This window comes from Phocoena phocoena, chromosome 13 (assembly GCF_963924675.1).
Source record: "Phocoena phocoena chromosome 13, mPhoPho1.1, whole genome shotgun sequence".
NCBI classification, from domain to species: Eukaryota; Metazoa; Chordata; class Mammalia; order Artiodactyla; family Phocoenidae; genus Phocoena; species Phocoena phocoena.
Window position 1 is genome coordinate 89,343,001 of NC_089231.1, and position 129,742 is coordinate 89,472,742.

Here is a 129,742-nt window from a genome sequence, read left to right on the forward strand (position 1 = left end):
TGCAGAATGAGACAGAGACAGTTTGTCTACCTGCATCCATTCTCCCCTTCTTTCCTCCCAGGAGTTTCCCTCTCTCTCTAGTGGCCCCTCCTCCAGGAACGCCCCCCCCTCCAACAGTTGCCCTTCAAAGTCCAAATTCTCCCTCTTCTATCCTCACAGGGGAATAATGAAGCTATTCACTCCAGGAAAACCAGTGGGGTGTGTAAGGTCGGATCTTAACAAACGGCACCGCGAAACAGAGGAAAGCTTCAAGTGAGATTTATTAGGGAGCGCTCCCGGGCGAGGTTCACTGGTCCGAGAGAAAGGGGCCAGAGAAGTCGCACCCGGGCGAAGGTTGGGCAAGATTTTATAGGGGAAGAAGGGAAAGGGGTGTGGTGAATCTGGGAGGGCGCAGGGCATTCCTTATTTGGTGGTCTTTTCGGGTATCCTGGGGGACCGTTGGTCCCGCCCCTCGAAAGGCGGGAAGGCTGGGCCGGGTGCAAAGTCCCCAGGTCAGTTCCTGGAACTGGGTGGTCCAGAGAATTTCGGTCTGATGCAACCTGTGAATCTGATTGTGTTCCCCTGCCTCGGGCCCGTTGGCCTTACAGGGTGTGTGTGTATTTTACCTCCAACTCCTCACCAAAGAAATATTTACCAGCTCAAAGCATAAAACAGACCTGTTATCTTCGCATAACGAGGACTGTGAAAATTAAAACTACTTAGAGACAGTAAGAAAGAAATCGCAGGTCTCCAACGGCTGGTACATTCCTTATGGCAAATGCTGGAAGGCCAGGTGTCAATTACATAGCCCAACCCTCCCGCAGGAAACGAGGCCTCAGGGACTCACCAGGACTCCTCCACCTGGCGGGGGTCTCAGTATCTGCAAAACACCTCAAGGATACGGCTCAGCATGGTATCTACAGCCCTGAGGAGGAACAAAAGGTCCTTGACTTTGTTTTATGGCTGAACTATTGTTAACTTGTCTTACCTGACTGTTTTCCTTTGTTTCTGCATTTTCTCACTTCTCGGATTAAATTTGCTCTTTGGAACTTGGGGAAGGCCTAGGAGGCTAAAGTTCTTCTACAAACAAGAGAGAGGGGACACAGGGCAGGGGATCTGTCCCCAGGAAGGCCCCACAGTGTCCTGCTCAGTTTCAAGTCCACGGACAGCATGATTTCTGGTGGATACACCAAGTCCTATTCTTACAATATCCAGCAGTCTGCTAATTCTCAGGATAGAAATGTGTACTGATACCTCGGCTTCCTGTTTGGAGTCACAAAACTTCCATCTGGTCACTAAGCACAGATGTCAAATACACACAGTCCTTGTCTCTGAGGTCCCAGCACCGAGTGGCCTTCTAGGACCAGCTGCCCCTTGCCTGTGGCTCAACCCTGCCTCCCTGTTCTCTTTGTTTTCTCCCCCCTCCGTCTGGATTTCCTTTGGGAGGCCTGACCACCCTCTCCCGGATGCAGCCAGGCGGGGTGGGGATAGATGCTGTCATCGTGGTGTCCCCACCCCTCGCCGAGAGGCGGGCATGTGCCCGGGCTGCCACTCGCTCACATGATTCCTCGTGAAATGTTCACTTTTAGCACGGATAGCTTCAATCCATTTTCAGATCAACCTTTCCTGGCAACGAACAGATGTGATTTGCTTCCATGCAGACGCCCACAGACTGTCTAAATCTGGTGTCACCTACATTGAGTGGTGACAGATTTGGAGAAAGAGTTACATTTAATCATAAGTAACTCTGTGCTTTCATTTCTTTAAACTTGTGGATTGAACCACTTTACGTCCTCCCTCTCACAAACACGCTTCCTGCTGAACTTTTGCCCCCTTCTGCCCACTCCCACCGCCCAACACACCCACCCGCGTCACAGAGGAAGACAGCTTGGTCTTTAGTTCTCAGTGTGTCGTGGATCCAGAGGCGGAAGCTCTGCTCCGAGGTCATCCAGGCTCACGGTCACTGTCACACAAGCACATGACGCCACCTGAGCATAGGAGGTAAATGACATCAGACATGAGGGACCCGGAACATCCTGCAGCCACCAGCACTCCGGGAGCCGGGGGGCAAGAATGTTCTAGAATAATGGCTGCAGAGCCTGAGCTGAGACTCAGTCTGCAGACCCTTTGTCAGTGCTGAGCCCTCACCTGCACTCAGCGCATCCACCCCGGGCTGGCATTTTAAGATGCTGATGCCCTCATGGGGACATCCACAGAGAGCTTCGGACATTCTTCTTTAGAGCACGGCTCCCCGGGGGGGGGCTTGGTCAGGGCCCGGGTGGGCAGCCCCCCTACGAGGCCCTGCCTCAGCCTTCGGGGCCTGTCTCCGCCCATCTGCCCATCAGCCTGGGGAGGCTGTACCGGTCACGGCAACTCATAAACATCTGTCTGGTGGGAGGTTCCACGTGAGGCCTGGCCAGCTGCTCCCCTCAGGCTCCCTGGGGAGCTGTGAGCCCGGGAAGGATGTAACCCAGAGGGACAGGTGACCCATGGCTCATCACAGGGACACGGACACAGAGCGTGCATGTGTGGGGAGAGTGAAGCCCAGGGGAAGCCGAGTACCAGACCTGGCCACACACACCCAGGGCCCCATTTCCCTTCTGTGCACTGACCTGCCAGCCAGCGCGGGGGGGAGCCGTGCACAGCCCCAGGGACACCCAGCACGTGTGCGAGACGACACAGTTCTGTGTGACCCCTGACGTGGCCCAGAGCTGTGTCACTGGGTCAGCCTCTCCAAGGCCAGTCGTGGGCAGAGCTTCCTCACAGCACAAGACAGGGTGTCTTCTGAGTATGACTTGGGGGCACATAAATTCCTCCAGTGCCCCTCTGGGGGTCTCCCCCCGTTCCCACCTCTGTGCACAGACAGCAAGACAACGGGAAACAGCAGCTATTAATTTCAGAAACCATGAGTGTGTGTGTGTGTGTAACAGGAAGAGTCAGACGTGCACTTCAGAGACAGTTTCCTGCCCCCTCCCATCTCCACCAAGGACCCCCGCCGGCTGGGGGGGGAGGGAGGCGGGGGCACGGAGAGACGATCAGGAGGGGGGCGGGGCGCGGTTTAGACTCTGTGCTCTCACTGCAGGGGCACAGGTTCCATCCCTGCTCAGGGAACTAAGAGTCCGCATGGGAGGTACAGCCAAAACAAAGGGGTGGGGGGCGGGAGGCTTCTTCCACCAAAGTCTACGTGGGGGCTGTGAACGGTGAGGGCTCTGCAGCGTTGAGCCCTGGCACCCTGACAGCGCTCCGGTAGGGAGCGGCCTCCAGCACGACTCCTCTGTGCCCCAACTCACATGTGCCCTTGCACTGAGCACACCCTGGGTGCTCGTCTCAGCCCTCGAGTCCGACGTACCCTGGGTGGACAGTCCCCATTCCAGGACCCAGAACACTCACACCTCACCCAGCGCTGCGTGGGCTCTGGGCATCGGGACAGCAGCCATGGGATGAGAAAGCCCCACACCTCCCCAGCTACATGGAGCAGCGCTTCTCAAAAAGAGGAAGCCAAGATGGAACACACTCACATGAGTAACGATGCTGGGTGGTGGGGAGGTGGACCGTACCCGGGGCACTGGGGACCCTCAGGCGCTGTGCTTGGACCCTCCCGACATCCCTCAGTGTGCGACCAGGTCATCCGAGGACACCCCAAGGCCCTGACCCCTGGCCCGGCACGCGCCCTCCCCTGTCCAAATGCCGCCTGAATCCCCAGCTCCCCCGGCCCTTCCAGGCCCACCAGCGATAGAGGCCCCTTTGGGCTTGAGTCGGTCCGGCCTGTCTGCGGACAGACACGTCGTGACCACACGAGGCGCCGACAGCCCGGCAGGTGCTGACGCGCTCGTCATCACCCTCAGCTGGCGGCGGGAACTCAGGCCCTGACCTGCCGATCCCTCCACGTGCAACTGAGCACGGCCGGGGACGCCGGGAGGGGCTCGTGCGGGACACAGCGGATGGCCACCGGGTCCGGGCAGAGATGCCCACCGAGGACCTGTCCGGAGCCGGGGAACGCGGGGTCCACACGTGCGGGAAACTCGGGTTTCCCCGCCTTCCCTGTCCCTGCGGGGTGCAGGGCGCAGAGGTGGGTCCGGTGCCAGAAGGGAATTCAATTCTAACTGTGATGGCCCGTGGTTCCCCAGGCCTCTCTCCTCTGTTAAACCCCACGGCTCCAGTTTGAGAGGCTGTTCCTGACAGGCAGACTCCTGACTTGTACGCTCACGGTTTATATTCGGTGTGTAAACCTGCCCGGCGGGTGAGGGAAACACGCAGAGAGGAAATTGCTCCGATGCTTCCACCAAAAGGCAAAGAAAAAACACCTGTGAACTTACATGGGGATCTGGAATTAGAACAGCCGGCCTCAAAACTGAACAGAAAGTGTTTTCAAATCGTCCCCGTGGCCCAGGTAACACGAGTCAGGGAGGTCTCAGTGGAAAATGCGCTGACACGGGCTAGACTGGTCCCCAGGCCCGTTCGTGCATCTGGCGTTTACAGCTGCAGCGTCTCAGAGCAGGGAGGTGGGTCCCAGGGAAGGCGGAGCGGGGAGCAGAAAACAGAAGCAGAAAGAGGCAGGAATGCGTGAGGACGAGGGCGGCCCTGAGCTCCTGTCAGCCCGCAGGCTGGGGCGGTCGCAGGCTGGGGCAGGACCGCCCCGGGGAGAGCCACATCCCTGGATGTGCCACAGAACCTTTCAGTGTGGCCTCTGCCTGCTCTCCCCTGCCCAGAATAAACTCCCCGACCGTCCGGAGAGGCGAGAGCTGTCATTTCACACACAGGTGGCTGCAGCTGCACTGCCCGTTACACGTCTTGGTGATGCTGACGTCACTGTGATGTGTCCTGAGGACATGAGGAGGTGTCACTGTGATGCAGTGGGGGATATGGGGAGGGGCCACCGTGATGGGGCCAGAGGACACCATGAGGGGACCCGCCAGGAGAGTCCTCAGGAAACTGAGGCCCAGAGAGGTTAAGTGTCCCTCCCGAGGGCACCTGGCGCATGGACAGAGCTGGGATTTGCACACAGGCCAGCTGCTCCAGGGCCCTCACCCTCCCACTCACCATGTGGGAGCTCACAGACTAAGCTGGGCACTCAGAATGGAAGTGGGGGGGACACAGAGCCCAGGGGAGTGTGGGGGATGCTGGGATTCGCAGCAGGAAGGGGGTGGGAAGAAGGCTGGACTGAGCTGCCACTTTGCAGACTATCCGTCCTGTCACCCCGGTGGCTGCACAGCTTCCCTACTTGTGTGTAAGGACATGTCACTCTTCCAGCGTTCCCTGTGAGGATGTGGAAGTAGAACTGCTCCCCCGTTGGTCACGTGGAGACACTGAGGCCCAGAGAGGCACAGTGATGTGTTTGGTGGATAGACGGGTGGGTGGCCAGGAGCAGAGGAAGAGGGAGATGGAGAGGTGGGCAGGGCCTAGATCTTCACTCTACAACATGGAGCACGGGCCACTATGTAAATTTAAATCAGTTACATTACGTAATATGCAAATTGAGTTCCTCAGTCGCACAGCCCCATTTTAATTTCTCAGCAGCACACGTGCCTGTGACTACCATTTTGGACAGCACAGCACAGGTGGAGACCCTGGAGGGTTTGAGCAGAGGGGGACATGGTCTGACATATGGGGGCAAGGGACCCCCAGGCTGCTGCGTGGGGAGCCGACTGCAGGGGTCTCGGTGGAAGCAGAAGCTGGTGGACCTCATGCAGGATCCAGACAAGAGGTGATGGTCCTGTATGAGAATTGCCACGTGGGGCAGGGAGGCGGCTGGGTGGTAAAGCTATTCTAAAGGTAGAACCATGAGGATTTTCTGAAAGATTGCACGCACAGTTCAAGGCTTTGGCTTAACCAGCTGGAAGAGTGGAGATGTCCTTCTCTTGGATGGCAAAGAACGTGGGTGAGCGGACTTCAGATGAAATCACATCGCAACCCATGAGCACCAGGCAGAGCCTTGGCTGTGGATGTCCACAGCTCAGGAGAAGCAGAGCCTATCAGAAGGAAGGGTCGCAGGAGGGGGCTGAGCAACCAGCTCTCATGGTTTCAGGGTGGACACCCCTGTCCTCGGAAGGGCACAGGAACTTCTGAGCCTCAGGTTATCCATCTGCAAAATGGGCAGAATAATTCCTGACCCTTTTTCTCTAGTTGGAATTTTTTAGGAATATAAGAAGAAATAACACAGAAAGACTTGGAGGCTTAGCCGGGATAAGGCATGAGATAACTCCAAGGTAAGATTATTATTATCTTAATTGGATGTAGTCAAATTTAGATTTTTATTTTAATGATTTAGATTTGAGGATGAAGTATTAATTTATGAATCATCTGTGACAGTAAATAGACCTCCCTGGTGAAGACTTCCCTAATTACCTGTAACCACCTGGGACTGATCAGCCAGCAGCAGGGATGGTAGGGACGTGATGGCAGGAATTATCTAATCACATGTCCCTGTAAATAATTCAGGGACTGGGGGCACTTCTGGGGCTGGAGCAGAGTTACCTTTGCCTCTCGTGGTGCATATTTTCTGTCTCTGCAGGAGCCAGGAGGAGAGGTGCAGGCACCAGGGCTCTGTCTCTGCAGGCTAAGCCATGCCCCTCGGACTGTGGCTGTGGATGTCCACAGCTCAGCAGAAGCAGAGCCTATCAGAAGGAAGGGTCGCAGGAGGGGGCTGAGCAGTCAGCTCTCATGGTTTCAGGGTGGACACCCCTGTCCTCGGAAGGGCACAGGAACTTCTGAGCCTCAGGTTATCCATCTTTCTCCACACCTGGGCCAACAGAGCTGGAAGGCATCCCCTCCGCCTCCTTCTTGCCAAGCTGGGTGGAGGCATTTGAAACATTTCACTGTCTTTGTTATCAAGCAAGTCTTGTCAAGCTAATTAGCTACGGGGGATCTTAGGTGGGTTTTTGTTTTCAAAAGTAGTCAAACAAAACAAATGTATATTATGCTTAGCCGGAGGCTACTTTCTAATTAAAGTAAACTGCAGTTGGATCGCCAAACAAAAGTACATAAATAATAAATGTGTGTGCACATATGTTCAGAGAGGAAAAGCCGGAGGTAAAACGAGACCCAGCCGAGCAATTGGCAGCCGTGAACGGAGCACAGGGTCCAGGTCCCAGAAGCAATGAGGTTGCAGGAAGGGAAGCTAGGTTCGTATCACTGCCGGAAGCGGGTAATGAAGAGGGGAAATAGGTTCGTTTGTTTGTTTAACAAATTCTTTCTGCCCGGTGTTGGGAGCTAACATTTCTTCTCTGTCCTCTTTCTTTTCCTTCCTGTAATAAGGGTCTGGCGTGCGTCGGAACGCAGACCACACGTCACAATGGCTCAGTCAGTGTACGTTTTGGGTTTAGTGTACGGGACCCTGTAGGGCCTGAGTGTGAGTGAGATGGCCACCAAGGAGCGTAGGTAGTGACAGTGGAGAAAATCTGCCCAAATGTGGATGGATCCCTGACCTCAGGCAAGTTGTCTCCTGGTACTCGAGAACAAGCCATCCAGGGTTGCTCTGACCTGCGTGCTCCTGGTCTCGACAGAGCCGGCAGAGCCGGAGTGTTAGGTTAAGTGTGGGCAGCCGCATGCGCGCCGCCGAACCGATCCGCTGAGCCTGTCGCTGCCGCCGCCCCGCCCCGTGCGCCGGGACCCGCGACCCCAGACCCGGACCTGTTTTCGATCCGCCCGCGCGCCCCAGGCCCGGCCCGCGCGGCGCGGCGGAAGGAGGCGACCTCTCAGCCGCAGCTGGCCAACGGGGCCCTCAAAGTCTCTGTCTGGAGCAAGGTGCTGCGGGGCAACGCGGCCCGGGAGGACACGGATGAAATTTTAGGTGTGATCTACTGGTCCGACAGATCATTGCTTTGGGCCTATGTGTCATCCGGGGCGAGTTACCATTGCGAGGTTTCTTGGGACGAGCAGGACTCTGCCTGACCAGCGCCGGTGTCCTGTACCCTCTACTTCAGCAACTACCTACAGATCGATGAGGAAGAGTATGGTAGGGCTTCCCTGGTGGCGCAGCGCTTGAGAGTCCGCCTGCCGATGCAGCGGACGCGGGTTCGTGCCCCGGTCCGGGAAGATCCCACATGCCGCGGAGCGGCTGGGCCCGTGAGCCGTGGCCGCTGAGCCTGTGCGTCCGGAGCCTGTGCTCCGCAACGGGAGAGGCCACAACAGTGAGAGGCCCGCGTACCGCAAAAAATACGGCAGCACGTTGGAGCTCACAAAGGAAGGGTTTATGACATCATTCGCCTTGTTCATGGTCATTTGGATCACCTTTTACACTGCCATCCACTATGACTGTTGGTGCACAGTCCCCACCTGCGCCCTGTCCGGTCCAAAGGACCCTCTTAGTTACACCACGGAAGCAGGATTATGAGGGGCACCCAGCCACGCAGAACCTGGAAGGTTTCCTGGACCAAGAATCAGTGTGTTGGGCGTCAGTGTTTTCTGCAAGGGTTGTGACCTGAAACTTTTTAAGGAACCATACACCTTTTGGGGAAGCATTTCTGAATTGTCCATCACCAGTCGATTCTTCTTGGATACGATCATGAAACACCCGTTTGCCGATTGGAGCTGTCCTTTCATTTGTGCACCTCTGGATCCGGATGAAGCATTAAATTGTCTTCCTTCTCCATCAGGTGTACAGTTTTTAAACTATCAATCACTGGCATTTCAAGTCTTCTGAAAACAGTATGGCAGTATGTGCATGGTCCCTAGCACAGTATAAGCAGCATCTAATAGGTTTCATTGTAGAATGTTTTCAGATGCTTGAATAAATCAGATCTTTAATCGAAAAAAAAAAAAAGAACAAGCCATCCAAAGCATGTGTGACACAAGTTTCCCCGGGTGGTGGCCTTTAGACACTCCTCCCCCACAACCCTTTCTGTCCTCCCATCTCTCTCTCATATTCCTGTCCCTCACCTGCCGACTTCATTCCTCTGTTTCCCCCTCACCTCACCAGGTGGACTCTTCCTTAGCAACTCCCTCCAAGACTGAAGAGCTTCCCAAACCAAGTTGGGCATTGGCCCTATCCAAGGTTCTGAAACCTGCTGGGACGCCAGGATGGAGCTGGTGTTTCTGTTCCACGGTGAACACATGTGAGGATTCAGTGGCAGTACTAAATGTTATTTTAATATTTCCTTCATGCCTTAACTCCAACAGGTAACAGCTTAAAAATACATAATTGAAAGATTTTCTGTCTGAAAAGATGCTTCTGGGCTGAAGCCTGGGGAGATGGTGGCTTTATCTTGAATATCCTCAGAAATACAGATTCTGAGACACATATGTCTCTAAATCCATTCAGATGTCTGAAGACTGTAAGACAGATGTCAGTAGAAACAATGCTAAGGGGTTATCAATCAACTCAGCAAATGTTTATCAAACCCCTTCTGATCAACCACTGTGCTGGGCATTTGGGTGCTTATAAAGAGATATAAGGAGTGGTTTTAAATCTGAAGAGTTCTAGATCTATAAGGAGTCAACATTAAATATAATAATATTAAAGATGAGGGACTTCCCTGGTGGTCCAGTGGTTAAGACTGTGCTTCCACTGCAGGGGGCATGGGTTCGATCCCCGGTAGGGAAACTAAGATCCCACATGCTGTGTGGCACCGCCAAAAAAAAGAAAAGAATATTAAAGATGAAGTAACATGTATTGTAGAACTGCCACCAACTAGCTGGTACATTTAGGAAATAAATGGTTTGGTCAGAAACCAGCTTTCTGAGAGCTCACTATCATCCCCCTATTGGAGCAGAGTTTGTGATTGAAGAGTGTTAGCAGGAGACCTTCACGTGGGGCATGGTTTCCTATCATGATCCAATATCTCTGTTAAGTTTAATCTAAGATTTACTTTTGTTCCAAGAGTGTACTGGAGCTTTGGAATAGGATCATCCATGAGCAGTATACATCTCAAGGAAATTATAAACCTTTAGCCAGACTCATCAAGAAAAAGAGAGGGGGAAAAAATAGGGGAAATGAAAGAGGAGAAGGTACAACTGACACCACAGAAATACAGAGGATCATAACAGAGTACTATGGACAACTATATGCCAGTAAAATGGACAACCTGGAAGAAATGGACAAATTCCTAGAAATGTATGATCTCCCAAGACTGAATCAGGAAAACAGAAAATACGAACAGACCAATTCTCAGGAATGAAACTGAATCAGTTTGAAAAAAAAAAAAAAACTCCCAACAAACAAAAACCTAGGACCACATGGCTTCATGGGTGAATTCTACCAAACACTTAAAGAAGAGTTCACATGCATCCTTCTCAAACTATTCCAAAAAAATATAAGAGGGAGGAATGCTTCTGAACTCCTTCTACCAGGGCAGCATCACCCTGATACCAAAATCAGACAAAGATATCACAAAAAAGGTAAATTAGAGACCAATATCACTGATGAACATAGATGCAAAAATCTTCAACAAAATATTAGCAAACCAAATTCAACAATATAGTAAAAGGCTCATACACCACGATCAAGCTGGATTTATCCTAGGGATGCAAGGGTTGTTCAATATCCACAAATCAATCGATGTGATACAGCACATTAATAGACTGAAAAGTAAACTCATATGATTATCTCAATAGATGCAGGAAGAAAACTTTTGACAAAAGTCAACATCCATTTATGACAAAACTCCTAACAAAGTGGGCGTGGGGGAACATACCTCAACATAATAAAGGTCACATATGACAAACCTACAACCAACATCATACTCAAGGGTGAAAAGCTGAAAACGTTTCCTCTAAGATCAGGAACAAGACAAGGATGCCCACCTTTGCCACTTTTATTCAGCATAGTATTGGAAGCCCTAGCCACGGAAATAAGAAAAGAAAAAGAAATAAAAGGAATCCAAATTTGAAAGAAAGAAGTGAAACTGTCACTGTTTTCAGATGATGATACTATTTAGAGAAAATCCTAAAGATGCCACCAAAAAAAAATCTATTAGAATTAATAAATGAACTCAGTGAAGTTGTAGGATACAAAATCAATATAGAGAAATCTGTTGTGTTTCTATACAGTAATAATGAGCTATCAGAAAGAGAAATTAAGAAAACAACCTCATTTACAATTGCATCAAAAAGAATAAAATACCTAGGAATAAATCTAACCAAAGAGGTAAAAGACCAATACTCAGAAAACTATAAGACATTGATGAAAAAGAATGAAGACAACACAAACAAATGGAAAAATATACCCTGATCGTGGATTGGAAGAATTAATACTGTTAAAATGACTGTACTACTGAAGGCAACCTGCAGATTCAACACAATCATTATCAAAATACCAATAGCATTTTTCACAGAACCACAACAAATAATTCAAAAATTTGAATGGAAACACAAAAGACCCTGAATAGCCGAAACAATCTTGAGAAAGAAGAACAAAGCTGGAGGTATCACGTTCCCTGATTTCAAAGTATACTACAAATGTACAGTAATCAGAACAGTATAGTACTGACACAAAAGCAGACACATAGATGAATGGAACAGAATAGAAACCCCCCCAGGCACATATGGTCAATTAATCTATGACAAAGGAGGCAAGAATATACAGTAGGGAAAAGACATCCTCTTCAATAAATGGTACTGGGAAAACTGGACAGCTGCATTCAAAAGAATGAAACTGAACTACTTTCTTATACCATATGCAAAAGAGAAAGAAAGCTCTAAATGGATCGAAGATTCAAATATATAACCTGAAACCATAAAACTCCTAGAAGTAAACACACAGTATGCCCTTTGACATTGACCTTAGCAGTAATTTTTTTTTTGGATATGTCTCCTCAGGCAAGAGAAATAAAAGCAAAATAGATGAGACTACATCAAACTAAAAAACTTTTGCAAAGTGAAGGAAACTATCAACAAGACAAAAAGACAGACAACTGAATAGGAGAAGATATTTGCAAATAATACATCAAATAAGGGGTTAATATCCAAAATATACAAAGAACTTGTACAACTCAGCATCAAAAAAACCCAATTTAAAAATGGGCAAAGGGGCTTCCCTGGTGGCACAGTGGTTGAGAGTCCACCTGCCGATGCAGGGGACGCGGGTTCGGGCCCCGGTCCGGGAAGATCCCACATGCCGTGGAGCGGCTGGGCCCGTGAGCCATGGCCGCTGAGCCTGCGCGTCCGGAGCCAGTAGCAGGAGAGGCCACAACAGTGAGAGGCCCGCGTACCGCAAAAAAAAAAAAAAAATTGGGCAAAGGACCTGAATAAACATTTTTCCAAATAAGACATATATATGGCCAACAGACCCATGAAAAGATGCTCCACATCAGGCAAATACAAATCAAAACCACAATGAGCTAATATCACCTTTAGGCTTGTCGGAATGGCTATCACCAAAAAGACAACAAATAACAAATGTTGGCAAGGACTTGGAGAAAAGGGAACCCTCATGCACTGTTGGTGGGAATGTAAATTGGTGCTGCCACTATGGAAAACATTATGGAGGTTCCTCAAAAAATTAAAAGTAGAACTGCTATATGATCCACCAATTCCACTTCTGGGTATTTTTTCCAAAGAAACAAAAACTCTAGGTCAAAAGATACATACACCCCAATGTTAATAGCAACACTATTTACAATAGCCAGTATATGGAAGCAACGAAAGTGTCCATCAACTGATGAATGGATAAAGAAGATGTGGTACATATGTGCAGTAGAATATTACTTGGCCATAAAAAAGGAATGAAATCTTGCCATCTGCAACAATATGGGTGGACCTGTAGGGTGTTATGCTAAGTAGATTAAGTCGGACAGAGAAAGAATCATATGATTTTGACTATATGTGAAATCTAAAAAACAAACTAAAAAAGAACAAATGCAACAAAACAGAAACAGACACACAGACACAGAGAACAAACTTGAGGTTGCCAGAGGGGAGGGTGACGGGGGGATGTGTGAAATAGGTGAGGGAGATTAAGAGGTATAAACTTCCAGTCAGAAAATATCAATAAATGAGTCACAGGGATGTGATGTAGAGCATAGGAATAAAGTCAATAATAATGTAATAACTTGTACGGTGACAGATTATAAATAGAATTTAAAAGGTGAACATTTTGTAGTGTATAAAAGTATCAAATCACTATGTTGTACACCTGAAACTAGTGTAATATTAGAAGTCAATTATACTTCAATAAAAATAAATGAGAAATAAAAAGAAATCTCAAGAAAATAAGGAAATTGTGTTAGTCAACGCTCAGTTTTACTTTCAAATAGCCACGTCTCTCTCTCTCTCTCTCCATCTTCTGTTTCTGTCTGTGTGCAAACTTTGATCTCCTTGACCTCACACTTTCCCCACAGACCCCACACACTGACTACTACAGAGACTCAATATATAATAGACGAGATCCTTCCCTCCCTGATTATTTGGTCCAGTGGGTGTCAACAGTCCAGCCTTAGACCAGTTACGATGGCTAGGAAAGGGAGTCAATTGAGAAGGTGGAAATTACATGTTTAGTAGAATATAAGTATATTCTACTTATAATTGTCTAAGTAGAAACCCCAAAACGAACAGCACAAATTAAAGGGACAAATTCCAATCAAAAGAAAAACTTTTAATAAAAAACCAAAATTGTCCTAATTATCAGCAATAACTGCTTAGAAGATTCAGTAGAAAAGCAATTTTCCATTTACAACGGCAGCAGGACTTTAACATACGCGAGTGAGCCTGATCGACGTGTGAGATCCGTACAAAGATGACAGTACGACATCCTTGCAAGGCATTGCGACGCCCTGCCAGGGAGCAGAGGTTTGCTACCTTCCTAAACAGGAAGCCTCCGGAGTGCGCGGCTGACTTTCTTCCATTTTACTCTACACGTTCAGTGAGACAACAATCAAAAGCTCAGCATAGATTTTTAGAGATATTGACAAACGGAATCTAAAATTCATCTTGAAGAGAAAGGACAAGACCAGAAAAGATAAGAACGGAAGAAGGAAAGGAGGAAGGGGGGTGGTGATTCTCTCCCCGTGTTGGGCACAAAACACATGGGTATAAAACAGGGGGAGGGCAGCTGACGTGAGCAAATAGATCAATCGAATGTAATGAAAAGTCCAGAAACAGAGACTTTAGCGTATGTGAAATTAATACACAGGAAAGGACGCATTTCGCATCCACAGGGATTGATGGCACTAAACGGTGTTGAGACACTTCTCTACTGTTGTGGAAGAAAAACAGAATTAATCTTTAACCTCACATCATTTCCCGAAGTCATTTCAGGTGGATTTCAGACATCAGTGTAAAACAGAACTGTAAAAACATTGGACAAAAATATAAGAAAATGGAATCTGGAGAGACAGAAGACCTCAAACAAGACACAGGAAACGCAAAAGGCTAAACTAAAGAACACATAGCTTGACTACCTCAAAATTTAAAATTCCTGTACCACTCACAATACAGTTAAGAATTACCCACAGGGCTTCCCAGGTGGCGCAGTGGTTGAGAGTCCGCCTGCCGATGCAGGGGACACGGGTTCGTGCCCCGGTCCAGGAAGATCCCACATGCCGCGGAGCAGCTGGGCCCGTGAGCCATGGCCGCTGAGCCTGCGCGTCCGGAGCCTGTGCTCCGCAACGGGAGAGACCACAACAGTGAGAGGCCCGCGTACCGCAAAAAAAAAAAAAAAAAAAAAGAATTACCCACAGACTTGGAGAAAACATTCACACCATACATAACAAGGGATTCACACATAGAATATGTCATCACCTCCATACAGTAATATGAAAAAGATAAACAACGGTGGAAATTCAGGCAAAGGATATAAACACACGATTCATGGGGGAGAAATTACAAATGCCAGTAAGCGTGGAAATGCTCGATTCGGTAGGAATGAGGGGAAAACTCGTTAAAACAAGACATCGTCTCTCACCTGTTTGATTGGCAAACGCGAGCACGACGGACAATAGCGGGTATCAGCAGAGACGTGCGGAAACAGGATTCCTACGTGCTGTTGGTGAGAATGTACTTTGAAGGGCCTTCTGCGGAGAGGGATCTGGGCGCATCTATTGGCACAAGACCGCACAGGTCCTGGCTTCTCCGCTTCCCAGATGGACCTGGAGAAATGCCCACTCGTGTGCAAAGGAGGTGAGAAAGAGAACATCCACCGCGATGTTCTCTGAAGGCATGAGAGCTCGGAGGGGAAAATGAAACGTTCTGCAATGGAGACTTGGTTCAATGCAGAGGAATCTGGTGCTTCAGTTCTTGGACTTTGGAAGCCTGGGGGAGGGGGTTCCAGGCTGACCCCTCTGCCGTAAAACGGTGCATAGAAGAGTGTGGTTGGGAGGAGGGGTGTGCGGCTGCCTCCTCCCCACTGTGATGCAGTGAGGCTGGGTCAAGGGGTCTGTAAGTCCTACAAGGTGGTCACCGCAGGGCGGACGGTGAACCTCAGGGAAGCAGCGCCCATCCTTCCCCGGCTCGGTCAGAGCAGCCCAGTGGGCAGCACCCTGACTTGTCAGGGTTTGCGCCACGCTGATTCCTGTGGAGTTAGGTTTGTGGGACTCTCTCATCTTTCACGGGCATTAGCTGACGCTGGACCTCAGGTATGAGCGAGGCACATGGGCTGGAGGCCTTGGAGACGCGGCTCAGGGTCCCTGATGAGCGTGTGTCCTGCCCACCGGGCACTGCAGCCCCGCGCACCGTGACCCCTTCCCTCCCACATCTTCTGCACACTGAAGACAAGCCTCCCCACCCAGGAGGCCGCAGGGGTCCTCTCCCCTTGTCTGGAGTCTCAGGGTCTCCTCACGCCGGTCCAGGGCCGCACACGCCTTCCCCTCTGAAGTTTGAGGCAGCGAGAGACTGGTGAGTATTTTTAGGTTTCCCTCTGTGCACACAGGAGAAATTTTAATGAGCCGTATTGGCGATGCACTGAGTATGTCTGATGTCCACAGGAGAAATTAGCCCTCTGCTAAGCCAGCTCTGTGCTTTCATTACATGCATCGGATCAATGCTGGGAAAACAAACACAGGCGCCAGGTATCCCGGGGACGCGTTCTGGGGGAGAATCCACCGCAGGAAATGCTGCACTAATTAGCGGAGGAGACCGCGGGGGTCTGTCCTCACGGGTCCATCAGGAGGCACTGCGGGGAGGACCCCAGGGGATGAGGGGTTACAGGGCTGAGTGGGGACCTCTAGGGTCCTGAGCAGGTGCCCCCCACGGGGAAAGACACAGAGGTGTTTGAGCCCCTAAAGCTTTGCTACTCAGACTGGGGTCCCTGGACCTGCAGCAGCAGCATCATTGGATCTCGTTATAAATGCAGATTCCGGGGCTCTTCCCTCCGCATCGGCCCCTCTGGTGCATCAGAACCCCGAGCATCCTCAGGGCACACGGCTGCCCAGGGCACACACTGCATTTCCCGGCCGCCTTTGCAGAATCAGGGATCATCTGACCAGTGGATTTGAGTTCTGCCCAATGCACCGTGAACAGAGGTGATGGGAGCAGCTTGCGGGTCGTGCCCTGCGGGGATGCAGGGGGTGATGGGAGCGGCTTGCGGGTCGTGCCCTGCGGGGATGCAGGAGGTGATGGGAGCGGCTTGCGGGGCGTGCCCTGCGGGGATGCAGGGGGTGATGGGAGCGGCTTGCGGGGCGTGCCCTGCGGGGATGCAGGGGAGCCCTCCCCTCCCATTTTTCCCATCCACTGGCTGAATGAGGCCCAGTCTGCTTGGGTCAGCTTCTTATCTGGGCCCAGGAGGCCCCAGGGGAAAAGGGGGTCTTGTGAGCTTTGGAGAAATGTAATCTCTTCATCACGTGCCGATCACTGAGCTTCCTGTGGCTGGGCTTCCGCAGCTGCGCAATAGGGATGATGACGGTGATGGCGGTGATGGTGGTGAAGATGGTGCCTTATTTCCAGGGAGAGGAGGAAAGGTGATGCGGCAGTGGCAGGGCTTGGAGCAGGCCCTGTGCCTACTGTTACTAATATCATTATTACTAATACCTCATGTTCTTGGGGAAGTGGACTTTCCCCCTCCTGTCCTGGGCCCCTGGTTAGAAGGCAGGAAGCGAGCTCCCCTTTAGAAAACCTCCTTTCCCAGCTTGTCCTCAGCAGGAGTCCTCTACAGAAGGCATGAATGTCCCGCAGGCAAGCAGGGGACACAGGCCGTCCCCCAACCCTGTACCAAGGGCCCCACTGGGCCTGGTATCCTGGAAGGTGCATTAACATCGCAGACCCTGCTTCCTGCAGTGGCACCGAGATAGCGGCTCCCATTGTGCTTGGCTGAGGGGAATCAGGAATGGACACCAGCGGGCAGGCGCTGGGTCACTTTGTTGACGAGGCTGATGTGCCCACCTCCTGGGGAGTTTCCAGGGGAGGCGTCGGCGCTGCCCCTGCAAAGCGGTGGGGCTGGCGTCCCCGGGCTGGTGTCCGCACTCCAAAGCACGTTAGCCTGGATTGGGAGGGCAGCAACGTCACAGACCTGCTGCATTCAAGGCCTGGTGATTAGTGGGACGGGACATCTTGCCTCGTGGTTTTTTTTGGGGTTTTGGGGGTTTTTTTGCGGTACGCGGGCCTCTCACTGTTGTGGCCTTTCCCGTTGCGTAGCACAGGCTCCGGACGCGCAGGCTCAGCGGCCATGGCTCACGGGCCCAGCCGCTCCGCAGCATGTGGGATCTTCCTGGACCGGGGCACGAACCCGCGTCCCCTGCATCGGCAGGCGGACTCTCAACCACTGCGCCACCAGGGAAGCCCCAGGACTATTTTTTTTTTTTTTTTTAACATCTTTATTGGGGTATAATTGCTTTACAATAGTGTGTTAGTTTCTGATTTATAACAAAGTGAATCAGCTATACATATACATGTGCTCCCATGTGTCTTCCCTCTTGCGTCTCCCTCCCTCCCACTCTCCCCCTTCCACCCCTCCAGGCTGTCCCAAAGCCCCGAGCTAATATCCCTGTGCCTTGCGGCTGCTTCCCCCTAGCTATCTACCTTACTACGTTTGTTAGTGTGTATATGTCCATGACTCTTTCTCGCCCTGTCAAAACTCACCCTTCCCCCTCCCCATATCCTCAAGTCCGTTCCCAGGACTATTTTTAATGGCTGCTTCGAGAGCTGTGAGAATACTACACAATGGTTTATTTAGTGGATCCCTGTTTTTAAACCTTTTGATTGTCTCCAATTTTTCCACCATTATAAATAGCATTGCTATGAGCATAAATCTTCACACACATCCCTGAATACTTCCTTGGGATGAATTTCTAGAAGGAGCTGCTGGATAAACACATTTTAACCTTGAAGCTGCTTCAAGCCCATTTCCCAAGGCCTGCGTCAGGGCTGCCCCGCCTGGTGGTGCAGGTTGCACACTGCTCAGAGGTCCCAGAAGGGGCAGGAAGGGTCTGAGGAGGAGCCTGTGGTCCACTCCTCAGGTATCCAGGTGCCCCCTGGAGCAGGTAACTTTTTCCAGTCTGCACAGAGGCACAGAAATTGCTAGCAGAGCCCTGGCTGAATTGTCAAAGAGTCTGAGGTCAGAGGAGTCCCCTGACTAAAACCACCCACAAGGGGCCCCAGGCGGTGGGGTCGGGGCCAGTGACTGTCCAGTCTCATCCAGGTGACCCTGAGCATTGCCCAGGGTGAGGTGCAAAGCCCTCTCCCTTTTGCCCACAGCCCCTGGGCCTGTCCGTCAACAGCAGGCACGGATTCCCCCACTGGTCACCAGCTGAGTGATGCCCGTCTGCGTCCTGAGGGTTTGCCTACCCCACAAATCACCCCACGTGGACCAGCCATGCCCCGTGGTCCTGGGAGCCTGTGGATCCCAGAACAGAGGATGGGGCCTGGGCAGCAGCCGGGATGCTGGTGGGGACCGTGAGGAAGTTCCTGCCCCCGACGAGGGGGATCCGATGGACTGAGCTGGGCTCTCCCTCTGAGCCCAGTGCCTGGGGCCCCGGTCACGCCCAGCACAGGGAGGGGTGCTGGCGTCTGGACAGAGAGCTGTGCAAGGGGAGACGTGGCCTGAGGGAGCCGTCCCAGCCGAGGGAGCTCACAGCCCCGTGGGGGCCCTGCGGACAGACGCCGTCCCTGTGAAGACCCCAGTCCCCAGGCTCGGGAGCCAGCTCTGTCCCCAGGGGCCAGCCTGGGGCTGCGCAAAGAGGGTCTCTCCTCCTGGGCCACCCAGCGCCTCTGCTGTGGGGGTGGGTGTCCCAGCTGAAATCTCTCAAGGTTTTCACGATTACACTTTATGGGGAAATCCCGGCAGAGCGCCCGCCTCCGTCCACACTAGTGGCAGCGGTCACCTCGGAGCGATAGCGCGGATCTCAGTGGGTGAAAACACACTTAGAGGAACCCCTACGGCAACCTTCCAGGCAGAGCTTTGCCCGTCTGAACGGAAACGGCCCCTCGAGGGGACCTGCGATGGGAGAGTCAGGACCATCTTCACCGCAGAGACAGCAGCGGGGGTCTGGGAGCTCCAGCCGCTTTGATTGCGGACTTAATGCACTGACCTTGTGCAACTTCAAGCCCCCGTTTGGGTGCAGAAGTGGCTCTTTTGAGATGATGGGCTTTTAATGATCACCCTTGACCCTGTCAGCTCAGTGACTGAAGCTACAGGAGAGACAGAGACAGGGAGGCAGAGAGATGGAGAGAGAGACAGAGAGAGACAAAGACAGATAGAGAGAGACAGAGAGATGGAGACAGAGACAGGGAGACAAAGAGAGACAGAGACAGACAGAGACAGAGAGACAGAGACAGATAGAGACAGGGAGACAGAGAGATGGAGAGAGAGACAGAGAGAGACAAAGACAGAGATAGAGACAGAGAGATAGAGAGACAGAGACAGGGAGACAAAGAGAGACAGAGACAGACAGACAGCGACAGATAGACAGCGACAGATAGAGAGACAGACAGAGAGGAAATGGCATTAGGAGTGTCTTCTGGGAGGTGCAGGGTGGCCCTGCCGGGACCCTACTCCCCAGTCCTGTGAGGTGGGGTCTGGGCAGGGGGGTGATTTGGGGTTTTCCTCTTTCCTTCCTCTGCAAAGAGATGTGGAACCAGAGCCAGAGGATGGGGGAGAGAGAGGAGGAGAAGCATCACGTGTCTGCTCCAGTGACAGGAAGCACTGACCCCAACGGGCACGTCCGTGGGTCGCCGTGATGGTACTGAGGCAGGAGATGGGCTCCAGGCTAGACATTTAGAACTGGCCTCCTGTTCACACTTCCTGGGGTGAGAAGAAGATGGGCTCCAGGCTGGACATTCATTACCAGCCCCCTGTTTACATTTCCTGAAGCAAGAGACAAACGGGCTCCAGGACTACATATTTATGACCCGACTCCTGTCTATATTTCGAGATCTGCACCTCGATATAAAAACCAGTAAGATAAATAGGGTAAATAATCAGACATTGGACACTTTTGTGGCAGGAACAGAGTGGGACTAAATCCTGTTAAAAGATCAAGAGGTCATACATCTCCCATCCTTGGGGCAAGGGAGACATTGCACATGCGCAGAAAGGCTCCTTGGGGGTCAAAAAGGAGGGGGCAAAAAAAAAAAAGGAGGGGGCACCATCCCATAATAGGTGATGCTAAGGCCATCCCATAGGCCTCTGGGCTGGGATCCATCTTGGAAAGAAGCTGCCCACGTGTGTTAGGGAGGGTCCTAGGGCAGAGCAGATGTGGAGAAAGAAACCAGATAATTGGCCAGAGGTGAACAGAGACCCGGAAGACCTGCCCTATATAAGTGACTTAACTGCCTCTTTACTGGGGTCCTCCTCGTTAGGGGGGACGCCCACACCCTTGCTCTCCGGGTGTGCATATCTGCCCTGCTTCTGTCTTAACTAAACAAGCTGTTTCTCGGTGTGCTCTCCCACTTGTTGTTGTGCTGTGTCCCTAACAATAAACTTTGCACCTGTTTTTACAGTTTTGCCTTGGTGAGAAATGCGTTTTTCACTGGGGGGCAAGAGCCAGGGGGTGTGCTGGCTGGGATTCCTGATTTTCATCCAGGCTCCCCAGGTTCAACCCCCGGGCAGGGAATAAAGATCTCGCTTCACGCCACCACTCACTGCTGCTCCTCCGAGATCAGTGTTAGACCCACTGAGGGAGAGGCCAGAGCAGCTGGGGAGGCCTGGGACACAGTCAGGACACCACCTCCCCACCGTGTGGCTTTGAGTTCACGGGCCCTAACAATTGTTAGTGTTGAAATATGGGAACGCGTCTCTAACCGTGGTGAACAGGCACTGCCCCAAGCCCCGCAAGCGCCCGGCCCTCTGCCAGCCTCCTCAGGACCTGGTGACTAAGGGGTTAACGCCTGGCAAGGCTGAGTCGGGGAGGGGCAGGGGAGGGACACACTGAGTCCACAGGGACAGCCACTCCCCAGCCCCAGGACAGCATGTACAAGCCAGAATCCCGGAATCTCGGCCCAGAGTTGCAGACATTCCAGTTCTTCAAGAGAAGTTTCCAAATACATAAATATTGCTTCAGATTTTTAAGAAAACCCTCTGTGGACCAAACGTGACCCATTCCAGACAGAATGCAGACCGCAGGCGGCAGGGAGACCTTTCTAGTCCAAAACCCACCTATGTCCACATATCCCAAATTCTGCAAATCTTCAGGTCCCCTAAATCCACCAATTTTCATTTATTTACACGGGGAATTCAGACCTGGAAGCTGAGTGGAGCTGGGGTATTTGGGGGCATTGCCCAGGGAGAGCTCAGCTGGGTTTTGTCCCTGTGAACCTGCCCTCCCCCGGCCCACTCGCTCAGACGACCCTGACTCGGCCTCCCGGGGCCATGGGCAGGGCTGTGAGAGCCCAGACAGGTTTATCTGGCACTTCGACAGTGAATGCGATCCCTGAGATTTAACTCTCTGGGAACAAAACCATTCCCACCCCACCCCCGCACAGGAAACAGCCTTTGCCACCATCATCATTTCTAGCTGTTCACTCACCAGCCATCGTCTGTATGCTAATCAGCCCGCCCAGCCCAGTAGACTCCCGAGCACCAGTCCCAGCACTGAAGTCGCGCCTCTGGGCCTCCTAAATCCAACCTGCCGGGGTCAGCCCACACCCCGCTGCTCTTTCCCACCTTCAGGTCGGCCAGGCTGGATGCCCTGCCGCACGCCTGGCTGCCAGCCTCGTAGGCAGGAGGTAGGTGGTTCCCACTGACCCCAGGCTCTGGGAAGCAGGAGGCAGAGGCCAGCTCTCTGTGGACTGGGCCCAGGTTGTGGAGGCTGCCCGTGCCTGTGGTGGCCCGTGGCCTTCTCTGCGTGCGTGCCTCCCTACCGGGTTCTCCTAATGACAAAATGACACAGCTCTGGCAGGTGAGCAGAGGAAGGATGGTGCCCACAGTGAGTCTCAGTGGGAGCTAAATTTAGAGAGAGCCGTGCATTCAAATGTGGACACACCCCAGGGGATGCATCACCCAGCGAGCACGGCGGGAGGACATCTCACTTCCCGGAGCCCCTGGCGGAGGCGGGCTCAGTAGCTGGAGCAGTCCCAGTTCCTGAGGAAGTGGATCCCTGTGGGGCATGCCCGAGGGACTGGTTATAGGGCAGACACTTGGGCTTTTCCAGGGGTCTGAGAAGTGCTGACCTCCACAAGGTCCCCCCTCGGAGCCCCTTCGTTAAAGTATGATTTTGCTGGTTCAAATCACATGTAAAATCATGTAGGGATTTCCCTGGCGGTCCAGTGGTTAAGACGCCGTGCTTCCAATGCAGGGGGCGCGGGTTCCACCCCTGGTTGGGGAGTTAAGATCCCACATGCCGCGGGCCGAGGCCAAAAAATAAGTAAATAAATAAAAGCATGTAAAGCAGAGATTGAAAGATGTTTTATTGGGGCCTGCTTCTTCCCACTTTAAAAAGGGGGGAAAGACGTTCACATAAAAACCCAGACTTTCACCTGCATCTCGGTGGCCCTGGGCTGAGGTCCGAGCAGGGCGTGGCCAGTGTCCCTTTCCCCTGGGCTGGGGTGCGCTTCCCTGCTGGGGCGTCCTCATCGGTGTTACATGCCTGAGCCCTTTCACGTTCCCGGTGTAGAGGAAAAGACTATTTGGAGACTCGTAAAGAACCAGGCTGTTTTTTAGAGGGATGTAAGAATTTTGAGGCTTAGAAAAGGGAGATTTAATACAGGGTAAATCAGCAACTCCATAGACCACCTGCTCCTTGTGGAAGGAAATCCACCAAGAATTGGTCTCAGCGGAAAGAAAATGCTTTCCAACTTTGTTTCTGCCGCTGATTTGGAGAAGAGTCTTGGGTGAAGGACAGGGTCGTTCTCAGATGCCCCTGGATGACGGCAGTTTGACGTCACCATTTCTGTTCTTTCTGGGCTCATTTGACAGATGGCAAAGGATGTAACTTGGCAACAGCAGAAAATACTAAATGCTCTCGCACCTGTTTCACATATCACCAGTATACCCGCACACACTTAAATCATACATGCCCCTAAGTTAAATCCCCCAACATGAGGGGCTGGATGCTTTCCGCAGTGGTGCTGGGCTCAGAGTAGGCACTAAATAGACCTTTACTAACTCATCTCTACACCAACCTTGGTCTCTCCCCAGCCCAGTCCTAGTTTCCAATCTCTACACTCACCTGTGCTTCCACAGCTCAGAGATGACAGTGCAGGCCACACTGATCAACAACAGTGTCACCTGGGTGTGGTCCCCACAGTGAAAATGTCCAACGACAAAAGCAACCTGGTCTGGATCTGTACACCCCAGTGGGAAAGCTTGGTGGCATCTTCTCAAGCTGAGTGCTGTAACACATCAATTCCACCCCCAGGTATATACCTGTCGATTTCAGCGCAAAAGTGTGTAACCCTGGGCCCTAAAAGGCACACACAAGCATGGTCATAGCAGCACTGACCCAAACTGAAACTGCTCAAATGCCATAAACAGTAGAATGGATAGATTACTGGTGGCTTTTCACAATGGGAAATTATTCAGCACTAAGAATGAAAAATCTAGAAATCACACACACATGGATGACTTGCAAACATGACGAGTGAGACACTGAATATAGAAGAGCACATGCAACGCCATCCATTCACCTAAAACGTAAAAATAGGCAAAACTGATCCACCATGATAAAGGTCAGGGAACAGCTACCTTTAAGAAGGAAACAAATCAGTGTATCATGATATATGGAAAAGATCGTGATTTTTTTTAATAAATTTATTTATTTATTTTTGGCTATGTTGGATCTTCGTTGCTGTGCATGGGGTTTCTCTAGTTGTAGTGAGTGAGGGCTACTCTTTATTGCGGTGCACAGGCTTCTCATTGCGGTGGCTTCTCTTGTTGCGGAGCATGGGCTCTAGGCACACGGGCTTCAGTAGTTGTGGCACGCGGGCTCAGTAGTTGTGGCTCACGGGCTCTAGAGCGCAGGCTCAGTAGTTGTGGTGCACTGGCTTAGTTGCTCCGTGGCATGTGGGATCCTCCCGGACCAGGGCTCGAACCCATGTCCCCTGCATTGGCAGGAGTATTCTTAACCACTGCGCCACCAGGGAAATCCCAAGACCATGATTTTTATGGGCAAAAGATTTTAATAGACACGTCACCAGAGAATATATCTGAATGGCTAATAAGCACATGAAAAGACACTCATCATTAGGGAAAAGCAAACTAAAGCCACAGTGAGGTACGCACCCCCCTAGAATGGCTAAGATCAAAGGGATGGACCATGCCAAGTACTGGTGGGAATGGAAAATGGTGCAGACATCTGGCAAACAGTGTGGCAGTTCCCCAAAAGTTAAATACAGAGTTACCATATGTATGAATTTCCTACTGCTGCTGTAACAAACGGCCACAAATTTAGTGGCTTGAAGCAACACATTTATTTTCTTTCACTCTGGAGGTCAGGAGTCTCAAAGGGGCTAAAACCAAGGTGTCGGCAGGGCTGGTTCCACCTGGAGGCTCCAGGGGAGAGTCTGTTTCTCACCTCTTTCAGCTTCTAGAGGCGCCTGCGTCCCTCCAATGTGCTACTGTATTCAAGGCCGGCTCCCCAAACTCCCACCTCCGTCTTACAAGGATCCTTGTGACCACGTTGAGCCCACGCAGATGATCCGGGATAATCTCCCAACTCCAGACCCTTAACTTAATCCCATCTGCAAAGTCCCTCTGGCCATACGAGGCCATGTCGACAGTGAACGTGTGGGTACTGACACCCAGACACGTCTATACGGAAAGATGAAGCTCCTTGGTGGGCAGGAGTACAGGCCTGGGGGACAGGCAGCCAGGGATCTGTGACCTCGGACAAGTTAACAAACATCTCCAGGTAAGACTGAGATCACAGAGCACCTTCATGAAGGGGCCATTAAAGAAGAAAATTCAACTGAGCAAACCTGAAAGATCTTAGCTTGGGCTTCCCTGGTGGCGCAGTGGTTAAGAGTCCGCCTGCCGATGCAGGGGACACGGGTTCGTGCCCTGGTCCGGGAAGATCCCACATGCCGCGGAGCAGCTGGGCCCGTGAGCTATGGCCGCTGGGCCTGCGTGCCCAGAGCCTGTGCTCTGCAACGGGAGAGGCCACACAGTGAGAGGCCTGTGTACCGCAAAAAAAAAAGATCTTACTGGCTTTATGCAGTGGTTCATGAATCAGGCAGCATCCAATCTAACAGATAGAAAGAAGCACCAAGAACCTGTACAAAATGAAAGACTTTTATAGACAGAAGGGAAGAGGAACAAGGAAGTCATACTAGACCAAAACTGGGCTGGTTATTGCAAGGTTACTTTCCTGCAGGAGGTGACAGGCATCTAAGAGGCAGGTGACCTAACTGGTGCTGATCTAGTGATTCCTGGTTCACAGGTTTAAGGTCCCATTTCTGGAGAGCCAAAACCGTTATTAAATTAGGTCTTAGTTTGGTGATGTGGGGCTTAGCATAATCAACTCCATTTGGGGACTGTCGTCTTGTTCTTAGCCAGGCCTCGTGAGGACCAATTGGATAATACACGTGCTCAGGAGGGCACCTATCTGCCCTCATGTCCACTATGGTCCTTCTGCCCAGTGTCACGAGGGGCTTGGCCTGCAGGCGGAGCCTCCAGGCTCCCTTGCCCACTGGCGTCACCTCCGTCCAGCAAATGCTGAGTTTGGGTATTGGAGGGTGGGAGGGGAGAAGCCTGTGTAATTCTCTGCTTCTCTGTTTTGAAAGGCATCTCCTGTTCTATCTGTATCTTTTTCCTGATTCCAGGGCTCTGCACAGCACCTCCTTCACAACCCCAGGTCTGACGGGGCCACCTTCCCCCTGCTCAGCCAGCATCCATGATGGTTGGGGTGCCAGCTCTTGTTTGTCTCAGGGTTGCCCCACCTACTCCTGATTCAGCTCTTCCTACACCTTTGTTACCAGTCCAGGGTACTAACTTCCCTCTGTAGAACCACCTTTGTTTTCCTAAGAGAACTCTAATTGAAAAATGCTCGATAATATAAGCTATTATTTTTAAATTAAGCATGCTCAGATTCATAGAAATTGTATGCCCCTTTACAGTATTTATGTGTTTACATGTCTTCCCCCTGCCTTTTATGAGTAGGGATAATGTAAAATGTAACAGACATTGCTTATTTGCCCACCCAATACCCATTCTTCCCTTCTTTGTTAGCAAAGAATCTTTATTCAAGGAGACAATGCATCTCACCTAGGGGCCACGATGTTATCGGCCACTGAATGAAATTTCCAAACGATAGACAAGGCATTGTCATTAATTTTTGTCCAACTGGGGATACAAATACGTTTCCTATCATCCAGGAGTTCACAGTCCTGTGAGGTGCACTCAAGTGCCTGACACATGGTAAGTGCTCAGGTGAGATGGGTTGACTGATATGCTCTTTCATAAATCTGAACGCAAGCTGAGACCCATGACCTGACATAGGACTTATAATCCTGATTTACTGCATTATTCACAGAAACTCTTGCAAATGTATAAAAACTAAATCACATTTGGTTGAAAAGGACAAAATTGCACGAAGATGGACCTAGAAATCTAGACCATATAGACCCATTTTCTATGACTATTTACTTCCAAAAATGTATCACCCCTTCACAGCCTGTGCCTGCCAGTGTGGGGTGATCTTAGGAGAGGCATTTCCTCTATGGCCTCCCCCAACTAGGCTGTGACTAGTTACCATTCACGTGGCCAGTTAGCATTCATGGCAGGGACCTGGCTAGGTTCTTAGCCTCATTGGACGGACGAAGTAACTGGAGATCAAAGAGCTCCAGTTTGAGTGGACTGAGCTAACGTCCACAGCAATGGACAGGGCTGGCCATCCTACCCATCACGACTGCCCAAAACCCACCCACACTTTAAGATTCTGGTTGTGTTAAAAAGCAGGCATTCCTGTGTGGGAAGAATGTTAATGGAAGTTATCGGCCATTTCAAATTACAGAATAGGAAGGAATCTTCCAGATAATATAAGCAAACTTTTTTTTTTTTTTTTTTTTTTTTGCGGTACGCGGGCCTCTCACTGTTGTGGCCTCTCCCGCTGGGGAGCACAGGCTCCGGACACGCAGCTCAGCGGCCATGGCTGACAGGCCCAGCCGCTCTGTGGCATGTGGGATCTTCCCAGACCGGGGCACGAACCCGTGTCCCCTGCATCGGCAGGCGGACTCTCAACCACTGCGCCACCAGGGAAGCCCTAAGCAAACTTCTTTACTGTGGTCCACAATAAGAACTACATCCTATGACCACATGTGTGTGTGGCTGAAATAAAAATATCAAAAAATAATAACAGCTTACTCCCGAGATGCCCTTTATTCTTATTTAACAAAAATGCACTTGTCAGGACTCCCCTCGTGGCGCAGTGGTTAAGAATCAGCCTGCCAACACAGGGGACACTGGTTCGAGCCCTGGTCCAGGAAGATCCCACATGCCGCAGAGCAACTAATCCCGTGTGCCACAACTACTGAGCCTGCATGCCTAGAGCCCGTGCTCCACAACAAGAGAAGCCACCGCAATGAGAAGCCCACGCACAGCAATGAAGAGTAGCCCCTGGTTGCCATAACTAGAGAAAGCCTGTGCACAGCAACAAAGACCCAACGCAGCCAAATATAATAAATAAAATTATTTTTTAAAAATGCACTCCACAGAGTTGTCAGCACTCTTGTAACTATCACTCAGCTCAACAAATAGAATGTTTGCAGCATCCCATCAGCCTTTCCTGATCATAACACTCTGCTTCCCCCACGTCCCTCATGTAATCATCTCTTTTAACATTGCTTTACTTTGCTTTAACCTTTTTTTTCTTTTTAAAAGCAACTTCAATTTTATTTATTTATTTTAAAATTTTATTTTTTGGCTGTGTTGGGTCTTCATTGCTGCACGTGGGTTTTCTCTAGTTGCAGCAAGCGAGGGCTACCCTTCGTTGCAGTGCGCGGGCTTCTCATTGTGGTGGCTTCTCTTGTTGCGGAGCACGGGCTCTAGGCATGCAGGCTTCAGTAGTTGTGGCTCGCAGGCTCTAGAGCGCAGGCTCAGTGGTTGTGATGCACGGACTTAGCTGCTCCGCGGCACGTGGGATCTTCCCGGACCGGGGCTCGAACCCGTGTCCCCTGCACTGGCAGGTGAATTCTTAACCACTGTGCCACCAGGGAAGTCCCCTTTGCTTTAATCTTTTACCACCTAAACACTATAGCTTAGTTTTGCCTGTTTGAATTTTAGGATTGAAATCACAAAAGTACTATTTGTACTCATCCGTCTTGCTTCCTTTGCTCAAAATTGTTTCTGATTCATCCAGGCTCTTGCTTGTAACTGCAGCTCATTCGGTTTCATTGTATATTCCACTGTGTATATTACTATACTACAATTTATTTAAGCATTCTGTTGTTGATGGACACTTGGGCTGTTTCCAGTTTGGGGTCATTCAATAATGATGCTATAATAGTGGGAAGCAGCCGCATAGCACAGGGAGATTAGCTCGGTGCTTTGTGACCACCTGGAGGGGTGGGATAGGGAGGGATGGAGGGAGACGCAAGAGGGAGGGGATACGGGGATATATGTATACGTGTAGCGGATTCACTTTGTTATACAGCAGAAACTAACACACCATTGTAAAGCAATTCTACTCCAATAAAGATGTTAAAAAAAGAAAAAGTTGCTATAAACACTTGAGTCCAAGTCTCCTGCAGGTCTTGGGGTATCAGGTAAGACAAGTGGAACTGCTGGGTACTGGTAAGTATGTTGACCTTCACTAGATAGCGACGGTTTTAAAAAGGGGTTGTACCAATAAACTAAATAAATAGAATAAGAAACAAAAAAAAAACAAGCAAAGTCACCCCGCATCCAAGTGACAGGTCTCCGCAAACGGGGTCGCCACCAGCGCCCCCAACCACTTTTCTCCCACATGGGTCCCAGGACCCCCAAGTCCGTCACCGCGAGGGGCTTCCCGGTTTACTAAGCTCTTTGACACCCGCTAAGGAAACCTTCCGTGGTACGCGACACGAGGTTCGTGACCCCCAGGACCGAAAACAAACCAGGGCACCAGAAGGCCATGCGACCCATCCCAGGGCACAGCCTGTCACCCACCCCCCGGGCCTCAGAGTCCCGGCCCCAGGGCACCCGACCCCACGGCCCCCCACCTCCGGGGCACCCGACCCCACGGCCCCCCACCTCCGAAGCACCCGCCCCCACGGCCCCCCGGCCCAGACGGCGGCCAACAGGAAACCTCGCCCAGAAAAGGAACATCCGCCCCCACCGAGCCGCGCACTCGGCTCACGAAGCACCCGTCCTCCTTCCGCCCAAAGCCGGGAAGGGTCAGGGTGTGGGCAGCGCGCGATCCAAAGCTGCGCTTTCGCCACTGCCCTGGAAGGCCGCCGGAGAAAAATAAAAACGAAACACACGCTCCCCTCTGATAACTGCAGCCCCTAACGTGGCGGCGCCTCCGAATGCGAAACGCTAAAGCCAAGTCTTTTCTAGCGGCTCAAACTGCCCCGGGAGTAGCGAATCTGCAGAACCTGCTCGCCGGAAGTAGGGCCGCCCCTCGCCGGAAGTTGCGCTTCCTCCATTTTGTTGCCCGCTATGGCGGCGGTGTAGAGGTTGGGGCCGGGATGCGGCGCGTTTGACTGAGGGGGTAGGCCAGGCGGAGACATCGGGGACATCGTCGCGGCGCAGAAGAGAACCAGCCTGGACGCCGGGGACGCTGTCATGTACGGCGCGACCGGAGGCCGCGCCAAAACCGAGAGGAAAAGCGGCGCGAAGGAGGAGGCCGGGCCGGGCGGTGCCGGCGGTGGGGGGAACCGAGTGGAGCTGCTGGTCTTCGGCTATGCCTGCAAGCTGTTCCGAGACGACGAGCGGGCCTTGGCCCAGGAGCAGGGACAGCACCTCATCCCCTGGATGGGGGACCACAAGATCCTCATCGACAGGTCGGTTCCTCCCCCCACCCGCCGGTCCTCCCCTTCCCTCGCCCGCTTGATTTCGTCTGATGTTGACTTGATGGCCAGGACTGGAAAGGGGTTTTCCGGAGCCATCAGGGATCCGGGGGGACACCCACTCCCCTGTCCCCACATCCCCCTGGTTTTCGGGGGGAGGGGGACGGTGAAACCGGCCCTAAGGCCCTGGCTGGAGCTGCGTGTCGCGTCTGTCGCCGGAGGGATCGTCTCTGCCCCCGCAGCCCCCTCGCGATCTCTCACTCTTATCGCTGGGTTGCAGTTGCCACTCCGGGCGGTGGAAGCTGCCCGGGCCCTGGGCCTCTCCTGACCGGCGCTCTGGAGCCCTCCGCGCTCCCGTAGCTCGGTGTGGGTGGGAGGGCAGCCCGAAACGCCGCAAGCTTGATGCCGCAATTAGATACCTCTTGGGTCCCCTGAGTTGGCTTTGAACCTGTCGTACCCGCAGCGCTCTCTGTGGAGCGCGCGTATTTTGACGGCTTGACATTTGACTCCCCCCGACTCCTCCCCTATCCTGTGTTAATCCCACGAGTTTGACAGATTCAGGCCGAGGGTGAAGTTGCCAAGCAATTGGAGGCCAGTTGACTTCGTGCAGACACTGGCCTTGCTCTTAGACGTAGCGTTCTTAGGGCTGGTTTCACTGTCTCTTAAAACTGAAGGGTGGGGCCGGGATACAGATGTGTTCTTTTCAAATCAAAGGTGCTTTAGGTAATCACCCTGGAGGGTGTTTAGCCACTTTGGGCAGAGGGCTCCCGGGATTGGATTTCTAAAGATGTTTGATTTGAAAAGGATGACCTTACGTGATGTAGGTTGTTTGCTCTCTTCCCCTCCCATGTTTTCAGTCCCTCTTTCCTTCTCCTTGGGATTTTTGTTTGTCGGTTTGGTTTTTGCCAATCTGGCAACTCTGCTTCTGGGGCCCGGACTGAAAAGTAACCGTGACCAACCATTAGACTGTGGAATAGTCTCCGAGTGAAGGAAGCCCATCGTTTGAGACAATTAAAACTGGATTCTGCAGAGCCCTGGAACGTGACTGTAGGGATGACCTCTGAGCTGGCCAGAATGGACACGTTAATGACCAGACGGCTTTTTCCATCCCCGACGTTTCCATTTGGAGTTAGATCTAGACAAGAAGGACTCATGGACGGAGGGTGGCCAGCTCAGGTCTGGACCTGAGGGCCCCCATGCTCTGCTCAAGCATGCTGTGCCTTTAAACCGTGGTTCCTATTGAATCATGCTGCCTGAGCTGTCAGGCAGCTTCCTTCTCCAAAGTGTTACTTGCGGTATTTATTATTAAAGTTTGATAAGCGAGAAAATCTGAGCTTTTTATACAGTTTTCCGTATCATTCTGTATACGATGGGAGTTAGGTCTTCCAAAACCAGTGGGGAGCAAACACCACACATGTACATGTGTAATATTTTAAAATAATGATCTACATTTGTAAGTTAAGGAGGTTTACAGCATAGTAAACATAATTTTGAAATTTAATAAAATGCAATAACTTGGCTACCCTGAAATTTTTGGCCTTTTCTTCTTGTAAATGTCTTTTTTTACCTGTAGTATTTTCTGGTCCTCATTACAAAAGTCAGCATTAAAAACTTAAGCAGACTTTTGTTTGTCTTTCTACATTTGTTTTTGCAACCCTAAATCTGAGCGTTTAAGTGAAATTTACTAATTCACTCATTACCTGAGAGGTGCACATTGACAGCATCTTCACTGAGTCTTCTGTGTTGAAAGCATGGCAGGAAGTGCTCTTCTTCTTAATTTGGCTAAAGTATCTATCGGTCCATGCAAGTACACGTGGATGCGTCTTCACGTATGTTATATCTTGGGGGCATAAAGTCTGGAAGAAAATAATGATCCTGCATCTCCTAATAGTTTTGCTCTGTTTCGAGTGAACCTCCTTAAACTGCACGTATATGTCACTGTTCCTATGTATGTGTGTCTCTCTATCACATAACCCAGCACTTATTTCCTCAGCCAAGTGGCTAGGGGGCGAGCCTAGCCAAGATTTTACCTCCAATGGACGCAAGTTTCTTTGGTGAAGATCTCTCCTGAGAGTTCGGGACTAGCAGAAGGAAGCGAGGAAATTTCGACCGTTTGGTTCTTACGGATAGGTATTTATGTATCCGGTTTGTGTGAATGTAAGCTATGATATTTGACTTTTCAGAAAAAAAAATTTTTTTAATTTTTTTTGCAAATGACATTGAATGGTTAACCAAACCATACATGGTAAGAACTGCCACTGAAGTGGATACCATTTTAAGCTATTAAAGGATTGTTTACCTTTGATTATAAGTTTTATCATATTGCAGAAAGGAGTTTAGACTTTGTTAAGATAACTTGAGCTTAAAAGTAGGTGAGCTATGACTAGCCAAATTAAATATAAATCTGAGAAGAGTTTATATGTTTGTTTTCCTATTTTTATTTCTTTATCTTAATCGGTAAGTATATGTATAAAACATCCCACACAAACCAACCCAGACGTTAATTTCTTTCCGTTGACCAGCATGTTCATATTACAGATATGATGGGCGCGGTCACCTGCATGACCTTTCTGAGTGCGATGCTGAGTATTCCACATGGAACAGAGATTACCAGCTCTCTGAAGAGGAGGCACGAATAGAGGCCCTGTGTGATGAAGAGAGGTATTTAGCCTTGCATACGGACTTGCTTGAGGAAGAGGCAAGGCAAGGTACTGCTCAAGAAAAACTTATTTAAGCAACAAACTCTTTAAAATTTTTTAAGTATTTAAAAATTTACTCCCATTCATTTTTTTATACTCACTCTTTCTGATATTATCTTGACAGTACCCAGTGGATTGGAAAAACAGGAGTCTTTGCGTTCTGAGAGGACCTCAGGATAGTTTATATATAGAGCCACAAAGAATTTTCCCAGCTTTTGAGGGCAGACTGGGATTTGAAAAAACAAAAACCAAACTCTTTAACTGTTCTTCTTTAACAGTATCGTATAAATTAAAATTGATGTTCTTGTCTTTGCCTTAACAATCTTTAATACAGTTCTTAATCCCCAAATTTCTCAGCAGGAAGAAATTTTCCACAAAAGACACGTATTCTGCTGTCTGTGGTAAACATGTACTGGCAAAAGTACATATTGATAGATATGAAGTGTGAATTTTTAGAAACATTTTTGCCTCAAAAAGAGGTTGGAAAAAGTGTGCTGTATGCTTTACTGATAGCTACAACTTTAGAAATATATAAAATTTTTCTCAGTAAATTTCTATTTTTGTTAACATAATTCTTATTTTTATTCAAGAGGAAGAATACAAGCGGTTGAGTGAAGCGCTGGCGGAGGACGGGAGCTATAATGCGGTGGGATTCACTTACGGCAGTGATTACTATGACCCGTCCGAACCAACAGAGGAAGAGGAGCCTTCTAAACAGAGAGGTGGGGGGCTGCCCGGGGTGATGACGTTGGGCAGGTACTACGTGCAGCGGTAGCGTCTCCCAAACACGACACGGGCACTAAGTAATTACAGCATCACTGGGACAGAAAGAGAACATTATTGGTATTAGGGTAAAACACAGCTAAAAACCAGAAGATGGATTGTTAATGGAGATGGAGAGTGAATTCAGACTTTAGTTACTGTCTAGGATCTGGGTGCCTTTCCTTTATTTCTTTTGGATTCAGGGAATAGGAAGTTACTCACCCTGGATTCTTTGTTTCTAGATAGACAGTATATGTGTTGAAATCTGCAGTGACTTGCTCTTGGGCCGTTGACAGGACAGGCGTTAACCACCCTCCTGCTAGCCTGCTCCTTCACATCCCCCCACGACTGAAACAGTGGCCGATGCCCAGTGGAGGGACGCCTGTGGAGTCAGTTATTACCAGACAGAAAACAGCACAGTATGTCCTGCTGAGGCTCAGTAGGCCCTAGGGTATAGGCTTACCATATGGTATTTCAAAATAATGTTTACATAGAATTAAAGATTTTAAATGTATGCCTTTCTGGATTAACTCGGAATATTTATTTTTAAAAAAAATAGTGCTATTAAAAAATCCAGGTCCATATGCAGTTCAGGAACAGGTGTCCGCAGTCACTTTGGTAAGACCTGCGAGCACCTTTGTTATAGCCCTGCATGCTGATCAGTCGTGAATTGTCAGTGATGATAGTCATTAAGGGTGGATCACTCTAGTCATGGTGTTCTGTTTAAAGAGAAGGAGAACTTCAGAAACCTAGTCAAACGTTCAGAATAATGAACAGGAATCACATCATAGAGGGATTTAACTTTCGAGCTAACCGAACCTGTGATGTGGGACTTGATTGTTTTCTCCTTAAGTCACAAACCTCCTGACAAGTATGAAGTAATTATAGCAGTTTAATATTAACGTGCTGTCTGCCCTGCATGGTGCAGCTGCACTGGGGTTCTCCCGACCCCTCGCCGGGGGCGTGATCCTGGGAGAGCAGTGCAGACACTTGCCTTGTTGCCCTTCCTTTCCTTCTGCTCATTACTTGACGGACATAAGAATGACTGTTGCACAGCTCTGTTCTGCGAACTTCTAAAGAGTTTTTCCAGGTGTAGTTTTAACCATACTGAGTTAAAGCGTGGTTACGGTATTAAACACCTTTTTCCGTTGACCTTTGGATCTGACCATACCTCAGAAGTTAGGGTGCGGTAGACATGTTCTTGCAGGTTTAAGAAGTATACGCTCGTTCCTTTATCCAAAATAATTCATCCACTTCGGGCTTCTGAATAGTTCCTGTTTTATTGTTGTGTCTGAACCATATACGTTATGTCTGCTTTAAATATCTAGTGTTTGATCAGAAGGAAGGAATGCATACTGTCACCATTTCACAAGTGAAGAATTGAGATTTATAGAGCCCAGATGTCCTTTGCAAGGTCCATCGACTACATTTGGAAAAATGTATAATAATCATTCCTTAACATTTCAGATTAGGGATCAGCAAACTATGACCGAGGCCCAGCTGGCACGTTTCTGTGAGGTTTTATTGGAACAGCTGTGCTCATTTGTTCACGTTTTATCTGTGTGGCTTTTGCACTCCAATGGCAGAGCTGAGTAGAGGAGACAGAGACCACGTGGCCCGAAGAGCCAGAAATATTTACTGTCTGGCATTTTACAGAAAGCGGTGGCCAGCCCCTGTTCTAGGTGATGGGCACTTGTCTTGGTGTAATTATCGGGCTGGCTGGTGCTGAACTTTGCTATGATTATTGCATTTTAAGAACTTCCATGTGACTTGGTTTCTCTTCCAAGTTTTAGTATGTTTTCTCTTTAACGTAACGTTCTCTGTATTGAAAATGTTGTTTCTTTCTGTAATCACATCCTCAGAACTTTGCTTGGTATGCTGATTAACTTTTTAGTGGAAGTTGGGCCCATGTAAACCTTACAGCTTGACCCTTTATGTTTAATTTACACTAATATAAATAAAATGCCACATCTATGAATAACATGTACACGTGCACACAAACATATACGCACACAAAGTACCTATACATTCACACACTTTGTAGATGGAATTCAAACATTGGGTGTTCGGTGCCCAGCACCACTAACAGCCGAACTTTACTGCTGCGTCATCTTAAAATTTGAAAATTTAATTTTTGTTTGTTTTCCTGAGTCACCAACATGTCTAAATATTCCTTGATTTCCAGAATTACTATGTGGTTGACCCTTGAACACCACAGGTGTGAACTGTGCAGGTCTACTCATTCTCAGATTTTTTTTTTTCCAATCAAACGGTACTGCACTGTTGGTTGAATCCACAGATGTGGAACCGCAGGTACAGAGGGCCAACTGTGGGACTTAAGTATCCACGGATTTTGGTTTCCCCTGCAGATACTGAGGGATGACCGCATTGTCCGGGCATCTTTAGCACCTTAAAACCTTGTGACATTAAACGGAAGCATTTGATGGAACCTTCATTTCTGTGCACCTTAACTCCTGTCTTCCCTTTTCGCAGCTTTACTGTCTTCATCCCACTTCCATCCTTTAAATTTTCCGTTTTTCATCATTATTACATATCCATTTTCTTAAAAACGAAAACGTTATTTAAATTTATCTGAATCTGAGTTAGTATTGCAATGGTTGGGTTTTATTTTGTGCTGCTAAAGCCATTTTTCTGTAAAGAAAGGTATGTATAAGAATAGAGCAAAGCTGTGTAACCCACCTGTTCCAGACAGCTCTTTTGATTCCAGTGGCTTTATTTTTGAGAACAACTTAGCACTAAGGAAAGGCTATTTCCTTAGCTTCCATCACTTTGTCATTTTAGGGAGGTACGGTAAAAGTTGTACTTTTATAGAGACACCTTTGGCTTCATTCCCAAAGGAAATTGAGGATTTGGAGCTGTTACTTGGCATGTCGCAAACCAGTGTTTTCTAATGTCTACCAGTTCAGTGTGTCATTTGGTTACTGAAGCTAAATGGGGGTATTGTTGACTACAGGGAGCTTTCAGGCCACGGTAAGTCTTTAGTCCTTGGGTGAGAGTAAGGCTACATGAACTTGTGGAACAGTATTAAATACTCTTATTTAATAGGAACTTATAATCAATCTGTATCTCATCAGACTACAGTCCCCAGGTCTTTGTGTACTGTGAAGCCTGTTTAAAATGCCCTCTTGGCTTCACAGAGAATTGGGTTTGATAGGAGACTTTTGAAATTGTTCATCTCTTCAAGAGACTCTATTATGTATGATGGAAACGTTTGTTTTGATGAAGATTTAATATTTATTTCATGTCATCTTTTTTGAAAGAAAAACTTAAGTAGATGTTGAGATCCTTAAAACTGTTAGCTTTTACAGGGTTTCTACTATTTTTTGTACATTTCACTATATTCTTTTAAAATTGATCATCTGAGTGATTGAATTGTATATAGGTACCTTAGAATTCAGAAAGCTATAATGTGTAGTGCCTTGTCTAATATACAGTAGACAAATGTTTATTAAATGAACCATTAAAGAAGAAATGGAGGGACTTCCCTGGTGGTCCAGTGGTAAAGAATTGCCTTACAATGCAGGGCGCGGGTTCAACCCCTGGTCGGGGAACTAAGATCCCACATGCCACAGGGCAACTAAGCCCCCATGCCACAACTGCTGAGCCTGTGTGCCACAATGAGAGAGCCCACATGCTGCAAACTACAGAGCCCACACGCTCTGGACCCCGTGCGCCACAGCTACAGAGCCCACACACCCTGGAATCCGCACACCACAACTAGAGAAGAGAAAACCCGCACACTGCAACTAGAGAGAAGCCCGCTCGCCGCAAAGAAAGATCCCGCATGCCTCAACAAAGATCCTGCGTGCCTCAACTAAGACCCCATGCAGCCCCAATAAATAAATAAGCAAACAAACAGATAAATAAATAATAAATACGTCTTTAAAAAAAAAGAAGAAGAAGAATTGGAAATACGTCTGATTATTTGTGAAAAGAGAGGTGGTTTGCTTGGGGGGAGAAGTTTTGGCAGTTACGTGCTGGGGTTTTACGGTTCAGCGGTGAAAGCGGTTGTCTTGGAATTGAGCACCTGTGCCTGACGCCCTGGGGGACCCACAGCGATAGTTTGAAGGGCGGTCCTAGCAGGTCAGAGGGGCTGGGAAGGAGGAGAGCCTAGCGTGTGTCGAGTGCCTGCCGAGTGCGGAGCCTTGTCGGGGAAATGCTCACGTGCCTTGTCTTGCGGCACCCTCCCCACGGCCGGGGAGTCCACGCTGCCGCTGTGTCTGTACCCCCAGCGCCTCGGGGGTTTGGTAAAGTGATTCTGCCCACACGTGGTGGAGCGAGCAGAGGACGGAAGTGCTCCTGGGAGGGATGGTGTGCGACAGCACCAGGAAGGGCCCGTCATGCCCGCGCCCCCCGGCCCCGTAGTGGCTTACAGCTGGTGGGTGCGCCTCCTCTGCAGGTCATGGTTCTGAAGTTCTATGTCTTCTTTTTATACAGAAAAACACGAGGCTGAAAATTTGGAGGAAAACGAGGAGCCTTTCATTGCCCCTTTAGGATTGAACGTGCCGTCTGATGTGGAGCTGGTAGGTGTCTTTCTCGTTCACAATACTGTTACCCTTTGTTACTACTTACCGGGAAGTACTGGTGAGAGCACCCCGCCATGATCACAGTCGCTTTCTAGTTTGGGTGTGTAATGCTTTAAAATTATTTGTGAGTTAATGGAGAAAAAAATCGCACACCACCTCTTTCCCCCCCTAAAGAAAAAGGGAGAAATTATAGCAGAATCACCAGACCAGAGCATCAGGGGCCTGAGGAGCTGGCTCACTCTCGGAGACCATATGGTTGAATCCCCAGATTTTACCAACATGGAAAAACCCAGTCAGAATTACTGGTGAGACTGTTAGCCACGTTTAGATGCAAAAACCCTCCTTCTCAAGGCACGTGGCTTTCAGTACAGTTGCTGTGTCCTGTCTTTTGCTGGTGTGGTTTTGTGGGCACTCAAGATGGGGACCTTTACTGTAACATTCTCTTGGCACCCTTCCACCCGGTTCTCCTCTCCGTTATGACTAGGGCCCTGTGGCATCTCCAGGCGGCCCCTGCCCTCGGGAGGGACACCTGGGTCGCATCCTCTTGACCTAAGCGCTCTGCAGCTGGGTCTCTAGTTCCCACTGATCTCACTTCGCTGTTTCAGCTACGTTCAGTCAAGGTTACATTGTGACAGGCCCCACTGAGGATTTTCTAAGTATTACTTAATGCTAGTAACCCCATAAGGTAGCTTCCTGTTCCCCTTTCACAGATGCAGAAAAGTGAAGAAGTTGGGTCGTGCGTGCCAGGCAGGACCTCTAACCCATGGTCTTAGCTGTTGTGCCATCATGAGTCGCTGTGCTTTGTGGGATTCTTACATGTTCATTAGGGACGTTTAAATATTTGTGCTGCGTGTACATGCTTGGAAAAGGGATATTCGTGCTCAGAGTAAAGGTTTTTCTCTGGCATCTTCCTAACTGGATTGCAAGCACCACGGACGTGGGTATTCCAGCTCCTTCATTGTGTCCTGCTACAGCATCATTGAATAAACAGTGGATGCTGAAAATTCCCCATAGAAGGAGCCTTTTGTGTTCCCCACACTAGCACGTGATACTTCCCTTATTTAGCGCAGCATGAATCTGGTTCTTGCCCTTCGGTTTTATGTGACGATGGGAGATAACAGAATTTAATTCCTGCCTCCGCCCATTCCTTCCTCCACGTACTCATTTATAAATCTTCTCCTTCTCTTTCTCTTTTCTTGCAAATATGGGTAAAAATTTCTTTGGATTTTGCCAAGTAGAATCACTATTTGTGTTTGATTCCCATTTCTACTGTTGATAGAACGGTACAGTTTGCTCCAGTTAAAACTGAAAATGTTTTCTGAAGATTTGATATCCTGAGACTTGTATTGATATATTTTTATGTATTGTATTTCTGTTTTTTCTGGAATATGCTATTCTACGTGAGAGACGCATTAAAAACAGTTGCTCTCTTACCCACACGTAATGCTAAAAGCTTTTATTTAAGGTTGACTCTCTAGATTCTTAGGAAGTTTTGGTATGAAGATCATTTTTAAGCTTTTATGCGAACATAAACATAGAGGTGTAGTAGATTTTGTTGCCTTAATTCCTACTGAAGTATTTCATGGCTGTATGTTCCCAGAGTCGGCACCACTAGGCTGCGTGGTGGCCTGCCGGGACCCAAAGCGTCTGCTCCCCGTGGAGAGCACAGCAAGCCTGGCGTATAGGGGTCTGCTCTCTCCCGATGTTCGTATAAAATGGTCACCCGGGTAGGAAGTCTCGCGATTGTGGAGAAACCGTGTGTGAGTGCTCACCAGGTCGCCTGTGGACAGCTGGCCTTTCCTGTACGGTGGCGTCAGTATGTCATTCTTCAGAATTGCTGTGAATCGGGGCAGTGGTTTGCTGTATACGTCACACACTGTCGTGTCCACGTGAGTGGGGAGACTGCCTAGGAGACAGGTGTCTGCGTCGTACGTTCCCTCTTGGTGACCAGGCATGAGACTCCCGGCTCGCGTCTAGGTGACGCTTGCTGCCTCGGTGGGCAGGGGCTGCTCTGGCAGCGGCGGAGGCGGGGGTGGTAAAGAGGGTGGGTGCTTGAGGGGTTCTCAGGTTTTAAACTAGGCTTTTGCAGTAGAACCCCATGGCTGCAGGGTCTCTGGGCGTCGTGCGAAGGGTCAGGAGCAGTGAGAGGTCACGGCGTCCTGGAAGCCGCATGCCGGCGCCTGCTCGAGGCTGGCCGCCTGGTCCCACTGGGCCTCTAGACGCCAGCTCCTCAGGTGACCTCACAGCTTTATTTTAGCTTTTCGTAGTGACTCTGTTTGTCCATTTGTATGTTTCTTGGGAAGTAAGGAACTGTTTTCTCCCGGAATATGTAGCCCCGCATCACTTGTCCCGACATTGTGTTTTCAGTTACCTGTCCCTTTCCCAGGGACCTGAAGGCCTGTCTCTGTCACCTCCCGAGTTCTACACGTGCCCAGGTCCGTCTCTGGCTGTGTTATGTTGTCTTGCACTGCGGGGAAGGTGGAGGGCGCGTCTCAGCCGAGTCTCTCACCCACCCGAGACGCCACAGATCCGGGTTCTGAGCCCAAGCGAGGTTTCCACAAGCACTGCCCAGAGGCGCGCGAGGTCTCGTGAGCCCCCCGCCTGTTGTGTGACACCTCACGTTCCCCTCGGATCTGCCAAGGGGGTCGGAAGTGCTGCTTGTTCAGCACGCCCGTTTGAGTGTATTTACAAGGGAAATGTGCTTGTTTAACATATTTTATGGACAGAAGGAAAAGAGGGGAGGATACAATGTACAATTCCCGTCCTGGTCCTGCGCGCTGGTACCAGTAGGTTAATAACAACATCAGATAGTGAGCATTCATTGAGCATGTGCTGTGTGCCAGGCGCTGTGTTAGCTCGGATCTTCTGTCCTCACGACACCAGTGCCTCTGACGGGGACACGGGGCAGAGCCGTCGAGAGCAGCCGCCCCAGGTCATCCTGTAAGGGTCAGGCCTGCACTTCCAGCCCAGAGCCCCTGCGGTTACGCTTTACCGAGCGTTGTTCTGATTAGAGCGCCAGTCTCACCGTACCTTCAGGTGCCGTGTTGCCGTGGGATGGGGGTGGGGAGACAAAAGAGGCACGATTTACCCCTGTGTTCCTGTGGAGTCCTGCCCTTCCTTGGGGGTTTGTGAGGACTTTTCACGTATGATGAGTGCTAAGCCCTGGTCTGGTAAGTGTCATGCACTCTTGTTCTCCTGGCATTTTGTCTTTTACCTGTTTGTTCCTCTCTCCATGCAGAATTTAAAGGTATTTGTGAAGTCATATATGTCACCATATATGTCACTGTATTCCTTTCTGGCTTCAGGATTTTGAATCTTGTCTTAGAAGACCTTTCCACCCCTGACAATTTTTAAGTATTTTCCTATACTTCCTGCTGTTACTTCCATAGTTTTGTTTTGACAGTTGAGTCCGTGCCTCAGTCTGATATTATTTGGGGCTCTGATCACAGAGGAGGAGAGAGGGCCAGCCCAGCTGCTCGTGGGGCTCTTCGCTTATTCACCCCACCTGCCGCCCAGCCTGGCCCCCCAGCCCCACCCTGCTGCAGGGATCAGAGCTCCAGCATTTTCCAAAGCTCTTTGGAAAGCTCTTTGGAAAATGGGTGCAGGTTTTCTGACCTCACATACTGTTGTCCCATTTCCCAATGCCTATTCGAGTTTCTAGAGCCACGTTAATTTTGAAGATGCTGGGAGGTGTTAGTCCCCCTTCCTGGGCTCAGTTGCTTTCTTAAAAGGCTTCCATAAATTAGAAAAGCATTTTCGCCTGGACCAGTCAGTCTTTGTAACACATACGTATTTATGTGTTGGCTACATCCTTAAAATCCCATCTTGTGGTAGGAATAATCGTATTCTCAAATAGAAGAGGGTTTTTCTGAAACCTGCACAGTAAGGAGAGCAGAAGGGACTCTCTCCAGACCAGACGTTTATCTATATCCACTTGCTTCAGGAGCACATCTTGAAGGGTGCTCATAAGCTGCTTTGTTTCTCTGTAATCGTCGTCACCTTGTAAAATGACCCACACACTCTCTGTGACTGCTGTAGCCATAATGTGACATCATAAGAGGGCCTGCTTTTAAGAAGTTTTAGAGCAGCATTTTGGTTTGGTCAATGGAGAACATCTCTACTTGGGCGGCGGGAGGGCTTGTATTTTCCTGTAATGATCATTATTCTGAAGCGATCGTTAACAATTGTCATATATACGGAATACACTAATGCAAAAATTAATCTTCCTGTTGAGCCAGAGCCACTGAAAATGTGCATCAGGATCTGCACCTCGGTGCAGCAGTGGGCCTTTAACATGGGCTCCAGTGTATCTGGGGGCCGGTAAATAACTTTACTCATAGACATTTCTCCAGTGTAAGTGTGAGGGACATCATTAGTTCAGGAACCACATTTGAGAATTAAGGCGTTCGTATTTTGTGAAGGATTCAGCCCTGAAATTCCAGTAAGCATCTTAAGTTTTGAACCGCCCATTATCAATGGGAAGAATTTCCCACTTTATTTGCATGTAATTTTCTAGTGTTGATCTCTTCGTTAATATTAAAAGTATTTCAGATGTGTGGCTTCCAGCTTCCGGTCCAAGGGGCTCCTTGTGTGGGTAGGAATTGCTCAGCTCATGAGGTGGCGGAGGTAACTTAGCAGCACGTGCAGGAGAGAGGTGGGGTCTGGTTCCAGGTAGTGAACGCACTTCAAGGCAACCAGATGACTCGCCCAGTAAATGTGGGTGAAACCGTCTCTGCTCTGGCCAGACCACAGGTAGCTGGGCCTCAGTTTGGAGCGCTGTACTTTTTTTTTTTTTTTTTGGCTGCGTTGGGTCTTCGTTCCTGCATGTGGGCTTTCCCTAATTGTGGCGAGCCAGGGCTACTCTTAATTGTGATACACACGCTTCTCATTGCAGTGGCTTCTCTTGTTGTGGAGCACGGGCTCTAGGTCTGCGGACTTCAGTAGTTGTGGCACGCTTGCTCAGTAGTTGTGGCTTGCGGGCTGTAGAGCGCAGGCTCAGTAGTTGTGGCGCACGGGCTCAGTTGCTCCACGGCATGTGGGATCTTCCCCGGACCAGGGATCAAACCTGTGTCCCCTGCACTGGCAGGTGGTTTCTTAACCACTGCGCTACCAAGGAAGTCCCTGGAGCTCTGTACTTTTAAGTGGGAGCGTTGATGAACGGGCGCCACGGGGCAGTCTTACAGGGAGTAAGAAGGAGGAACGGGGTGAGGAGAGGTCAGGTGCAGAAGGAAAGGCTGGGCGTGAGCCTGCGGCTTTCCTTGGATGTACAAAAGTAGTGTTTTCGAAGCTCTAACACTTAGTCCCTGCTGAGAAAAAGGGAAGAGAAATGATTCTTAGATCCTTGAGAAACTTATTGAAACAAGCACCCCTCTCCCTAGAAAATTGCATGTGTATGTGCAAAATTTGCATACAACTCCCCAGAGGATTGATTCACAACCCCCTGAACCCTATCACGGAACCCTGGTTAAGGGCCCCCAATATAGGAAGCACATTGATTGGTGCGGAAAAGCTTGCCTCCTGTGGGTTCAGTACAAAGCTAGAATGGCCTGCCTCAGCAGGTGAGTTTTCTTCCCACAAAATACTGCAAAATTCAGAAACTGACTGAGTGTCGTGTAACGGGGCCAGTGCCACAGTCTGTTCAAACTGGACTCTTCCCATTGAAATGTCTCTAGTCAGTAGTAAAACCAGGGTTATTCCTGTGTTTTAAGTCACACGCTCAGTGGAAAAGAGGACGGACTGATAACGTGAATGCATGTGTTCTCTTGTAGCCACCAACAGCCAAAATGCATGCCATCATTGAGCGCACGGCCAACTTCGTGTGCAAACAGGGTGCACAGTTTGAAATAATGCTGAAGGCCAAACAGGCCCGAAACTCTCAATTCGACTTTCTACGCTTTGATCACTACCTCAATCCCTACTACAAATTCATCCAGAAAGCTATGAAAGAAGGACGGTATACGGTACTGGCAGAAAACAAAAGTGAAGAGAAAAAGAGTATGTGAAACTGTTTCTGTCCTGTGTTGGGCTGGGGGAGGGGTTGAGATCTGCACGGTAGGACTTCCTGAACGTTTGTGAAATCCTGCCACTAAGGCATGAGGATTAAACCTGCTGTGCAATAAGTCTGAACATATTATTAGATTCTGGTTTTTTTTTGTTTTTTTGTTTTTTTGTTTTTTTTTGCAGTACACGGGCCTCTCACTGTTGTGGCCTCTCCTGTTGCGGAGCGCAGGCTCAGTGGCCACGGCTCACGGGCCCAGCCGCTCCGTGGCAGGTGGGATCTTCCCGGACTGGGGCACGAACCCATGTCCCCTGCATCGGCAGGCGGACTCTCAACCACTGCGCCACCAGGGAAGCCCTAGATTCTTAATTAACGTTTTCATAGATGGGTGACATAGAATTAAATGTTGATGCCATCAGAGCATAACCATCTAGGTTGGAAACGTTTCCCCTCATTCTGGTTGTTGAACATGTCACAGACAAAACAGCGAGCCTCGTGCTCTGTGGATCGTTCTAGCGTGCACCCCGTGTTAGGGCCTGAGGCTAAATTACGCAAGTCCACAGAATGAAGTGGCTAATCTTACTCTTTTCTTTACTCTGCCTTAAGCTGTTGTTTTTATAAGTGTCTAAATTTGGAATTCTTACTACAAAGACTAATTAAGTATTTTGAATAACATTCTGAGACAGCAGTACATGTGTCCGCCATTGAATTTTTCTTCCAGCTGAAACACGATTTTCAAAATCAGTTGTATGCATCTTGCCCCAGACCTCATCTCCTCCACGGTTGTTCGTTTGCTGTAGTTCAGTACAAAATCTGTTGCTGTCATTTTACCTTCAAAATCAGTACGATTTTTGCCTTTTTTCCAAAACATTTAAATATTCAGTGGCTCCAGACTAGTAAATGCCAGAGGGAAGGTGCCAGCAGGGCCGAGGTCAGGCTCCTTTCTCGCTGCCTTTGTTTCTTATGATCCCACTTGATAAAGTCACAAGCACACGTCATTCTGCTGAACGACTTGGGTGGCGGCAAGCTAGGGAACATTTTGCGAAGGTGGTTTTTGGACAGATAACCAAGAAATGGCTGCGTATGGTTCTGCCTTTGTGTGCGTCTGAGGTCTTACGGAATTTATTTGTACCTTGACGTCTTGACGTGTGTTTTGCTTTCAGAGTCGGGGGTCAGCTCTGACAACGAAGATGACGATGACGAAGAGGGCGGGAGTTACCTGCACCCGTCCCTGTTCGCTTCCAAGAAGTGCAGCCGCCTGGAGGAGCTCATGAAGGTTCTCATCTCGTTACTGAGCTGTAGCTTTAGGCCATGGCAAAACTGCTCATTTAACTTGGGAAAATTGTTAACCAGGCATTTCTTTGTATACTAGCTTTTTAAAACTTTGTTAGCATTGACGCATATCTCGCCTTTTTTTGGCTTGGTGGCAAAGGATTTGCCCCCTTTATTTCTTATATATCCCATTTTACAAAATCACAAGCAATTTATTTTCATTTTGTTATAGTTTTACTATTGGGGATATTTAGAATAAGTAAAGTGTTGGTTAAGACTTGGAAAATTACTTTCTCATGCAGGTTTTATTAAAACAGGATTAGATTTCATAGGTGTCCAGGGTACGTGCCGCTTGGAATAGCCTGTTACCGTCACGGATAACATAATGTACTAGTGAGAAACATAAATTAAAGAAAAATTTTCTTTTCATTCTTATTATAAGGAGTTAATCCACACCATTCATTGTGCCATTTGTGATGTGAAAAAACAGGGGTCCGTCAGACCTAAGCATGTCATTTCAGCAGTCACGCAGTGTGGCCGATTGATTGGGCTTTAAAAGCTGTTGGTGATTAAAAATCAGAAATTGCTTTAAGGATGGACAGAGTTTGAGGTTTTGCGTGAATTTGGAGGCTCACACTTTTCTCAGCAACAATCTGGTCTCGGTCATCCCTCCTTTTCCTTCATGTCATTAGGAGGATTGAGGTGATTTGTTTATTCAATTCCTCTGGAACTCACACCCAGCTAGAGCTCTCGTCGGCCACGGTCAGGGCCTCCCTCTGTGCGCCTGCCCACGTGTGTGGGTGTGGTGTGCATGCGTGTGCTGCGTGCATGCGTGTGCTGAGGTTTTTCTGAAGCGTAGACACCGTCCTAGAGCCTTCTTGCCACAGAAGGGTTCTGCGTGACGCAGAATGCAGGATGTGGTGTGACCCTGCACCCTCTCTCTCTGCAGCCTTTGAAGGTGGTGGACCCAGATCACCCCCTTGCGGCACTGGTCCGTAAAGCCCAGGCCGACAGTCCTGCCCCCACTGCACCCACAGCAGATGGCACGGCCGTGCAGCCCTCCCAGGTGGAGTACACCACTGACTGTGAGTACCTCACTGTGCGCCTCCGGGCAGGGTGTCAGGTGCGGGGGCAGGTATGCAGGTCCGGTAGAGGTGCCGTGAGGAGCGTTCGTGTTAAGCATCCTTAGCATGTGGCCTCATCCTTTTGCCTGTCACTTCACGTTGGCAAGATGGCTGCCCTATCACCAGCATCAGCCCTGCATTCCAGGAAGGATGAAGAGGAAGGGCAAGAGCAGAAAGCACTTTCTCGTGGTCTTGCCGTCCTGCAGCACAGGCTGGGAAGTGGGCTTTCAGTTGGCTACATCGCTGCCCTAAACAAAAGCAGAGTTCTGTTAAGAAGAACGGGGCAAGTGGGCGTCGGGGGACATGCGTTGTGCCGCTGTTTGCCGGGGTTGCTTTCCTAAAGGACACAGGGGTCTCATGTGCACCTCGGGATTGGTTACAGTTCCTACTTGTTTTTGCTGGTTGCTACTCTTTTCTCTTTTTAATTACTTAAAGGTTATTAATAGAAGGTAAATCTTGAAGTTCTATTCAAGAAATCATTTGAAAGTATTTAACCTTGGTCTCATTATCAGGTCTTTTTAAAATTATTTTATTCAGAGGTTAAATACTGAATGAGAAGAACCTTTAGCAAAGCCACGGGAATTCATCTGTTCAGCCTACTTCACAGGGACACCTGGTACAATGAATTTATAAAGCTTGTCACTCTCAGTTAGAGATTGGAGGGTCAGCCTGAGGTTAATTCCCTTTTAAAACGTAAGCTGCTTGTCACTTTAGGAAGAAGCTTTTGTTAAAAATGATAACTGTGTCCTTTTGCAATTCCCGTCTGGCACTGGCATGCAATGTGTAACTTTGATGTGCTAAATTAACATTTTTAGACTTCAAAAATCAATTACTTGAGTGAACTTAATGTATGTGTCTTTAAAAAAATCTCTCAGAGAACTCAGATAATTTCTTTAATGCATAAATCAAGTTAAATACAGTTTCTTTAAATGTTCAAATCAAAGAGCGGATCTGGTGCGGTCTCATCTTACCTGCCTGTTGGTTCCGGGCTGGGGGTGCAGTGGGCGTCAGAGTGGGCGGTAATCCCTGCAACACTTTGTTTTTTTTGTTTTTTTTGCTGTACGCGGGCCTCTCACTGTTGTGGCCCCTCTCCCGTTGCGGAGCACAGTCTCCAGACGCGCAGGCTCAGCGGCCATGGCTCACGGGCCCAGCCGCTCCGCAGCACGTGGGATCTTCCCGGACCGGGACATGAACCCGTGTCCCCTGCATCGGCAGGCGGTCTCTCAAACCACTGCGCCACCAGGGAAGCGCTTTGTAAATCACTCCTCATGCCTCCCGGCGGGGCTCTCAGTACTGACAGCCCGCCCACCCGGGGGAAGCCCGTGAATCGGGAGTTGGACGTGACCGGGAGCTTCTGCCCCCATCTTTACCTCAGTCCAGGGTATAAGCTCACTGAGTGGTACGTCTCTGGCTTCCTTTTTCCTTGCTTTCTCTTTTCAGACCTGTCTTTGAATTTGCACAAGTTGAATGCAGTGTCCCTTCGCCTCCTCTAGATTTCTAGAGCTATTAAACTTCTTGCATCGGAAAGGAATAAAAATTCAGGGTTGAGTGGCCGTTATCCGGTTATTCGCGCTGCTAATCACTAGTGTGCGTGCAGTTAACTACGAGGTCGGTAATGGCTCTGTGTTTCTACACAGCCTGTAGGACTGGGCAGGGGAGCCGAGGGAGGCCACTCCGTGACTCGGGGTTTTACTGCGAGGTCCTACGCTCTGATTGTTGACCACGGCCTGGGCCGAGTCACGGCTGGCCGGAGGATGAGAGGGGTGGGCAGGACCCAGGGAGCCTGGAGCCCCATGACTTCAGTCCCTCCTGCCACTCATCAGGGGCCCCAGAGGCCAGGGTGACCCTTGACAGCCTCTCGCCCGGGGGAAATCCCACCCTTGCTTTATGCAAACCCTGCAGGCCAGTCCATGGGCGGGGTGTCCTGGTCCCCTCCCTGACCCCTGACCCCAGCCGGAGGTGCTCCAGCAGTGGGGCACCCGTTAGTGACCACCTCTTCCCCTCAGTGAAATAGTTGTTTTGACAGTCATCTTCTTCACCCATGCAAGAGTGACAGACACGAGTAGGAGAGGCGGTATAGGGGTTATGCCTGGTGATGGACACACACGCTGCGTTGAGGGCCAGCCTCACGTGTGCCCAGGCCAGTGGAGGGGAAGGAGGGAGTCGGTGCTGACAGAGTGTGTTCTGCTGAGACGTGGGTTTCAGCCATGCCAGAGGGCTGGGACCAGGTTCTGGGTTTTCCAGAGAAGCAAGGAACCTAGCGTGTTTAGGTGAAACATCTCAACTTACAAATGTCAGCAGTGAATTCATATTTTGTAAAAATACAAGGCGTATTTTGTAAAAACATAAGGCAAGTCAGATGCTACACATAGGTGCCCGTGTCCAGCCTCTGCTGTGGGTGCAGGAGGGTCCCTGGGCAGCGGGACAGAGGGAGGTGGCAGAGCTTCTCTGTGGAGACCGTGCTCAGCAGTAGTCAGCTCTGCCCAGAAGCTAGGGAGGGGCTGTCAAGGGGCCTTCAGATTTCACACAGATTTAAACGCATCGTGCTGGGAAGTGAGAGCATTTTCGTTAAAATGGGGAGGACAAAAGCCAGACTCCACCCGGGTGGGAAGTGAATGGGTGGTGTAGAAGTGGAGACCTGAGCACTGCCGCTTTGTGAAGAGGGGAGGGGCAGTGCCTAGTGGAGAAAATGTTCCCTGAGAGCCCTGCCTCCAGGATCGGCCCCTTGGGTTGCCATGACAACAGCCCATCTAGCATCCGGGAGTCATAGGATGGGAGAGGCGGCCTTAGAATTTGGATCTAGATCAGAAAAATGCCTAGAAGAAATGAACACAGACACCTGTACTTGGGTTCTCAAAGATGTTTTTATTTGTAATTGGAGTCTATGGTTATCTTAAAAAGTAGCAAGCAACAATATGAAAAATTTGAAAAAGAGGCAAATAAAGGCAACATGGCTCATCAGATAATAAAATGAGATGTTACAATAGAAGTCCTTGGGAGGCCTAAGTAATTGGTGGTTTACACAAAATGTGTGATTAAAACAGGTCTGAAAATGCTACATACGTACGTGCCTGACACGTGCTGCTGTTGACCCACTTCTGACGTGGGCCACGGCCTTGCCTCTGACGGACGTCCTCAGCACAGCCAGCCTGAGTTCTGTGAGGTGAGGTGCACGCCAGGCGCCCAAGAGCAGAACCGCAAGCTTGCAGTGTCTTACTTCAAGGCTTTCACAGTTCTTTCTCCCTCCTTGGGTTCCACAACAGTTTTTTGTTTTTGTTTTTTAAGCAATTGGTGTTTTTATCTGATCTTTTCAAAGGATTCAGTTTCATTTTCACAGAATCAGTAATTCTCTTTTCTCACTCAGATTTCATCTGTTTGCATAAATTTTAATTTAATACGTAATTACGGTACGTTTAACCAGAAAAAGTTTAAGTGAAAAACGCTGCTGGTAAAAAGCAGAAAGGTTCAGCGTTCTAAAGAGGAGTGCCCTGGCCCGGTGTGTTAGTGCCTCCGGGGCCTCCCCGGCCCCAAACCCAGGAGGCCCTTCAGAGGGGAGGGGTGAGTGAGCCCCCCAGAGACAGGTGCAAACAAGGAAGGACTGGCTTATGAAAAGCATGGTATCGGGGAAAAGCTATTCGGAAAACAGATCCCATTAGAGCCTCACCTTTTATCCAACAGCAAAACTACTTCCAGGTGTAAGTGCCAGATGTGAGAGTTCTCAGGAAAGTAACGACTTTTTTTTTTTTTAATTTATTTCATTTACTTAGTCTTGGCCGCGTTGGGTCTTCATTGCTGCACGCGGGCTTTCTGTAGTTGCAGCGAGCAGGGGCTGCTCTTCGTTGCGGTGCACAGGCTTCTCATTGCGGTGGCTTCTCCTGTTGTGGAGCGAGGGCTCTAGGCTCGCGGGCTTCAGTAGTTGTGGCTCGCAGGCTCTAGAGCACAGGCTCAGTAGTTGTGGCGCACGGGCTTCGTTGCTCCGCGGTATGTGGGATCTTCCCGGACCAGGGCTCGAACCCGTGTCCCCTGCATTGGCAGGCGGATCCTTAACCAGTGCGCCACCAGGGAAGCCCGAAAATAACAGAACAAGAATCATCTATTTTAAGCCAACAGACATTATATTCAAGTAATGGAAAAAAACAAAACCGTTGAGAAGGCAGAAAAAAACTAACAGAAACAGCTTTTACAGTCAAATAGGAAACAACTTACAGCCCAGTAGAAAAATGAACTGCAGGGCTTCCCTGGTGGCGCAGTGGTTGAGAGTCCGCCTGCCGATGCAGGGGACACGGGTTCGTGCCCCGGTCCGGGAAGATCCCACGTGCCGCGGAGCGGCTGGGCCCGTGAGCCATGGCCGCTGAGCCTGCGCGTCCGGAGCCTGTGCTCCGCAACGGGAGGGGCCACAGCGGTGACAGGCCTGCGTACCGCAAAAAAAAAAAAAAAAAAAAAATGAGCTGCAGCATGAGTAACTCACAAAGGTGAGATGAGCGTAAAGTTTTAAAGGTTCCCTGCTGCTCGCTCAGACGGCGTGTATCTGCTGACCTCAGAACCTAACCTCCGTGGAAACAAAACCCACCATTTCATCTAAATCAGGCGACAGCAAACACATGAAGAGTCTGAGACTTTGTTATGGTGGAAAATACCCATTCGCAGGCACACAAGAACACTTTGAAATTATGTCTTCAGATAAAATCGAGGTTTCTGGGCTGTGGGAAATGTTGTTTCATGGATACCTGTTTGAATTTCTTAGTAATCATAGAGATTAAATAAAAGAGAGACACACCATTTTTCAGCTGTCACGTAAGCAAAGAAGGAAAAGAGGTCGACATCATGTTGCTGCTGGGAGTGTTAGACTTGTGGAGGGCAAGCTGGCAGTGTAGACCAGAACCTAAAATGCGCGCCTCTGACCCAGGACTGAGCTTATGTGTGTAAAGACTGAGCTTACAAGAATGTTCACTGTAAGAACGATTTTTATTAGCAGCAAAAGACTGAGATGCCCTGTGTGTCCCTCAGGGAGGACGAATGGAGTAGGGTTAGGGCACAGCGGCAGCTGGAGGCTCTGCCTGGGGCTCCTGGTGGGCGAGGGTGGGGCCGAAGGGGGCGTTTGGTGTGAGACTAGAGGGGCAGGTAAGAGACTGGTACCAGCGGTGCGCTTAGAAGAGGGTTCAGGGTGAGGGGGTGACTCCTTCCCTGGCCATTTGTACCACTTTGAACCTTCTCAGAAAAATTGCAGGGGTGTGTGATGCTCACTTGAAACACTCGTATCCTGAGTTAATTCTTTGCCGTTTTGAGATTTTAATGGCAAGACTGCTTTGTCAGCTCTCGCTGTACCCTGTTGAGGCTGAAGCAGTCCTTGTGACAGCTTGTGTCCCGAACAGAGGCGAGGGAGCCCACCGGCTGGGGCCCGTCCAGGCAGCTGAAGTCACTGAGCTTTTCCGTCTTTTTACATTACTTGGTGTTTAATAATCACCTTAGAAGGGACTCAGTCGTCCCTTGTTATTTACTTTCTGCTGATCAGAGGTTTTCCTAGATTTGGCAGTCTAGGAAGATTTTTTTTTTTTTTTGCGATACGCGGGCCTCTCACCGCTGTGGCCTCTCCCGTTGCGGAGCACAGGCTCCGGACGCGCAGGCTCAGCGGCCATGGCTCACGGGCCCAGCCGCTCCGCGGCCACGGCATGTGGGATCTTCCCGGACCGGGGCACGAACCCGTGTCCCCTGCATCGGCAGGCAGACTCCCAACCACTGTGCCACCAGGGAAGCCCCTATTTTTATTTTAAAAGAATTTTTTTCTAGAAGCTCCTAAAATATAGATATGCGAAACTTAATCTCTTTCATTTATTAGCCTGACAGTGAACTGTCTTTCATGCTGTTTTCTGTTATTATTTAGTTGTCTTCTGCTATTTATCTATAAATCCTTGCAAAAAAGCATAATAAAAATAAATTATGCGGGAAGCAGTAATGCTGAAATACCACCCACTATTACAGCGTGCGGTTTTTTAAATAAAATGCCAGCTTGGTTTTTTTGATGTTTCGGTCTATAAATAGCTTAAGTGAAATTAAACCACATCACGTGGCTGCAGTAGATATTTTCATGCTTCTTCCCAGTTTTTAAAATGTGGTTTTGCTATTGTTTTTAGCATTTTTTTCTGCAAAGTCGTGACCTTGAAATGCTTTACTTACCTTGCAAACTCTTTTTTAGAAATAGCTGTACTATAATCCAAGAGAAGTAAAAGGGAAAAAGTAAAAATATTACCCAAGATGCCACCATCCAGAACTAGCCATTTTTAACATTAAGTGAGCATCATTGACACAGTGAAAAAGACTGAGGTATTGTGGGAAAAGGGGGAAAAAAAGAAAGCTCATATCTTTAGAATACAAAGATAATTTTTATGCAAAGGTAGATTGAAAAGTTAATGTGTAGATAGAAATATTTGTGTTAAAGTAGAAATAAGCTTTATAATTTTAGTTGGATTTAGCTGAAGAGCTGTAATGGAAACGAAGTAATTCCTGAGCTTCAGTTAAAAGTCTCTACCGTACCTCAAGGATTCCGTTCTAAAAGGAGAACGTCAGAGAGCTTGGAATTGTAGGGGTTTTTTCAGGCTGTATGTTTTTTATCTTAGATGTTATTAATCAACTAAGAAAGTAGAGAAAATTCAGCACTATTGAAATGCCTTCCCTTCACCCCTCCCCTAACTGCTGGGGTCTGTTTTAAGAAGTACTGTGTTTAGATTGTGAGAGTTTGAAGTAGTATTTACATTCTGTTCTTTTCCCTGGTTGGTTAGTCTGAGTTCTACGGATTAGTTTTTTTTTTTTGTCAGAGCATCTCTCTTTGCGTTCTTTATCTGATTCGTTTCTTGGTTGTTTGAATTTCATAAACAAGTAAGTTTTTACGAGGGTTCCATTTCATGCATTCTTGAAAAGTGCCTGCCATTGACCCTGGTGTAGAAAGGAAAACTTGCCTGGGTATAAAATACTTGGGTTGTATTTTCTTTCTCTGAGCTCTTGTAAACTAGAATCTCACATGGTTCTTCCTATCAGAGAAACCTGGGTTGGCTGACTTTTGCCACCGACGAGTTGAGTGAGTTAGTTGGTTGGTTTTCATTAGTTGCTCCTGGGTGCTGTTCTCTGAGATCTTATGTTTGAAAATGTCTGCTGCCCTTTGACATAAATAGCAACTAGGCAGAGAATAGTACACTTAGTCATACTTGCCTGGAACTTGGGAGCGTTGCTGCATGTTGCTGTGGAAGGGGCGAGGCCAGCTCCATCTTCCCCTCCCTCACCCGTCAAGAGCTTGCTTTTTCTGACTGGATACCTAAAGAATTCTCTTTGCCCTTAAATTTTAATAACTTAATCAGCATAAAGCCCCCCGTTTTCCTGGAATTTATCATATACCCCTTCAGTCAAAGATGCAGTTCTCATCTCAGGGAAATTATTTTCTGTTATACCTCTGAACGTCTTTTAAAAGACACCAGCTTCCTTATTTTGGATCATCTTTTTCTTCAATATCTGTCATTTTCTTTTGTTTTTTTTTTAATCTGTTTCTCTTTGACATTCAGCATGATTACATTCACTTCCTATCCATCTTCTCCTTGGTTGGTGACTTGATTTTTTTCAGCTGTGACTGTTCTGTTCCTTATGGTCGATAATGGTGGTATTTGGGCCTCGGTTTGTTTTCTAAACTCTCCAGCAGGTTTGCAGACCTTTTGTGTAAAGGATGTGAGCATTGCCAGTGTGGCAGCCGAGCAGCCTCTGTGGTGGCTGCTGGTGCCGGTGGAGCATGAAAGCCACGCTGACCGTCGGGAGCAAGGACGTGTGGCTGAGCCCTGATAGAGCTTGGTTTATGGGCACCGAACCTTGAATTTCGTAGAATGTTTACATCATGGAACGTTGTTTTGTTGGTTTGTTTTGGGTTTGTTTCTGAACCGTTTGAAAATGTAAGAGCACCCTGAGCTCTCCCGAGCTGGGCTGAAGCAGGCGCAAGGGCCCAGTTCCTGGCCCTGTTCAGCAGGATCCCTTCCATCGCATTACTAGTCTTACTTCCTTTTCTTTGTGCTCAGTTGAATTCCTGTCTCTCCAGATTCGTCCGTGGCCCAGAGAACTCAGGTTGCCTGGGTTCTTTCTCCTTCCAGACTCAGTTCTTTGCTGTTTTCACGGCATGTTCCTCCCTGGGCTCCTTTTGCTGGGCCTTGTCCTTCTCGCCTTCCCCCACTCAGGTCAGCAGCTCCATCCAGACCTTTCATCCCAGCACTGGCCACCCCTGCTAGACACCGTTCTCACCTGCCCTTAGATGCTTTGTCGTCCCTCCCAAGTGCAGCTCCTCTGGAGACTCCATTCTCTGCTCTCACGAGATCCCCAAAATGCCCTGGAGCACATGTCCTTCCCCCAGTCGGGGGCCCAGGGGAGACTTCTGACAGCACGGAGCCCGGGCCGCAGGCTCCCACCTCCCATACCCCTGAGGCTCTGCCTCACCGTGAGCTCCTGGTCTCCCGCTTGAGCTGCCTGATGGTTCCACCCGGACTCCCCAGGACCTGTTCTTAGGTAGCTTGCCTCCAAAACTTCCATACGGTATGAAAAATTCAGGGCATTTTGCTTGAGGGTCACTGATGAAGATTTTAAGTAATAGTTGGAGACAAGGCATCTTGAGAAGCAAAAAAAAAAAGAGCAATTGCTTTTCAACACTGGCCTTAAAGTTCCTGAGTCACACATTCATGTATCTAAAACGGATCCATTTGGGTGGTTTCCAGTGAGTTTACAAGTGAGAAATTCTCCGTGTCACTACAGAAGTCTTCAGATTTTCGTCTTCCAGTTTGGTGACAGCAAAACAAGTCTCCTTTTGTTTGGGGATTCTTTCTCCTTAAACACAGGGCTGTCTGGATGTCACAGTGAAGGAAATTAAGCAGGGTGGCTACTGTGAGCCCGCGTTGAGCTTCCATCTTCTCTAGCATCTGGCTTCTGAGCCCTTAACAGCCGTCGGCCACCGTCATTCACTGTGGTGAGGGGAGCCCCAGGGTTTTTAGACACGGTATGTGCTGATCCAGATGGTGAAAGCTTTTAAGTATTTGGGGGATGGGGAGAGTCATAATATATTATTTTTTAAATAAATGTATTTATTTATTTTTGGCCGCGTTGGGTCTTCGTTGCTGCGCGCAGGCTTTCTCTAGTTGCGGCGAGCGGGGGCTACTCCTCGTTGCGGTGCGCGGGCTTCTCATTGCGGTGGCTTCTCTTGTTGTGGAGCACGGGCTCTAGGCGCTCGGCTTCAGTAGTTGTGGCTCGCGGGCTCTAGAGCGCAGCAGGCTCAGTAGTTGTGGCGCACGGGCTTAGTTGCTCCGCGACGTGTGGGATCTTCCCGGACCAGGGCTTGAACCTGTGTCCCCTGCATTGGCAGGCGGATTCTTAACCACTGTGCCACCAGGGAAGTCCCAGGGTCATAATATTTTTTTACTTAAAAACTGTGGATGTAGAATTTGAGGGAGTTTTTGTTTTGACTGTAATTTTCCCTTGCAATTGTGTATGATACACCATTGTATCATCAGTTGTATATGATAGACAGCTAGTAGATAAGTGCTCTGCCTAGAGCTAACGGTGGCCAGGAGGGGTTTTTAAGGAAGTCCTGAAAATTATCCCAGTCCAGGAGGTGAAGCCAGAAGGCTTGAGAACAGACATCAAGAGACAGTTGCGTGGATAAGAGAGTCTTAAGAAAAGGGATAGAGAGGGAGGTTTCAGCTTTGATTTCTCTCATTCTACTTCTGAAGCACCTTGAACGTTTTTAACATTCCCTGGGATTATTGGGCACTTTCCTCCCCCTTGAAAATGCAGAATTCAGTGATAATGTTGCTTACCATTGAATTGTGTTGTTGATGCTTAATATTTAAACTCCTGTAGTTTAACCTCTCCTCAGGTAAAGGTTTTCAGTGTGAGAAAGCTAACTCTTATCTGTAGGCAGAAAAAGATTCTCCAGTCAAGTAGACTGGTTTTTGGGGGGTTTTTTTAGTAAATTTATTTATTTGTTTTTAGTTTTGGCTGTGTTGGGTCTTCATTGCTATGCACGGGCTTTCTCTAGTTGTGGTGAGCAGGGGCTACTCTTTGTTGTGGTGCATGGGCTTCTTATTGTCGTGGCTTCTCTTGTTGTGGAGCATGGGCTCTAGGCCCACGGGCTTCAGTAGTTGTGGCATGTAGGCTCAGTAGTTGTGGCTCGCGGGCTCTAGAGCACAGGCTCAGTAGTTGTGGTGCACGGGCTTAGTTGCTCCACAGCACATGGGATCTTCCAGGGCCTGTGTCCCGCGTTGGCAGGCGGATTCTTAACCTCTGCGCCACCAGGGAAGTCCGACAGCTTGTTTCTTGAGCTGTTGGCCGCTGGCACCAATCTGGACAGGCCGTGCTCCCAACCTGTAACCCGGGTTGTTCCGCTGACTTCCATTCATTGCTTTCCTGTGTTGTTAGTGCTGTTCTCTCCTTGTTTGTTTGTTTACTCCTGTATTTTGCTAGAGCACGTCCTCCAGTAGTTTGCGAAGAAAGGGTACACAGGAAGACCGTTTTTTTTTTGATTCTTGAATGTCTGAAAATGCCCTAATTCTGCTCTCACTCATGGTAGGTCATTTGGATGGGCCCAGAATTGTGGTTTGAATATTGCCCTTCAGAGTTTGGAAGGTTCCAGGCCACCATCTCCTAGAAGCCTTTGCCCTGTGCCATTCCAGTTCCTGTTCTTCCACACGTGACTTGTACATTCCTTGAACAAACTGGCATCGCGGGCAAGCCATGCTGGGAAGAGCAGAATCAGTGACACCCCTGGGGGAGTCCGCAGTGCTGGCGGACGGAACCAGGGAGGCCCTCGAGCCCAGGCTTCCGGGGCCCAGAGGCCTGAGGAAGCCCGGGTGAGGCCCAATTTGGGTAGTGGGGGGGAGGGGCCATGGGACCTGAGGCAGGTGCCTCACAGAAAGGGAACGTGGCTGGGGCCTCGATGGGGAGTGACGCGGCTGGGTGGGCAGTATGGGGGCTCTGGCTGGTCTAGGAAGGGGTCCCTGGAGCCTCTAGGGCAGCGGCCGGAAGGGCTCTGGTTCCCAGGAGGCGGGTATGGGTCCGAGAGAAACCACGGAGCCCGGGCTGACTCAGCGGGAGGAGGCGCGGCCACAGGAAGCAGGAGCGGCAGTGTGTGGGGACGGCTGTGTTCTGGACGCGGTCCCTTTGAGAGGTTTATGAGATGTCCCAGTGCACGTGTTGAGCAGACACTTAACATACCAGTTCAGCTCAGAGCTAGAGATAGCAGTTCTGGAATCAGCAAGTGTAAGTAGGATTTAAAGCCGTTGAAGTTATTAGGGAAGTCCCAAGGATGCAGGTGGATGGAGACTGGTTGGCCATCCAGTGACGGAGGCCAGGGGGCCAGGTGCTGCCGGGGGTGGGCAGGGGCGCTGCGGGCGGGCGGGCGGTCTTGCTGCTGCTGCTGCCCAGGCCCGCTCAGCTCGTAGCACAGCGCTTCTTTTTCACGATCTTGTGTGGATAAAGTAGATCGGTCTTTTAAGAGTATACTTATTTTTCTCCACGGAACTCAGGAAAGCTATTTTCTTTCATTCTTAATACAGACACACGTTTATATTTCTGAACTGACAGCAGGGATTGCTGACCAGCCTGCTGATCTCCAAGAACCCTTCCAAGGCTTACATTCTCTTCTGAGAGTTAGATTTGTACGAGATTAAGATCATATACAAGAATCAGTAAATTGGCTCTGATTTTTGCAAGAAGCCCGTTGGATAGAAGGGCTTTGGAAGGTAATTAGGCAGGTCTGTCTGACCCTGGGTTCCGCAGCTCTGTACGTTTCTAAGCGCACAGAGTGTCAGGGAGGACGTGCTGAAGAATGTGCCGGTGGTTTTAAGCGGCTTGATCTTTCCACACAGCTATGCCTGCCCTTGGGAAGTGGAGGCACCCGTTGACATCTCTGTCTTAGATTTATTTGGAGTAGGCATGTTTTAGTAAACATTATCATGATGTTTATTAAAATCACATCGGCATTTAACTTTGTGTGAAACCCAATCCCCTCTTTAAAAATTCAACAGAGAGCCCTGAGAACAGCAAGAGCCCTAGTAAGGAGTGTTATGCCTTGGAAGCCCGGTGAGAAGTGGGACTGCGGGTGCCCTTTGGAACCCTGCACACCACACCATCCCGTGTCTAGGATGGGACGGTGAGCTCCAGGGAGCCAGACCTCTGTCTGTCCTTAGCTCTGTCTGGTCCAGCGATTCTCAAAACTTAGCATTCATGAGAATTTCTGAGTTGGGAGCTGTACACAAAAACACATGTTCTCTAGTTGGTAGTCATTTTAAAGGATTTCCAATTCAAGGATTTCAGGAGCTGTGAGGCCCCACTGCAGCGACGAGCGCACATCTGCAGTGTCTGCCACGGGGTGGTGCCGGCGGCTGGCTCCTGCTCTCGCGGAATACCTCAGCACGCACCTTGCTGTCAGCGGGCTTTGCTTGTCACACGCTTCTCTAGTGCCTGCTCTAACCTGGGAGCTGTGCAGCCTCCCTCTCACTGCTTTTAAGATGCTTTGCCTTCTGGGACCATAGCCCTGATCGCAGAGAACTGCCCCAGGGATGTGTGTGCAGGAGGGCAGAGCAGGGGCCTCCTGGGGTGGGAGATGGTTCTGGAGGTAAAAACTTCGGTTTAATTGAGGTACAGTTGATGTGCAATATTATGTAAGTTACGGGGGTGCGACGTAGTGAGTCACACCTTTAAAGGTTATAGTCCATTTATAGTAATTGTAAAATAGTTGCCTGTATTCCTGTGCTGTACAGTGTATCCTTGTAGCTTATTTACTTTATATGTAGTTTATGCCTCTTAATCTCCTACCCCTGTCTTGCCCCTCCCCATTTCCCTTTCCCCACTGGTAACCACCAGTTTGTTTTCTGTATCTGTGAGTCTGCTTCTTTTTTCTTACGTTTACTCATTTTCGTTTTTAGATTCCACATATGTCATGTCATACAGTATTTGTCTTTTTCTGTCTGACTTAATTCACTAAGTGTAATACCCTCCAGGTCCATCCATGTTGTTGCAAATGGCATTAATTCATTCTTTTCTATGGCTCAGCAATATTCCACCGTGTGTGTGTGTGTGTGTGTGTGTGTGTGTGTGTGTGTGTGTGTGTACACCACATCTGCTTTATCAGCTCATGTGCCGATGGACACTTAGGTTGCTTCCATATCTTGGATATTGTAAATAATGCTGCTTTGAAAGTTAGGGTGCATTGTATCTTTTCAAATTAGTGTTTTCATTTTTTTATATATATATTTATTTGATTTTAAGGGGGTTTTTTGTTTGTTTTTAATATTTATTTACTTGGTTGCGCCAGGTCTTAGTTGCGGCAGGCGGGTTCCTTAGTTGTGGCTCACTGGCTCCATAGTTGAGGCATGTGGCCTTAGTTGTGGCATGCGAACTCTTAGTTGTGGCGTGCATGTGGGATCTAGTTCCCTGATCAGGGATTGAACCCCAGGCCCCCTGCATTGGGAGCGCGGAATCTTAACCACTGCGCCACCAGGGAAGTCCCTGATTTTTAGTTTTTTGAGAAACCTCCGTACTGTTTTCCACAGTAACTGAACCAATTTACATTCCCACCAGCAGCATATGAGGGGTCCCTTTTCTCCACATCCTCGCCAGCCTTTGTTATTTGTTGGAGGTAAAAGTTAGGAGGGGCTTCACAGCAGGCAGAAGACACTGTTTGGAGGTGCCCCTGGCACCTGCAAATGAAATGAGGGGCATGATACTGTTCACCATAGATTGGGGGGCAGGCCAGGCCAGACGTGGCTCCGGGCTGAGGTTGGCCTATCACTGTCACGTCAGCCCCGGGCCTCAGTGTCTGTGGGGAAAAGGACAGAAACAACCTTCTCCCTAAAATCTTCATCTATGCCATCCTGCACATGAAATGGGAATCTGGGGGAAACAGTGCACAGTTGGCTGCACTGTTGGGCCCTCAGCTGTGGCGTTGCCCCAGCAGGCACCATGCAGCAGCAAAGTCTGCGTTCTCAGCTCGCCAAGCCTCAGGTGTTCCATTGGCATCAGGGTTATGTTTGGATACAGAGGGATTTTCAAATTCCTGTTCACCTTTGCAAGGTGTAATTAGAATTTGTTGGAAAGGACTCACAGAGTGCGTGGGTAAGAAGTGAGAGGGCATCCTGCGTGCATCGTCTTTAGGTTTCTGCTTCCAGTCTGTCCTCCTCTGCAAGATCCCCAGGGCGCGTGCCCTGGGCTGGCCTTCTAGTGTGGGAATCCCTGCATCCGGAGTAAGACTTGGCTCAAGGCTTAGGCGATGCCTTCAGGCTTGGAGGCTTTGTTTGATTTTCACACATGGAAACGGAGCCTTTTTCTCTTTGTGAGCTCAGCTATGCATTTAAATTTTCCCCTTATATTTTACAAGCGTTTTTAGGTATTTGTAATGGGTGAGTTCCTGAGTTAATCTGCCGTCTTTCTGGCAGGGTTATTTTTAGACTTTGTTTTAATTTAATTTGATGGGTGACTCAGGTACAGACTGATGGTTAATCTGCATGGTCATTCTTTCAAAGGGAGGATCCTTAGTTTTGAAAATAATTTATTCATTTCTGTTACGTAAGGAACGCATTAAATTGCAATTGCGTAATATATAGTTGACACTTAACTGTAAACTGTTCTGTTCTAATCCATACGCCTCATTGGTTGTAGCTACGACTTTGAGATGCATTTTGGCCTGTTTTCAGGCCAGAGGCTGGCCACCTGGCATAGGAAGGACATGGAGTGTCTGTCCTGTCCTTGAGATGTGACCCTTTGGGCAGTAGCGGCTCTTGCTGCCCCTCCCAAGACAGGGGGTGCTCTGTGGGCGGGGCTACGCTCTGGTCTTGCCGCTGCTGCCTCACCCCTCCTCCGTGGCGGTGTCTGTGCCCAGGGGTGAGAAGAAGGGCCCCCGTCACTCGACCGAGTGCAGGGTGAGCGGGGAAGTCGTTCCATCGTTTCAAGGAGGATGATACAGCTCACAGAAGCCGCTGTTCATATTTGAATACCTAATCGGGTTAGGAAAAGCTTATATTTGAAGCATCGAATCCATCTGTCCACCCAACAGATTCTGTGTGCTGAGCGCTGGGGTTACAGAGCAAACGTGTCTTTCCTGCCCTCTGCCCCCGCCTTCCTTCAGAGATATGGTTTGAATGTCTCTGTGCTAAAGATCACACACAGAGGATGTTGAGGCCACACATCTTTTTTTGAAAATGTGGAATATTGTGGTGAACGCGAACAGTGGTTGGTGCACAGCATCGAGCCGGCGATTCACAGCTTGGGAGTTCAGACGTGTATAATTCATAGGAAGGAAGTCGCTACCAGCCGCGGATATGCCTGCAGCACGTGCGGGTGATGCAGTCGTTCCAGCCGAGGCGGAAAGGCTGGGGTGTAGCTGTCGAGGACAGGCTGTGAGCTGCCGCACCACGGACACCTTCCCCATGGAGCTTCCAGTGCGGGGAAACTGTAGTCAGTGTAAAAGCTCTCACTATTTGCAGATGTTTTTGTTTTAAAGTAGATTAACTGAAGATCAAAATAAAATTCCTTAATGAGAAAAATCTTTCACTGTGCTCTAATGGTGAATTAAATCTCTGTGTCGTCAGGACCAGTTGCTTACCTACAACAGGATGAGAAATTTAAATTCTTAACTAGTTCATTGGATCTTCTGTGATTTCACTGGTTTTGAATATTTTCCCCCCAAATAAAAAATGAATAAATTTACAGGAATTTTGGTTGTTTTAAAAAATGGGCTCTATCTTACAGATACTTGCATGGGTGGGCAAAATATATAGGAAGTGATTGTACTTCACTGTTTATAATAATAAAGCCCCAAATGATCTCAGTGTCCGTCAGGACTTCTTAAATCAATTGCAGTACGTCTCTGTGCTGGGGTGAAGGCATGCAGGGGTTACAGAGCAGCACAGCTTTGTAGGCAAGATGACTTCCAAGACAAGTGTTTGTTTGCTTATTATTGAAGTATAGTTAATTTACAGTGTTGTGATAGTTTCTGGTATACAGCAGAGTGATTCGGTTACATATATATAAGAAATACGTACCAGATTCATTTATATGAATGTTGTATATAATATATATTCTTTTTCAGGTTCTTTTCCATTATCGTTCGTTACAAAATATTGAATATAGTTCCCTGTGCTATACAGTAGGACCTTGTTGTTTATCTGTTTTGTATATAGTAGTTTGTATCTGCTAACCCCAAACTGCTAATTCATCCCTTCCCTCCCTCTTCCCCCTTTGGTATTGTTCTCTATGACTGTGAGTCTGTTTTTATTTTGTAAATAAGTTCGTTTGTATCGTATTTTAGATTCCACATATTAGTGATATCATATGATATTTGTGTTTCTTTTTGTCTTAGTTCACTTAGTATGATAATCTCAAGTTCCATCCATGTTGCTGCAAGTGGCATTATTTCATTCTTTTTTATGGCTGAGTAATATTCCATTGTGTATATGTACCACATTTTCTTTATCCATTCCTCTGTTGATGGACATTTAGGTTGCTTCCATGTCCTGGCTATTGTAAATAATGCTGCTATGAACACTGGGGTGTATGTGTCTTTACCAGTTAGTTTTCTCAGGGTATATGCCCAGGAGTGGGATTGCTGGATCATACGGTAGTTCTATTTTTAGTTTTTAAAGGAACCTCCATACTCTTTTCCATAGTGGCTGTACCAATTTACATTCCCTCCTACACTGTTGGTGGGTTCCCTTTTCTCCACACTCTCTCCGGCGTTTGTTATTTGTAGACTTTTTAATGGTGGCCATTCTGACTGGTGTGAGGTGGTACTTTGTAGTTTTGATTTGCATTTCCCTAATAATTAGCCATGTCCAGCATCTTTTCATGTGCTTATTGGCCATCTGTATGTCTTCTTTGGAGAAATGTCTATTTGAGTCTTCTGCCTGTTTTTTGATTGGGTTGTTTGTTTTTTTTGTTACTGAGCTACATGAGCTGTTTGTATATTTCTGAAATTAAGCCCTTGTTCACATCATTTGCAGATGTTCTCTCCCATCCTGTGGGTTGCCTTTTCATTTTGTTTGTGGTTTCCTTTGTTGTGTAAAAGCTCATTAAGTTTGATTAGGTCCCGTTTGTTTATTTTTGCTTTTGTGTCGTGCCTTGGGAGACTGACCTAAGAAAACATGGCTGTGATTTATGCCCAGACAAATGTTTAAACGAGAAAAGTAAGGAGAGGAGAGAGTGGAGAGCTGGTATCAAACGGGGAAGCCAGCGAAGGGTGTTTAGTCCTCAGACGGATCACCTCACGGGCCACACAGGAAGGGAGCTAGTGCTGCTGGACAGTGGACTTTGTCCTAATCTGCCCGCTCTGCAGTTAGGGAGGACATCAGTTGTGTAGTAGGAAGGTCCACGTTGGGCTGCCTTGAATGTCCCCGTGCGTGTTCACTTTCCATCGTCCCTGGGTGTGTGTCTGGGCATTGCCTGATTCTTGCAAGCTGTGTGTCACCTGGGCAGCCTTTCTTATATCAGAAAAACAAAACGATGTGGCTGACATTGGACAGAAGTGATATTGCATTTGGAAAAGTGTCCCTTTTTTACTGCATTGTGGACACTCACCGACTAGCCTGTCTTTTGCCACTCTCACGCCCCCAAAATGTGTCTTTCCACAGCAACAGTGGCAGCCATGTACTACAGCTACTACATGCTGCCCGACGGCACCTACTGCCTGGCACCTCCCCCTCCAGGGGTTGACGTAGCCACTTACTACAGCACCCTGCCTGCCGGCGTGGCCGTGTCCGGCTCCGCTGGAGTGACAGCCACGGCCCCGCCCCCTCCAGGGACCACGCCACCGCCCCCCCCAAGCACAGCAGAGACGACTAGTGGGGTGACCTCCACCACCATCACCACAAGGTATGCTCTCACTTCTGCTGGTCACCTGGAGCACCTGTGTTCTTGGTTTGGGCGTCTTTATAGTGTGAGTCACATAGAGGGTCTCCGTTATCTGAGTACTTATTATCCAAATCCCCGAGTTACGGGGTTGATTGGGCAACAGAAACTGTCATAACATAAGCACTTGTAGCAGTGAGGTCTAACCACTGAGAAAATGAACTCCCAGATAGCATTCCACGCCACTCCCCTGAATCCAGCATCTGTTCTTTCCCGTGTGCCACCATCTCGGTGGGGCAGTACCAGGCACAGGCAGTGTGAAGTGAAGCCCAGTTTTTGCCCAAAATGCAGGATTTCATAAAAGCTGCTGCAAGTGAATGGCTCACGAGCTGTTAGGAAATGCGGATCTGCTGTTAGTCCAGCTAACCGTTGACTAACAGAGCCAGCAAGGCAGGGACTGGACCCCGGCGCCTGTCCTGGGGAGCGTGGAGGGGGCTCTGAAGAGCATCTGTGGGTGAGCGAGCACTTCATAAGAGGCACTGGCATGTCTCAGGCTGACAAGACAGACGCTCAGGAGCCTTGACGGAGCACTTGGATGGTTCCCACTTCCTGATCATGCTAAGAAATAAACATGAAACGAAGGACGATGAGTCACGCTAGCCAGCATACTTTCATATAAATATACAAAAATTCACACTTGATTTGTTCTTGGTTGTTTCTAAGAATTAGCAATTGGGGGGAAATGTGAGGAGAGAAAAGATGAACGTGTGTTCATGACCTTAAGTGTCACTTTGAGTAAAACCCCTGTTTTCATCATTGGCAATGATATTTTGGTCCCTGTTTCAAATGGATTGACTTTGATTAGTTTTCTGTAGTCCCAGTCATCTCAGATAAGGGCCTCCCTGTCTGTGTGTAACTTACCTGCCGGTGTGAACTGAGACAGTGCAAGTCCCCCAGCAGCCTTGCTGGCCTCCCCCCTGCCGCTGATCTGGAGGAGGGCCTGGCACTGTGTGTGAGACCCAGCTCTCCTCTGCAGTGCACTTGCTTCCGTGGCCGCCATCATCCCCCCGCCCCCCGACATTCAGCCCGTGATTGACAAGCTGGCAGAGTACGTGGCCAGGAACGGCCTTAAGTTTGAGACCAGCGTTCGTGCCAAGAATGACCAAAGGTGAGTGCAGGAGTTTATGTGGTAGATGAATGGTGTTTGGGGTTTAGTGTAGCTTCTTTTTTTAATCTAGCTACATAATTGTTTATATATATGTGTATACGCATATATATATTTTTTTCCTTATGTGTTTAGATAAATACATCTTGTTACATTACTTAGCGTTGGGGTGGTTGTCTTTTTTATCGTTATAGTTTTTTTGTTTAACTTGTTTTGCTTTGTTTTTTTAAAAACGTTGAACCTCCCTAAAATAAAAAGCTGGAATTCATGCTTTTCAAGAATCTGCTGTGGAAATTCAGACACACACTGCACTTTGTTTTTTTCATCAAATAATGTTCCGTGCTCGGGTCGTAACATAACAACGGGAGGCTGTGGTCGCAACATGATCTGTGTGATCGCCAGGGTCAGTCACTGCGAAGCCTTAGAGCAGCAGGTGTGGTCCGTCGGAGCCGAGGGGTGTCACAGCGAGCGAGCGTGTCTTGTTGAATGACTCGTCCCCTTCTCTTCCTAGGTTTGAGTTCCTGCAGCCGTGGCACCAGTATAATGCCTATTATGAGTTTAAGAAGCAGTTCTTCCTCCAGAAAGAAGGGGCTGAAAGCGCACAGGTATGTGTCTGGGAAGAAGTAATCCTTGGGATGTGCACTAATAGGGTTGGTTGGTTTTACACTCACTTTTAGGTGTAACGTATGTCTTGCATTTGCCGAATTTAACTTTTCCCACTCTCTTGTTTTACATCTGTTGAAATCTTTGACCCGTATTAATAGTTCATTGATGATCATTTGTCCAGAATGTTGTAAACGAAGTAATCCTGTCTCTTCAGGCATTTGGTGTTTTGGTTGGCTGTTGTTTTTAACTACTTTGGATGGAAGCTGTGTATTATACTTCTGTTGTGTTAACATGTACTTAAATGCCTAAGTGTAACCACAGGTGCTCCCAGCTGACAGGCTGGAGCCACACAGGTGCCACCCACCCAGTGGCCTCGAGCGCCACCTGCCAGCAGCTCGCCTCACGACTCCCATCCCTGCAGACGTCCCCACACTCGGTTCTCAGGCACCTGTTAGAAGCATTTCCTCCTGTCCTTGAAATCCTTTATTCTGCCTCTCCTCTCCTCTCCTCAGTTACATGGGCACCCTAATGTCTTTCTAAAACCTGTTTTGGTAGAGAGATGACGTAGGCTTTGCGTATCAGTGGATTTCTACAGGCTTTTATCTCTGACTGCTCAAACTGAAGAAAATGGACTCATCTGTAGTGCTGGGCATAATTTGGTGTTCTAAACGTGTTCTCAGTGGTCATTCTCCAAAGAAGAGCTAGTGGGCATTGGTTCCCAAAACAGCATTACAGGGAAGATACCTCCTTCCGCTCCTCTTTTCATTCTGTTGTATCAGAAAATAGTAAATCTGAGTTAGAAAATGTATTCCGTGGTCTTACTTAGGCAGTAACGTAGCCGTGCTTTTGTCCCATGAAATGTATGTGCTGCATATCTTTTCTGACAAATCCTGTGTCATTTCCAATGGAGCAGTTCAGAGTCATGTTTAACCTCTGCAGGCTGTGTCAGCACCGGAAGAGGCTCCTGCAGAGTCTGCTCCTGAAAAGCCGAGTGACGTTGGGGACGATAGTGTGTCTGAAGATGTGGCCGACGCAGGGGGCAGAGGTGGCTCCTCGGGGAAGAAGGAGGTGTCGTGCAGTAAAGCCGTCCCCGACGGGAAGCTGGTGAAAGGTACGCTGCCCTCACTACCAAGGGTTCCAGTTTTGACCTTGTACCTCACAGGTGTCACTTCAAATTAGCAAGGAAGAACGCTGGACCGCTTAAGGTCAGGTGCCTTTAGCCACAGGACAGGAGGAAATGGCTGCCCCTTTTAAGTTGCTGTTATTAATGAAACTTGCTTATTTCATAGTACTTCCCTGATTTCGGGTTTGGGGTCATTTGGATATAAGCTCATCTTAGGTATGCGTTCTACAGGCTGTTGCTAACAGCCTGTTCCACCAATTTAATGGAAATGTTTAGAATTTTTCAAATGATGTTTTGTACCCCCCTCCTTGGACTTCTGAAACTATATGCAAACTATTGTGCCAATGGAATTTGTTTTCTTTATTTGTTAAGGCAAGTCCCTTGAGGGTCTCTACCAGGCGGTATTCCACTTGCTCCGTTTCAGTTACCTTTTTTTTTTTTTTTTTTTTTTGCGGTACGCGGGCCTCTCACTGTTGTGGCCTCTCCCGTTGTGGAGCACAGGCTCCGGACGCGCAGGCTCAGCGGCCACGGCTCACGGGCCGAGCCGCTCCGCGGCACGTGGGATCTTCCCGGACCGGGGCACGAACCCGTGTCCCCTGCATCGGCAGGCAGACTCTCAACCATTGCGCCACCAGGGAAGCCCCTCAGTTACCTTTTATGTTCTTGGGAGGAGTTTTTCATCTACCAGGACAGACATACATGAAAAGAGCAAATATAAATAAATAGAAAGAAAAAAAAGCGGACACAGGCACAGTAGCAGAGAACTCTGTGGTTGGACGTGTGAAGAAGCAGTGAGTTGCACCAGGTGGGAATGAGAAGGGCTGTGCAGAGGGAAGAGGGTTCAGAGCCAGAGGAGCTCCCAGGCGGGACGGCGTGGTCTGAGCCGTGTGGCCTGTTCAGAGACGGGAAGTAGTCTGAGGGAGCCGGGTGTCAAGGGGGGCACACCTGCCCAGGTAACCATGGCCAGCACGTGGGGCTCTGCCTTCCTGGCGGCTCCCGGGGCTTCCAACAGGGACAGCACACCTTGCAGCTTAGATCAGAGGAATCACTTCATGCAGTATGGTGAGTGTGTGAAGATCGAGGCAGAGAAGCCATGTGGGGGCTCAGGGTGGAGCTGGTGGCCTGAAGTGGAGGAGGGGGCGTGGCCGGGCAGTGCAGGAGCCAGTGCCCGGGTTCAAAGGAAAGGCAGAGGAGACGCGGGACGGGCAGACGGGCCAGGATTGCAGGAAGGCCTTTTCTGTGCGTACAGATGCCTTTTCTGATACAAAGATGGCGATCAGGAGTAACCCAAATGACCCAGATGGGTAACTGGGAAACTTATGGAAGTGCCTGTGAGCCTCTCAGTCCAGGAGGTCACCTGAGCACACGTGTTTAATCTCTCACCCTTCCCAGCCGCCTTCAGCTCTCATTGGAATAACCAGAGGAATGTATTAGTAAGGAGAGTAAAAACAGTTACTGCTCCAGAAGCAGGGGGAGGTACTGTTCATGTTTAAGAAGGACAGGCCAGGCCACCTGGACTTCAGTTCATAGGAAAGAGCAGGACATTTGGGGACTCAGTGGCAGTGACCCTGGGGGAACCACTGTCAACCAAAGAAGGGGGCGGGCAGAAGGCCAGAAGCGTCCTTCTGCTTCACCAGGAGCGTCCAGGGGACAGCGGGGCTCCAACAGGGTGTGGTCGGGGCGCAGTGGGCCAGCCCCCGCGTGGAGCGCCCTCCCCGCTCCCGGGAGCAAGCGCCTTGGGATTCGGCAGACGAAATGGTGCTCGCTCGCCGCTTCCCTCGTCGTACCCTCTGAGCCTGAGGCACCCGAGAGCTGCAGGTGTCCAAAAGCACGCACCCCACCCTCAGCTCCGTCAGGGTGAGGACTAGGAGACAGAGAGTCTCGGCTCCGCAAAGAGGCAGGAGCTCAGGAGAACACGATCCGAGCCTCGGGACACGTGGGCACCTTGGAAACAGTTACTAAGTGACAGGAAAATTCTTTTAGTCTCTGATGGTATTCTCACAGAATTAAAGGTACTGTAGAATTAGTGCAACCGATAATCTGACATCTGGAAAAGATTGTTTAGAAAAAGATTGCCAAATTTTAAAATATAAAAACACTAAAAATCAGACTGGGTGAGAAAACAAGTTCAAAATTTTTCTCAAATTTCCAAGGGAAAGGATAGAGATGGAAGGAAAAGCATCCAGATGGGAAAATAGACAGGTTGTCCTTCACGGGGGAGAAAAAGCAGAGGCTGGCGCGTCGGATGTGTATCTACAGCATTAAATGCCAGGGAGTTCAGATCTATCTGAACTTCTGAATGAAAAGTGTTCTGAATGCTGGAGGACAAAGGTTCTTACAGACATGTCAGCGCCCTGAAATTGATCAGTCAGTGAAGGTGAGGGCAGTGAGCATATTATCCAGACGTATCAGATGCAGTGAAAACTTAAAGAAAACCTACAACCTCATGTGCTTATGTTGGTGAAGAGAAAGTGAAAACAAAGCAAGCATTCAGCTCAAGGACCTAGGAAGAAACTTTCTATAAAATGCACGTAAGAGGGCTTACCTGGTGGCGCAGTGGTTGGGAGTCCGCCTGCCGATGCAGGGGACGTGGGTTCGTGCCCTGGTCTGGGAGGATCCCACATGCCGTGGAGCGGCTGGGCCCGTGAGCCATGGCTGCTGAGCCTGCGCGTCCGGAGCCTGTGCTCCGCAACGGGAGAGGCCACAACAGTGAGAGGCCCGCGTACCGCAAAAAAACAAAAACAAACAAAAAAATGCATGTAAGAAAAGAAAAGGAGAATCAATAAAAATCAAAGCAGAAGTGGGTGAGGATATAATAAAAGACCAGTAAAACTTATCATCATTGTACAAGTTTAATACAGAAAAAAGAGCAAATGCACAGCATAATGAGAGAGAAAACACGGTATTTTTTAAGTACACGAGAACAATATATTTAACTAGATTTGAATAAATTTGAAAATAACTGAAAAAAATTGTCTAAGAAAATATATTGATCAATTGCTAAAATGTCTCCAGAGAGGCAGTAAGACGACAGATCTATAGGCCTGAAAGAATTTAGAAAGCTGGTCAGTGAAATACTCTAAAAGCAGCAGGCCAGGACAGAGTTAAGGTCAAGGTAACTTCCCTCAAGAAAGAGAAAGCCTGTCTGATTAAAGCTACTCCAGAGCCCGAAGATGGAAAGTTAGGAAGCTCTCCAGCCCTAGCACCTTAACCCCATAAAGCTTAGCAGTCTGCAGGCCAGGACCCCTGGGAAACCCAGATGTTAGCACTGCAGATGGAAGCAAGCTTGGAACAACAGTGAGAGCAGGTATGAGCAGGTGCGGTTCCTTGCAGCCATCCCAGTACGGCATCCCGCCAGAAAAACCTCCAAGGACAGTCTTACCTTGCTAACAGATGCTGGAAAAGCACCAACATTTCCTGAGATTTTTTTGATAAAGCTTCCCTAGTATGACAATAACTGACGTTGCAAAAACAGGCTCTCCATTGTGAAAAAAATAAGACTCTCACATTACCTCTGACAATTATAGTGATTCCAGATAGATTTAAGTGTTTAAACATAAAAAATAAAATCATGAAGTAGAAGAAAATAAAGGTAATTTTTTTCTAGTCAGAGTGGAAAGGATTTTCTAAGAATTGAAGCCATGAATGATAGAGAAAGATAGGTCTGATGGGAACTGGGCCTGTATAAAGTTGAAAGACAAATGTCAGGATGCCAGTGATGGCTAATATAACAGAAGAGAAAGGTCAAAGTCCTTGCTATAGAAAGAGCTCTTGTAAATCAGTAAGGAAAGTCACTGCAGTAGGAAAACAAAGGACATGAAAAGGTAGTTCACAAAAGAAGGAAAACAGTTGGTCAGTTAATAAACTTTTTTTTTTTTTGTCTGCATCAGGTCTTTGTTGCTGCACACGGGCTCTCTCTAGTTGCGGCGAGCGGGGGCTACTCTTCATTGTGGTGCGCAGGCTTCTCATTGTGGTGGCTTTCGTTGCGGAGCACAGGCTTCAGTAGTTGCGGCACACAGGCTCAGTAGCTGTGGCTCGTGGGCTCTAGAGTGCAGGCTCAGTAGTTGTGTCACGTGGGCTTAGTTGCTCTGCAGCATGTGGGATCTTCCTGGACCAGGGCTCTAACCCGTGTCCCCTGCACTGGCAGGCGGATTCTTAACCACTGCACCACCAGGGAAGTCCTAAACTTTTAAAATATATCCTCACTAACAAGATACTGTTCTTTGCCTCCAATTTGGTAAAGTTAGAAAGTAACAGAGAGCGTGCAAGTGGCAGGACCCTCACTCGTGCGTTGTCCTTGGAGTGTTGTCAGTAAGGCCTCTCCAGGGGAGAGCCCAATGATGGGGACCAAACCCTAAATGCGGATGCCCTCCCACTCCTAGAAACGTCTGGCTCACCAGGACGTTTCGACCAGGTGTTCCTCCCAAGGCTCGTGGGCTTTTAAAAATAAAAAATTGGGAACCATCATGGGAGACTGAAATCAGTTGGCATGTCCATACTAAGAAATATTATTGCCATTTATTAAAATGATGTATGTTGACATGGAAAGATGTCTAAACTTTTTGTATGGAAAGGTGTCGCTCACTAAGTGAAAACAGCAGGCTATAAAGCATGGTCCCATTTTTCGTGTGTTTGTACACATGTACACGTACGTGCCTCGGAACCATTGTGTTCAGATCATTTCTTTCCCGTATCTGAATAGCAGTTGGTCTTTCATTTTGTTCACTTGTGTTTTCAAAATTTCCTATAGAGAATGTGTATTACCTTAGAAGTTAAAAGTTAGTAATGAAACTTGATACCTTAAGAAAGGAAGCATATTCGATGTGGAAGGTGGAGGGCCGGGCGCCGTCGGCTCACTCACGCGTGTTTCCTGAGCACAGGCTACTCTGCATCAGTGCACACCAGGGCCACGTTAGTCCTGCGGTCCTGCCCGCTCCAGGCTCCGGGGTAACCAGACCGCACACACAACACAGAACGTCAAGAGTGGCGTGAAGGAGAGAGGCCGGGCAGGGCCTGTCTGAGGAGAGGCTTCATTTGAGATGAGAAGAGCAAGAAAGCCAGGCGTGAGAAAAGGATGAGGGCTCCAGGCAGAAGGCAGGGCGGGGCTGGAGCGCAGTGCGGGAGCGGGGAGGGGGAGAGGGGCCCCTCCACAGCCGCTGCTCATGCCTAACACAACAGGAGACGCTGAAGGCTGCAGGAGGTGCTTTTCACGTGTTGTGAGGCGACTTGCAAATAAGGCTCCAGGTAGAAGCAGTAGTTGTGTAATTGAGTACTTCTCCAAAGAGAATAGTCCCTCATCCCCTGCTTTCTGGCTGACATTTTGAGCCTCAGTTTCCTTATCTGTAAATGGGGAGGCCCGACAGTATCTGCCTCCTCCGGGGGTTGCAGATGTTAAGTGAGGTGAGGCGTGGAGACTCTGCACACTAGTCAGTTCTTTTATTACGTCACTATTTTTTTTAATATAAATTTATTTATTTTGGGGGCTGCGTTGGGTCTTCGTTGCTGCACGCGGGCTTTCTCTAGTTGTGGCGAGCAGGGGCTACTCCTCATTGCAGTGCGCAGGCTTCTTGTTGTGGAGCATGGGCTTTAGGGCTCACGGGCTTCAGTAGTTGTGGCATGTGGGCTCAGTGGTTGCAGCTCGCAGGCTGTAGAGCGCAGGCTCAGTAGCTGTGGCGCACGGGCTTAGTTGTTCCGCGGCATGTGGGACCTTCCCAGACCAGGGCTCGAACCCGTGTTCCCCTGCATTGGCAGGCGGATTCTTAACCACTGCACCACCAGGGAAGTCCCTAAATCACTTTAAAGTATGTATCAAACAATGGTGCTGTTTGGCACTGTATTCGACATGCATTAAACTGTGTTCCAGAAGTTTTCATTTTAATATATTTGTTGATTGCATATTTTTTAATTTGGAGGAAGAGATTGGGAGTAATTGTTTTAAAATTATTTTGTGATATAATACTTTAGCCCAAGTTAACTTGAGTTATTTTGATTAACATTTAACTGAAGTTTTCTTTTCTCTGTTTCTTTGACTCTGTTCTTAAAGAGACCATATTACTAGAGGCTATAAACGGTTAATATTATGAAAGTATTTTCTTACGGAGAATTTCAAACAAGTACAGAAACAGAGCCTGGTGTAATAGTCACACACGCAGTGCTAGCGTCCAGCGCCCGTGGCCGACGCAGGACACATCTTAGAATTCTCAGTCCAGCCCACCCCCAGGATATTCTGAAGCAGATCCCAACGTCATGGCATTTTATCCATCAGTGTGATCGCATTTATCTCCAAAAGATAAGGGCCGTTCTTAACATAACCACGGTAAAATGGTTAATATTGACTCTTCCGGCAAAGTGTGCTTTCCACCCCATGCTATACTTTGTTTGGGGGTTGTTAGGAAGGTAGACCTCAGCGCACCACGCCCAGGGCAAGTGCATGGCGTTGCGTAATCAACACAGAGACTGATTTTGCCCCCTTTTCATTCTGACTTATAAAATATCACTTTGCTAACATTTAACATCTTGGGGTGTGCTGTGTAGCTTGAGAGATTATTGACGAGAGATGATTATATGTCAAAGATCTGGGTTATTTACCAGCTTCAAGTCACACTTGGGTTTGGAACCGTAAAATGCTGAAAGCAGAGAAGCCCAGGGCGGGGGCAGCTGGGTGAGCTCACCTCCACAGTTATAGCCACATCAGAACCTGCCTTCGGTAATCTAGATCCACCTCCCTCTCAGAGTCAGCCCGTTTGCATTGCACTTGACATTGCCCTTCGCTGTGGTTTACTTGAATAGCTTTCATCAGTAATAACACATGGTTTTTAAAAATAAAGTATCTCATTACAACCAGTTAGGTGTTGTTAGGAGCCATCTGCCATAGTCTGAGGACGCAGGGACCCGGTGAGTGCTGAGTAGATGGGGGAAGGGGAAGAAGATTGTTTCCTTTGGGGCCTTTGTATTTCTCTTCAATTAAAATTTCCAGATATTCTAGGAGAGAAAAATTGAACCACCTAAATTTTTGTTACACTAGGTTTAAGATTTTCTTAAAGGTGCAGAGAATAGTCTGACGTGACGCCTAGCACAAAGTAGGCACCCAGTCAAACGTTTGCTGAATAAAGGAACAGTTTCTGCAGCTTGCTTTTGTAAGAAAAGGTTACCTTATATGGTTGGGATTTTTTAGAAGTACCTGTTAATAGTGGAGTCCCATCATATGCTTACTTCTGCAGACTCAGTGATGCGCTGAGCCCAGAAAACAAAGGAAAACACCGACAAAGATTGACCATCTGCCCATAGAGTGACCCAGCTGGCACTCAGTGTGTGCGTCCCGATGTGGCCCGAGATGGAGCCGGTGCTCCGCCCTCCCCTCCATCGGGCTCAGCGCGTGTGATGTCCTCTTAAATGCCCTCTGACGTCACAGGCACTGCCTGCGGCCCCTAGAACCTCCCTCTGCGTAAGATGTGGCTCCACTCAAGACATTGCTGCGCCAGCTGGTGCTTGTGTGGATGGTGGGGCCCGTGTAGATTTCTGCTCTGTGCTTCCAGTTACTTAAAAATGTATTACAATTTTCACCTTTTCTCAATAGCTTCATTTGCTCCAATAAGCTTTGCAATCAAGGCCAAAGAAAATGATCTACTTCCCCTGGAAAAAAATCGTGTTAAGCTAGATGATGACAGTGATGATGATGAAGAAAGCAAAGAAGGCCAAGAAAGTTCTAGTAGTGCTACAATCACTAACCCGGCAGTTGCCCCACCCTGTGTAGTTGTTGAGGAGAAGCGGCCTCAACTTACCCAGGAGGAGCTAGAAGCAAAGCAAGGTTTGTCAATATGTTTTAAACTTCTTAAAAGAAAAGTACATAAATACAAGATTAACCTACTAAGCCAAAACTTCGAGGCTGCCAGCTAGAGTCTCCAGCCTTTGGAAATCAGAACCACTGGGGAGCCGTGGGCTGCTTTGGCTCACCTGAGAAGTTCTCTGTGGAGTGAGGAGCACTGCTGTTCCTTAAGCTCAGATGCGGTGCCCTCGGCGATTTGTTTTCAGAGGATCAGCTGAGGGTGGCCAAGAAGGCTTTAATGGCAGCCTTGGGGCAAATGCTCAGCCTGTGCGCCCAGCTCGGGGTAGTGTTCCGAGCTGGGAGACGCCTCTTTGCGAGGCCATCTCCCTGCAGAACCATCGGACCCTTGAAGGTGCTGGGGCCCAAGCTGGTTTTCAGGCTGTGGCTCGTCTTCAGGGGTCACGGTGTGGCCACCGCTTGCCTCTGACGCATGGCTAGCAGTGTTTGTGGGGAACGTCTTGTCGCGTTCTGTCCCTCCTCCAAAATAAGTTCTGTTCTGCTCTCGCTAAAGTAGTGAATTAACAGTTGCGTTTGCAGTATTTATGTGTTCTAACTGGTTTTGTGAATGAATTTTTCTTTGTATACACAAACAGATCACACAACCTTGATGGAAGGTAATTCTTTAACCACAGGATGCCCTGCTCTCGGGAACTAGCGCTGTGCTGCTCCCCGCGAGCACACTTGTGCTCATGCATGTGTACCTAAATCTGCATTTATTGCGTGTGGACTGAACCGTGTGTCAGATCATTTGGAATAAAACACTTTTCACGGTGTTCCTTACCTGGTAATTTGGGCGCATGTTTATGAGAACCATTCCGAGGTTTTCATCATTTCAGGTTTCACTGCTGTGGAATCCCAGCCACTCTCTGACTTCAATTTTGAATGCAAAATGTGAGAAGCACCAATAGTAAAAGCATCGTAAACTAATTCTCTGAGAATTGTTTGCCCGATTTGTTGGCCTTCCCTGAAACCTGTATCGTATTCACGTTTTAAAATAACTGCATTATGTTTCATGACCCTTTTACTGCCCGTGGAAATTAAGATAGCAAGAGGTGTATACAGTACTGCTTGCTCTAAACGTCTTGTTTTCTATTTATTCCTTAAGCAAAGCAAAAGTTGGAGGACCGACTGGCAGCCGCTGCCAGGGAAAAGCTCGCCCAGGCGTCTAAGGAATCGAAGGAGAAGCAGCTTCAAGCGGAACGTAAAAGGAAAGCAGCTTTATTTTTACAAACCTTAAAAAATCCCCTGCCAGAAGCAGAAGTCGGGAAAGTGGAAGAAAATCCTTTCAGCGTCGAGGTGAGTTAAAACAAGAGTCCACGTCTGTGTTCTGGGCAAAGCGTGGTTGGTAAAAGCACCTGAGTGTGGGTTCCTCCGGCCACTCAGCGCTCGAGCCTGCATGAAGGCTGTGAGCAGACCCCGCCCTTCTGCCACGTGGGATCGCGTGCTTTTCCGGGCAGACCTCGGAGATACCGGTGTTTCAGTTCCAGACCATAGCAGCGAAGCAAATCACATGCACTTCTTGGTTTCCCAGTGTGTAAAAGAGTTACGTTTACATTCTCCTGTAGTCTATTAAGTGTGCAATAACATTATGTCTGAAAAATATATACATACCTCAATTTAAAAACCCTTCATTGCTAAAAAATGCCAGCCATCATCTGAGCCTTCAGCGAGTCGTAATCTTTTTGCAATAGTAACGTCACTGATCACAGATCTAATAATGAAAAAGTTTGAAACATTACGAGAATTACCAACATGTGACACAGAGACATGAAATCAGCAAGTGCTCTTGGGAAGGTGGCCCTGATAGACTCGATGGACGCAGAGTTGCCACAAACCTTCGATTTGTAAAAAAACAAACAACAGCAACAAAACAAAGCGCGGTATCTGTGAAGTACAACAAAATGAGGTCTGTCTGTACTGTATCGCTGGGGTCAGTAAGAACCTGATGAAAACTCCCTGGGTGCACATGCACAGCAAGTACTGGGTGCAGTGTCGCAGACACGGACCTTTGGGCCCAGGCTGGGAGCCTGTGCTTCGTGGTGAGCCTCCCAGGAGCTGCAGGACAGCTTCGGCTGTGAGGGCCGCCTCGGGCCTGGACAGACTCACCAGAGCAGTGAGGCTCCTGCCACAGCAGTGGCCCTTGAGCTCACACTGACGGCCAAGAACCTTACTCAGGGGTCTGTGTTAATAGCAGCACTTTAATTAAAAAGAAAAGTAAGATACGGCTACCATCGTCTTCTCTTAAAGGGGTCAGATCCTCACAACTCTTTCCTAAGCTGTAGAACCACAGCTTAGTCCCCGGCCCATTTCCTCCCTTCACATAGCAGTGGGGCGTGGGGCGTCGGACTGCTCAGAACACGGCCTGCTCCGCTTCTCCAGGGGTCCCCAAACGTCTTTCGCAGCTGCCTTTTTCCTATAACGTAGAACGGGCGCTGTGCGTTTTTTACTTTAATTATGTTGACATTTCTGAGCATCTAAGGCCGTTACTAAAAACTGATTTTTGCTGCATGTAGCCACTGGTTTTTGTTTCTCCATGGAAAGCAGCATTCTAAGTTCAAATTTTCAGCATTCTGTTGAAGGTCGAATCAGCTTTCTCACCTCAGGAGTCGGTCTGAAATTCAAATCTGGCAGGAGACCTCAAAAATGGTAGCTGGATCAGGCTGGGGAGCACGAATGCCAGCTTCCGTGAGAGCCTGTGGACTGTGGGCTGCGCCCTGGCGGGCTGGGCGCACTTGCCATCTTCCTGGGCACCGGGCCACCTGCTGGAGCACCGGCCTGGCCGCCTCTGTGCTTCCCTGTGCTGCTTCCGGAGGCGGCCGCCTGGGGAGGCCAAAGGCAGGCGGGCCCAGAAAAGCACCTGCAGTCATGCCCTGGCTTTGGGAGCACCTCTGCGCCAGGGCAGTGATGAAAACATGCAGCTGCTATAACCGCCACAGATAGAAAAGGGGGGAGAGGCAGAGTACAGAACAGCTCCATGTTTATGGCTACAGCTGTAAAAACGCGCATATAGTGTGGGGGGGGGCGGGGGGGCGGGCAGGGAACTTAAGAAGGTGAGCGAGCTGCCACATGGGAGGGGCGTGAGTAGACTACTTTAATTTCCTTTATTGTTTTGATGTCATTTGCGCAGGGAATATAGGGCTTAATTAAAAGGTATCTGCATACAATAGATACTGTAACCCATTATGTTACATGGTTGCATCTATATTTTCTAATAAAACTTGGGCTTTTTGTTTGTTTGGGGTTTTTTTAAATATCTATATTGGAGTATAATTGTTTTACAATGCTGTGTTAGTTTCTACTGTATAACAAAGTGAATCAGCTATACATATATCCCCATATCTCCTCCCTCTTGTGTCTCCCTCCCACCCTCCCTATCCCACCCCTCTAGGTGGTCACAAAGCACCGAGCTGATCTCCCTGTGCTATGCAGCTGTTTCCCACTAGCTATCTATTTTACGTTTGGTAGTGTATATATGTCCATGCCACTCTCTCACTTCATCCTTGCTTATACCCTTCCCCCTCCCCGTGTCCTCAAGTCCATTCTCTACATCTGCGTCTTTATTCCTGTCCTGCCCCTAGGTTCTTCAGAACCCTTTTTTTTTTTTAGATTCCATATATATGTGTTAGCATATGGCATTTCTTTTTCTCTTTGTGACTTACTTCATTCTGTATGACAGACTAGGTCCATCCACCTCACTACAAATAACTCAGTTTTGTTTCTTTTTATGGCTGAGTAATATTCCATTGTATATATGTACCACATCTTCTTTATCCGTTTGTCTGTTGGTGGGCATCTAGGTTGTTTCCATATTCTGGCTTTTGTAAATAGTGCTGCAGTGAACATTGGGGTGCATGACTCTTTTTGAATTATGGTTTTCTCAGGGTTTATGCCCAGGAGTGGGATTGCTGGGTCGTATGGTAGTTCTATTTTTAGTTTTTTAAGGAACCTCCATAGTGGCTGTATCAGTTTATATTCCCCCCAAGAGTATAAGCGGGTTCCCTTTTCTCCACACCCTCTCCAGCATTTATTGTCTGTAGATTTTTTGATGATGGCCATTCTGACCAGTGTGAGGTGACACCTCATTGTAGTTTTGATTTGCATTTCTCTGATGATTAGTGATGTTGAGCATCCTTTCATGTGTTTGTTGGCATTCTGTATATCTTCTTTGGAGAAATGTCTATTTAGGTCTTCTGCCCATTTTTGGATTGGGTTGTTTGTTTTTTGGATATTGAGCTGCATGAGCTGCTTGTATATTTTGGAGATTAATCCTTTGTCAGTTGCTTCGTTTGCAAATATTTTCTCCCATTCTGAGGGCTGTCTTTTCATCTTTTTTATGGTTTCCTTTGCTGTGCAAAAAGCTTTTAAGTTTCATTAGGTCCCATTTGTTTATTTTGGGTTTTATTTCCGTTACTCTAGGAGGTGGGTCAAAAAGGATCTTACTGTGATGTATGTCATAGAGTGTTCTGCCTATGTTTTCAGTTTTATAGTGTCTGGCATTACATTTAGGTCTTTAATCCATTTTGAGTTTATTTTTGTGTATGGTGTCAGGAAGTGTTCTAATTTCATTCTTTTACATGTAGCTGTCCAGTTTTCCCAGCACCACTTACTGAAGAGGCTGTCTCTTCTCCACTGTATATTCTTGCCTCCTTTATCAAAGATAAGGTGACCATATGTGTGTGGGTTTATGTCTGGGCTTTCTATCCTGTTCCATTGATCTATATTTCTGTGTTTGTGCCAGTACCATACTGTCTTGATTACTGTAGCTTTGTAGTATAGTCTGAAGTCAAGTAGCCTGATTCCTCCAGCTCCATTTTTCTTTCTCAAGATTGCTTTGGCTATTCGGAGTCTTTTGTGTTTCCATACAAATTGTGAGATTTTTTTGTTCTAGTTCTGTGAAAAATGCCATTGGTAGTTTGCTAGCGATTGCATTGAATCTGTAAATTGCTTTGGGTAGTAGAGTCATTTTCACAATGTTGATTCTTCCAATCCAAGAACATGGTATATCTCTCCATCTGTTTGTATCATCTTTAATTTCTTTCATCAGTGTCTTATAATTTTCTGCATACAGGTCTTTTGTCTCCTTAGGTAGGTTTATTCCTAGATATTTTATTCGTTTTGCTGCAGTGGTAAATGGGAGTGTTTTCTTGATTTCACTTTCAGGTTTTTCATCATTAGTGTATAGGAATGCCAGAGATTTCTGTGCATTAATTTTGTATCCTGCTACTTTACCAAATTCATTGATTAGCTCTAGTAGTTTTCTGGTAGCATCTTTAGGATTCTCTATGTATAGTATCATGTCATCTGCAAATACTGACAGCTTTACTTCTTCTTTTCTGATTTGGATTCCTTTTATTTCCTTTTCTTCCCTGATTGCTGTGGCTAAAACTTCCAAAACTCTGTTGAATAAGAGTGGTGAGAGTGGGCAACCTTGTCTTGTTCCTGATCTTAGTGGAAATGCTTTCAGTTTTTCACCATTGAGGACGATGTTGGCTGTGGGTTTGTTCTATATGGCCTTTATTATGTTGAGGAAAGTTCCCTCTCTGCCTACTTTCTGGAGGGTTTTTATCATAAATGGGTGTTGAATTTTGTCGAAAGCTTTCTCTGCATGTATTGCGATGACCAAATGGTTTTTCTCCTTCAGTTTGTTAATATGGTGTATCACATTGATTGATTTCCGTATATTGAAGAATCCTTGCATTCCTGGAATAAACCCCACCTGATCATGGTGTATGATCCTCTTAATGTGCTGTTGGATTCTGTTTGCTAGTATTTTGTTGAGGATTTTTGCATCTGTGTTGTGATATTGGCCTGTAGTTTTCTTTCTCTGTGACATCCTTGTCTGGTTTTGGTATCAGGGTGATGGTGCCTTGTATAATGAGTTTGGGAGTGTTCCTCCCTCTGCTACATTTTGGAAGAGTTTGAGAAGGGTAAGTGTTAGCTCTTCTCTAAATATTTGATAGAATTCTCCTGTGAAGCCATCTGGTCCTGGGCTTTTGTTTGTTGGAAGATTTTTAATCACAGTTTCAATTTCAGTGCTTATGATTGGTCTGTTCATATTTTCTATTTCTTCCTGATTCAGTCTTGCCAGGTTGTGCATTGCTAAGAATTTGTCCATTTCTTCCAGGTTGTCCATTTTATTGGCATAGAGTTCCTTGTAGTAATCTCTCATGATCTTTTGTATTTCTGCAGTGTCAGTTGTTACTTCTTCTTTTTCATTTCTAATTCTATTGATTTGAGTCTTCTCTCTTTTTTTCTTGATGAGTCTGGCAAATGGTTTATCAATTTTGTTTATCTTCTCAAAGAACCAGCTTTTAGTTTTATTGATCTTTACTATCGTTTCCTTCATTTCTTTTTCATTTATTTCTGATCTGATCTTTATGATTTCTTTCCTTCTGCTAACTTTGGGGTTCTTTGGTTCTTCTTTTGCTAATTGCTTTAGGTGCAAGGTTAGGTTGTTTATTCGAGATGTTTCATGTTTCTTAAGGTAGGATTGTATTGCTATAAACTTCCCTCTTAGAACTGCTTTTGCTGCATCCCATAGGTTTTGGGTCGTCGTGTCTCCATTGTCATTTGTTTCCAGGTATTTTTTTATTTCCTCTTTGATTTCTTCAGGGATCACTTCGTTTTTAAGTAGTGTATTGTTTAGCCTCCATGTGTTTGTATATTTTACAGATCTTTTCCTGTAATTGATATCTAGTCTCATGGCATTGTGGTCAGAAAAGATACTTGATACAATTTCAATTTTCTTAAATTTACCAAGGCTTGATTTGTGACCCACGATATGATCCATCCTGGAGAATGTTCCATGAGCACTTGAGAAAAATGTGTATTCTGTTGTTTTTGGATGGAGTGTCCTATAAATATCAATTAAGTCCATCTTGTTTAATGTGTCATTTAAAGCTTGTGTTTCCTTATTTATTTCCATTTTGGATGATCTGTCCATTGGTGAAAGTAGGGTGTTAAAGTCCCCTACTATGAATGTGTTACTGTTGATTTCCCCTTTTATGGCTGTTAGTATTTGCCTTATGTATTGAGATGCTCCTATGTTGGGTGCATACATATTTACAATTGTTATATCTTCTTCTTGGATTGATCCCTTGATCATTATGTAGTGTCCTTCTTTGTCTCTTGTAATATTCTTTATTTTAAAGTCTATTTTGTCTGATATGAGAATTGCTACTCCAGCTTTCTTTTGGTTTCCATTTGCATGGAATATCTTTTTCTATCCCCTCGCTTTCAGTCTGTATGTGTCTCTAGGTCTGAAGTGGGTCTCTTGTAGACAGCATATATATGGGTCTTGTTTTTGTATCCATTCAGCCAGTCAGTGTCTTTTGGTGGGAGTATTTAATCCATTTACATTTAAGGTAATTATCAATATGTATGTTCCTATTCCCATTTTCTTAATTGTTTTGGGTTTGTTATTGTAGGTCTTTTCCTTCTCTTGTGTTTCTTGCCTGGAGAAGGTCCTTTAGCATTTGTTGTAAAGCTGATTTGGTGGTGCTGAACTCGCTCAGCTTTTGCTTGTCTGTAAAGGTTTTAATTTCTCCATCAAATCTGAATGAGATCCTTGCTGGGTAGAGTAATCTTGCTTGTAGGTTTTTCTCCTTCATCACTTTACATATGTCCTGCCAGTCCCTTCTGGCTTGCACAGTTTCTGCTGAAAGATCAGCTGTTAACCTTATGGGGATTCCCTTGTGTGTTATTTGTTGTTTTTCCCTTGCTGCTTTTAATATGTTTTCTTTGTATTTAATTTTTGACAGTTTGATTAATATGTGTCTTGGTGTGTTTCTCCTTGGATTTACCCTGTATGGGACTCTCGGTGTTTCCTGACTTGGTTAACTATTTCCTTTCCCATATTAGGGAAGTTTTCAACTGTAATCTCCAAATATTTTCTCTTCTTCTTCTGGGAGCCCTATAATTCGAATGTTGGTGCATTTAATGTTGTCCCAGAGGTCTCTGAGACTGTCCTCAATTCTTCTCATTCTTTTTTCTTTATTCTGCTCTGCAGTAGTTATTTCCACTATTTTATCTTCCAGGTCACTTATCCGTTCTTCTGCCTTAGTTATTCTGCTGTTGATCCCTTCTAGAGTATTTTTTTTTTTTAACATCTTTATTGGGGTATAATTGCTTTACAATGGTGTGTTAGTTTCTGCTTTATAACAAAGTGAATCAGCTATACATATACATATGCTCCCATGTGTCTTCCCTCTTGCGTCTCCCTCCCTCCCACTCCCCCCTCGCACCCCTCCAGGCTGTCCCAAAGCCCCGAGCTAATATCCCTGTGCCTTGCGGCTGCTTCCCCCTAGCTATCTACCTTACTACGTTTGTTAGTGTGTATATGTCCATGACTCTCTCTCTCCCTGTCAAAACTCACCCTTCCCCCTCCCCATATCCTCAAGTCCATTCTCCAGTAGGTCTGCGCCTCTATTCCTGTCTTATCCCTAGGTTCTTCATGACATTTTTTTCCTTTAAATTCCATATATATGTGTTAGCATACGGTATTTGTCTTTTTCTTTCTGACTTACTTCACTCTGTATGACAGACTCTAGGTCTATCCATCTCATTACAAATAACTCAATTTCATTTCTTTTTAAGGCTGAGTAATATTCCATTGTGTATATGTGCCACATCTTCTTTATCCATTCGTCTGATGATGGGCGCTTAGGTTCTTTCCATCTCTGGGCTATTGTAAATAGAGCTGCAATGAACATTTTGGTACATGACTCTTTTTGAATTTTGGTTTTCTCAGGGTATATGCCCAGTAGTGGGATTGCTGGGTCATATGGTAAATCTATTTGTAGTTTTTTAAGGAACCTCCATACTGTTCTCCATAGTGGCTGAACCAATTCACATTCCCACCAGCAGTGCAAGAGTGTCCCCTTTTCTCCACACCCTCTCCAGCATTTATTGTTTCTAGATTTTTTGATGATGGCCATTCTGACTGGTGTGAGATGATATCTCATTGTAGTTTTGATTTGCATTTCTCTAATGATTAATGATGTTGAGCATTCTTTCATGTGTTTGTTGGCATTCTTTATATCTTCTTTGGAGAAATGTCTGTTTAGGTCTTCTGCCCATTTTTGGATGGGGTTGTTTGTTTTTTTGTTATTGAGCTGCATGAGCTGCTTGTAAATTTTGGAGATTAATCCTTTGTCAGTTGCTTCATTTGCAAATGTTTTCTCCCATTCTGAGGGTTGTCTTTTGGTCTTGATTATGGTTTCCTTTGCTGTGCAAAAGCTTTGAAGTTTCATTAGGTCCCATTTGTTTATTTTTGTTTTTATTTCCATTACTCTAGGAGGTGGGTCAGAAAGGATCCTGCTGTGATTTATATCATAGAGTGTTCTTCCTATGTTTTCCTCTAAGAGTTTGATAGTTTCTGGCCTTACATTTAGGTCTTTAATCCATTTTGAGCTTATTTTTGTGTATGGTGTTAGGGAGTGATCTAATCTCATACTTTTACATGTACCTGTCCAGTTTTCCCAGCACCATTTATTGAAGAGGCTGTCCTTTCTCCACTGTACATTCCTGCCTCCTTTATCAAAGATAAGGTGTCCATATGTGCGTGGGTTTATCTCTGGGCTTTCTATCCTGTTCCACTGATCTATCTTTCTGTTTTTGTGCCAGTACCATACTGTCTTGATTACTGTTGCTTTGTAGTATAGTCTGAAGTCAGGGAGCCTGATTCCTCCAGCTCCTTTTTTCGTTCTCAAGATTGCTTTGGCTATTCGGGGTCTTTTGTGTTTCCATACAAATTGCGAAATTTTTTGTTCTAGTTCTGTGAAAAATGCCAGTGGTAGTTTGATAGGGATTGCATTGAATCTGTAGATTGCTTTGGGTAGTAGAGTCATTTTCACAATGTTGATTCTTCCCATCCAAGAACATGGTATATCTCTCCATCTATTTGTATCATCTTTAATTTCTTTCATCAGTGTCTTATAATTTTCTGCATACAGGTCTTTCGTATCCTTAGGTAGGTTTGTTCCTAGATATTTTATTCTTTTTGTTGCAATGGTAAATGGGAGTGTTTTCTTGATTTCACTTTCAGATTTTTCATCATTAGTATATAGGAATGCCAGAGATTTCTGTGCATTAATTTTGTATCCTGCTACTTTACCAAATTCATTGATTAGCTCTAGTAGTTTTCTGGTAGCATCTTTAGGATTCTCTATGTATAGTATCATGTCATCTGCAAACAGTGACAGCTTTACTTCTTCTTTTCCGATTTGGATTCCTTTTATTTCCTTTTCTTCTCTGATTGCTGTGGCTAAAACTTCCAAAACTCTGTTGAATAAGAGTGGTGAGAGTGGGCAACCTTGTCTTGTTCCTGATCTTAGTGGAAATGCTTTCAGTTTTTCACCATTGAGGATGATGTTGGCTGTGGGCTTGTCATATATGGCCTTTATTATGTTGAGGAAAGTTCCCTCTATGCCTACTTTCTGGAGGGTTTTTATCATAAATGGGTGTTGAATTTTGTCGAAAGCTTTCTCTGCATCTATTGAGATGATCATATGGTTTTTCTCCTTCAATTTGTTAATATGGTTTATCACATTGATAGATTTGCGTATATTGAAGAATCCTTGCATTCCTGGAATAAACCCCACTTGATCATGGTGTATGATCCTTTTAATGTGCTGTTGGATTCTGTTTGCTAGTATTTTGTTGAGGATTTTTGCATCTATGTTCATCAGTGATATTGGCCTGTAGTTTTCTTTCTCTGTGACATCCTTGTCTGGTTTTGGTATCAAGGTGATGGTGGCCTCGTAGAAGGAATTTGGGAGTGTTCCTCCCTCTGCTATATTTTGGAAGAGTTCGAGAAGGATAGGTGTTAGCTCTTCTCTAAACGTTTGATAGAATTCACCTGTGAAGCCATCTGGTCCTGGGCTTTTGTTTGTTGGAAGGTTTTTAATCACAGTTTCAATTTCAGTGCTTGTGATTGGTCTGTTCATATTTTCTATTTCTTCCTGATTCAGTCTTGGCAGGTTGTGCATTTCTGAGAATTTGTCCATTTCTTCCAGATTGTCCATTTTATTGGCATAGAGTTGCTTGTAGTAATCTCTCATGATTTTTTTTATTTCTGCAGTGTCAGTTGTTACTTCTCCTTTTTCATTTCTACTTCTATTGATTTGAGTCTTCTCCTTTTTTTTCTTGATGAGTCTGGCTAGTGGTTTATCTATTTTGTTTATCTTCTCAAAGAACCAGCTTTTAGTTTTATTGATCTTTGCTATCGTTTCCTTCATTTCTTTTTCATTTATTTCTGATCTGATTTTTATGATTTCTTTCCTTCTGCTAGCTTTGGGGCTTTTTTGTTCTTCTTTCTCTAATTGCTTGAGGTGCAAGGTTAGGTTGTTTATTCGAGATGTTTCCTGCTTCTTAAGGTGGGCTTGTATTGCTATAAACTTCCCCCTTAGAACTGCTTTTGCTGCATCCCATAGGTTTTGGGTCGTTGTGTCTCCATTGTCATTTGTTTCTAGGTATTTTTTTATTTCCTCTTTGATTTCTTCAGTGATCACTTCATTATTAAGTAGTGTATTGTTTAGCCTCCATGTGTTTGTATATTTTACAGATCTTTTCCTGTAATTGATATCTAGTCTCATGGCATTGTGGTCAGAAAAGATACTTGATACAATTTCAATTTTCTTAAATTTACCAAGGCTTGATTTGTGACCCACGATATGATCTATCCTGGAGAATGTTCCATGAGCACTTGAGAAAAATGTGTATTCTGTTGTTTTTGGATGGAGTGTCCTATAAATATCAATTAAGTCCATCTTGTTTAATGTATCATTTAAAGCTTGTGTTTCCTTATTTATTTTCATTTTGGATGATCTGTCCATGGGTGAAAGTGGGGTGTTAAAGTCCCCTACTATGAATGTGTTACTGTCAATTTCCCCTTTTATGGCTGTTAGTATTTGCCTTATGTATTGAGGTGCTCCTATGTTGGGTGCATAAATATTTACAATTGTTATATCTTCTTCTTGGATCGATCCCTTGATCATTATGTAGTGTCCTTCTTTATCCCTTTTAATAGTCCTTATTTTAAAGTCTATTTTGTCTGATATGAGAATTGCTACTCCAGCTTTCTTTTGGTTTCCATTTGCATGGAATATCTTTTTCCATCCCCTTACTTTCAGTCTGTATGTGTCTCTAGGTCTGAGGTGGGTCTCTTGTAGACAGCATATATAAGGGTCTTGTTTTTGTATCCATTCAGCCAGTCAGTGTCTTTTGGTGGGAGCATTTAGTCCATTTACATTTAAGGTAATTATCGATATGTATGTTCCTATTCCCATTTTCTATATTGTTTTGGGTTCGTTATTATAGGTCGTTTCCTTCTCTTGCATTTCTTATCTAGAGAAGTTCCTTTAGCATTTGTTGTAAAGCTGGTTTGGTGGTGCTGAACTCTCTCAGCTTTTGCTTGTCTGTAAAGGTTTTAATTTCTCCATCAAATCTGAATGAGATCCTTGCTGGGTAGAGTAGTCTTGGTTGCAGGTTTTTCTCCTTCATCACTTTCAGTATGTCCTGCCACTCCCTTCTGGCTTGTAGGGTTTCTGCTGAGAGATCAGCTGTTAACCTTATGGGGATTCCCTTGTGTGTTATTTGTTGTTTTTCCCTTGCTGCTTTTAATATGCTTTCTTTGTATTTAATTTTTGATAGTTTGATTAATATGTGTCTTGGCTATTTCTCCTTGTATTTATCCTGTATGGGACTCTCTGTGCTTCCTGGACTTGATTAACTATTTCCTTTCCCATATTAGGGAAGTTTTCAACTATAATCTCTTCAAATATTTTCTCAGTCCCTTTCTTTTTTTCTTCTTCTTCTGGAACCCCTATAATTCGAATGTTGGTGCGTTTAATGTTGTCCCAGAGGTCTCTGAGACTGTCCTCAGTTCTTTTCATTCTTTTTTCTTTATTCTGCTCTGCAGTAGTTATTTCCACTACTTTATCTTCCAGGTCACTTATCCGTTCTTCTGCCTTAGTTATTCTGCTATTGATCCTATCTAGAGTACTTTTAATTTCATTTATTGCGTTGTTCATCATTGCTTGTTTCATCTTTAGTTCTCCTAGGTCCTTGTTACAGTTTCTTGCATTTTGTCTATTCTATTTCCAAGATTTTGGATCATCTTTACTATCATTATTCTGAATTCCTTTTCAGGTAGACTGCCTATTTCCTCTTCATTTGTTAGGTCTGGTGGGTTTTTATCTTGCTTCTCCATCTGCTGTGTGTTTCTCTGTCTTCCCATTTTGCTTAACTTACTGTGTTTGGGGTCTCCTTTTTGCAGGCTGCAGGTTCGTAGTTCCCGTTGTTTTTGGTGTCTGTCCCCAGTGGCTAAAGTTGGTTCAGTGGGTTGTGTAGGCTTCCTGGTGGAGGGGACTGGTGCCTGTGTTCTGGTGGATGAGGCTGGATCTTGTCTTTCTGGTGTGCAGGTCCACGTCTGGTGGTGTGTTTTGGGGTGTCTGTGGACTTATTATGATTTTAGGCAGCCTCTCTGCTAATGGGTGGGGTTGTGTTCCTGTCTTGCTAGCTGTTTGGCATAGGGTGTCCAGCACTGTAGCTTGCTGGTTGTTGAGTGAAGCTGGGTGCTGGTGTTGAGATGGAGATCTCTGGGAGATTTTCGCCATTTGATATTACGTGGAGCTGGGAGGTCTCTTGTGGACCAGTGTCCTGAAGTTGGCTCTGCCACCTCAGAGGCACAGCACTGACTCCTGGCTGCAGCACCAAGAGCCTTTCATCCACACGGCTCAGAATAAAAGGGAGAAAAAGTAGAAAGAAAGAATTAGTAGAAGTAGAAAGAAAGAAAGGAGGGAGGGAAGGAAGAAAGAAAGGATAAAATAAAATAAAATAAAGTAAGATAAAAGAAAGTTATTAAAATAAAAAATATTAAGAAAAAAAATTTTAAGTAAAAAAAACGGACAGATAGAACCCTAGGACAAATGGTGAAAGCAAAGCTATACAGACAAAATCTCACACAGAAGCATACACATACACACTCACAAAAAGAGGAAAAGGGGAAAAAATCATAAATCTTGCTCTCAAAGTCCACCTCCTGAATTTGGGATGATTCATTGTCTATTCAGGTATTCCACAGATGCAGGGTACATCAGGTTGGTTGTGGCGCTTTAATCCGCTGCTCCTGAGGCTGCTGGGAGAGATTTCCCTCCCTTTCTCTTCTTTGTTCGCACAGCTGGGGGGCTCAGCTTTGGATTTGGCCCCGCCTCTGTGCGTAGGTCGCAGGAGGGCGTGTGTTCTTCACTCACATAGGACGGGGTTAAAGGAGCCGCTGAGAGTAAGGATATGTACTTGGAATACTGCAATATGCTTTTAAAAAGGAGGACATCGCCTTTAATCCTGACTCATTTTTAAATATAATTATCTTGATGCTTTTACTTTGGTCTGCACATTCATCTATACATACTTCAGTTGAAAGGTTTAGAGATGTTTTCAGGTGCTAGAAAATAAATGAAAGTTTTATTGTTTATTAATCACTCAAATGGTGGTAGAATTTGCTAGGATATTATTTTAAAATAATATATAAAAAAAAAACGGAGCCGCTGATTTGGGGGCTCCGGCTCACTCAGGCCGGGGGGAGAGGGAGGGGCACGATGCGGGGCGAGCCTGCGGCGGCAGAGGCGGGCGTGACGTTGCACCAGCCTGAGGCGCGCCGTGCGTTCTCCCGGGGGAGTTGTCCCTGGATCCCGGGACCCTGGCGGTGGCGGGCTGCACGGGCTCCCCGGAAGGGTTTGTGGATAGTGACCTGTGCTTGCACACAGGCTTCTTGGTGGCGGCGGCAGCAGCCTTAGCTTCTCCCCCCCCGTCTCTGGGGTCCGCGCTGATAGCCACGGCTCGCGCCCATCTCTGGAGCTCCTTTAAGCAGCGCTCTTAATCCCCTCTCCTCGCGCACCAGGAAACAAAGAGGCAAGAAAAAGTCTCTTGCCTCTTCGGCAGGTCCAGACTTTTCCCCGGACTCCCTCCCGGCCAGCCGTGGTGCACTAACCCCCTGCAGGCTGTGTTCACGCCGCCAACCCCAGTCCTCTCCCTGCACTCCGACCGAAGCCCGAGCCTCAGCTCCCAGCCCCACCAGCCCCGGGGGGTGAGCAGATAAGCCTCTCGGGCTGGTGAGTGCCGGTCGGCACCGACCCTCTGTGCAGGAATCTCCCCGCTTTGCCCTCCGCACCCCTGTCGCTCTCCTCCACGTTTCCGAAGCTTTCCCCCTCCGCCATGCGCAGTCTCCGCCCTGCTCCTCCCTGCACCTCCGTGGTGCCGGTCCTGTCCCTAATCTTTTGTCTCTGTTTATTCTTTTTTCTTTTGCCCTACCCAGGTACGTGGGGAGTTTCTTGCCTTTTGGGAGGTCTGAGGTCTTCTGCCAGCGTTCAGTAGGTGTTCTGTAGGAGTTGTTCCACGTGTAGATGTATTTCTGATGTATCTGTGGGGAGAAAGGTGATCTCCGTGTCTCACTCTTCCGCCATCTTCCCCGCCGTCTCCAAAGTATCCGTTTTTAATTCATTTTTTATTGCGTAAAATATACATGCAGTTTATCATTTTAACGCTTTTTAAGCATATAGTTCAGGGGCATTCATGTTGTCGTGCAGCCATCCCCACCATCCACCTCCAGAACTTCTCCATCTTCCCAAACTGAAGCTGTGCGCATTAAACACCAGCTCCCCGCTCCCCTCTCCAAGCCCCTGGCACCCGTCATCCTGTTTATTTAGGAATAGATTTTGAATATTACAATAATAGGACTGTGCCCTGTCCATTATTCTGGTATCTAGATTCTTTTCACTTCTGCTAGCGATCTTTCCGCATCAGTGCCAGAGTAGTGCCTCGTGTGTAATAGACACTTGGTAACTGTTTACAGGATGAGTGACTATCAGTCCTTTCATACATACATCAGTCCTGAAATCAAGCACCACCTGCATGTGCCGTACTTGGTGCACCCCTCCCTGCTGGTGGAAATGCAAGCCGCTCCTGGGGTTTTACTGTTACAGCAGTGCTGCTTTAAGCCTTCTGTACTCACTGAGGTGAGTATATCCACAGGATAAATCCCTGACCGTGGAATTGAGTTTTAAATTTCAGATTTAAAATTTTTTTAATTTATTTTATTGCTAAATTAGTGCCTAGAACAATTATAGCAGTTTTGGGGGGGGGGTTGTTTTCATTTTGTTTGTCTCTGTGGTGTGTGAATGTAACTGTCTTCACGCCCTGCCGTCACTGGCTGTCATCCACCTTAATTCTGTGAGTCTGATAGATAGGAAAAGATGGTATCTGTTTGGTTTAACCTACATATTTTAATTATAGGTGTTAACTGAGTAACTTTTCACGGGTTTTGTGACCTTTTATTCCCCTGCTGTGAACCCCTTCCATAACCTTTACTTTTCTCCTGGCTGGCTGGCTTTTCTCTCCTGTTTTGTGTTAGCTCTGTATCACCAGTGTTACCAACAGTTTCCTTTTTGTCTTTTAATCTGCCCCACTGGGAATTTATTTCATTCTGGGGAGCATATAGCTAGACACAACACAACCCACTAAATCACACATCTTTTTGCACTGGTTCAAGGGCCCTTTTATTATATACTCAGTCCCAGCTGTACATGCTCTGTTAGTGCATGGTTGTCTGTTCGGTTCCATCGATCTCTTAGGAGAGGTGATTTTTACATACTCAGGTATAACTTTTAATGATGCCTTGGAGTGTGTTTATTGATGTGGACAGATACTAGTATGTTAAATTTTTAAGCAGTATATAAAATATTTAAAACGCTATTCATAAGTAGTACTTAGAAATCTGTGTATATACCATCCCATTTTTGGTGTGTGTTTGTTTGCGCTCTTAATTCAAAACAAAGAGAAATCAGAAGTCTTGAATTGAATCCCTGTTGAATCATGCCGTCATTTACGTGGTGACAACAGACTTCAAGACATTGTTTAGATAACAGCAATTTTTTCAAGTTAATGATCCTGCCAAGTTTACAGGTCCAACAAGAGTTTGAAAAGGAAAGGGGAACAAAAATCAACCCATGTTTGTTGAGCCTCTGTTATATTCAGGGCGCTTTGGGATGTGAATTAGAAGCCTGTCTCTTATTCCATGACCAGTCGCATTCGTGTGGTTGGCATCTGCCCATGGACATTTCCACCAGGTCAGCCCTGCGGGGCACAGAGCAGCTCTGAGCAAGAGGGTGAGGGCCCCGGGCCCCCAGGACAGCAGAGGTGGCACAGGGCAGGGTCCGTAGAGTGCTTGGGGACTGAGCAGGGTCTTGGGGAACCATGGTCATTTGGAGAGGTGACGGGGGCGAGGGCACTCTGGGGCCAAAGACCCACAAGCTGCGGAGACGGGTGAAACCTGCGCAGGCAGCAGTGATTGGCCCAACCCTGCACTGAATGAAGGGTCTGTGGAGGAAGGGGCAGAACCAGCACGGCGATGGGGACAGGTCTGGGAGAGGCTGAACCGCTGCAGTACTTTTCCACGGAAGAATGTGGATACGGCAGCAACAGCACTCTGAGCGGGCACAGCTGATTGGAGGGCAGGAGAGGGTCATCTGGAAAGAGGCCTCAGCAGTCAGACCTGGGCGATTGCCCTGCCTGCGAGGTCGACTGGGGAGACTCTGGCTTGATGTGCACTGGTAGACATTTGCAAATGCGGTTTTAGAGGATGCGTTTCAAAGTCTGATTTCAAACGTATAATATATCTTGAGTCCTTTATATAATTATCCCATTTAGTGGTTAATGTAGTGTTACTTCAGAAATAAGATTTTATTTTAAAATGTATGTTAGTCTGCTTTTGAGCAGTTTATTTTCCCACAGCAGGAAATAATAGTTGCTAGTTTGTGTGCTAATTTGTTGACAAATACTTTATTCTGGTCAAAGACTGATCAGTATTGTTTCCCACTGTTACCAAAATAAGGGGCACAAGTTTTTAAATACTCTTTTTTTTTTAATTATTTTATTTATTTTTGGCTGCGTTGGGTCTTCGTTGCTGCGCGCGGGCTTTCTCTAGTTGCGGTGAGCGGGGGCTGCTCTTCATTGTGGTGCGTGGGCTTCTCGTTGCGGTGGCTTCTCTTGTTACGGAACACGGGCTCTAGGCACGTGGGATTCAGTAGCTGTGGCTCGTGGGCTCAGTAGTTGTGGCTCAGGGGCTCTAGAGTGCAGGCTCAGTAGTTGTGGCTCAGGGGCTCTAGAGCGCAGGCTCAGTAGTTGTGGCTCAGGGGCTCTAGAGCGCAGGCTCAGTAGTTGTGGCTCAGGGGCTCTAGAGCGCAGGCTCAGTAGTTGTGGCTCAGGGGCTCTAGAGCGCAGGCTCAGTAGTTGTGGCGCACCGGCTTAGTTGCTCCGCAGCACATGGGATCTTCCTGGACCAGGGCTCAAACCCGTGTCCCCTGCATTGACAGGAGGATTCCTAACCACTGTGCCACCAGGGAAGCCCTTAAATACTCTTATAAATGACTAATCTTTCTCATGTTCCTTCCTGATTTTGCCAGTCACGACTCAGACCAACCTATGTGTTCTTCTACCCCATGATGATCTGTGCTCTGATCACTTTTGCTGGAGTATTAACACTCCATCCCCAAAGGCCGCTTTGCTTGTTGGACACTGGTTGCCGCACGGCTCTGTTGCTGTGTCCCTCGCGGGCATCACAGGCAGCTCCTCACGGGTCACCCTGTGCAGAGCCTCAGCCAGGCGCCTTCAGAAACTAGACAAGGGAGGTGTGGGGCTGCAGGGAGGGTGTTGACTCAGCAGTGACTTGGTCTTGGGGTTTTCATATAATTTATAGTACAAATTAGCAGGGCCATTGACTCCTTCCGGATGTGCACTGTGCAGTATGGCCACCAGCCACACGTGGCAATTTCAGCTTAACTCAGTTAGAATTCAGGATTCAGGTCCTTGATCACACTGGCCACATCTCAAGCGCTCAGTAGCCGCACATGGCTGGTAGCTAACTGCAGTGGGGGGCAGTGCAGAAAGAGTATGTTTCCATCACTGCAGCCAGGTCTAGATTACAGAGCTAGCTGGGCATTTAAATCTCTTTTCCAGTAGTTTGAAAGCCTGGCTTGCTGCATCAGTCAGGGCCCTGATTACATGTGCTAGAAAACCACCCGACGGCCCCCAGATGACTTAAGCAAGTCCAGTAACTAGCTGGGTTCACTTTCCGAGTTGTGAGGGTGGCGCAGCATGCTTGGGGCTCACGATGTCTCGAGGGTTCCTCTGCAGGCTCAGCCTCCTGGGTGGGCTGAACTCCACAGCTCTGCTCCCTCCGGCCCCTGTCTCAGTGCCTCACTCCACAGCCCCGCCCCGCTCAGTCTGGTCTTGAATCTGTTGACCTGGGCCAGACTCGGGTCACGTGCTTCTCCCTCAACGTAGCACGGTGGCCGGGGAGAGCAGAATGTTCTGATCTGTCTTCTGCTTCAGCTGGAGATCTTCATCCGGAATTCATGCACTGAGAGGGCAGGAAGGGCCAATGTCCACATCAACGGTGTTCTTGCAAGTAGGGGAGAGGGTGCCGGGCTGCAGAGGGAGCAGGGGGCCACCGCGCTTTTCTGAACAGCCCGAGTGATGTTTTCCTGAAATAGTTCTGTGGCTCATGTCGTTAATATCCACGAACCACCCCTCTGTGTTGTTGAGTCCGTGCCCCCTGCGCCAGCTGTGCACCCAGGAACGCCTTGGGTGTAGTTGAAGAGGCCAGAACACACGCCTGTCCTGACGTGTCCCAGGTGCTGGCCGCTCCCTGAACCTGGACGTAACGGAAGCCCTGCCTCTGAGCAGCCCTGGAGGCCCGGGCAGGCCAGGCCCTTCGGCTTGTGTTTGGGTAGAGCTCCTGCATCCAGCCGTCCTGTCTGGCAGTGCGGGCGGCCTGGAAGTCTCTTCAGCCTCACCCTGAATAAGGGCGTGACCCGCGCCTGCTTCCCCCTGGTGCGGTCGGTCACGAGAGCCACCGCCCTGCATGGTGGGACGCGTCATGAGGTTGCTTGGTTTCAGAAGTGGAGCCATGTTGGGGAGAGCGTACATCTCAGGACCCCGAGACGTGCTGGCACAGACAGCCTGCCCCTGGGGTCACCATTGTTGGGGGGCTGCCCCTGGGCATGTGGGCTTGGTTATCCTTTTTTTTTTTTCTTATTCTTAAGTCTAACTGCCGGGTTTTTAAAAAATATCCTCTTAGTACTTTTAGGCTGAAAAAAACAGTGAGGTCGTCACAATGCATCATCTTAATTCAGCCCAGCCAAGGCCCCCACCTCAGTTGCTGATTTTCACTTTAATGGTGAAGGGTGATCAGTCACTTTATTGGAATAAATAGACCCCATGACCTAATTACGAGTTATATTTTGAATATATTGATTCACTTATTCCCTCGCCTCAAAATGAAGTACTAAACTATAACCACAGTGCTGAAATAAGTATTCCTAATGACGGGCGTTAGTTAGGATAAAGGCAAAAGAAGCAGTAATAAAGTTCAGAGGTACAAATTACCAGGTTGGCAATACGTATAAATAGGAATTCATCTGATAAGCTGCCACTCACCCTCGCCTGGTGTCCTGGACCGGCCGCCTGCAGGGTGCCTCGTCCACCTGGTCCTTATCCTTTGCAGACGTCCATCATGGGGGCGTGTTTTCCCATCTCTCCCCCGTTTAGTGCAGCACTAATCATCACTAATTAGTACCGTGGTTCTGTCCTCATGTGCAGGAAGGGAGAACCCTGAGGGAGAAAGACAGCCATTCTGTGTTTCTCCTCACTCAACAAACCACTTAGATAAAGGATGGAAACCATGTCTCAGTTCTTCTAAAATAGACTCTCTCTGCTTCTCCAGGGAAAATCTCCGCAGCAGCCCTGACTGCCCTGTGGCCCCTGGGGCCGTGACCACTAACTCCCCGTTGCTGGAGGCCTCGTGCATCCGGTGTGGAAGTGCTCATTGGCGCCTCTTACCCCTACTTCCATCTCCTTGTTCGTGCCATGTATATATTCCTAATTTAGAGTCCACAGTTACTGGGATTTTTTTTTTTTTTTTTTTGGCTGTGTTGGGTCTTCGTTTCTATGCGAGGGCTTTCTCTAGTTGCGGCGAGCAGGGCCCACTCTTCATCGCGGTGCGCGGGCCTCTCACTGTCGCGGCCTCTCGTTGCAGAGCACAGGCTCCAGACGTGCAGGCTCAGTAGTTGTGGCTCACGGGCCCAGTTGCCCCGCGGCATGTGTGATCTTCCCGGACCAGGGCTCGAACCCGTGTCCCCTGCATTGGCAGGCGGATTCTTAACCACTGCGCCACCAGGGAAGCCCTGGGATTTTTTAAATGCACTAAAAGCTGGTTCTTGCAGCCAAGCGGCAACAGGGTTCTCTACTAGGCAGCACGGCTGGCGGCACAGCCAGCACTTCCCTTCCGCCAGCCTTTAAAGTTAGAAAGCTCACTACATTTTATTTATTTTAGTCTTAACATATCATTTTGTATATAAGTTTATGGAGTGCCAGAGTGGGAGTTAGGTGTTCTTAGAAGTAAAGGTTCATTTCTACATGGTAGAATTGTTTAACAACAGCCAATTATTTTTAAATGTAACCCCAAAAATATTATTGCACTAAAAGATTTTGAAGTGAGAAAGACCTTTTTGATACGAAGAACTGTCTCACGATGAAATGGGTTCCCTGGAGACAATTTAGGCAGAGCCTTAAAAATGAACTGGGAAAAAAAAAAAAAAAAACTGGGCAGCGCTGACATGGAGGAGATGAGCAAAGCCCAGCCAGGAACGGCAGGCGGCCCGTGCGCCCCCCGTTCTGCGGTGGCCCCGGCTACAAAGAGCAAACTGCTTTGGGAACAGAGCGTACTGTTCTTGAGCGATTCTCGGCCCTGCTGCCTCTCAGCTCACAAGGAAGGGAAGGTGTGAGAGACGGTGTTGTGAGTGTAAACAGTAGGCAGGCAGAGCACTGCCCTCGGGTCGCAGCCCTGACCCCTAACCCAGGGTGGCATCCTCTTCCGGCCGCAGGAACACCGCCAGGGCAAAAAGCGCAACTTTAGAAGAACCATTTGCACAAAGTGTTGTTTTCCCTCATCCAGTTGGCCTTGTCCAAATGGACCTGCGGAGAATAGAGGGGAGGCCGGTCCTGCTAGAGCCCAGCACCCGGCAGCAGCCAGCACCCACGCGGCCCACGAGACGGCCCCCCCGGGCTGCAGCCCCTCCCTGGGATTGTTTTCCGTAAACCTTACAGCTGAATCCTCCGAGGCACAAAATGACACATTGCAGACTTCTCGATATATCTCTGCTGGCTGTAGTTAAAATTCGTGTAAATGAATTGAGGAAATGACCTTTCTCAGGACGAGGGGAAGGGCTGCAGGTGGGTGGCCACAGCTGCAAATGTAAAACACCGGTGGTGGGTTTTTGGAGTTCTGGGTTTGTTGGGGTTTTTCACTTATTCATCTTACAACGTGATGTGGACAAATGTTAACGTCAATAAACATAGGATGGTTCTTTCAAGCTGGTTTGTACTGACTCACTGCTGGGATGGGCCACAGTGAGCCAGGAGTGCACCCTTCTGACGGCCATGCAGGCAGCTTATCGTTCCTGCCATCGGAGAGTGCGATGTGGTCCTCAGGTGTGCGTCTCCAGCACTTTACAGTAAAGTCCCAGCGATGGGCGTGCTCTGGATGCCACAGTGCTGAGGGTGGTGGCTCCTTGATGTGTGTGCTGGTGTCCCACCGTGAGAGTTGAGGAGGCAGCGTCCTGAAGGTCTGTGCACTCCTCTGTGTGTCTGTCGTGCTTGGGTAAAGAGGTTTTTAAGGATGACTGATAACTTACTAAGTGCGGTACCGTGGTGTGGTGCATTCACATGGGTGGAGCACGGCAGACTTGCACTGATGGGATTATCTTGTTTGTGATTCCCATTAGTGGCTTTATTTTTTTCTTTCAGTTTTACTGAGATATAATTGTGTCAACGGACAAAAAGTGCACAACGTGAGAGTTGTGAGTTAAGTTTTATTTGGGGCAACACGAGGATGATAGCCCAGGAGACAGCCTCTCAGGAGCGCCGAGGAACTGCTCCGCAGAGGTTGGGGGCCGGGGGTCAGTAGATAAGTGACTCTGGTGAGGGGGTGCATGCAGTCGAGCACACATCTTGGCAGAAGGTGGCTGCTCGTCACGAGGAGCAGATGTCACCATTAATGATGTTAGTGCTTTTCTAGGCATGAGGAGATGCAAGAAATTAGGCCCATAAAATCTTCTGAAACTCTATCTGAAGGCCTGTTCTGCCAGGTTTTCCCAGAGCACCGAGGGCCTCCTTCCTGATCTCCACCCAGAGCTCCTTTCAGGGGGTGTCAGAGGTCAGCGACAGCAGTGGCCAGTGTCTTCATCCTTGTAGAGCAGATGGCGAGTGACAGTTTTCTGGTTAGCAGTTGACACACAGCATTGTGTGTTCAAGGTACACAGCATGATCTCACTTACATATAGAACAAAATAACTACCACAGTAAGTTAGTAGGAGTTAAGAGTTAACATCCATCCCCTCACACAGGTACAAAGAAAGAAGGAGAGAAATGTATTTTCCTTGTGACAGAGAGTTTTTTAAAAATCAAAGAGGAACCTCTTCTGGTTCAGGCAGAGCAGAGGTTCATCAAAACGCGATACTAGAGGAATCTCCTTTTCGGTGGAAAGTCACAATTATTTACGAAAGAGCAAGCGGGGCTCTTTTCCTAACACAGTGCCCTTCGTGCCACGTTCCTTTCGTCAAATCCAGCTGCCACAGCGCAGCAGGCTTGGGAGGGAACCCTGCATGGGAAGGCTCGGCCGGGAGAGGTGGGCATTCAGCTCTTGACTTCGAAGGAGCCATCATTCTCCCTAAGATGCCAGGGCAGGAATTTTAGCACCACAGAGGGAGGCATGGTCCGCTCTAAGAGGTGTTGGTTTGTTATTGGTGAGAGGGCCCCAAAGTCGGAAGCTTATAAACACACATTTTTAAATGTCGCATTTTCCCTGTTAACATCCAGACGTTTGCTTCTGTTCCCAGGAAGCCAGTACTGTGTCCTGCCCTCTACTGGCCGGAGGCAGACCTCTGCCCACTTTAGACATTAAGCCTCCGGAAGGGCGCTCAAGCAAAAGCAAAGACCCGCCGAGAGAAGAAGAGAGAGAGAGGAAAAAGAAAAAGCACAAAAAACGGTCTCGAACAAGATCACGCTCTCCCAAGTACCATTCGTCATCCAAGTCCAGGTCTAGATCCCACTCGAAAGCAAAGCATTGTCTTCCCAGTGCCTATCGGACAGCACGGCGCTCGAGGTGGGTGTGCAGGGCGCCCTCGCGGCCGTGCATCTGGTGTGGGTGCAGACCCCCGCACCTGCTCACCAGCAGAGCTGGATGGAGCCTCCCTAGCCCAGCTCCCCGTAAGCACAGACCCACACACCTGCGTGTGTTGATGAGAGATGCGCCCTGCCAACCCAAATAAGATCTTTTCAAAATATTTTTTTAACCTGACTTTCTAAGGTTCATCAGCTACTGCCAGGTTTTTTAAAAAATAGAGGTATTTACATTTTAACAGGGCTTAGAAGCAGGCCTAGCATATCGGCTGAAATGTGTGGAAGATCCACAGGGTTGGGGGTCTTGGCTTGGTGTGAACGAGCAGGCTTTCCCAGCCTAACTCCTTGTGAATGTGCAGGTGGCGAAGCAGGAGGATTTGTGCTTTGGCTGTGTTCAGCTTCCCTGGCACAGCACCTACAAGTGCACATAAAGGGGGGAGCACAGTGGCACACATCTGTTTTCTCGATTAATTTGCTTCTCCAAACCTCTCACCCACAGTCACTGCTCGACCCAAAGCCACCTTTACAAGGAGCCAGCTTTTGAGGAAGCAGCTTAACATTTCAGGCAACAGAAGTAATAAACGTGAAAACCTGTAAGCGTCACAGGACTTGCTGCCTAGTAAAGCAGGTGTTTTTCTTTTTTTTAAAGCACCTGGCTTGCAGGAGGGTCAGGAAAGCAAATTTTTAATTTTAAAACTTACCTCATGCCTTCTGGTTTATTACTGAACGTTGATTGGACTTCTCTCAGTTTCTCTTTAGCACAGCACTTGTACTGATCTAGTTCTTCTTCTACAGCTGCTGTTAGTTCTTTCCTTTCCGTGGGAAAAATGCAGGTGCCCTATACTTTTTATTTTTTAAATGTTTAAAAAAAAGTGTACTTGTATACACATCTGCCTGTCTTAAATATATCCTAGAACAACATGCTTTCTCTATTTTCACCCAGACCAGACCTTAAAGGCTTGACAAGTATTTACACTTGTCTACAATGAAATTAGAATAAATTTGATCTTTGGCTCTCTGCATTTCTTTTTAATAAATTTATTTATTTATTTATTTATTTTTGGCTGCATTGGTCTTTGTTGCTGCACGCGGGCTTTCTCTAGTTGTGGTGAGCAGGGGCTACTCTTGGTTGAGGTGTGCGGGCTTCTCATTGCTGTGGCTTCTCTTGCTGTGGAGCACGGGCTCTAGGTGCACGGGCTTCAGCAGTTGTGGCGTGCAGGCTTCAGTAATTGTGGCTCACAGGCTCTAGAGCACAGGCTCAGTAGTTGTGGCGCACGGGCTTAGTTGCTCCACGGCATGTGGGATCTTCCCGGACCGGGTCTCAAACCCGTGTCCCCTGCATTGGCAGGTGAATTCTTAACCACTGCGCCACCAGGGAAGTCCCGCTCTCTGCGTTTTTGCTAGTTCTTTAGACGTTCCATCACTCCTCCCTCCCTCTCCCTCTCCCTCTCTCTCTCTCCCTCTCTCTCTCTCTCTCTCTCTCTCTCTCTCTCTCTCTCTCTCACACACACACACACACACACACACACACACAGACACACACAGAGCTTGTTGTTTAACTAAATGAACAACTTTGCTGACATATTTTCAATTTTTGAAAGTCCCCAGAAACTTGTATGTATATATCAAAACTTTTTAAAGTTTCTTATTTGAAAAAATTTCTTATAACATTATATAGTGGAAATAAATAAATAGGCCTGTACAAGCCCTCTGAGTAATAACATACCCAGTAAAATTCTTCCTAGTTATCCTTTATTCCAGCGCTCAAAGAGAAGAGAGTATAATGCATTCATAAACCCCCATCTAGGGGGTTGGTAACTCTCAGGATTCCTTAGATTGTTTCCTAGTGTAAGAAATGAGTAGTTTTTCATGGTGAGTGCTCCGCACATATAGTAGGTGCCGTGTCTAGTACTGAAGTGAGCCTGTCTGGTCAGATGTGATGGCCACAGACCTTTCCCCCAGGTTGGTCTGTTCAGAACTGGAGGTGTTCGTGAAACACTTGGAATTTTAACTTTCTGGGATTTGTGTGATATTTATTGACTATCTATATATAATAGTAAGTCATTTTGTATGTTATTTTAATACATTTAAAATATTTTTTATTTTAGAATAGATTTACAGATTTTATATACAAGTATATTTTATATTGTTCTCATATATTCAGTGCTGACAACTGCGGGAAGCAAAATCCTAATCCTTAGTTTGTAATTTTCAGTTAAAAGAAAAAGTTAAGTTCAAAAAATTTTTCGTGTGAGTTCTGTGATGGCAAACCACCAGTTTTACCTTAATTTGACCTATAGTTAAAATGTTTGTAAAAAGAGCTGAGTATTTTCATAACCCCCAGACATTTTTTTAATCTCAATAGTATCTGTGTGATACTTTTAGTTAATTTGAGTTAAATCAGCTGACTTAAGTTCACTAAATAAGTCAGATGTTTGATTTTGCAGTTTAGATAAAATGTCAAGGCAGAGTGCAACTTTATTATAAAATATTTTTAAAATAATATTATAAAACCAAACCTTCAAAGTATTTGTCCAGGAGTATTTGCCTTGACAGCTTATATGTGGCAGTGACGCTCCTTGAAATCAGACCACCTCTGAGCTCAGGGCCCAGAGGCGTGTTGCAGGTCTCTGATCAGAGGTACGGAGGAGAGACCAGCTGTCTCGTGGTGGGTCTCTGGGCCCTGGGGACATAAGTCAGATAAGTCACCTTCACCAGGTAGAATCCTGCTTCAGCTCTTATTTCTGAGAAGAGTGAGTTTTATTTGCTAATACTGCCTTTTTTCTTAAGCTGGTTACAGACCTGCCTTCTTAATCCAGGCTCACACTAATAATTTCTAGGGATCCAACTGGATTTATAAAATAAACAGTTATAAAATGAAAGAGGTTGGTATTCTTGGTGATACGAATTGTTTGAAGTATAAAAAAAAGAAATTTAATTTTTAACCAAAATATTGAAGTTGCTAATGATACTGTCATAATTTTCTCTTTAACTATCTGTCTTTCCAGATAGACTAACCCATGACAGACATAATGTCTGCATAGGATATATAAGACTTGTTTCTTGGGCCTGACACAACTTAATTGTTTTAAAAAGACTACCGCCAGCTCCAAGTAAAATGACTTTTGTTAATACTTCTTTCTACTTGTTGTAGGATATTACAGTTGAAATATATTTTCTCTTGTATATTAACTTACTGAAATCCTGTATAAAATGTAGAAAGTTAAGATTTAAAAGCTTTTATGTCATAAGTAATTTTTATGTTAATATGTTAATGCTCTTATGGTTGAAGTCCCATTTATCAAATTTGTCTAAATTATAGATGACTCTGGCTCTCCAAAGGTGAATTTGTCATAGAAAAATTTTTAGTTTTGGAAATCAGTCTTTTGCTTCTCAGAAAGCACAGTGATTACCGAAAGACAGTATTTGGTGTCTTTTGAATCAACATTGATTAAAGTATAAGACTTCTTTCTCTGTTGTTTTCTACTTTTATATCACATTAGGTTTTATACCTTAATGGGATGAAGATGTACTCATGCAGTTCACTGCCTAAAATTAAAATCCGCTTGTAACAGTGTAGGTATTTTAAACCAAAGCTCCATGAGACCGAAGCTTGAAGTGCAGTGCATTTGTAAGGCTTTTGATGAGATCGCATGCGGCCTCGTGTAGTTGGTTAGTTGGTGGGGGGTTGGTTTCGCTTGTTCGGAGGTTGGGGGGATTCTGGGTGGAACTCTGCAGCCCCGCGGCGTGAGGTGCTCTGTGTGGAGGAGGGCCAGGGGCCCCCCGTGTGGCTTCCAGAGGTCAGGCTCCCTCAGGGCTTTCACTCGGGGAGGGGCCTGGGAGCTGGGGGTTAATGTGGCTTTTGCAAGTGCTCTATTTAATGTTCAAAAAGAACTCAGGCGGGCAAAATTGGGGTCGTATTTTAGTTTGAAATTTGTAATTCCTTACGTTTTCCCCCTGATAAACTGCGTAGCAAACCGGTGAGGGTGGTTGGTTTAATCTCCTGATCCAGGCCCTTAAAGGAGGATGGGGTGCTTGACGTTCCCCCAGACGCCGGCTCACGTGCTGGTGTCCAGGAAGTGGGTCGTAACCCCAGGCAGAGCCGTGGCCGCCGTGTTGGTAACGGCGCTGCGGGGAGATGCTGTCCCCGCAGGAGGGGAGGAAGGGTGTGCGGATGAAGTCGGGTCCACAGTTCAAGCTTGAGAAGAACTAAAACCTGGGAGCCTCTTGCTTGTTCAGCGTGGTTGGTACCAGATCCTTGCTGCCAGGTCCCCAGCCTGGTTGGTGCCAGATCCTTGGTACCAGATCGTTGCTGCTTGTTCAGTTCCGTGAGGACCTGTGAGTAGTAAAGTAACGGGAATGGAGGAAGTGGGTTCCTGAAATGGTTAAACACTGGTGCAGAGAAGCTATTTATAAATATCGCTGTCATTCAGATGAGAAGTCTCCTTATGACTCCTTTTGAAAGCAAACCATTATGATCATTTAAGAAAAAAAACCTGAGTTGCATCATGCTTGAAAATTTTTAAATTCAGACTATTTCATTTTCTTTATGAGGAGGCCTCCGGTCACGTTATACAGATGATTTACTTACAAAATGGACTTTCTGTTTCTTGCACTGTGCCATGGTAGCAATATTCAGACCCTACTTAACAGAATAAAAGCATTGGAGCTTCTTTAATTCAAATAAAACCTAAGAATCATCTGGTGTAGCTCATGGCCCTTCGTTCTGAGATGGGCTTTTTCCCAGGTAACTTGGAATCTACTGGTAACAGGCACTTCACTTCAAAGAAAGCACCAGTGGCCACTGCAGAGTGGTATTGTATGTCAAAGTTAGGGATTTGCAGACAGTAAAAACTAGTTTATTTTCCTGATTATTGAGTTTATTGTAGAAGTCTGTGTTTAAGCGTTCCGTAGGTGCTATGGCTTTGATTGAGCAGAGCTTTTTCCGGGGCTCTAGCACCGCACAGCCCAGCACATGTCATTCTGAATGTTAAGTGTGTACCACAGACCCACGGCCTCCCAGGGGTGCTGAGCTCGGAGCCTTGTCAGGGCAGCTCGGCAGTGGCGGCAGCACAGCAAGGCATTTATTGGGCAGCCTCAGCCACGAACAGATTTGACTCCTGGAGCTCTTTTGAGGGCAAGCCTGGTAAAGTGTCAAGGTGTCTGACTGACCTCACCTTTGTAAGCGTTACTTAAATCTTAGGAAAGCTGTGGAAACAAAAATCACAACCATTGTGTAAGCTGAAAAGCAGTTGTGTCAGAGGAGCCCCAGAGCCGAGGCGCGCGCGTTTCTCCCGGAGCAGGTCATTCCGTGGCTGCGGTGTTTTTCAGGAGTGACTCAGCGTTCCCCCTGTGACACAGAGGGTGGAATGTGATTACGAGCTGATCTTTGCAACAACGGTGTGCGTTGTTGGGGGTTTTACTGTGACTTAAAATGATTCAGTGTAGAACTTCTTTAGATGACAAAATCAAAACCTCTTCTGTATGTCGTTTTTTGAGTGGGTTGTCATAGAAACAGAACGGAAAGAAAATCCCCCCCCCAGATTTCTGCTTATTTCAGGTCTCCCCAAAACAGTAATTTCACTGAATGGACAAAAAACTAAAATAAGAGTCCTAAACCCACTGTTAAAGGGCCGTCCGTTAGGACCGTGGCCCCGTGGGTGAGGGTCTCGAGTTGGAGTTCTGCGTGCTGGTGTCTGGGGCACGGTTGCCGTGTGTGGGTCACGGCACTGCACGAATAGAATAGTCCTCTTCCAGGCACAGGAAAGGGAAGAAAAAATATTAGACATCTCATAAACAAATGATTTAGCCAGAACTTTCATGGGAACGGCATGGTCTGAATTGGATTGAAGGTTCAGGCTTCCTGCCAGTGGGCCTGCAGCCCGTTCCTCATGCTGAGAGGCCATAAGATGAGTGCAAACGAGAGATTTCCAGGGGGTCCTCGAACTTCATCACGTTTCAGTTTCCTCCTCTTGCCAGTGTTCAGAACAAGTGGAAACGGCTCACTTGGACCTTGTTGCCTTTGCTTACCTAATTTTGACAGCAATACCAGTGAGCTGAACGTGTTTTAGGGAGACCAGATGGGCAAAGGCAAGAGAAAGGAAGAGCAGCAGCGGGCCTGCGTCCGCCAGGAACTGCAGGGACCCAGTGGGCGGGAGCTGGCTCCTGCTGAGTGTCCGCACCAGCAGCCCATGGCTCCAGCCTCAGCATGAGTTGTGCCCCACTTAGAAGCTTAGCATTGGTGTCGAGAGCGTTCTGCCTCTGAGCCTGGATCCAGTTCCGGGTCAGCAGAGTAGGGAGGCTGGGGGCGGGCCTTGCAAGGACAGGCAGGGACCCATCACGCCCCATGGGCTCAGGCCAGGGCTGGCCTCCGTCTCAGCAGTGGAGGTGCTCCCCTGCCCACCCCACACAGGACTGAAATGCCTGCTTTCCTCTGCCAGGTCCCGGTCCCGGTCCCCTCGGAGACGAGCGCACTCCCCCGAGAGACGGCGGGAGGACAGGAGTGTCCCCACTGCCTACCGAATGAGTAACAGCCCTGGAGTCAGCAGGAAGCGGACCCGGTCCAGGTAGGCGGCGGAGCTTTCACAGACACGGGACCTGCGCTGGAAGGTGGGGCTCCCACGTCTCCGGCACAGAGCTGTCCGGAACCGGGGAGCAGCTGCTTTGGCCGATCCCGAGTCATCCTGGCAGCGTTCTCACTGCTCTGGAGCTCAGAAGCAGAGGGCGCTTGCCTGTGCTGGAACACGTCTGTCTTTGCACGTGGTTGGCCCTGCTGGGAGCTCTTGGGGTCACATTTCCCACAAGCCTAGCTGCCCCTAGACCCCCACACGCGGCTCCTTACCCTTCACGTGTTGAGAAGGGGAAGGAGTGGAGGGGCGACTGACAAGGAGAATCCGAAGTTCAGATTTCAGGTGGATCCCTCCTGCCGCCCAGGTGGCCACGCCTCGGCTGCAGCTCCCAGGAGACTGCCACAGGGTCCTCGTGGGGTCTGAGAGCAGGGAGAGGGCCCATCCTCTGGCCCCTTGACCGCTAGGAGAGACCTGTCTAGTTGAGGAGAGTGAGGGAGGCTGGTTCCCATGTCGCCGTCACCCCCAGTCTGGGCCTTGGACGCTCAGCAAGCCAGGGCCCCTGCCCCCGCTCCCAGGAAGAGAGCTCCGGGGCTGACCTCTGCCACCAGAGGCCCTGGCACCACCACTGACTTGAGGAGACACAGGACCCAAGCCAGGAGCATGGCCGGTGGACCAGTGGGCGTTTCCCTCTCGGCTGAGGGGTGCCATCTGGGGATCGTCCCGTCCAGCGTGGGTGATGCCACCTGAATGCTTTTTGTCACTTGGCTTCTGTATTTCCATTCTCCTTGAAAATGAGGGCGTCCCATTTTTTGTGTCCCTGCACTGGAGTTAAGGCAGGCCCCGGCTCTGGTAGGTAGACAAGGAGCATTGCTGGCCCGGTGACCAAGGCACCCAGAAAAGGGCAAGACGCCATTGTTGCCCATCGTAGTCTCAGACTTCATGATGCCATGCTGCTGAGTGTCAGGACACCCGGGGTTCCAGAACCTTCCAGGGTCTTCCAGAGGACAAATCTGCATTTCAGGTGTCCACCGTTCTTGGCCAAATGAACCCAGCCATCACCCAAACCTGCCTCAGAGACGCCCCTCCATCAGCAAACATGCTCAACAGGAGCAGTTGTTTTTTTTTTTTAACATCTTTATTGGAGTGTAGTTGCTTTACAATGATGTGTTAGTTTCTGCTGTACAGCAGAGTGACTCAGCTACATGTGTACATGCAGGAGCAGCTCTGAAAGGCATTTCTAACTGAAAAATGTTCCTGCAGTCCGGCTAGTTATGCAGTAGTTCCATTAAATGATAAAATGTCATCTCTTTTTCTTAAAACAGAAAAATCAGGAAAGGAGCTGTAAAACTGATATATTTCAGTGAAGGCTTCATGTACAGACTCACTCCGTCTGTTTATAAATTTCATTTTGTGCCTTGGAACTCCCACGCTAAGCATACGTGACTGTTACAGGATGAAATGATGAAAATTGAGTCCATTTTAAACTTTATTCCTTATGCAAGTAATTGACATTTGAAATTTATCATCACCCTTGGTACATGTAAAGGGCATGGTCTAAAATTAACTCCTTGGAGCCGAAGATCTCTCCTAACAGAAGAGTTCTTGCTTTGCCCTCAAATTAACCTTTGCATTAAAAGAGCTATCACTAGAGAAGATGGTGATTATATTAAGATTCATCAGAGCTTGTGCTATCATCAGAACTTTAATAAGTCAGATAAAAGAAGTTAAGATTCAACTTACTGCAGGGCCTAGCTACCCTGCCCTGATAGATGGGATCAAGCCTGTGACCTGACTCAGAGGTCGTGGACAGTGCTGGACTCAGGGGGAACCCGGTAGAGGTGAACATGTGCATGATTTCCTGGGCTTGATTATAAACCCAGAGTTTCTGTAGGCCAAGAATATGTTCTGTTAGCAGGCGAGTTTTGTTAACCCAGCAGTCAGGCTGTCCCCTCTGTCCTTCTACTCGGAGTAGCTTCGGGGTCTCTGCTTCAGTGCGGCAGCAGGTGACTAATTCGTCCACCAAGTCAGGGTCACTTTAATCCCGTCAGGTCACCCCAACTGAGGGGAAAGTGCCTCCTGCCAGATTTGAAGGATTATTTCTACAAGCTGATCACCGAGTGCTTCTTTCACTGAGTTTTTTTTTTCTATTTTATTTTTTTTTAACTTAACATTTTGTTTAAATTAGTTTATTTTTTACTTTTGGCTGCGTTGGGTCTTCATTGCTGCGCACGGGCTTCCTCTAGTTGCGGCGAGCGGGGGCTGCTCTTCGTTGCGGTGTGTGGGCTTCTCACTGCGGTGGCCTCTCTTTTTGCGGAGCACGGACTCTAGAGTGCAGGCTCAGTAGCTGTGGCTCGCAGGCTCAGTAGTTGGGGCACACAGGCTTAGTTGCTCCACAGCGTGTGGGACCTTCCTGGACCAGGGCTCAAACCCACGTCCGCTGCATTGACAGGCGGATTCTTAACCACTGCGCCACCAGGCAGATCCCTGACTTCTATTTTTGAAAAACTTTTAACTTACTAGGAAGTTTTTAACTTACTGCTTAAAAACACCCATCTGCATGTAACTTGTAGCGTGACTCAGTGTTAACGTTTTGCCACATTTGCTTTCCTTTCTCTCTCCTCCTCTTCCTCCCTCCCTCATGCCCTCCTGTGAGTGTATATTTCATGACTTGGACAAGCCCAGGTCACCTGTATCATTGAAGGTCCCACACTCTGGATTTGTCTTACTGTGTCCTTTTGGCTGTGTTCATGTTAAGTATTTCTAGCAAGAATACTCTATAGTGATGTTGTGTAACTTCCCATTGCATCACACCAGGAGGCACACAAGTGTCCCTTTGTCCCATTGCCAGTGACACTGAGTTTGATCACTTGGTTAAGGTTGTGTCTGCTGTGTCATCATACCTTTTCCTCTTTGAACTAACAAGTCATCTGTGGGGTGGCACCGGAACAACGTGAGTGTCCTGTGGCCAGCAGCTTTCTCCTCATTTCTTCTCTAAACACCCCCCTTTGTTTTAGTATCACTGTGGACTTTGGGGATTTGTTTTTTATCTGTTGTGCAACAATCCGTTGCCATTATATTCTATTTGATGGTAACATTGTCTCACATTTGGCCCCATTGTTCTTTGAGTACTTTGTCACTTTTGGCCCAAGATATTCCAGGCTTAGCTTGTGCTTTCCCTGCCCCAGACCTGGGGTCACCTGTTTCTCCTAGGAATCCTGGTTCCTTTTAGTGTTTGGAGATCCAGATCTGGGCAGAGTGAATATTTTTAAAAGTAAAATTCACGAAAATGTTTAGCCAAATCATATTACAGTACACTCCAACAGGAAGTCCCGGTTGCTTTATGACAGTAAATGGTATGTGACTGGTTAGGGTGGGGGGCAGGGTTTAGCACTGAATCCCTACAGCTCAGCATTCACCGAGCACATCAGCAAACGCCTGTTGAGTGAGTGAATGGGAATATGCTGCTGTTCTATGGTTCTTGCATCATACATGAAGTGTTATTAATTCATTGTAGATTATGACAATTGAAAGATGCGTATCATAATTCTCTAGAGCAACCACTAAAAATAAAAAGGTTAAAAATCCAATAGAGACTGTTAAAGAGAACCATAAAAATGCTTTATTAATGCAAAAGAAAGCAGAAAAGTGGGGAAGAGGAGGAAAAAGAGCAAATGGACAGCTAGAAAACAAGAAGATTGTTGACACCATCCCTACAAATAATTACATTAAATGTAAGCGGACTAAAAACTCTAGTTAAAAGGCAGAGATTTCAGACTGCATTAAAAAGCAAAACTTAATACTAAGCTGCTTATAAGAGATACTTTAAATATACAGATAGGTTAAGATCTAAAAGATACACCGTACAGTGCTAATAAGAAGAAAGGTGGTGTGGCCATATTAGCAGGAGACCATGCAGACTTGAAAAAGTGGTGCTAGAGATAAAGAAGGCAGTTTCATAATGATGAAGGGGCCAGCTCTTCATGAGGACATAATGTTTTAAATGCATGCATTGAATAAAAGAGCTTTAAAGTCCTTGAAACAAAACTGACAGAACTAAAGGGAAAGGCAGGCAGTAGAACACTACAGATGCAGCAAATATGAACAGCACTGTTGACCAGCTAAACACTACCACCTGCAGTGAAGCGTGCACACTCTCGTGACATGCACGTGGGTCAGTCACCAGGCTAAATCGTTCCCTGTAACACTGAATTAGTCCCAGCACATTCCAAAAGACTCAGATGATACAGAGTATGTCTTCTTACCACATAAAAATCTGTAGAAAGGCATCTGGAAAGTCCCCAAATACTTGGAAGTTAACACATTTTAAATTACCCATAGGTCAAAGAAGAAATCACAAGAGAAAGTAGAAAATATTTTGAAATGAATGGTAATGAAAATGTATCATACTCCTTCTGCAGCTGTACTCAGAAGGAAGTTAGCAGCTTTAAGTGTTTATATTAGAAAAAAAAAAAAGGTCTAAAAACCAATCTTCTGTCTTAAGCTAGAAAAAGAAGAACAAATTAATCTCAAAGTAAATAGAGGCAAGGAAATAATAAAAGTAAGATCAGAAATCAACAAAATAGAAAACAGACTCACAGAGGAAAACAGTAAAACCAAATGATGGTTCTTTGAAAATGATTTTAAAAATGATAAATCTTTTTTTAGATTGATCAAGAATGAAAGACCCTATAGACATTAAAAGGATAATAAGGAAATAAATCTCATTCCCGTTAATTTAACAGCATAGGTGAAATGGACAAATTCCTTGAAAGAAACAAACTACCAAATGGACAGCAGAAGAAATGGAAAATCTAAGTAGCTCCACATCTGCTAAATAAACTGAATTTATAAATTAAAACTTTTCCACAAAACTCCAGGCCCAGATGACTTTTATCAGTAGAGTCTAACAAACATTCAAGAAAAAGAGGATAACCAATTTTATAGACACTTCAAAGGAAATAGGAGAACGCTTCCCAGTTCACCTCATGAGACCATCCTAAAGCAGGTGGATAGTGTGTGCACATCTGTGTGGTGTGGAGTGTGGTGTGTTTTGTTGGGGGGGGATGTGTGTGCACACGCATGTGTTTATTCATAAACTAATACTCTCAGGAAAACAAGAAGTGCAAAAATCCTTAACAAAGTGTTAGCTGATTTGAGTCTAGCAATTAACTAAAAGGATAAAATACATCAGGACCAAATGGGGTTTGTCTCAGAAATGCGAGGTTCTTTAACATTCAAAAACCAGTCGTTGTAATTCACAGTATTGACAGAGTAAGTGAAGAAAATCCTGTGACATCTCAGTAGATGCAGAAAAAATATTTGACATGATTCATCACCTGTTCATTAAAAAGAGAAAAGGGGGGAAAAAAAAACTTGGCAAAGCAGGAATAGAAGGAAATTTTCTCCATTTGGTAAAGGGCATCTCTATTTTTTTTTCTGGCCACACCCTGTGACTTGTGGGATCTTAGTTCCCCAAGCAGGGATTGAACCCGGGCCCTCAGCAGTGGAAGTGTGGAGTCCTAATCACTGGACCACCAGAGAATTCCCAAAGGACATCTTTGCAAAACCTACAGCTAGCATCACACCTGCTGGTGCCTTCCCCCTGAGATCAGAGACAAGGCCAAGGTGTCTGCTCTGTAATAGAATTCATAACCTCGACAGTAAGGCAAGAAAAAAGAAATAGAAGGCCTAAAGATTGCAAAGGAGAGTGTAAAACTGTGTCTTCTTATTAAGGAACCTCTAAGTTTATTTCTGTATACTAGCCTAGAACAACCGGAAAATGAAGTTAACACTAATTGGAACAGTATCAAAAAAACAAACTACTTATGGATAAATGTAAGGAAGCATGTATAAGATCTCTCTACACTGAAAATCACAAAACATTTCAGAGAAAATGTTTAGGAGAAACCTAAATAAATGGAGAGAAAGTCCATGTTCATGGACTGGAAGGCTCAGTGTTGTTCAGATGGCTCTTCTCCACAGAAGGATCTGTAGGTCCAACGCAGTCCCAGTCAGAACTGCCCTAGGCTTCTTGTAGATGCTGGCGCACGGACTAGCAGTGAGAACAACCTTGAAAACTAAGTTGGAGACTCTTACCACCAATCCAGGACTTTACTAGAGAGCCACAGGAGTCAGACGGCGCGCGCGGCACACCTTAGAAAGGTGGAGAGCCGAAACAGTGCAGGGAGGAAAAGTCGTTTTTCAGCAAAACTTGATGGAACAACTGGACATCAGAATGGAAGAAAAGTGACCTGTACCCCAAATATCAAGCTTAACTCAAGATGGATCACAGACCTAAACATGAAAACTGGAACCATTCTGTTTTTGAAGAAACAAGGAGAGTACATTTATGAGGTGGGGCAGAGATTCCTGAGGATGTAGAAAATGCCACCATAAGAGAAAAAAATTATAAATTTGACTTCATTGAAATTAAAAACTTCATTCAAAAGGGACAGTTAAGAAAATGCATCGGCAGGCCCCAGACGGGGAGAGAGATTTGCAATGTGTATCTTCCTATGTCAGTCCCAAAAAGGCAACCCAGTTAGAAAAGGGGCAGAGGGCTTGAAAGACATTTCATAAGAGAATGTATTTCAGGTCCATTTCTCCATCGGCCTGGAAGGCTGTTGTCACTGAGCTGTGAAAGAGAGGAGCTTCGCATCCCGTAAGGAGGCCTCAGCGGGGCGGCCTCCTGGCCAAGCACCTGCACTTTCCTACTGCTGGAGCGTTCGTTGTGTCCCCGGGTGTCGCAGCTGTCTGTAAGCTTGCTGTGGTTGAACCAAGAAAGAAGGCACATGCAGATGTCTACAGAAGTTACGCTTCCATAAGAGATTTTGAGGAGATGCGGAAGGCCGGTATCTCTTAGAGTGCAAAGTTATTTTGGAATGGAAGGAATTTCTTTGGGTTGAGGTCCACAGGAGTTTGTTACATGCTTGTGTTTCGAAACTATGAACTATGCATATCTGGGCTAAGGAATACTTTTGATAAATAAGCCACAAATACCTTGGTGGAAAAACAGAATATATTTAAATAGCCAGTGAAGGTAGCATATGAAAATGTGCTCAGCTTCCTTAGTCACCTGTCAGGGAAAACGCAGATTAAAACCACAGTGAGGTGCTCTTTACACTGACCAGAATGGCTGGAAACGAGCAGACGGACATTACCAAGTGTTGAAACGCTTGGGAAACAGTTTGGTGGTTTCCTACAGAGTTAAACATGCACTGCTCCATGGCCTGACCGTGCCAGTCAGGATTGCTCACCTACCTTTAATTAATTCATGTAGGCAGCCATAGGAACTTAGCCAGATTTGGGGCTGAAATCATTTGGGACGTATGTCACGTGCTACTAAATATTTATCGTTTTATTTGCTGCTTCCTTTGAAATCCTAGCCATGTGACAACAAGTCACAAAACGTCTGCAGTGTAGGAGGTAGGCCTGTGGTGTGCGCTTCCCGCTTCTGTGTACCCAGCACCGGGAACAGCCTCTTCTTTGTGGACCACTTCCCTTGCTCCTGTCCTGCACGTAGGCCAGCGCACCAGGGACACTTCCCACGGTCAGGGACCCACCCTCTAGTGCTTTGCAGCAAGTCGCAGCCCGGGAGGAAGCAGGGAGCGACAAACTGAGATGGGGGCTGATGAAACCAGCGGTGACCTGCGCCTGCAGAGGCCTTCCAGGAGACGGTCCCAGCAGGAGGGCGGCCTGCAGCCCAGGCGCCCGGCGGGTTCTGAAGGGCGGCAACCGTGCTCTCAGGAGAAGCGGGCAGGGGCCTGCACCGCAGCGCTTCCACCACCTACACATACCCTCTTTCTTGCTGTGTTTCAGGGCCGTGGGGGGGGGGGGGGTCACAGGGCAGGGCGTGGAGTGGAGTGAGAGCTGCCTCTGGGCGGGGGGGCGCTGGGCCCAGGCAGAGTGCGGGCTGCGGGGCTGGAGCGGGGAGGGGCTGGGGGTCGTTTCTGACGTGGAGTCACGGGCCTTGGCGACTCGGAGGACGCGGGGAGCGAGGCGCAGTCGCGAGGGCGGTGGGAGAGCGGGTGGCCCCGAGGGCCGTCAGCCTCAGGCCACAAGGACAGGCCAAGCGCTGGGTTTTGATGATTTTCCACTTCTGGTTGGAAATTCCCATTAAGTCAGCGTAAATGAACAAGCAGTACAAACAGCGCTTGGTTACTTATCTTGGGCTATTTTAAACGCCGATAAAGTGCTGATGGTGTTTTAAACCCACAGGCATCTGACTGCAGGACTTCTGGCGAGAAGGTGGTCCACGTTTTACTTCTGCACGACTTTTACTTTGTTATATCCATCCGTTTCAAGTTAATTAAATGTGTATGGTTTTGAAAAGGAGTCAATGTGTATAGAAGGGTGGGTGAAATTGCTGAATTGTCCCATGGAGAGCACCCAGAGCTCCTTCGGACCCCGCGCTGTGCCTTTGTCTAAAACCGCTTTCCTTCCAGAAGCCCCCACGAGAAGAAGAAGAAGCGGCGCTCGCGCTCGCGGACCAAGTCCAAGGCCGGCTCACAGCCCGCCTCCCCGAGCAAGCAGGCCGCGCGCCGGCACTCGGCCAGCATCTCTCCTGTGGAGAGTCGGGGCTCCAGCCAGGAGCGCTCCAGGTAACCCCGCCCTGACCTCTGGGCCACGGGGGCGGGGGGGGGGCACCGAGAAGGGGCGGGCTGGCAGACCCCCGGCCCCGGGCCCTGCCCCCTACCCCCTCCGGGTGTCACTCGGGCTCCAGGTGAGCAGAGGGCGCACACGGAGGGGTGGGTCCAGAGGCCGCCCCGGGCCGCCCGCCCCGCGCTCGGGCAGGGGGAACCCTGCGAGTGGGTGTGGGGCGGCCATGTAGTGTGCCAGCGGCCGGTCCCCAAACCAGGGTCTCTCCAGGCTCCCTGCCGGTAGTGCCTTGTGCTCACGTGGGCCGTATGGGGTGGGAGCTGGGGAGCCCGGTGTGACCAAAGGAGGGGGTCGGGCACTGGACTCCACGGTGACAGGGGCCCAGGACCCCCACCCACCCATCGCTCCCTCTCAGCCCGAGCGGGCAGGGGTGAACCCATCACTTCCTGACCGCGCAGGCTGTGGGGATGTCGGCGTCCACGCTGATCGTCCCCCGGTCTCCCCGTGCCAGCACAGGTGACCCCCGTTGCCTGGCTGCCCGTGGTTGTCGGGGGACATTTGCCAGACCTAGTCCTGTTTTGAAAAGCCGCCCGCCCACACCCACCCACCCAGAGCCTGGGCGGGGGTCGGGGGCAGGGGATCAGGTCCTCCATCGCTCCCGTAGACCCCCTGCTTCCACAAGTGTGCGTTACGGCGCTCCGATGCTGGTGGGTGAGTAGCAGAGGCCACAGCTCACTTGAGGTGGGTCAGAATCTAAGGTGCGGCTTCTTCAAAGGTAGAACGTGACTCACTACAGGCCCCGACCACCACCTGTGTGTCGTGTGCACGGCCCCGGAAGTCCTCACGGTGCACCCGAGGCGCCCACTCGGGCTGCGGTCAGGCTCTGGGAGTGTGGCGCCAGCTTTCTGTGCTTTTGTCCTTTTCTTCATCTCTCTCTTTTTTTTTTTTTTTTTTTTTTGCGGTACGCGGGCCTCTCACTGCTGTGGCCTCCCCCGTTGCGGAGCACAGGCTCCGGACGCGCAGGCTCAGCGGCCATGGCTCACGGGCCCAGCCGCTCCGCGGCACGTGGGATCTTCCCGGACCGGGGCACGAACCCGCATCCCCTGCATCGGCAGGCAGACTCTCAACCACTGCGCCACCAGGGAAGCCCTATATCTTTGAGTAATGTTGCATTTTATGAAATATTTCAAACGTGTTACATAAAATATAAAAGTGAAATACATATATTTATAATGTTGATTTCTTTTTTAAGGATACTGGAAACAAGTAAACCAAAATGGCTTCTTAAAGTATTTTTTAAGCCTCTGACCTCTCTGTTTACTTGCGTTAGGGGAGTTTCTCAGGAAAAAGACGGTCAGATCTCCTCGGCAATTGTTTCTTCCGTGCAGAGCAAAATCACTCAGGTAAGGCGGGAGGGTCTCTTTCTTCCCATCTTCTTCTAAGGGGGCTGGTTTCCACTCCCTGTCCCCTCATCTTGTGGGTCCTGACGGGGTTTCCGGCTGGTCCCCTGGAGGCGGTGGTGTCGGCGTTGCCCAGGGCAGCTGGTCCCTGAGCCCCCCTTTCCGGTCAGCCCCGTCTCCTCCTTCCCGGCCAGGCCTGAGCGTCTCCTCCTGGGCCCTGAGCCTGCCTGGGTGTGTCCCCAGCCACCCAGCACGTTGCCCCCAGTTTCCTCGGTCTTCACCCGTTAACACGTTCACGAGCTACTTCCCTGTGTGGAGCATCCCTTTCCTAAGACTTAACGGGAGCCCTCAGGGATGCCCTCTGTCTCTCCTCGCACAGGACCTCATGGCCAAAGTAAGAGCGATGCTCGCAGCTTCCAAAAACATGCAGACCAGTGCCTCCTGAGATTCGGCCGTGGGCGACTGGGCCTGGGGCCCCAGGAGCTGGCGGAGCAGAGAGCCCCATCCTGCACAGACCATCCCGCTGGGGCTCCTGGACGGTTGGCGGGTTTTGTAAATTAATTTTTGATGACATTTTAGGTTTAAGATTTTTGACCAGCAGTCTCTTACCTGTATATTTGTAAATAGTACCCTGTTTCTGTGAAAATGTATCATCAGATAAAATGGGAGGAAAACACCTTTTCTAGCTAGTCACCATGGGCAGTTCCTTCCTTGTCTGGCTTGTGAGTTCATTACTGTGTGTCATCTGTCACTGGCCTCTAACACTTGCTGCGTGGGTGTCGTGCGGCATGGGGACAGCTGTAGGGGTCGCCTGTCCCGCTCCCCCAGCCCTGCACCGGGGCACGAGGCCACAGCCATTTCAGCCCCCGCAAAGCAGGAGAGGCAGGTGGCAGGTTAAGAATCTGCCTTACGAGGCAGGGGACGAGGGTTCGATCCCTGGTCGGGGAACTAAGATCCCACATGCCGCGGGGCAGCTAAACCCGTGCGGGACAACTGAGCCCGTGCGCCGCAGCGAAGACAGGACGCAGCCAAAAATAAATAAATATTTTTTTAAAAACCACATTCCCACCAGCTTTCAGTGAGGTTTTGCCTGGATGTCCCCGCTCGCCCGGGTGAGACCTGCGTCCAGATCAGCTTGCTGTCCGTGACCCAGATTCCCAGAGAGATGAGAAGACGGGCAGCGGGAGCGAGCCACCCAGAGCGCGCGGGGGGCCAGGCTGCTGCCAGGAGGGGCTGGAAGCTCAATCCGACGGCCGCACCGACAGGCGGCTTTCAGCAGTTTGGGGTTCCATTTGTGTTGAATAAGTGATTCCTCCACCTGGTTAAATATGACTTCCTCATGTGTCCTTCCAAGTTGCTTTTTACAACTACAAAGAAGTGGGAAATTATGGTCTCCTCCGCCCGGCCCACATCTGCATCCGCGTCTCCTACACACAGAAAAGCAAACCCCGTGCCTGCTTCCCCTGCGCTTGCAGTTACTCTACGTCTTGGAGCTACTTCTGTACCTGTACAGAAAGCTCCTTTATCTTCTCTGTAATAAGCTTTAGAACACGTTTAGGTTTATTGAAAAAGTATGAAGAGAAAGTTCTCACAGGCCGGCCAGCAGCCTCACCCTGCGCTGTCCACTGCACCGTCAGGAGGGACATCTGTCGCTCTCCGGGGCCGATGTTGATACATTTCCGTCACCTGCTGCCCACACGCTTCAGATCGTCCTGCCTTTGACCGGCGCCCCTCCCTCCAGCTGCCTTCAGCTCCTCGGGGGACCCTCACCGCCCGTCCCTGACGACGGTCGGGGGTCGGCGGGGGAGCGGCAGAGAGCCTCTCCACTGACCTGGCCGAGGGTGGAGTCGGGCAGGGCAGTAGGAGCGGCCCTTCCACCTCCCAGCAAGGGAGCAGGCAAGCGGCTGCCCCGCTCGGTCTTCCTCCAGCTCTGACCAGGCTCAGCGCCGGCAGGGGCTTCGGCGGGCACGGGATGGCCATAGGTCCCCAGGCGAGAGAGGGACGCAGGCCAAGCCCCAGGGAAATCGGGCGCCGCTGCCCACAGAAGGTGCGAAGGACGCCGGGCCCTCCGAGAGCCAGCCGTCCACCCCGCTCCGTGCCCGCGGGTCAGGGGCTGCCCACCTGGCGTCTGGGGCCGGTGCTGAGTCCCCCTGACAGGCCAGGCCACCCGCCGTCCACGCAGCCAGCTCACGGGGCCTCCCATCTCTCAACTCGGCGCGCAAAACCCACTCCAGGGGCCAGCGCCCTCCAGCCCAGCGTGGGTCCGGGCTCAGCACACAAGCCAGGCGATGACAAAGCCCTGGAGGCGGGAGGCCCGACAACACAGTCTGGTCCACGGCAGCGGTCGGTGGGCCTGGGGGAGAGGGGACGCCGAGCAGAGGGCGTGAATGGGGGCAGGGCCAGGCGTTCCGGGCTCATGGGACGATGAGGGAGACAGAGACAAAGAGAAAGAGAGGAGCCCCAAGTGACTCCCAGGGTCCCAGGTCGGCAAGGGGAGGGGCCGGGTGATCCCTGTGGTGACGGACTAGATGCGGGGACCACAGCGGGAGCGCATGTTTAGCTGAACGTAGCTCCGGAAGGTTGCATGTAGAAGCAACCTGCATATGTGCGCGCGCACAGGTTACTACACGCGCGGGTTACTACACGCACGTACTTCTTTCAGCACCGGCGCTGGGGACGCACGGGTTTGCCTGGCGTGGCTCATCCATGGGACTGTCCAGGGAGGAGGCTGTTGGCCAAAGGTCTCAAACAGGCCAGAGCTCAGGTGGCAGGGGCCTCGTGCCCGCAGCACGTGGCTGGTAACCGGAGCCTCCAGAGTCAGCAGGACGGGCATCAGAGCAGGGAGAGAGCAACCCGGGACCAGCCTCTGGGGAGCCCCGCACCGAAGGGCTGGGCGGGGGGAGCTGAGGGCCCAGGAGACCCGGGGACATCAGGCCTCTGGAGCCCCGGCAGGGTCTGGTCCCCTCAGTCCCTCGCCGCCTTGGCAGTGGGCTGGGGCAGCCTCCCCTCAAAGGTGGAGGATCCCTCCTGAGGCCCTCGTGCTGCTGCTGAGAGCCACTGAGGGCAGGACAGCAAAGCCCCCTGGCCTTGAGGGGGGCCCGGAATGAACAGACGAGAAGGTACCAGACGGCGGGTGGTGGAGACCGCACAGCGGGGAGTGGGGCGAGGGCAGAGGCTGCTTTGCAGAGGCTTCAGCAAGGAGGCATCTCTCAGGGAGAGGCGCGGGCGAGACCTGCAGGAGGTAATGAGGGTTGGGGGAGCTCTGGGGCTGGGGGGCCACGAAGAGCGTGAGCAAAGGCCCTGAGGCAGGAGCAGGCCTGGGGGGGGCGGGGTGGGCTGGGCCCACGGGCTGGGAGACGAGCTGGGACTTGCCCCCCAAGCACAGCGGAAGCCCCTGACGCTGAGGCAGGTGGCACCATCCCTCCACACGTGGGGAAGGTCGCCCTGGGCCTAGTTTAGGGAACAGCAGGAAGGCAAGGTGGGCACAGAGGACAGCTGGGAGGTGTGTCAGGGTCCTGGGCAGCCGCCCAAACCACCACTAAGCAGGGTTTGAAAACTCAGGAGTTTGTCCGCTCAGTTCTGGGGGCCAGAAGCCCGAGGCCCGGCTGCCGCAGGGCTGGGGCTCTGAGGGCAGATGTGCTGCTGCCCGTCCGCTCCTGGTGCTGCCGGCGTCCTGGGTGCTGCCGTGTCCTCGGCTCGTGGCCACACGGCTTCCGGCTCTGCCGCCACCTGCCCGTGTGTTTCCCCGCTTCTCACCTCCTCTCCAAGGACTCTGTCACTGGGTTCGGGCCCCACCCGGACTATCCAGGATGGGCTCATCTCCAGCCTCAGCTTTGATTCCATCTGCAGCAGCCTCTTTCCAAATAAGCTCATATTCTCAAGTTCTGGGTGGACGTGAATTTGCGGGGACAGCACTTGCCCTGATACAGGGCCGTGGAAGGAAACCCCAGCTGCTGTGCAGGAGCAGGCCTGAGCTCCGAGGAGCACATGGCTATAGGCTGAGGGCAGTGGGAGCGTCAGACCCTCTTCGTGCGTTCCCAGCCGGCTAGGCTCCTCCCCGCACTATTTAAGAAGCAGCATCCCTCCCCCTCCCTTCCTCTCCCCCTCCCTCCCCGCCCCCTCCCTCCGCCCACCCCTCCCCCCCACACGGACAGAGCACAGACCTGACAGCGCCTCCAACACCTCACCAGCCTGCTTAACTTTCCTCGCTCTAATGTGTGTTTAATAGGGATGCACGGTGAAGGGCTGTGTCTTGCTGAGTCTAGAAACCTCTTCCTATAAGTCGGGAACCAACTGCACGTGACAAAGCATCCCGTCACCGTGTGCGTGGCGGCCCTTCCCCTTCTTCGCGCTCTGAGATCGCGGTACCGCTGATTCAGTGATGCACAGTAACTTGGCTTCTTCTCAGTTTCACAACCTGCTGACCCCTGCGAGCAGCTGTCCCCTGTGCAGCCGGGGCCGGAAGAGCAGCGGCCACACAGCACAGACGGGGCAGGCGGGTCCGACCTGCCGACCCTTCACCAGCGCGCCTGGAGCAGAGCCCCCAACCCGTCATCCCCGCGTTTCCTTCTCTCCTTTTAAGCAGAGACTCACACACCATGCCATTCACCCCTTTAAAGTGGCTTTTGGTATACTCATAGCACCGCACAAACATCAACCACTATCCAATTCCAGAACATTACCACCTCCCCAAAATAAACCAACCACCTACTCACCACCAGTCGCCCCCTTCCCCTCCGCCAGCCCCTGGCAGCCACCGCTTTGCTTCCCGTGTCTCTGGATTTGCTGGTTCTGGACATTTCCTATAAATGGAATCGTACAGCTCGTGGCCTTGTCTTCCCGTGTCTTTCCACTTACAGTGTTTTCCAGGCTCTTCCACGCTGCAACATGCCTCACAACTGCATAGCTTTTCAGGGCCGAATAATACTCCATTGTGTGGGTACACCACATTTGTGTGTCCCTTCTTCACGGGTCAACAACTGCATAGCTTTTCAGGGCCGAATAACACTCCATTGTGTGGGTACCACATTTGTGTGTCCATTCTTCACGGGTCAATGGCTATTGGGCAGCTTCCATTTTGGGGCCATTATGAGTAATGCTGCAACGGACACTCATGCACAAGTTTGTCTGTGGACATAGGTTTTCAGCTTCAGTTCTTTTTAAATTGGGAGTAGCTACATCGCCTCCAAGTAGGGCAGCCGGAATCCACTGAGTTGGGTCTGTACGTCCTTAGATCAGCTCCCAGAGCACAGCGACCGGACGACAAGCCTGGAAAGGGTGCGGGAACGTGCACTGCCGGCCTCTTTCCTGCCAACACCCCTTTCTGGCACCTGCACCCCAATTTTCCTCCGGAAAGCCGCCCCTCCCCGACTTGGCCCACGTGGTAAGGGTGGGGCTGACAGGCCCTCAGCCCAAGACCCAGGCCAGCCAATCAGAACTCACGTCTGTTTGGCCCAGTGATGGGCTCAGGGAAGAGCACAAGACCCAAGTGAGACACTCCAGGACCTTCCCTGAAACGTCAGGAAGGGCCTCCTCGGGACTTCCCTGGCAGTCCAGTGGTCAAGGCTCCCAGCTGCCAGCACAGGGTGTACAGGTTTGAGCCCTGTTTGGGGAGCTGAGATCCTGCGTGCCGCATGGCGTGGCCCAGAAAAAGGGGGGCCTCCTCTTCTGGGCAGGGTGGGGGTGCGCGTGAGGTCAGCCAAAGGGAGGAAGCAGAGTCTGGGCCCAGAGCCCCTGGAACCAGCCATGCCTGAAACTAACTCTCTAATTTTCCCTCTTAAGCTGGGTTTCTCGGAGGCGCCTGAAATTGTTCCTCCTGCACAGGGACCAATGGGGCCAAGGGGGCAGAGGCTCGTCCTGGATGGAAGACAACAGGGTACGAGACAGCCTGAGTGCCGGAAAGCACGTCCCACAGACAATCCCAGCAGTTAGAGCATCTTCTCTTCAAATACCAAGAGGTGAATACAAGTATTCTGAACCGGAACTGATTTGTCTTGTAACACCCTCTCTGGAGGCCGTGGCATGGGGACCCGCCTCCCTCTCAGGCAGGTGCCCCAGAGAGGGAGGGGCTGGGGTGCTCCCCGGGGGCACGGGCTGGGCAGAGGGTCCGGCTCCAGGACCAAGAGTAGCACTTGGCAGCTGAGTGGGGTGGGGCCCAGGGACACCAGCGACACCCCACCCCAGCCCCCATGGCCACTCGGCCCGCACAACCCCCTGCGCACGCGGTCCCCGCCCTGACAACCTCTCACCTCTGGCTATGACCCCCTCTCCCTCCATCTGGGCGTCTGCTCTGGGCTGAACTGTGTTCCTCCAAAATCTGGGTGTTGCGGTTCTCAAGATGTGACTGTACTTGGAGATGGGGTCTTAAAGGTGATTAAGGTAAAATGAGTCCATAGGGTGAGCCCCGATCCAGCGTGACTGGTGTCCTTATAGGAGGAGGAGATCAGGGCACAGACACACGCAGGGACAGCCACGGGAGGACACGGGAGGACACGGCCAGGAGAGAGGCCTCGGGGGGACCAGCCCTGCGACACCTCCATCTTGGACTTCCCACCTCCAGGACACAGGACCATAAATGTCTGGGTGCTTGTTACGGCGGCCCTAGCAGACTCACACGGCATCTAGATACCAGCAAAAACATCCCAAATGTGGCAGTACTAAACACCTCTCAGCCATCCTGACTATCTCCCACAGCTGCGGCTGTCCGGGCTCGGCCGGGCAGCGCTCCTCAAGGCCTCCCTGCAGCCACCCCCAGACCGTCCGAAGCCACAAGCTGGCCCCTGAGCTGGGAAGACGCAAAGCGCCGGCTAGAGCCGCTGGGGCTTCTGTGCATCCTCTCTCTCTCTCCCCCTCTCCGCCCCCACTGAGATGGCAAGTGTCTTGCACTGAGTGCCGGGGGGTCCAGGGAAGCCCGTGGCCTTTTCTAAGGCACCTCAGAAGTGAGCCTGCAGGCCCATCTGCCGATGGAGGTGGACACGAAGGCCAAGGGTGTAGCCCCCGCTGGGAAGCATAGCCAAGAGCTCAAGGACAAGTTTTTGTTGTTGTTTTTGGCCATGTTGGGTTTTTGTTGCTGCACACAGGCTTTCCCTAGTTGTGGCAAGCAGGGGCTTCTCCTGTTGCGGAGCACAGGCTCTAGGCACGCAGGCTTCAGTAGTTGCGGCACGCGGGCTCAGTAGTTGCGGCACGCAGGCGCTAGAGCACGCGGGCTTCAGTAATTGCGGCACATAGGCTCAGTAGTTGCGGCACACGGGCTCTAAAGCACAGGCTCAGTAGTTGCGGCACGCATGCTTAGTTGCTCCGCAGCATGTGGGAACTTCCCGGAGCAGGGCTGGAACCCGTGTCCCCTGCACTGGCAGGCGGATTCTCAACCACTGTGACACCAGGGAAGTCCCAAGGACAAGTTTTAAAACCACCTCCCCCTCTTGGCACTGCAGGCCCATGGCTGAACCTCCAACACACAGAGGCTGCCCCAGGGCCTTTGCACGGGCTGGCCCCCTGGCTGATTGCTCTTCCCTCAGGCCTTTGCGAAGCTGACATCTCATCCTCCTGAGCCCGCCCGTAAGAGGCACAGGAGTTTCCTGTGGCTGCAGTTAACTGTGACCACAAACCTAGTGGTGCAAAGTGAGGCACATTTGTTCTCCCACAGTTCTGGAGTCCGGAGGTCTAGAGACAGTTTTGTTGGGCTGAAAGCAAGGTGTGAGCAGGGCTGGCTCCTTCTGGGGCTCCCGGGGAGGCTCTGCTCCTTGCCTCGTCCAGCTTCTAGAAGCACCTGCATCCCTCGGCTGCCGGCCGCATCACTCCGACCTCTGCTTTCATCCCCACGTGGCCTCCTCCCCTGACTCTGAGCCTCCCCCACCTCCCTCTTTCAAGGGCCCTTGTGAGGACACTGCGACCACCCCCATCTCAAGATCTCTAACTTAATCACATCTGCAAGGCTCCCTTTACCACATAAGGGGACACATCCGTGGATTCCAGGGATGGGACCTGGAACCTCTGGGAGCCACTGTTCCACTTTGCACCCGATTCATCTATGCCCACCCCGCCGGGTGTCAGCCCCACAAGGGCAGGGATTCAGGCATGCGGCCGGTGCCCCATCGCTCTGCTGGACTGAAGGCCTGGGGCCTGGTCTAAGGGCACCACATCCCCTTGGGGCCCCATCTTGGAGCAGGGACCTCCTTGAGCAAGTTGACCTTTCCCATCCAACACACACATGTACCCTCTGCTCTTCCCACTGACCTTGAGTTACACAAGCAAACCAGGAATAGCTGCTCCTGGTAAGAATGTAAAACTGTGCTGAGACCCTGAAGGCCTTGGTCCCTTCACATCCTGGTATCTACCTGTTGGTCCTCATCTGGTCCCCTGAGCAGACCAAGCTCAGAAGAGATGACACGTGTGTTTGTACATGGTACACATGGTAAATGTAACTATGTAGTTGTTTTGTGGGGTTTTTCTGCTCTCTGCCTCTTTTCCCGTCATTTTTTTTCACTCAACAATAGGTCTGAGTAGTGTCGCTGGCACACCTGGATCTAGTTCACCCTTTCTCACCCAATGCAGTGTTCCATCTTTGGGGTACGTCCAGCGCGGTCATCCCAGGGTGGCCACCAGCTTACACAGCACCTGCGGGTCTTAGAAAAGGTGCCCATTTCTGCAGTGGGACGTGACCCCCCCGCAGCAAACACAGGCCGGCAAACGGGCGCAGCGGGACTCTGGCCGTCACCCTCGTCCTTGACCACAGCCAGCACCAGAGCACACAGCTAGGCAGTTTCTGGGTTTTTGGGGGTTTTTTTGGTTAACTATTACATCTCGCATCAGCCGTCTTGTACAAAGATGGGCGTGTTTTTCTAGCGCAGACACCAAGAATGCTGGGCCATAGAAAATGTACATTTCAAATTTTAATAGCTGCTCCTTGATGGCCTCCCAGCGAGGCTGTACCAGCTGGCACCCCCTCCAGGAGCACCAAAGTCCCCACTTCCCTCCTGGGTGAGTGATGATAGATGACTTTCTCAACGTCGCCCATCTGATGGGTGAAAAGTGGCCTCTCGTCAGCACTTGTATTTGGGCCACATTCAAATGCCAGAATTCAGTGGCAGGCTCGAGGAGAAAACAGCAGCCGTGGTGCCACACAGCCCCCACCGTGAAGTGACATGTCCCCCGACACCAAGCATCCTTGGTTCCCGCACCGTTCACCAGGCACCATCTGGACCTACCTAGCGAGAACCATGTCTGTCTGTCCGCCGCTTCTTATGCTTGTGGCCCTGCCACTGCCACTGCCATGGCTTTTCACTGCCACTGCCATGGCTCTTCACTGCCTTCAGGGCCTCCTACAGCTCCTCAGCCAGCGTCCCCTCTCAAGTGCAGGAGGAACTGTTACACCATGGGGTCGACTGCTCCGGTATCTCTTCCGAGCCCCTTGCGCCAGCCCTGGCTGCCACCCACCCTCCTTCACTCTGACGTCAGCATCTCAAAGTTCCTTTAGAAAACACCTTCCTTCCCATCGTCAGCGCAGCTGGTCCCGCTCGTCCCCCAGCCACATGCTTGGTTAGGGACACGGCCCACAGCGTCCAATGAGAGATGGCCCTGGGACTGTGGCCTGAGAGTCGGTCGGCCGGGTTTGCTAATCTGGAAGAATGTCGGGGGCGGCTGCCCGCTCTGTCTTTGCTGCCGTTTGGAGAGATCTCGCCTGAGGATGAAGCCAACACAGAGATGGAGAGAGAAACCGTATTCTGATCATGTCCCGGTGCAACTTGATCCAGCCTTGCCTGACGTCAGCCTGCTCTGAGATGGCCTAGTTTAATGAGCCCATAAATTTCTTTTCCCTGACCAGAGCCAGTCTGAGCTAGGCTTTTGCCAGTAGCTCTTGAGCAAAGTTGGGGGATGTGCCTGTGAACGGCCATCGTATGCAGGGTCTTCACTGCAAGGGATCTCAGTGGGTCAATATAACGGTCTTCTGAGCAGGCTTGGAGAGTAACAGCAGGGTAGGATGCACAAGACCCCAGCCACGGGAGGACAGTGGAGAGGAGGCTCTGCCCGAAAACCCAGCCCTCACCTGGGTGGAGGGGCCACCACTCCCCTCAGACGGGGGGGAAATGTGGGTCAAGCAGAAGCACCTGGGCCTCAGTTTCCCTGTCCGTAGAATGGGACCTCAATCTTTTTTTTTTTTTTTTTTTTTGCGGTACGCGGTGCTCTCACTGCTGTGGCCTCTCCCGTTGCGGAGCACAGGCTCCGGACGCGCAGGCTCGGCGGCCATGGCTCACGGGCCCAGCCGCTCCGCGGCATGTGGGATCTTCCCGGACCGGGGCACGAACCCGCGTCACCTGCAGCGGCAGGCGGACTCAACCACTGCGCCACCAGGGAAGCCCAAAGAAATTGCTGTTGCTGGTTTAGGTTTTTTTTTGGACCTCAATCTTGATAGCACCAGCTGTGATGGGGGGGAGGGGAGGCATGAAGGGGTGGGGGAGGGGAGCAGTTGTAGAAACAGAACTAAGGTGTAGGGGTATTTGCATCTAAATGCCCTGCCCAGGATCCTCTGGCTCTGTGACCTCCCACAAGTTATTTAATTTTTCTGGGCCTCAGTTTCCTCATTTGAAAAATGGGAATGATAGTTTCTATCACGAAAGATGTTGTGAGAAGTGAACGATTATACATGGCAGGCTCTGAGCTTGTGCCGGGCACGCACCGACCTCCCAACAGACGTCACCTATTAACATTCTCCTCCCCAAATCCACAGCGACCACAGACCCACGGCCCTCGCTGACTCCCAGCTGCGCCCAGACCCCACCAGAGTCAGGGCCGCCGCCCGCGCCCCTCCTAGTCTTTCACCCCACCCCGTCCCGCAGTCCCTCCCGAGCTCCGACCCCCAGCCCCGCTGCAGCCCGGCTCCTTCCACGCCCCCAGCCCCTGCCTGCTCCCACCCCTACCCCGACCCCTCCCACTCTCCCTCCTCAACCGCCATCCGACCCCACCTCCCTTCTACCACGGTGCAAAGGCTCCCCCAGGCGTCCGCTGGGCGCGCTGCGGCTGCCGCTCCGGGTCCCCAGCCCTGACCGTGAAACAGTGCTTGGCGCGGGGGGTCCATGTACGCGCGGTCGGGCGGGAGGCGGGGTCCGTTCCCCGGGGGCCGGCACAGAGCCCCGGACTGTGCCCCCCTCTGCATGCCTCCGCCGCCCCGGGGCCGTCTGGGGACACTCAGGAAGTGTCTTCCTTCGGGCCGCCGCAGCCAAGGTCCCCGTGTGGACTCGCCGGGCGGGACGTGGGTGAGCTCTGAGCAGCCTCCAGGGGGCGCGGGACTCTGGCGGGAGCGGGGCGCGGGCCCTTTAAGGCGGAGGGAGGGAGCGCCGGCGCGTTCATTAACATATATTAGCATGCCCCGCCCCGCCGCTGGGAGGCGGCGCAGGGCTCGGTCGGGCAGGCAGCCTGGCGCGGGCTCGGGGCGCGCGGGCGCGGGGCGCACGGGCGCGGGGACTGCCACCGCCGCGCCGTCCGCCCTGTGAGCGCGATGCGGCCGCCGCGCCACCTGGGGGCCCGGCCCGCCACCTCCCTGGGCCCGGGTCCCGCCGCTGCCGCTGCTTTTGCTCGCGCTGGCCGCCCGTGGGGGCTGCGCCGCACCCGCGCCCCGAGCCGAGGACCTCAGCCTGGGAGTGGTGAGTGCGCGGCCGGGATGCAGGGCTCCCGCGGGCCGCGGGGACCCCATCGGGGCGCCTCGGTGCCTGCGGGAACTCGGACGCCCTGCACCCATTTCCTGGGCAGGAAGGCTGAGGCTGGGTCACAGTCTGAGTGTCTTACGCGCGCGCACCCGGGTCTAGGAAAGAGGCGGCGGGTCCCTCCCGGGCTCTGTGCGCTCAGAGCCCGCCGCAGTCGCCGGAGCCCGCGGAGGTTGGGGGCTCACTGGCCCCAGCCCCGTTACCGGCTCCGTGTAGCCCCAAAGGGGCCCCTGAGGCGGGTGGGACGGCAGTCGCAGCCACCCAGAGCAGGGCGGTCCCGAGTGCGTTCCCCGTGGGAGTGGCGGGGGGGGAGGGGTGCGCCGCCCACAACCGAGAAAAGACAGGGCTGCTGAGTGTGGGCGCCCCGGAAAGTCGGCGGTTTCGAGTTTGCTCCGTTGAGGATGTTGAAGACGTTGGGGAGCAAGGGAGCCGGCCTCCCAGCCCCACGCTGGGCATGGATCTTGGCCCAAGTCCCTGTCTGCTTCCACCCCCAGGGTGGCCAGCCCTGCCTTGCCACCCCTTGTCCCTTGTCCTGAGCCTGCTGGAGTCCCCCTACCATTCCCAGGCTCGGATGTAGCCGTCCCGCCTTCTCCTGCGCCCCTCCCTCAGTATCAGCTGTCCCACTGGCTTGGAAACCATACTGGGGGACTGCGCAGTGTCTTCTTCCCACAACCCCTCCCCCTTTCAGCCCGACAGGCTTGGAGCCTCCTCTTCGGGACCTGGAAGATTTAGATCAGACTTTATGGGTCTCACCACCCCCAGGCCCCGGGAGGCCAGGCGAGGTCGAGAGCAGGGCGGTGGATTAAGCAGATATCTTCTGAGGCTTCCGCCCCTGGCAGCTGCCCTCACTCGCATAGATGAAGGAACAGGGCCGGGGACCTTGCTCCCTGCCTCCGCCCCCGGCCCGCGGCGGTCTCCTAAAGGGGTGCTGATAAGGTTCCTCTCCCAGGCCAGTGGCGTTCTCGAGCTCCGGGTGGCTTTCAGGCCAGTGCAGGCGTTTGGGCGGCATCCGCAGCCCCGTTGGTTGGCAGGACTCGGCCACCCCCGCCCAGCTGCCGCAACCCCTGCAGCCGCCTGGGGGGGAACAACCACAGTCCAGACGCCAGAGGGTCCCCAGCGCCACTTCCTCCCAGCCAAACTGCTCTGAAATCGGGGTGCCTTTGCCCACCTCCTCCGGGCCCTGGGGTGTCTGAGGGCATCAGGTCTCTAGGTCTGGGCTGGGTGGTAGTACAACCCGGCTCCCACCTTCCAGCTGTGAGGGGCGCCACGGGAGGGTTCCTGGGGGTCGAGCCCGCACACTCAGGGCGTGGAGCTCCTGGCCCAGCCAAGTGCGTGTGTCTCGCCCAGGGCTGTTCTGAAGTTTCTCGCCGCCCACCCAGAGGAAGCGGGTCAGGTGCACACTCCGGCTCTGGCTTGCACGGCCATGCCTCCGCCTCTCCCTGCTCCTCTGGGTTCCCCGGCAACGGGGCACTGGGCAGCGGACGTGGCTCCCCAGCCTGGAGCCCCAGAGACAGCAGGGCCCTGGTATCCGACCCGGCGCGTAAAGAGCAGAGGATGCTGCCCCTGCCCTGAGAGACCCCCCAACCCAGGAAAGGCCAGGACGCCTCCAGCCTGAGTGAGAGAAACCTTCCTGCCTCCTGCCCCCGACTTGCGGGCCGAGGGCGGTCTCTGGTGGCCTTCGGGGGAATGACACCTCAGCGCATCAGACCCGGAGGTGCAGGAAGGCTGGGAGACCAGCAGGGATTTGCGGGGAGGAGGGAGGACTCCCCTCCACCCCGCTCTGCACGCTGCCCCCAGGGGCCCACTGACTGGATATTCAGGTCTAGGGCTGCCAGTGAGGAGAAGGGCCCCTTTGTAAGTGTGACCCAGCTTCTGCCACACAGAGCTGTGCCCAGCGGGTCTCTTGTGCGCTGGCTGTCCCCGGGAGGGGGCTCCCCAGCCCAGCCCGCCCGAGCCTCAGAGGAGAACAAAGCACCGGATTGAGGCCTGCCGCGCCGGTCCAACGGTGGGCTTTCAGGCCTCGGCGAGCGGGACAAAAGAGCCCCGTGCCCTCCTGGGGCTGTC

At 49.2% G+C, this 129,742-nt stretch overlaps 1 protein-coding gene and 1 pseudogene across 2 annotated transcripts; both read left to right on the top strand.

The window, feature by feature from the left end:
• The first annotated feature begins 7,336 nt into the window (after window positions 1-7,336).
• Window positions 7,337-8,311, top strand: LOC136132662 (GEL complex subunit OPTI pseudogene; annotated as a pseudogene).
• Window positions 8,312-29,866: 21,555 nt separating this feature from the next.
• On the top strand, window positions 29,867-116,666 carry SFSWAP (splicing factor SWAP). 2 transcript variants are annotated; one of them, XM_065889796.1, is made up of 19 exons: window positions 29,978-30,195; window positions 32,740-32,909; window positions 33,491-33,622; window positions 38,121-38,206; window positions 43,978-44,203; window positions 45,371-45,483; window positions 46,429-46,564; window positions 64,243-64,483; window positions 65,496-65,627; window positions 66,136-66,229; window positions 67,170-67,341; window positions 74,930-75,160; window positions 76,284-76,474; window positions 99,130-99,399; window positions 104,420-104,571; window positions 105,853-105,978; window positions 114,426-114,581; window positions 115,910-115,982; window positions 116,359-116,424. In XM_065889796.1, the coding sequence occupies exons 1-19, from the start codon at window positions 29,978-29,980 to the stop codon at window positions 116,422-116,424; spliced, it is 2,985 nt and encodes a 994-aa protein (XP_065745868.1). The 2 variants fall into 2 exon arrangements, with proteins under 2 accessions (XP_065745869.1, XP_065745868.1); XM_065889797.1 differs by lacking the exon at window positions 104,420-104,571 and having other exon boundaries at window positions 29,867-30,195; window positions 99,130-99,395; window positions 116,359-116,666.
• Window positions 116,667-129,742: the final 13,076 nt, after the last annotated feature.

Coding starts and splice junctions, on each gene's coding strand:
- SFSWAP (XM_065889796.1), top strand. CDS start 29,978: ATGTACGGCGCGACCGGAGGCCGCGCCAAAACCGAGAGGAAAAGCGGC. Junction 30,196..32,739: donor CACAAGATCCTCATCGACAG/GTCGGTTCCTCC, acceptor TTCATATTACAG/ATATGATGGGCGCGGTCACC. Junction 66,230..67,169: donor AAGGGGCTGAAAGCGCACAG/GTATGTGTCTGG, acceptor TAACCTCTGCAG/GCTGTGTCAGCACCGGAAGA.